Source organism: Mya arenaria, chromosome 9, assembly GCF_026914265.1.
Source record: "Mya arenaria isolate MELC-2E11 chromosome 9, ASM2691426v1".
Lineage (NCBI taxonomy): Eukaryota > Metazoa > Mollusca > Bivalvia > Myida > Myidae > Mya > Mya arenaria.
In genome coordinates this window covers 8,390,875-8,514,752 of record NC_069130.1, presented here as the reverse complement: position 1 = coordinate 8,514,752, position 123,878 = coordinate 8,390,875, and the positions used below count along the sequence as shown (strand labels likewise).

Below are 123,878 nucleotides of genomic sequence, written 5' to 3'. Positions count from 1 at the left end.
TTTCATGTAGTTGATTGCGGATATTTATTTAATACACCTGTGTTGTTATTTTTATTTAATCCGCTTTAACAATATAAACGTTTTTCTTGTGTTCTGTATTATTTGGATAAAAGGTAGCCCAGACTAGCATCGTCCAAACAATGACCAGTAAGTAAAATATGGAGTTAATACAGTTAAAGATTATGTCATAACTTCTACTATCATTTTACGAGTGCTTTTAAATTAGTATATCACTAATGGCTTTCAGTAGAAATCACGTTGCATGAAAGCATGTGCATTCCGTGTAATTGATTGCAGATGTTATCGAATACACCTATGGTCGTTTGATTTAATCTGCTTAAAATTGACTAAGATGTATATTGTTGAATTTTACACACTATACATAGTAACTATATTTTATTTTCATAATTAAACATGCAGACCAACAGAAATCAGGTTCTAAACTAAAGCCTGAGTTTTTCTCCGGGTTTCTAATATTAATAACCTTTTGTAGCCACCCACATATTTAAACGAAAATGCCTGCTATAAGTAAAATATAATTATCGTCACATTTAGGTGAAACATGTTTCAATTTTATCATATTCAGCAGAAGTATTTCTGTTTACACATTCCAATAATATTTTTAAGATGTCTGTCTAGGCGTTGTTTTTCCTATTTGTATATTCAACACCTTATCATTGGTCGTGAATACAGTACTCGGAACTGGTAGAGCAAGTACACGATATTGATGATTGTAACATCAGTCAATGTAAAATATATAGAGGACATTTGTTGATTTCAGTGTAAAATAGTGTTTTTATTTCACGAGTGCCATATACGAACATATTTACACAAGTGGCGAAGCCACTAGTGAAAACATAAACTTTATTTGATAGTGAGTTAAATAAAATACGACCGTACACTGAAATGAACAAATTTTCTGTTTCTTTCATGCTTATTTTTATTAGTTTTATTAGGATTTTAATTTATTTTCTAAATACCTTTTTTGTGTTTGATCTACGTCGCTACCCTTTGAACGCCCCTTTACAGCTGATTGGGTAGCTGTCAATTTTCTAATTCCAGATTGTGGATTGTCCGATATTTTTTATAGTTTCTTATTCACTCGTTTTTTAGTGCAATGACTTTACGAACATTAAGAGATGAACTTTTATTAATGCATCTATGTAAAAAATGATAACAAATTATGCACAATAACACTTTTAAATTATACAGGGCATGAATACATGACCAAATTGCTATGCCGCTATTTATTGAATTAAAAATGAAAGGTCAAACTTGTTAGAAAAACAAATGCGGATAAACATGTTTCTTTGTTTAAGAGTTTGATTTATGATATATGGAAATTCAGGCATCTCTTACTGTCAGAGACCAGTCTGATTCACTTTTAGACATGTCGTTTTCGAGGTAAGGAATGAAGACCACGCTAAGTTGTTGACACTTTTGAGGCGTGGGTGGGGTAAATAATCCCCCGTTCAACTGTTTATTGTTATGTAAAGTTTACTGGATGTACGTTTTACGTATTACAGCGACAAACGGTTCAAAAATATATTTGAACAATTATATACCATTGTATATATGTTCGAGCAGTTGTTTTCGTCTGTAATTTGTTTTTTTCTGTGAAAGTAAATGTTCCAACATTCAGCTTCTACGTTTAAGAAAACGTTTGATAAAGATAATTACAATTTTAAAAACTACCTTAGAGTTTATTATTTTGAGATTAGAATCCAAGAGTTTTTATTGGACTGTAAAAGTAACAGGCAAATGGACTGAATGGAGTCACTGAGGTGTGTCTAAGGACAAGGATAAGAACTAAATTGAATACGGCCCTGATCCGGGGAGACCAAAATCGTCAGGGCCTACTGGACTCGAGTGCATTTTTAGTAAAACACACACTTAAGTGTATTCAAACGATGGTGATATTTGAACAGCCTTACTCTCAGACTTTTACAGGCTCATGAAGTTAAACCAGGGGATATAATAGAGGTTATTTATGGCTATACATGTTAGCTGATATATAAGTTAGTTCTTAGTCAGGGATATTATCATAATATATAACACCGCTCTGTGGATATATATTAAAATAGTACACAAGTGTAAAACGGTTAAAATCGATAAATACCTCCATTTCTTTTTAAAGCTGCACTCTCACAGATTTACTATGTTTCCAACTTTAAAAAAAATAATCTTGGAATTAGAATTTTTTTGCGTAAATATCTGCTTACCAGTGATGAAAGACTGCTGACAATAGATCAGATCGCAGATCTTTGTATTTCTATTCCAAATTTAATGTTTTATGGCTTAAACCGTTACTAACGGGTTAAGAAAAATGTATAAAACATAAATTTTGGGACAGAAATATGTAAAGCTGCGAACTGATCTTTTATCAGCAGTCTTTTATCACTGGTTTGCAGATATTTACGCAAAAATTTGCTCGTTCCAAGACAAAAAATAACAAAGTTGTCAACACGTTCAATCTGTGAGAGTGCAGCTTTAATGCAGACTATTGATCTTCAATCTGGTCGAAAGTTATCTAAAGGAAATATTATTAAGAGCTATAGTTAGAGGAACGTTACTTTTATCTAAACTTTTTCATTTGAAAATAATACAAAAGACAATTCGAACCATATGTCAATACTTCTATTATCTGTATTAGCAACATTGGGTTAAAAAATTACCAATGGTCCAAACATTGATCCGGACGATACTTTAAGCGTGTAAGAAAAAAGGTCAGTACTTCCATGCTCTGTTTTGATTAGAATGAAATAGCTATACTAGAATGTTCTCACATTGGCCAGTGATTAAATTAAATATGGTTGCAATACACTTAAGGATTGTGTAATAACTTTTACAAAAACTATATAGACATTTCTTTCATACATTTTCATCCAAAAATGAATGACTTGCGTAATAATACATCGTTGAATATATATCGCCCTCGACCTTTGATTGCGTGCGATATGAACTTTAAGCAACTTTAAATGTAACCACCCTTAAGATAAAAAAAACTTACATAATATTCCTTATATTTTCTTTTAAACCGCCGACTTATATTTTCTTAAGTATAATATGTCCAAGGAGAGAGCTAAGAAAGAACCAACCGTTCCTCCTAGTTTGCTACTTTTTATAGAGTGCCCTGGATGCAAAGGGGTGGTTCGGACCCGTTCTTCTAAGTATAATAATCCTTGGAAGAACGGGTCCGAACCACCCCTTTGCATCCAGGGCACTCTATAAAAAGCACCGAGGTAGCGCGTACTAAAATTGGACGTGTTTAGTCTCATATCTAGGCTTAAGTAGCAAACTAGGAGGAACGGTTGGTTCTTTCTTAGCTCTCTCCTTGGACAATTAAGCTGAAAGGTATTTTCGGCGGACAAAATGTGAATACTTTAATGATCTGCATCAGTGGATTTTAAGATGCTTCCAGCTACCATGGTCAAAACATTGACACGAAATTTCGGCGTATCAGACCTTATGATGATCGTGATATTCTCCGTCTGGCCAAAATCATTTTATTCGTTTTCTGTATTATTTGATTAAAGATATCACAGACTACGATTATCAAAACATTGACAAAAAATGTATTTCGGTGTGTCGGATCAATATCATTTCATCTGTTTTCTGTATTATTTGGTTTAAAGATATCCCAGGCTACCATGGTCAAAAAATTTATACGAGAGTTTTTTTTTTCTGCGTATCAGACCTGATGATAATCGTGATATACACTGTACTAAAGTGCTTATATTCCAGACTAGCACGGTCAAAACATTGTCAAGTCAAATAGTATCGGCGTGTTAGACCATCGGCAATTCCTTTTATGTTTATTTCATTATTTAGTTTAAAGATGTCCATGGTTAGCTTGGTCCAAATTCTGACCAGTAATGTTTTTTTTATCGGCGTGTCAGACCAAAGGTTATTCCGTCTCTAGCCCATAGTCCAAACATTGATCAGTCAAGTACGTTCGGCTTGTCAGATTAAACGTCAAGCATTTCAAAGAGACTAGCTTAGCATGGTAAAATAATTGACCAGTGAGTTAAATATGGAGTGTATACAGGTCGAGTTTGTGTAATAACATATATTAACAGCATACGAGGGGCTTTCAATAAATTATTGCACTTATGGCCTTCCGTTGAAACCACGCCACACAAGGGTAGTTGATTGTGGATATTTATTTGATACACCTGTTGTATTTTGATTTAATCTGTTTAATATATACCTAAAATATACAGTATATCAAGGTTATCCTTTAATGCTAATGCTATGATAAGACATTTAGAAAAAATAGAAAATTTGCCCAGGGCTTATATTAAAGCCCGAAAACGAGATTTTCCCTCGCATACAAGCTAGTTCTGCGGTGTCAGTAGGAACAATTTTTCGCTGTGTTATGTTTTAAATGGTCTAGCCTGAATGACAGTTACTGTGCTGGTAGGCCTGTTGTTGCAACAACAAAGGGAAACAGTGCTGCTGTTAGAGCGTTGGTAGATGACCGATGGCCTATATACTATTTCCCAGATAGTTAATAGTCTAGGTTTTTCAGGAGGGAGCGTCTATCGTATCTTGACTGACTGTTTGAAATTAAAGACGCTTTGTTCTAGATGGATCCTCCATTTGTTGACACCTGGACAAAAGGCAAGCATTTCGATTGTTCGAAAACACAATTGAAAAAGTATAAAAAATTGAGATGCTCACTAGGAATTAAACTTTATTATTTTGATTTCATGCGACGCATAAATAACATACAATAGCTACGTATATGCCAGGCAATTTCGGTAATCGCAACGAGAACAAGAATTGTCAAAGATAAGGCCTATCATATGGACAAGTCCATAAAGTGCAGAAGAATGGTGTTGATATTTTCCACGTTGCATGAAAAAAGATGCGATAGACGGTGTATTTTTAATAAAAATGTATAATTTGATTGATAAAGAAATTTAAAATTATAACGGCGCCAGCCCTGTTTATTGCTTGTTTATAAAATTGTTACAGTATTTACAAATATCAACAATTATGTTTTCGAATACATGTATTCTAAATAGTTTATCATTGAAGTACACAGAAACCTTTCATCGGTGATCAAAGATACATGTTCTTATCGCGCGAAGACCAATAGAAAGCAGGGCCTTAACTAATTAAGGGTTTGTAATAATAGTAACCTTTTGTAGCCACCCACATATTTCAACGAAAATTTATTTTTCTTTCTGGTATTTTCAACACCTTACCATTGGTAGGTTTAAAATCGTGAACACTGTACTAGAGACGGGTAGATAGAGAACACGATATGATTGGTGATAATTGTAACATTAGTTGATGTAAAAATTGCAAAAAAATCCAAATCAATCATGTATTATTTTTTTTTAATCCGAGTTTAACATTTGTAGTTTGCGATAACGTTTACATTTCGAAAGGATAACCCAGCTAAAGGTAATATTTTGGGAATAAATGGATCGTTTTCCACACTCAGCACCTCTTGTTTGGTACGGGTAATATGATAATATAAAAAAAAATGTATCGGTGTTATTACGAGCTCTCGATGAAAAACGATTTTTCCTACTTTGTTATTAAAATATATTAACTACAACTTTATGCAATACATTTGTTTAGAATACCCTTTATACGTGTAAATAACTGATATTTTTGAACATATTCCGATATGTTATTAATGCACATATCCATTTACGTGTAATTCGACAAGTCTGTAAAAACCAAATTACCTTCTCACATTCGAAATCTCGTCAATCTGTAAAAACTGATCTATGAGTTGATAAAAAAATGTGAAAAGCAATCAAGCATTAAAACGCTAATTTGTTTACATTTTTTAATTATCCAATCATGATGAAGTGCAGAACACGAGAGAAATCATTTCTTCTGGGAGAAATTTCCATGTACACCATTGTTAGACAACAAATAAATTCTACTTTACATATTAAAACTTATCTCCCAAGCATGATTTAGGATGTCTGATATGTAGAAATATGTTTTAAATAACTACTTTACTCATATTTATATATTCTACGGAAAAACACTTAAAGTGAATCACGAAACGCAAAAAATCTAGAAAATTAACCTACAAACTTCGAAAGATCCTCCAAAAATATTTTTATTACTGTTTTCATAACATCAAAGTTTTAACATCTCTCTAACAAATGTTTGAAAATTACCTCAAATCATATAAAATAACGCCCTTTTCAAATGACAGTATATCCAAATGTAAATCGAAAGTTCGGATTAAACGTTATCAGGAAAGGCTAGCTTTTAAATTTTTGTTAGACTACAAGTGTGATTACAAATACTAGCATTTTTGTAAATATAAAGATATATAACGAACCAGTTGATGTCCCTGTTTCAAACACTTTATAGAAATAAAATGGCCGCACAACCACCTCGATCAAATTTAGAAAGGAGGCAAAATAAAACAATAGATAAGGAGTGATAGATACACATAAATCTTATCATGTGAAACCGAAAGATATTTAGATTAACTGAATGTTAAACCATAGGTGTCATTCAGAATGGTGAATAAATAGTGTTTAATATAATTATATTTACTTAAATAAGAAAGGCCTTCTTTCTGTTTTACCCATTTGCCCATCATATAAACTGTTCAATGGGTACATACATGCATTAGCCTTGAAGAGTTTAGAAGAACAAACATTTATGACAACACCGTGTTGAAAATAGTTAACGTTTTTCAAAATCAAGTTGATTTTTAAATCTATCTTCTGCACAGACGCTCGACTCGGACAAAGAGCGTAAATCGATGAGTATAGAAAAACAATAGCGATTCTTCCAGTAATCAGCTAGTGGTTTGTTGAGATTGTTAGTGGTTTCGTGAAAAATAGAAACGATGGACAATATTTAAGAATATCCTGTGCCATGGCATTCTTTATAATTTACGTGTAATTCGATTATACACACATTTTGTTCTGATTTAAACATCAACATGACTTCATAAACAGCATTTTTATATGGAAATCCGATTTCTGGCTGATACTGCCACCTATGTAAAACTACCACAGCAGCACTTATCCAGGTCACATAAACTGATAGGAATAATGCATTCGCTCACAACTGCGCAGTCATTTGTCCTCAGACGTTTTGTTAATTCTAATTTAGGTTTTACAGAGCGCCCTGTTCGTTTACTCATTTAGTATGTGTAGGTCTTAGCCTGAAATATAAAATACGGTATGCTTAAGTGTCTTGTCATTTTGAAATGTTGATAAAAGCATAAACTAGTGAGCTCCCGTTCTGAGATGAAAACTCCATCATGTGCTATTAAATATATGTTGATGCTTGTTTGATCCTTCTGCGTTGTTTTGTATAGTGTGTCTTAATGACCTTGGCCTTGGGCCTTTGAACAGTGCCCTGGTAGATAGATTGGCAACTTGGTTGACCTCCGTTCACAGAACCCGTAAATCATCATCATCATCATCAGCAGCAGCAGCAGTAGCAACAACAAAACAACAACATCTGCATTAATATTCACCACCACAACAACCACAACCACAACATCAACCACAACCACTACCTTCATAATCAGTAGCTTTATCAAGGAGCATAAACTAAAAAGTTAAAAGACACATTTAAACTGTATTCAATCTGTGGTGAAATTTTAGCAGATATATTGTCAAGTGTTTTACAGGCTCATAAATTCGAACAAGGGGATTTTATAAAGAATATTTCTGGCTAAACATGTGAGCTGATATGTACGTTTCAAGTGTTTACATCTTAGTCAAGGACCTTACGCTAATATTTAACACCGGTCTGTAGATATATATTTACCTACTATACAAGTTAAATGAAGTTACAAATTGACAAAAAAACAAACACGTTTTTTTTAATTTTTAAGGCATATTATTGATCTTAAATCAATAATGTCACTATCCATTTGAAAGTATAACTACAACGTACCCCCTTTGTCAGTTCCCCGGCGTACCGCGTACATAAAGGGGGGCAAGTACACCCTCAAACCTATTTATAGCGTAGACCTGGCATTTTGGTAAGACTCTTGTAAATCTAGTTGTGTGTAGGGATTATGAACATAGAATATAAAAACATACGTAAACAGCATATTATGCATTGTACAAAAGTACAACTGCCTTTCCAATGTCACATCATTTTTAGTTGTATCATACTGTTATCTGCCTTTAATTACGAGTTCTAATTCAAATTAAAAGTAGCGGTGACAATAGACTGAACAGATCTAATGTTATTGAAAGCAACATGTATCTGCCTCTTGTTGGTGGCACACTTAAAGATATTGGCATGAAATCATCGACCCCATGCCTTTTTGACAAAAGATTTACTGATCCGGTCAGGACACGTAAAACAAGCAGGGAAGCATTGGCACAGTTGACAATGGCTACAGGGAAGTGTGACATAACCGGGGTTAGTAGTATTGTAACGACTATTGTAGCCTGACTCCCGTTTGGAGCCAATAAATCGACCTTTTGAGGGTTTGTTTAGGCCCTTACTTAGTAGTACTTAAGGATAATTAATATATTCTCTGAGAGTTCATAGACAATTAGAGGTTACACAAAAATACATTTCAAAGAATATTCCCAAGCTACGACTATAGAATGAGGCTGAACCGCTCCCCGTTTCGGACGAGGTAGTCAATGACCGGGGTTCTAGGAACTCACGTTGGTACGCGATATTAAAAAAAACTCAATATTTTACATTATCCGGTAGACAGAATATAAAATTAGTTATACAACTTTTGCTTTATTCTCAAGACTAGCATCATTTCACCGCGGTGATAAGTATGTCGATATTGTGCTAACCCAACGCACTTAGACATGTTGTGGTTTTTCATATGACTTTGATAAAGAGACTCTGTTAACTATTTCACAAATATGTTCAACATGATTTTTTATTGAATATAATAAACAGACACCGAACAGTTACGGCCAGACACTTATCTTAAAACAAATTCGTAAATTCTAAAATCATCCAATTTACGTTAGCTTTACTTACACTTTACGGCAATATGATATTCTGCCTTTCATATTTTAATATATCTCAGACAAAGACCTATCTGAACGTGTAATGATGTCTAACCGTTTTAACGTGTAGTTCTAAATAAAAAGCAAGGAAATATCTCTGACACTTTAAAAGCTTTGTCCCTTTAGGTTTATTACAGTTGACGTAGGTTACACTAGTTTTAGCTTAATGCAAATATAGTGACGATGCAAATATATACCATTTATATGTATTTTCCAGAGGACTGAAGAAGTGCAAAACCAAAAGGATGACACAGTCCCACAATTTGAAACATATACGTGCTTTCGTCAGGGCAATGGCAAGTTAGTAAATTTAAAGAAACATCTGTAGGATATAAAGTAACTATTAGAATTGTGTTCTAAATGGTCAAAATCTTAATAGCACAGGCTAACAGAAGGACTTGGGTGGGTGTCTCAGGATGTTGGAGATGATGGAATGTAAATATGTAAAATACAAACTACAGTACAAGCCTCGTAGTCAAACATCCCAGAATAAACCCTCTTCAGAGGAAAACGGCAAGGGTCTAAACGACAACAAACAAGCTAGAACTAGAGAAACAGCCATATGAACACCACATTCACAAAACCAAACACCAAATTACGCATCAAAATATCTTTACCGTCAATGATTTCCAGTTTGGAACGGTCAGGCTTTAACTAGTATGTATGGCAACAACCTCATACAATAACCCCCACATTTATTAGTAATAAGCACCAACTTGAAAGGAATGCAGAATAATAAACAAACATATAAACTGATAGTATTTATATTATATGGACTAACGGACTCAAAATGTTTGTATACGCGTTAAACCGCCGTGTTACTGATAGCATGACGCTAAGAGTTTTAACCCCTGATACAATTTAACTATTGACCTATGTGTTAGGATGAGAAGAGCACTAGCGTGTTTTAGATGCTCGAACAATTAGAGAACCGGTAACACATGAACATGTACGGAACGATGACTTTATTTGTTTGCATTGTATTCTCACATTATAATGTGCAAATTATTGAAAATGTGTATCATGCCTATTATGAATGTCCTCCAATGAGATGAAATAGGAATAAAAAACTGGTCCAGTGGTAAGTCTAAAATAGTAGACGTATATGCGATTCTTCCTATCCCAAAAAACTTCGAAACAGGTTTGTGCAAAACAGGGGGTGAGGGGGGGGGGGGCTAAAAATATTGAAATTGTATTTAGAGAAGTATTTTATGTATGAATAGATGATAAAGGTTTATATTCATATTTAAACATGTAATTGCAAAGATACTTTTGCACGAAACAAGTAATAAATGCTTTAAAACACAGGATTTACCTTTCCAATAAAACAAAACTTGACTGACACAGACAACAATTATGCCAATTGTAAAAACTCGACTATCTTCGGTTATGTTTTGACAGTATGAAATAAAGAAAAACACAACAAACTCATAATAATTCGTGGATATTTATTTTTGAATGCAGAACTAATTTTAAAAAAGCATTATTTGGGAATAGTTCTTGTTTTTAAGATATTTTATAGACGCAACATGCTTTAACCCGGAATCCCGATCGAAATAATACCCACTTTTGGTACAAAACAATTTGAACGTGAATGAATTGCCATATCAAAAATCGTCAATAAGATCCACCAACGTACAATTATTTTGACTAGTACAGTGGTCAGAGTAATCAAAATTCATGAAACCTAAGAAATGAAATCTAATGAAAAGCAATTATTTGTTTTAAAGGTTATAAATGTTATTTAACACCTCATGACAGCATTTAAAGGCAGATAAACACAAAGCAGTCAATAAAGGAAAGTGAATTTCTGCTAATGGTTGGCCAGAGGCCTTTATTAAAAAAAGTGAAAATTGAGTTGGGTTGTAATATGACAAAGTATGAGACGAAAAATGTGACACAATTGTAAGGTGAATGTAAATGTACTGACCATTCAGTTATAATAATAATCTCTATTATTTAACAGAGGACTGAAGAAGTGGGATGGCTCTCGTCAGTCTGGAATAGGTAGTCACTGTCTATGATCCATCAGGGCTAATGTGGCAGCGATAAAATAAGAGAATATGGTAGGTAGTATTCAGAGAAAGACAATCAAGATAAATGATGACCTTGGTTGTTAATAACTGCAACGCAACCACGTCATACTTATAATCTGGATTGTCTTTCTTTAAAAATATAATATTCAAACATGCAAGTCACCCTTAATTAGAGCAGTTCGTAACGAGACCAACAGTGTTTGCGCTGATGCGTCTGGCTCAGTGGCTGTGTATATCAATACCAATCACTTGAAGCAGAAATATACCGAACTGCTGTTTATAAGTGAGGTTGATGACAGGGTAAGCAACCACGCCTGTCGCTCTTGGTTGTTGCTAACACCTGTAACGTATGTGATTGTTATTCAAACATAAACTGTAGATTCAAACAGACGAAAGGCAAAACATTTGTTTTTTCGTGTTCGTTAACATAAAAAAACAGTTTACAAGTGTGCACGTTGATATGTCCACACTACAAGTTGTTTCGACAATTTCAAAATACTGCAAATAAAAGCATCCAACAATAGCAGAATCTTCTTTAACATCGAGAAGGCCTCTTCAAAAAACTTGCAACGAATATGTACAGTTTATCTTGGGACTTTTTTTTATAGCAAATCGATCAATTGCGTATGTGTTGGCATGCCGTGTTTGGAAAATATTGTTTGATTGTTCCCAAACAGTAAAATGTTATACAGACAATAAGCGCATTTTTGGAAAACATAAATTGTTGCAGTCGGTAGGCTAGGTCACGAATTTAAGAGCGATTTTATAACGTAGAAATATGCAAATAACTTACCTTATTTGTGTTTTTGCCCTACTTCATTGGTGTACGTTACACTATGTGTGTCATGTGACGAAATTGTTTCCCCATAATGTTAAACAGCGTTTGAAAATTTAAACTACCTTTACTACATCCGAGATTAAAGATTTGTTTTAAAGAAAACAACACCATTTGAATACTTATGTTATATCTTCAGAACAAGCTTTCCAAATGTTTTGAACACATCCTGATGTATCTGATATATGTCTTCTTAAGAAACCACAAACAATACAATTCTGATATTCTTTATATCGTAGGCCATCAATATCATTCACTATCCGTTCATTCAACCAGTATTACCTCTGTAACTCTTCCCATGACAGCGGTTATATTAAACAATGCATTGTCATTCTATCATTGTCCAAGCTACGGGCAGGTACTTACTAAGGATGGTGCAATGTTTTACATGAATATGAACCCCAAATTCTTCAAATTAATTGGAAACTAATGAATTTACGGATTTGACTATTTTGACTCGATATCATAAAGGAAACGCCAATCTAAAAATGGAAAAAACAAGCCAAACAAATGTCAATGAAATTGCCGGCCACTTAAATTGGGGTTACCGCATTTGAACAGTCAACCAAAAAAGCTTTTGCGTCCAGGGAACAAGTGTAAATCACCACTTTACCTAAATAAGTTCTTATCGTACCATTTGCATCATTTGGATCATGCATTTGCTTGTTCCAGTAGTGAATTCTATTATTCCGTTACTACAGGGTATATTGTGTTAATTGTTTTTGAAAGAAAACAGCGATGAACATTTTCCAGTAATGCAAAGAAAAATGCAGGGTCAAACCAAGGAGAAAAAAAATAAAATATAAACTCTGTTTAGAGGCCAAACGACACTAAACGAGAGACAAAAATCGTACAATAAATACGAACAAACCACGGAGATGTAAACAATTACTTTACAAAATTATTTTGCATACAGCTGAGTGACTCGCCTAAAGATAAGTATCAACGTGCTACTTGCTTCCATGGACAGGATTTGGAGACATTTGCGAATGTGTAATTGTCATGGAGGCAGCTGTGGAATAAGACGAAAGTTGTTTACATTGATAAGGATTTTGTTGTCATTGGCTCAGTCGTAATCTTTGTGTTGGCTTGTCCATAGTCATCATCATTTTGTTGTCATTTAAGTAAATAGCGCTATCATTTCAGTTAACATTTTACGTGTTATTTAAGTAGATGAAATTATTTTTATAGATATTTTGGTCTGTGTACTTGTTGGAACAATTGGAACAAAGGTATATGGATAAATATTTATGCAAAAAGCTATGTTCAATCAAGCTATGCTAAAATCAATGTTTTATATGATATGTTCCAACCATTTGACACATAAGATACATGACAAAAATACATGACAAAACACAATATAATAACTGTTTTAAAACTAGAAAATCAGTTGACCCGTGCAGCATACTTGTAAACGCGTTGAAAGCAACCGTACTTATGTTTATAATACACAATTACATATTATTAAAACCGTGATTAATAAAAATACTGGAAATAAAGCTTTTATATTGTAATTTAAATCAATTGGAATGGTTCATGTTACTATGAAAACATACTCCGTTCATAGTACGCTAAGCTGCCATTCCGTTAAAGAATACTGACGAAGTTAAAAATGGTCAAAGACGATGATATAACATATGTTGATTACTTATATCATTTGCAGGGGAAAAGAGAAGATACTGATACTTGACTGCAAATAGTCGGATGCCCTGGTTCTAAATGATTCAATTTAGAACTAAAAAGGAGATAAATTCCATTAAAAATCATCGAATCGGAACACGCTGATAATTTGCGTATCTCCTATTGTAAGTTAAGCTTCGTATAAATGTTTATTAAATTGAAGCCAGTACCTGATTGGAAATAGATCGGGCATGTCTAGTGGGACTGATCTGTCCTGTATCACACTATCATACATCAAAAGGGTCATAACTCTGCGTTCATCATCGAACCTGAACGTGCTGATAAAATTGTAGTTGCTATGCAAAAAACTCGGACTAGAGAAGTTGGGCTGACTGGTCTTATATCATACCCTTTGGAATTAAAATGGCTTTACCAGGACAGACGACACGGCGTCTATATATTCCCGCTAAGTGTTAGGGAGAGCATAAGTATATATTGTGTTTTATTTGCCATTATACAACTCTTCAACGTATATTTACACGGTAAAAAGTTTTATCATTACACATACGAGGTTCGTTTCTGGGAGCATCCTCTTGACATTTTTTCAACTGTATTGCAGAGCTGTTTGCCACGAAACCAATATTTAAAAAAATCGAAATAAGTAATGTTGAAAAACAAACACAATCAACAGCTCAAACTTGAACTATAATATGATTTATTATAACTGTTCAAATCTCTTAAAATCAGTCTCTCGTCGATGATTGGAGAAAATAAATAGACATGCTATTTATAATACATATAAACAATTGTCTTATTTTCTCAAAAACATAAATGCATACATCGAATGATGATTAAGACATAAAGAGACATCCCGACCCTCGGTCATTTATTTGTCTAACTCTGTCAGACTGTAAAATGATTCGTCTAAATAAGGTAAAAATGTACACGAACATAATTGAAAAAAAGCTTATGATACCTTCCTTTTCCGCGGAAACCGCCTTGTGCCGCACAGTTCACAGTATAGTTTTGCCTGTAACGTTCAGCTAACGATTGCAAGCAATGCAATCGCAATCCGGAAAGTTTCAGCTCTTGTTTCTCGTAATGGGCTTATTTTTGCTACAAAAAAAAGAGAAATGGTCAAAATGGGCCCCCATTGCAAATCGTTAATACAATTGAACAACACATCTTATAAACTAGCTATCAAAGAAGACCTCGGCGCTCGGAATGTAGTTACATATACACGGCTGTTCTCTGTAGCCAAGCGATATGCCACACATAGAAACAGTCTAAGCATGGTCAAATCCTGCCATAGTAACAAGGGAGTTTGCTCTTGTTAGTACTGTAAATATGGTAGTTTTATAAAGTTTAAAACTCATATAGAAATTGTATACGCCGCTTGTTTTATTGGGAATCCAGCTGCCTGGTCGGAGATTAATTTTGAACAAAACCTACAAAAATAGCGGTAAGATTGGAACGGCAAGGATGTCACTAATTTCGGCACGCTATGCCTTTTTTTGGAGCGTGAGGATGCAATTACATGTAAGACGCATTGGTCAAAGAGTTAATAATAATAGCAATACAGACAGTGGCACTTAGTTATGGTAAGCTGTCTACAGTTAGATTAGTGACTATGCATTTTTCTCATTTATTTTAAAGTAATGAAAGTAACAGTAAAATGAAAAAAGTCGTGAGGGAAATTTCTCATTAAGTTATACTTCAAGTTTTGTTAATACTCGAATAAATCATTTACCTCTTTTTCTATCGACATGTTATTCTTTGACGTACACAAACATTGTTGCCGTAGTGCCAAAAAATAGCTAACACGTACACGTTACCGTTCCAATAGCGTTTTGCAACACCACTATTAACGTAAGTTTGACTGAACTTTATTACGTCGCATGAAATTAGAGTAATATAGAACTAAAGGTGGATACTTTTGAAACCCTTACGGGTTTTCTATCTATAATCCGTTTGTTATTCACCAAATAATACCGTCAAAAATTATTATTGACCAGTCAAACGAAAAATAAAAGATTTTTCAACCTTCCTTTTTAAGATATATTTTGTTCCCGGTTTTCGTTCTTTGTACAATACGTAGTTATTTGTGTTAGTGTAAAGGGAATACACTATATTTTGCTCATCGATTTGATTTAACTGATGTTTAAATTCTTATAATAAAAAAGTTTTTAAGACAAAATAACCGTCATATATCCTCCTGTTTTAATTCAGCCACAATTAATTACAGTGTGTCCTCTTATTGAAGAGAAGATTGATTAAAGCTACAAGATACCGGTAAAGTGGTTGTACATTTCTCTCTTCTTATACTTTATATATTCTTCTTATATATAAATTTCAAAAGATCAAAATGTTCGGTGCGCCTATATCTTTTTATGGATTTACTTTTACATTTATGTGAGATTGGTTAATCAATACATGATCAGTGCATCGATATATAAAAAGAATTGTCTAGAAAGTGCACCAGCCATTTAAAAATTCACTGAAATGAGTGCAATATAAATATAACAAAATGGTCCTCTAGACAAGCAAATCAAATCTTGAGCCATTTTTGATACAGCATGGTTAACATACACCATCCGTTTTAGCCACATAACATTTTGTCGTAGAGAAATCAGATCAAATCATGATTTGCTTCCTACAAAGGTTATACGACAACGTTTTAATAGCCATATAACATTAATTCCGCGGATATTCCTGTGGCATTTTTCCTCTGGTTTTATTCAACGTCCGAATATTGCAATATCTTCATAAACCATTCCACAACCGGCTTTGCTCAATCAGTTTGGATGGTTACATTAGGGTTGAATGTGCCTAATTTATTTTGCAATAATTCAATACCACCATTCTTATTCCTATTTCATGCTTGACTTATTGCCAATATTGTCATATTTATGTCATTTTTCAATGGTTTGATTTCAACGTGGCTATTTTTTTTAGTGTTCCTAAACAGTCACTTTTAAACTTGTGACGTTGGCTACTAGCCTAATTTATCCTGTCACCTGCATACAAATCGGTCCAATAACAAGGTGCCGTGTAAACTTTAGTTTATTAGGATAGTAGACCACGTGATGTTTATCTACAGTCAGGTGGTCATGTGACCGCGAAAACGAACTTCTTTTATATATTCTGCAATGTCAGAAGAAAAGCAGAACTGCCGTTTCAGTATCTTATCAATGGACCACTAACAGCCGACCTCAGCAATCACTCGCCCATAAAGTCCCATCATTATGCAAAATAATGACACTGGCAAAACAATCGACCTGAAATCTTCATGAGATGTGAAAATCTTACCCCACCCGCAAATGCTGGAAACTGTGAAACAGCATTCAACGATACTCGTCGATAGTTTATTCCATTTCTGTGGTGAATGACAAAATCTCACTTACAACAGAAATGAATGATCTCTTTGCCGGTGCAGTTATGATCATTCAACACTATCAACATCATTTAAATCCATTTAATATGTTGCGATTGTTTGTAAACACTCGTGATCTTGAATTTTGACCTGTGTACTGTACTCTGACTTGCGGAATAATTGTTACATCATCAGATAATGTTCAGAGACTGATCCATGCTTATGCACGTTTAAAAGTATTTTTATGTTTTGAATTGATATTGACGTATTAAAATGCAATGACTTTGAATATAAACGTACTAAAAAAGTTGAACAGTTTTACGAACTATTTTGGGGGCGATTTCAACATGGATACCGAGTGTGATGACGTCAACAGGGAAAACAGTTGTCCCCCTTACTTTTAAAGATTCTTATTAATTTTAAGGTTTTATAGTGTTTAATTAAACAAAGTAACAGGATAAATAGAATACTAGGTTAGTGCCGTGGATGGAGAAAGTTTATCTGGCTCGGCTGCGGATTTTATCGGGTTCGCCTTCGGCTCACCCGATAAATTCCTCCGCCTTGCCAGATAAACTTCCTCCATCCACGGCACTAACCTAGTATTCTCTATTTATATAACAATCGGTTGAATTCAAGCTGTATAATGTCCTTTTTGTCTTTTGGCAAATAAACAATCATTTTTGAGGATTTTTTTTCCTTATAAATGTAAGATTGTGAATAAGTCAGAAACCTGAAATTGCCTGAAGTGGTATCCTTTTCATAACTTGGACATTCTTGGCAAGTGTGACCAAACTGTCATCTTTTGATCCAGTGGAAATGTACATATAGCCTTGCGGAGTTTTGTATAGGAATGTTTCATAAATGCGCTTAATCGTTTGACTACAACAAAGAACATAATGAATAAAGGTAAACTTTGCCTCCCCTTATGCATTTTAGATAGTTTTACAGCTTCTCAGCAAATGGTACGTGACAGAAATCATGTCTTATGTCCACCAAAAAGAAGTACATGTTTTTTTACACAAGATCAAGAGCTAATACCACAGTTTCCATTTTTAACTGATGATTCGGAATAAATTCGTGTGTTCATTTGTAAATTAAGAAACAGTCTATATTCTCCATTTTTCTTTTTGCGTAAAGATATTAGAAACAAAAACTTTTCATCCTCATACATATACTTAAAAGCGACTTTCTGCTTAAACACTTTTTAACTTTCGTTTTCAAGCAGTTTCCTAGCTATTGAAATGTTGTTAAGAAGCTGAATTTATATTTTGCTAAACAGGCAAATTATCATGAAAGTCTATGTATGCAAATGGTCTATATTAGATAAAATACTCTTATCACGTGTATGGTTTCTTCAATCCAGAGCTAAATTAATTTTCCTGCCTAAAATGCTCACTCACCTGGTTTATCGTTCGGCAAATCACACTACCACTCGATTGTGGTTATCTTTTCACTCAGGGCTATGATAAGTAGACGCCCAAAAGTAGCCACTTCCCGTTGGCTAATGGGCATCAGCGGATATTTGCCCTATAGACAGGAATACCCCTTCTCTCTGACCAGAACATGGAGTTTACCGAACTTTTGCACATTATTCTTCCATTTCCTTCACAGCTTTGGAAACCTCAGCTCAAAAGAGAAATCAAGTGTATGAAATTTGCTTTTGCACACAAAACTAAAACTCTTCCAAACAGAGCAAGAGCGTTGAGTTTCAGTTCTAAATTTTCGATATGCAATACAAAACATCGACTTCTGGGCTATTATTTATAAGAATGCTGTACGTAGAACAAACGTTTAAAGTGAATACAGACATATGCAAAAGTTTCATTGTACGCATGCTTTGCTATATTAATTCTGCATGTCTGTTCATTACTTTGTTCAAAAGGAGTTTTGCCAAGCGAAACTTTTTCTTGATTTGATCAATATCCGCGAAAACCGTTCACTGCGAGAATCTTTTGGCAAGCCGGGATTCGGAAACATGGAATAATTCAAACGATATTTTACATGTTCTTATTACGTATACGGACAGCGTTCGTATATATAGATATAAGTTTCTCCCTGCATGGAGTTCCCTTCTAAGAGTACCGAAGGCGGTAGACATTTTTTTTCAAATCTTAACTGAATGTCTTATAATCTCAAAACGCATAAACGAATAACGTTTTATACTATAGAACACATCGGCTACATGTCATCTAAACGGTGATAGGAGAAGTCTTACCTTCAAGAAGTCGTATCATATTTTGAGAAGCCGTCTCATTTACATAGTATATATTAGAAAAATCCTGTAGAAAGCGATTATTTTGACACCGATTGATGCAGGTTTTGTCAGCGTGAATACTCCTGTTTGCAAACGGAATAATCATTTCACGTAGTTGATGCATTGACTGATCGTCGCCCGACCATATTCGACAAGCGATAGTCTTTCGATCGATTTTTTAAATCAAGGAAAACCGACTGCATTTATCAACTTTGATGAATCACCACGAACTTGCTACTAAAGATGTGGGTTTATTACCCAGCAGGACATCCATACAGTAACAGATTAAATAAGTTTTGATTTAGCGTAGCTTTCAATTACGTTTACAATGAAGGCACAAATACAAACGATAATTGTAAAGTGTCGAAAATTCATTGCTCGAAGCCACTCTAGGGTCGTTACAAATTTTCTGTCTTTTTGTTGTAAAATTACGTTGTGAGCACTATTTTATTAAGTGAGTGGCGAGTTCGCTCTGCCAAGTTCGTTTGCAAAAAGGATTAACAGTCTTAACGCTGTCTATTATCAACTTGGATGACTCAGATCGAACTTATTCCACCATTACAACAAATTTCTGTTTTCCCTTTTGTTCAGCAATAATAGTTGTGACAATGATTTAATTCAATGAGTCTCAAATGCGAGCACATGGTAGTTCGCTTCGTACCAATTTATTAGGATTTGATGAAAGCTGATCGGTTGTTAATACATTCCAAACGCAAGTAATCGCATACGCTTTCTAACCATCAAGTTGCATGGTAATTGGATGACCACCTGTAGACCTACAGAGGGGTCAATTTCTTTTTTCCATTTACAGGGCATGATGTTGAATCGAAAGTAAAATAGATGTATCCATAAACGCTACTTACCTATTTATTCACATGTGCCCTTTTTAGAAATATTATCAGGACGAATGCTAATCCTCTGTATGTCTTAAAAAAGGACGTGTCCTTAAGTTCAGGTGGATAGTGTACGAGTATGAAGCTTGATTAAAAATAAAATCTCAACCGAAGTCTGAAAATCTTAGATAGCCGGTATATGTATACTTGTCTATCGGTTATCTACCAAGTTTGTTCAAATGGTGAACCGTGTCAAAACAAGCCATATCCTGGGTGAAACTTGTATTGAAAATAACTTTATAACTCGTCTAGGCCAATTCCAAAAGACCAGTTTGACAAATGCTTGTATACGGAAAACCTTAAAATGTTAAACTTTCTCAGAAAGTACTGATTATTGGCAAATGACTACCACATTGACCACCTCAGCAACTAAGATTTCCCCTAGAAACCGTTGATGTCCTTAATGACTTGGAATGGTATTTTGATCATGTAACTTTACAGTTTGGCAAACTTGTTCGGATTTTTATATATCGCATGTCCTTGACAATAACATATGACCTTCATTCTTGTTGTCGAGTATTTCTACGGATCTGAGCGATATAGGTCAATTTTGCCCCTCTTGTTTAATAATCGTTTGTACATAGATGTCAAGGATGGGCAGAATGGATATAAAACTTATTGTCACATGAAGCAAATAAATGAAAAATGAAATCAAATAGGGTCGTTTTTTAATACTCACAGCAGTAATAAAACACAAGCTTGGATAAACATGAAAGGTAATAACAACAGTAACTCACACACAAAAATAATAAGAAGCGCCAAAATCGTCGAATATCTTTGAAAAAACAAATCTTTACTTCTAATTACTAATCATAACTGCCCCGTCTTGCTTAAGCCATGGGCAATATAAAAGAACACAAACCATTTTCAGAAATGTTGACCTTTCTTACCAGTATCAATTACAATATATGCTATTAATTTTGGTCTTTATAAGAACAAACAAACACACACACATAACAGTGTGTTAAACCTATATTGTTTCAATGATCCAAAATATATTGTGGTTGTGTTCTGCCAGGTTGGTATTTTAGTTTTTAAACGACGACATTGACGTTTCTGTAAGTATGTATGGAACAAACATGTTATGGTAAAAGGAACGCTATGTACAGATGCAAATTGTACGACTAAAAATCTTAAAAAAGGCAGATACTAAATAATAATACATTTCTCATTAACCCTCTACATGTTCTAACAAACTTTTAAACCAATAAGATTTGTACATGATTATCTACTTAAACTGACGCTACCTGACGCTGAATTTAGATTCAGCCTAACCTCGGTGGGCAATATAAGTTCTTACCAAATTAAACAATTGAAAAAAAAAAAAAAACTATACAAATGCGTATCCAAATTGATTGATATTTAATGTGAATTCATCGGCTGACGGGATAACGTTTATATAAGAAAGAAACCTACAGTTTTAAGATTACATTTCATAATTAAAAATAATAAAAAAAAATATTTGTACAATGCATATATAATTGTATGTTCACATAAAAAACATATTTATATTACGTATATGACATTTACCCTCAGCTAACTTATACTTATAATAAAAAAACTAACAATAACATGAACCAACACCAAAACAGTTTAAAAATATAAGATGATTCAATAGAAATACATTTAATTCTAAACACACCATTCAAGCAACAAGGAATGCTAAAGCAATTTTAATTGTACAGGACAACTGACTATGCACCGGAGCGCCTAAACTATATATAACAATTTAACATATTAGATGATCATTTGTATTCGACAAATAAAACACATCGCCACTATTGTTACTTATATAAAGCTGATCTAATGGGTGTGTCGATATTGATCTTGGCCTTACGACAACTCCAATACAAACGCGTGCGGAGGATTTGCCGGACAAACATGCAGATGAACGAAAACTTCTTGTGAAACTGAAGACGACGTGATTTTATTTGTCGGAAACAAATGCGCAACTTTAACGAATTATGACCCAACTGAATTATGACCCGGAGTTTCTTTTATATTTTTTTTCAATCAAGAAACCTTTTTTAAACTTACGGATAAGAAAACTGAAGAACATACCAAACTTTGTTAATTGAAAAGCATCTTTCTCGGATGTTTGGATTTTCAAATATTAGTGTATTATCAGTTCTTATTGGAAAACGGCTTGGAAATCGTTATAAAATGTTATCGATAAAAAAGGTGGGATTTTATTGGTTATAAAAAAAAGGTTGTTAAATCAATCTACAAGGTCGTATTACATGAATTGTAGTCGTACGGCCTATTTATTCTGTCTGAATAAAGGGATTTCATTTATCTATGGTATTATATTTTCTATATAAAAATATGAGCTTTGCATCAAATATCTATGAGGGTTGTTGTTTCATATGTGTTTATCGGGTTAAAGTTTTTTTCTTTATGTTGAATGTCATTTCTGTTAACTTGGGGTCATTCTAAAGAAAAGGAGCTCTAAATTTTCATCATGTTATGTTTTTCTTTCATATGTTTTTTGTAACCAAATACAAAGAGCAAAAGAAAAAAGCTCCAAATTTCACTCCTTTTTAGTGTTAGTCAGTGTACAAGTAAATGCGTTCCAGCGTATGTAAAATACATTCTAAAACAATAACATACTATCTAGGTTACAATTTCTAAAACAAGATTTCATAACAATTCAGTAAATAAAACATGTAAACATAACAAAGTTTGCACTTTATATTTTGTAATTTTAAATGTGCTTTTCTCCATTAAAAAATCAAAGATTCTAAAGGTACACTGCTTATAAAATGCAGTACATTTTAAGTTCAGACTTGATATTATTGCATTTTTGGAGCAAAAACACGCTATTTAGAACGAGGATTTTAATTGAATTTTTGAAACACACGGTGCAGTCCTTTAATATCACCGTTTGAATAAATACAATGGTAAAACCTTAATTAACGACGTTATATAACGATTTAAAACCCCGAAGAAGAATATAAACATGTCGTTAACGGCTCTGTATGGACATATGAATTATTTTTGAGGAACGAACTACTTCCACAGCGGTTTTTTATTTCTGAAAACGTTATGTTTATTTTAGCCAGTGTACTATTGTCTGAGCGCAAACTTACCTTTCCACAAAAGTTTTGCACTCTACTTTGAGAACCTTTATACGCGAATACTATTTAATTAGAATGTACTCCTATTTATGTTGAGAGGATACGAGCATCAAGGGGGATTCATACAAAGTTATGACACCATCAACTTCTTGCTGGAATATATTCCCAAGGTAATATAGCCAGAGAAAAAAAGAAGATTTTTAACCTGAACAAGTTTCATACAAATGCGTAGAAAGCCAGAACACAGTTTGATATACACTTTACACAATTTCTTGCCGTTCACGATATCATTGCACCTTTAGTTGTGCGCTACCAGTAGAGATGAGGGTATACACGCAATTAGCTCGGTAAATGTTTTAATCGCATTGTACTTCTAATCCTCCATTTGGAAAATTTATGAAGTTCATGCCTCTAATTTGGCTAAACGCCTTTTTGTTAACTGTAATGGCACGAAGAGAAAAACTTTTTAATAAACTTTGTTCTATCCTATTTCTTTAAGTTATTTGAGAATATCTGGAAATGAGATTTTTATTTCGCTGATGATTTTAAGCAGAGACTCATACTTCGTTCCATTTTGACTCAGAATTGACAAAACAATTCATGAATAATGCGCTTCTAAAATACACCAACTTCTGAAGCCTGGAATATGGCTTATATTTCGAGGTTTGGATAAAAATTGGTGAATTTGTTTTTTTAACTGTTGATGAAATTGCAGCGTCGCTAAATATAATGAATTGTTGATGCTTTTGATAATTATATGACTTGTGTGTGTATATATGAATTCATATTGAAACGCTATGCTATATTTATATTTCATTACTCTTCACATTACTCTATATATAAAATCACTGAAAAATGGAAATAAAGAGTAGATATGGATCGAGGGGATATTGTTTAGAAGTTGAATACCTTTGAACATAATGTTTATACTAATGGTCGTGAGTTGTAAGTTCGTTCCTCGAAAGTTTTGCAACAAATTGCCCAACTGAACATATACATATTGACGAATGTATACACCTTCAAACTTGTTTTTGGTGGTTAAACATACACATGTATACGTAAGAGAACATATAAACCATGCCATTGTTATTGATTATCTTTAACGACATTGAAAATGAATGTGTTTTATGTCTTTTTTAATATTGATATATTAAAAAACACAACTTTGGTCGACTTACGGACCTTTTCTAAAAGCAGTTTGCTACAAAAGATCCAAAGTGAGATTTCAACTTCAAGATTTCACGATATGAACTTTAGAAAATTAGGATTTCAACATAATGATTGTGAAATTTCAATGTCATACATTCACGAAATTTAATTTACGAAGTCGCGCTTTCAGCTACACATATTCTTGATTTCTCGAATTTAACATTTAATTTATCTTCACGAATAAACATTTTCACAAATTCACATTCTCAACGTCACAAATTTTAAAGTTTATAAAATACTTTTTTTTATATCACGAAAAGAACAATTTGAACTTCATGGATTTACTGTTTCAACGTCGCAAATACACGACATCATGTATTAACGATTTTACGATTTTATCCTCATGTATTCATGGATAATGGTATTCAACAGTTGAACTACAATTAGACAAATCATAATCTACGCTGCCAAGCCAGTTCTAAGATAAGGTTTCAAATAACGTGTTTTTTTAATCAAACCATTCTGGTCATTCCACTTCCTTCCGGAATATCTTGTTCACGTTTATGCTTCTCACAAAGTTTTCTATGCGCTTCCTCTTTTTGTCTTCAGTTTTTCCCGTGCAATGCTGTAATTTGATACAGTATATTTTTGTATTTCCCTTATGTATTAATTCTCTATGCGTTAAAGGCTAGTTTTATCATGATTTGTTTCTGTTCGGTTACAAACAAATGTTGTCACTAGATCAAATGATTGAAAAATATTACGCTATTGGAGCTAGATCTTAATTATGAATGTCTGGCCTCATTAAATATATATCAAATATAATGCATTCGATCAAATTTTCTAACAATAATAACTTAGAAAGAATGAACGTCTCGATATAGATAGTTATTTCATTGGGCAACACGTAGTCAAGAAGTCGTAATGATACATATTTAATTATATAATGGCTGTAATAATTGTATCGGCCACAACTATACCAACTGTATTGATAATATGTTAGTACTATTGTCTCTATATAATCTTGATCACAATTCGATATACGAGCCAGGTCATAACCACCTAAACACTACCTGATGGACGAACCTTATAAACTTAACCTAAAGAGGCCAAACCACAAGATCCGGCTTTAAAGCAAGCGATAACAATATATTTTCAGAGCCCTTTAAATAAAAGTCAAACTTACATGTGGACGTTTAAGTAAAAAAACTATGTTTTCAAGAATTTTAAGCAACATTTTAGTCGTTAATACTTGCGAAAAGTTTGGATCACGTTTAATCCTTCATTTCAATCGTTTAAATGCAGAGTCAACATCAACCACAGCTCCCTTTGCAAGATCTTCCACATATGATCTGGTTAAACTGGCAAACACTGCAAACAAAAACTCATTTGTATCTTTATGAAAAAGTCGCCGATAACGTAGAGTGTCATAAGTAAGCTTATCCTACATACATTTGTTATGGTATTAAGGGAAAATCAATGTACAATTGTATAATAGAAATAAATCACCCTAGTCCACGTATATCACATCGCATTTATTCGAAAACTAGTGGACATCCGAATGTCATGTCAAAGTGGTGCTGTTTTTCCTATTTGTCGACAAACCATACAACCACGCACCGTTAAGAAAGCATTTACGCGACACACCATCTTTAGCTAAAATGTGTGACAAAATCTGACAGCCTTATACTCTTTTAACTCCCACAAAGCGTAGAACGAATTATTCAGTAAAAAGATGGCAATTCGTTAAGGAAAAGGCCGATGATTCGATAAGATAGATTGTTTTTAAAAGGCGTAACATAGTGAATAGGTGTTCAAAGTGTTCCGATTAAGTCAACACCAGTAATTTTAAGAATTTGTTTTAAAAAGCTTCTTGTTCATGAACTAAGATAATTGTATGTACAGTTAGATAGTAGTAGTAGTAGTAGTAGTAGTAGTAGTAGTGGTAGTGGTAGTGGTAGTGGTAGTAGTTGTAGTAGTAGTAGTAGATTTTGATATATTAAAAGTATTATTAGTATTGTATTAGAATTATATGTATCATTGCTTTTTATTATTTCAGTAGTTGCATCAGCAGCAGTAGAAGTTGAAGTAGCAGCAGCAGCATCCAAACTTCAACCAGTCCTAGGATGGGCTAGTCCTGACTACGAAAATAAGATTTGAACATACTTGGTAAAAATAACTCGTTCAAATGGTCACTGACGCATCTTGGTTTTGACTGATTTATGACAATTGCTTAACTCATCTTACACAACAAACAAAGGCTTCGTCACGATTGATTTCACTCCATTTGCTTCAAAGGGTACGAACAATGTTTTCTGTATTTATATTCCATGAGTTTTCCGTATAAAAATATAACCCGAACCTAAAGATTGCTTTTTTGAAGACAAAAACGCTTGTCTCTCCCATTGTGGTCGCAGCTAATCAAGAATCATTAATCAATAATCGACATAGCTTTTCTCATAACTAATGAAATTAAAATGATGATGATGATGATGGTCACTGCGACCTTAACGTTTGACCTACTGATCTCAAAATCAATTTGGTCATTTACTTATCATGACCAACTGGCATACCAAGTATAAAGTTTCTGAGTGCAAGCGTTTTTTAGTTTTTGAGCGGAAACCATGCATAACAAGACCCAAAGGATCTCCAGTTTATTAGCGGACATCGCATTTTCACCTCAAAGTCACCTCGACCTTGACCTTTGACCTACTGATCTCAAAATCAATACAAGTCATTTACTGTTTATGCCCAGTCCAAATCCCAAATATGATGTTCCTTGGTCTAAGCGTTCAATAGTTATTGAGCGGGAACTAGGTTTGACGTACTGAAGTACTGACGGACAGAGAAAAAACAATATGTCTCCTCATAAATGGGTGCGACATAATAAGTTTGTATTTTGATACGTTAATTTTGCGTGTCATTTCAATAACTAACTTAATTCATGGTGCCATATGTGTGACGTCCAATTACGTATTAAAAGTACGTTGTGCATATTCTGTCTTGTAAAAATTTCTCAATGTTTTGAGATATCACCAAGACATATGATAATTTTTAATTAAGATAAAAACGTAACTTTATTATCATGACTAAACATCAAGTATATGATATTAATTTGTTGTTGGTCGCTACCGGAAGGCAGTGAAGAAAGTTGAAATGTTCATCTCGACCAACATTAGTTAAATGCAGGGAGTCGTTTTTCCACTTTTCAAGGTATTCTATTAATTATCTTAACCGATAAGAAGGTTTTGAGCTTTTTTACGTTTCAAAATGGTAATTTAGATCGATCGCGGAAAGCAGTATAATGAGATTATATTAGCTTTAAGTCAACCATATTTTCATTCGGCCAATATTTCATATGAGTCATGTCACGTTACTAATGAATATGATATAATACAAAACTGCCTCTCGGCAATTACAAATATTTTCTTCGGATATGTTCGGATCGCTAATCACCGCATATAAAATATACACGAAAAACGAAAATATTTTATATCGTTATTGTTTGTATTGTGTCAGCAGGCCACAAAAAGTTGACATGTTAGAAAGTGTTAATTTATGGTTAAATGTATTGTTGTCGTAAGCGTTTCAAGTGATAATAAATAATCCCCTACTGTCCTGAACTTTGGCGCCGGAGAGAACGTCATGTAAAATGACATAAAAGTACTCATAATATATGAAGCCTTTCGATACACATTCAGAAAAGTATTTTCCTTCTACGGCTCATGGTCCCGCTATCTATCTGTGTTTGAATCAATTCGTTGAAAACAATCCCTCTAGCGATGCTGCATGAAACGAGTCTGGACTCGAGGTTGATAAATCTTGTTCCATGACTTTGCAGTCATTATGCATTGGTCTTGTGAAACTTCGGTCCCGTTTTGTTAATACTATACCGCCGATGTGGCTTTTTGTGAATCTCGCGACTTAATAATACGAGGGTGGATAATATTGTGTTGCAATCATTTCATTTTACTTAATATCCTAAAATTAGCTAGGCTTAAGTAGACAAGCAATACTGTGAAAACGAAACAGCGCATTCATTGTTGAAAAGTAAACAGCCAAATGTTGAAACAATATGCAAATTGGATCGAATATAGAAATGCATTTCTCAGGGAAAAACCAAAAAAAATGGACCTCTTTTGGTCAAATGTCAGATGCAATATAGTTTTTTTTCAAAATTGGATCGCAAATAGTACTACAGATTTATCCCAGAACATGACTTTAACAAAAACATCTATTTTAGTCAACTTTACGTTTCAATAAGGTTTGGCGGTTTAGAGCTGTTATCCACCAAGTCAACTGCAGGCAGAACTTATTTAAAAAAGGGAGTAGTTTTACGACAATATCTTATTTTGAATCACCTCCAATATTGAAAAAAGGGAGTATTTCTTTTTGCATACAACCTCCGCATATCCCATTAACTTGATTCGAACTCACAGCTCATGATATAGAATTGACTAAAACTACTTACTGGATCCATTGACTGGTTTGTTCGCTTGCAATTGTTTTGGACCCTGGCTGTAGATATATGACACAAACGTTGCTGCAACGGTCTGAAATCTCGTAGAAAGATCTTGTAATCTAAGGCTTCCCATGTTTTTCAAAACGTCACCATCGCCAGGGACAGGGAACAAAAAACATCTCCGTTTGTCCTGAGGAAATAATTTCCGGATGCATTCACGGGGTTTGTTGAAAGAAACACCTTTTTCTGTTTTACTTTCCAAACAGTTTTCAAGATACTCGTCTGATGTTATATTCCTACCATGTCTGGTCAATTTCAATGAAAGATCTCTCAAAGCAATCACAAACCCGGGAAAAACGCATTGCAAAAGACTGTTTCCCTCATCACATATTCCGCCATATTTGATGTTTTTCGATATTTCAGAAACATATCTACCCCATTAAGGTTAAATCATTATGGTAGTTTCATAGTTCATATTGATAGACATCGAGACAGCGAAACGGTTTCTTACGTCTGTAAGAGGGCACTTTTGAAGAAAAAGCGAGTAACCGTATCTGACTCATACGACGATAAGTGTATTGCATATATAAATGAGCAAATAAATGCATTAATAAATGAATAAATACAGATTTATAAACAGATAAATATAAATATGTTTCCGAAAGATAAACATTAGATTATTATCATGGCCTTTCTAAATACAATGTATCGGCTAGTGGGATTACTTGAAATTCTCGTGCACGGTCCGCTTACAACCGTAAGAAGACACTTTTTTAATAGCGTTGCTGGGGGTATAGTCGTATAATGCTTTAAGTCTGGTTTATAAATGTTTAGAATGTAAGATCCAAACAAAGGTGTTGAAAAAAATAAATTTATATATATATAACACTATGAACAATTTAAGAAGAAGACTGTGTCTGGACTTTTATAACGTGTAAGGTCTATGAGAGATATACTTATAAGTTCTGTGTATTGTACTTCCCGATGGAAATTATGCAGATATAACGAAAGTACCCATCTACCTCTCTTATATGGGTTAACTGACTTTTGACGAATGTTCATAGTCTCAAACACTTGCCTTGATGACCATCATACTTGTTGGCAAAACTCATTCTTGCCATAACTCTTATAAAGGGCTAAATGGCTTAAATTAAATTTCCAAACAAATATACTCGACATAAATTAAGGTCTGTTTGGTTATATAGTACTAAATATTATTTACATATATTCAATGTTGTGTTGCTGAAGTGTATTGTCGAGTCTAGGTCTTAAAGTCATAAAACTCTTCAAAGCCCGTGTTCAATAAAGAGATACACATGTAAAAACATTTTGATTAGCTCCCTGCGAATGTTTCCAAATCATAAATACCTATATTTAATAAGACGTTGTGGAATAAACTTGCTGCTAAACGTAGCGGATACTATAAGCAAAACTATAAAGGATACTTGAGTTTGTTGACACCATCCTGGTCAAACACTCCCTTCATGTTGTACACTAGTGTGCTGCACAGCAACGTAGCAAGTGTGAAAATGCGGTTGTCGTGGTTTGGGTCCTGAATACACAAAAAATGTTTAATGATTTAAAAAAAGTACAATGCTTTCATTTTTGTTAATGACAAAATGACAGAAAATAAATTATAGGTCGTCTCATTTATCGCCAAAAAGACTGATTTTTTATCATTTTAAACAGACACAGTCACCACTCATTGTCATGGATCAATACTATTTGCTTGAAGACGGGTTGTTTTCCAAAAACAGAATGAAGACCACGCTTGGTTGTCGACAATTTTTTAAGTGGGCATGGCAAAAAAGTGATTTCTCCCGGAAGTTAATACTACAGAGTCATACATTTTAAAAGTATATTTTATAGTTGATATAACATATAATTTATGTTCGAACAGTTGTTTTCGTCTGCAGTATATTTGGAACGAAAACGATTGTTAAAAGATTCAGCTTTAAGTTAAACAAATCGATTAAAAAATCGATTTTTTTTTAAATGGTAAGTTTTCCCAAAAATATCTGTATTTTTAAATATCTGCAACCCTTTCAAATATCCATTTATTATTTTTGGTAACATTCACCGGTTTAAAAGTGATGAGTTAAATTTGATACCCTTGATTTTAAAAGTAGTTCTTAAATTTGATATTTTCATTCATTAGTTTGCAGTGAACATATCATTTTTCATTTTTGTTATTTCACTTATTCAACTCCATGTTACATCAAAAGACACGAACGAAAGGTAAGTATTATTTTTACTCAGTTTTTATAAAAAAAGAACGAGTGACATTTAATTATCATTCATATATATTTTTGAAAGAACTGTGTTATTGTCGTGCAGGAAATTTTGATCACTCAAAAGTAGATAAGCACAATCTATGACTTGCATTCTAAACATTAGATCTTCTCTTAGAAATAAGATATATCATTCGTCTAAGAAAATACTGTTTAAAACTTCACCTTTGCGGAAATACCAACGAGTGCAAGAAATGTTCATGACCAGTTCTTTATTTATAATTTACTTCATTATTTTCGGAACATTAAGGAAAAACATCTTTTATGTTTTATCTTTAATGTTTTACCGTTTATTTTTAAACAAAATAGAATTTGAAATTCTAAAACAACTATTTCTGCGTTGTCTGCAAGCAATGAAATCTAGAAAGAAGCTAATATTTGTATTTAAAATGTATTTAATAACCATTTAACGAAACTAATATATAAATTTCTGTAATAAATTAAATGTAATATAATAAAAACAATGACAAAGAATTGAAACAAATTACGAATCTCAATATTCAAATGTTTTGATAAATATTCTCGACTTTCCGTTACTGAGTCCTTACAGACATTAAACCAATAATTTATTTGGTTTTTAACACCCTCTGGTTATCCATAATTAACATAAACTGAAACATAATAAAACAAGAGGCCCAAAAGGGCCTATGCTCTACTGGCATGGCTTTTGTGGTCATATCAATCCAGAGCATGTATGTATGGGTAAAAGGCAACAGACATATGGTTTATGTTTTGTGTTTGGCTTACCTGAAAACGTAGCACGTTCAACATCTGAGCCCAGAAAGTATTGTAAGCAGATTAGTTCCATGAACTATTTTAATATGTGCCAAGTGAAAGTCATCTGACAAAACAAATGCTTTCAAAACTGTACTCATAGTAAAAATTTCTGTAGTTTTAAAAGTTAAAAAAAGTTGGTCAAAAGGTCAAAGTCAAGGGCATCCTAGGACAACATTGATCAATTTGAACAAACATTCACAAGCAATTGTGCTGAGATGGATCCAACGAACACACAAAAAGATTTTTAAACCTTTCCAGATTTATGTTTACCAAACCTGTGAACCCTGGGTGTGGCCAGTAATGACACCAGGTGCATAACTTAAACATTCACAACCAATTTTGTTAAGATGAATGCGCAAACTACAGAACTTAAAGCTAAAAAATGGCCTTTGGGCTTTCAACAAGAACAAGGCAGAGTAATTCACAAAATCAGCTGCAGAAGCAAAAAGCAAATTGTCTCTCAAAATCCTAGACTTGCAAATTGTCTCCCTTAACTCTAGACTTGAATTTACATGTACATGTAACCTTGGCTAAAAATAGAATTCGCTCATGCAGACCTGGCTAAAAATAGAGAGCATATCTTTAAAACTTTCATGGCCCATAATCTAGGCATTCATGGGCGGATCTGGCTGGTTTTCGAAAGGAACCGAGCTCTAATGGATATCTAGATACTGTACAAGTTTCATTGAGATACAATAAAAACTGAAGACTGTATCGTGTTCACAACTAATTGTTTACAACCAATTGTTTACACAATAGCATTTTTTTATACTATCAAGGGCCATAATCTAGGCATGCATGGGCGGATCTGACTGGTTTTCGAAAGGAACCCAGCTCTAATGGATATCTAAATACTATACAAGTTTCATCGAGATACAATCAAAACTGAAGACTGTATCGTGTTCACAAGCAATTGTTTACAGACGCACGAACGCACGACCGCACGACCGCACGGACGCACGGATGCACATACTACGTACACATTACCATCGCATAAGCTCTTCTGGCCTTTGGCCAGTAGAGCTAAAAATACCACTCTGCATCAGCAGACAATGGTTTAAAACTTTTTAATTCTTTGGTTTATCTTTAAAACCGTCTTTGGCTGGCTCCGAATGTTCCGGCATGTGAAGTCGTTTTCTTCAAATATTTCCAAATGATAACCTAACGCATATGGAGGCTATTCGTTGCCAAAAGTCCAGACGTGTATGTGTGTATTTTAGGTTTGTAACATTGATGATTTACCAATTTACATTTTACAACCGCCAACTCATCGGTTGTATGTTTACATTTTACACTGCACATTTTCATTTTTCATTGTACCAATTGGAGTTTTATTTTCGTTGCATCTATTCAACAGACGATTCAGTCGTGTTTATAAAGTAACACACGCCATTCTGTGAAAGTCACATGCCGAGTTTTACATTGCGGTGTGTAGAAGACAGATTTCAGTTCGTAGTTCTTCAAAGTACATTGTATGGTGGTGACTTTTCATTCGCAGTTCAAGTTTAAGTTTATGTTTAAGAGATGAATTTAATTTTATTTTAAGATAGCTCCGCCTTAACCATGTCTTAACTCCGCCTTAACCATGTCTTAACTCCTCCTTACGTCTTTCGGAAATTTCCGCTATCACTCGGCTCTATTTAAACCAATTATGGATGTTTTGGACCATGGACATTGCGAACGTTATTATGGACATTACGAATCATCTATATTATGACATTATGGACTATGATTTGGAAACAGGATGGATTATAGATTATTTCATGTCGAATAAAATAATATATGATATTAAAACATGTTTTTGTCTATATAATAGTAATTAATACGCACATATGACATGAAATAAGATGTCCGCTTGATACTTGACTCAAACACAACAGAATGTAAGTCATTAGCATTAAATTATACTTCAAGAATGAAAAGTCACATTGTCTTATTTTTCTTTTAAAGCTGCACTCTCACAGATTGACCGTGTTGACAACTATTTTTATTTTTTGTTTTGGAATTAGCTAATTTTTGCGTAAATGTCTGGATACCAGTGGTATAAGACTGCTGACAAAAGATCAGATACAGTTTTACGTTCGCAAATTGATGTTTTATGGCTAAAATTGACACTACAGTAACGTTTTAAGATAAATGAAAAATGTCGGCAGTTTTCCAAACAATTTAGATCTGTTTTAGTATGAGTAATCTTATTATTTGTATAGAAAGCATTGCTGCCAAAATCAGCCGAGCCTGGGACAAAAAAAAGGTTGTCAAAACTGTCAATCTGTGAGAGTGCAGCTTTAAATTACTATAAACACTATTTTAAATTCTACCATTAGAGGACACTTTCTTGCCTTTTTGCAATGTTTAAGATTGCAAGTAATATTAGATAATTTAAAATTTACGAAGAAAAAAAATCTAAATTTTCATTAAGTTGAAATTATTCACTAAGATGCCCCAGAGGTTTCTTACCTGGTAGCTGGAACTGTATGGATAAAATACACTTAGATTACAACTTCCCATAACTCGTACATTATACTGTAACGAATATTATTTTTATAGGTAATTAATAAAGTATTTTAATGAAGAAGTCAATTTATTGCTAATAAACAATTACTACTTGCTGCTACCTTTTATACCCCACCCACACTCAACAGTCAGGGCTTTTTTTCACATTTAGGTGAAGCGGACCTAGCCCTTTTGGAGGGGAAAAATCGCGCGTTTGTTTTTCTAATCTAAGACTCACGATATCTATTTTTCATGTTCTTGAAATCCCCCACTTGTTATGGTTCACAGTGGCAGTGGTGCATTATGGCGTAATTAAGACAAAAAAAATAACCTTTAAGTTTACTTGCGGGCCTACTGGGGGGGACACAGGCCCTACAGCTCCCCCACACTGAACGACCCGCCCATGGTCCACTTGTAAATAAAATAAATGAACAATTTTTGCTTGCTTGGGTATATAAGTAAAAAAAGCAACTGACAGTGGCAGTATAAACCTGGGTCCGTGAGCCTAGCTCAGATACACCCAACTGCAATTGACTAAATAATATGGTGAATTATAACCCATTTAGGAACATTTATCGTCAAAATAAAATAAAAGATGAAGTGAATTTTAGTTTTTATTGAGTACTCGGACTTACAACCGGAAATTTACAGGAGGTAGGCGAAGATGTTATCTCCCTTGCTTGATTCGACGGAAATAAACGAAAGAAAATCTGATTCGTTAGCTTCGCCCATTCACCTTCGTTTCTTTCGGTGACATTTACCATATAAGGTATAGGCGAAATCGTCTATCCTTGTAATTCTGAACTTGTCAATTGACTTTTGTAAACCTGGACTTGTTGGACTGCAAATGTTCATTTTACGAATGGGAGTGTCGACTGTAGGATTACAGTTTTACATATGCATGATTCGGCTTTCTAAATTACATTATCATATTGTTAAAGGCAAGTTATACGATCTATGTTTTAGTGAGTTTATACAGGGTCGATCTGACAAATATACATTTTGACTACTATAATGACAAATGACAAATCAATACTGAAAAGCTGACGAATAGAAACAACATATAGCACGTCTACATTGACAATGTAAGAGATATTTAGTACGATTAAGAAGCACATTGTGGGAATTACACGTCTGGACTTTTGGCAACGAATAGCCTCCATAAACGCATGTCGTTTTTATTTTTAATAAATACAATAAATGTTTTTTTTATTTGTTCACAGTTTTAGTACAATGATGCTGTATGTTACTCTATGACCACTCAGTCTTAAACTTTTTATTTTCTATGACAGGCTGTGATGCTGATAGTTTCAAGCAATAACTGCATGGTATCTTTGAAAAGTGTTTGCATAAGGTACTCTGAACTGTATTCATCCGTGTGCAGATAGAGTTGGGATCTCTAATCATTCAAGTACTTGGGGTTTACCTATTAGTGTATTGTCCGGTCTACAAAAACTACAATATCCAAAAGTCTTGTCCGGTTTACAAAAACTACAATATCTGTTTAGTTTGATATCGCACACTCATAAATTTGGTATCGATGGAAAAAGGACATAAACATGCATTCAGTGAAAAACGATTTTGGAATTTGAGCCAGTACCGCCGGTACAGTAATGTGTTGAAAATTGGCATTGGAGATTTGCAAGGCACAAATGAAACCCATACCGGACACGTCTTTTGGCCATTAGTATATAATTTGTTTTATTATTAAGTTTCCTCAAGTTAATGCATACTTTGATAAAATTTTACTAACAATCCTTTCATAAACATACCTAGTTTTTTTATATAATATATATGCACTGTGTTGTTTGTGGAGTAGTGTGCTATCGTTCCTTGTTTCTTGTTTATGATTTTTTTTTTGTTTTTATGTTCTATGTCTTTGGCGTTTAACCTGTGCCATTAAACTGAGTTTATTTTTTAACCTTTGGCTACTGAGCTTGTTTCTGTAGTAAAGTATTGGTTAGAGTCCACCGAACTATTAATTGATTGTTCAATATTCCGTGAACATTTTTGAATGTGAAAATAATTTCTTAATTGGCAGTATTATAGCAAGTCACACGTTCATTTCACATTTTGATTTATTGGAAAAAAGTAGTTTATTTCCGTATAAATATCAAGAGGAAAATGTAATATTTAATCTTGATTTTGTGAATAAAAATCTGGAAAAGTTACGGTGATAAACATGATTTAGTTCTTCCGTACATTTTGTAAATGGATCATAAGCAGCGCATGTTCAACAGGTAGGCTTGTGATAAAAAAAATATTATTATAATCGTCATCATATAATCCAATTTTTTAGCACGCCATGGAAGTATGTAAGAAACTCGCTTACTGTCATATCTTATGAAAATGTTCAATAAATTTGTGTATTGTATGACGAATCGTATTCTATTGATATACATTATTATAAAAGCAAGTCGAATTAGTCAAGCATTAAATTAAACACATTATTACAGTGCGGGAGAGACTTCTTTGTATTAACACTGATCCCACAAGCTTTATGATATCAGCGATTTGAGTGAAGAAATTCTGACATGATCGATGGGTCTTAAATTATCATGGAGACAGTTGTGTGGTGCCCCTACGAATTGCTACGATCTTTTTAAACCGTAGCACACACTAAGTGCAGTCGTGACTCAATCGGGCATAGTCTTACTTGAAGCAGCGAGGCATCCACGGCCTTTTGTTGATATAATGAAATATCGAGCTCGATCTTGTCTTTCAGTTTTTGACGAATCAGTACAAAATGTCAATTCTTTTCTACATTAAAAAAGAACGAATTGCCACCCAATTAGGAAATATAAAATATATTTGGCGAATGGTGAGGAATGTAAATCGGTGCTTTTCGTATTCGCATCGTGGTACAATTGCCAGAATTCGTTTTGCAAGATCATTAACAAATATATTTTGGGACATGTGTTCCCGATGTATCACAATTAATGTCTATACGATAAATCGGGGATTACACAGACAGTGAAAGATTGCTTTGAAGAAGACCATCTTCGTTTTGCATATTCATGATACTTAACCATTTCTAAAACAGGATTGCTTTGAGCAATTTATTTGCTTTTAATTTGGTTAAAACATGAAATGTTAATTATTTGTTGCCCTTTGGTAAGCCTTTGCGTATAAAAGACATGCGCATTACCAAAGTATTAGTTGCTTTCAAAATTTATAGTATGCACAAATCTCAGATACCATTTGTTTGTTTGCAGTCGCTTATCAGACAATCCAAATTCATGTTACTCTAATCAACCGCAATTGTTAGGCTTCAGCTTTAGTTAAAGACTTTTGTATGATATCACATGACTTCACATAGGTCCATGTGGAGATCAATATCTTACTCGTATGCACCAGATTTCAAAAATAATTTCATCTACATGTACATGTAAAATTTCAAAGGATTTGCTTCGTAGTATTGATCAACTGTTAAATACGTGCATTGTTGAATGAGACCATATACTTTGTACATTCGAACTCTAAACATACAACTAAAATAAGAAAAAGCATATGCATACTGTTTACCTGTTCAAAGTCTCCTGATCCTTCCGTGTCCAGAAGCATAAGCACAGTGTCCTTTTGTGTCGGATGATCTTTACACCAAACCCAGATGCCTTTCGTCGTTGAGCCTATTGAGTTGCCGATTGCAAAACCTGCATTTTAAAAATACTGTATAAGCTTGCTTTACAACATGATCAAAGCTCAACCAAACAATGATTTAATGAAATAGGCAAGCCTCGTCGAAGTCAGCTTGAACTTGAAGAAAATAAAGTTAAATTTTAAGCAATCATATTAAATTAAATTATTGATGTTTTTCAAATGATTTTACACATACATCCTTCTGACATTAGTTCACATGAGAAATGGTTTTAAACTATTAACACGTATAAATAGTCTTCTAATAAATGTTTCATAAAACAGGATAGAGAAAACATAGCACAAGGAGAAAGACACACATGATGAACACCCACATTATTCAATTATACTTTGTGATGTTCAGAAATGCGAGTTATGTTTGAAGTTTGTACACAACTACTTAAGGTAAACTTATATTCAAGTCACCGTTATATAAACAGAGAATTAGTCAATATCCATTGTATATTAGTAAATGTACGACTAATTTAATACTGACTCAAGGTTGTCATTATAGATAATTGTATTGTTAATATGATTTATCTTTTGCTGATTTGTTAACGGCAATTTTATTAGTGTAGTGATTTGAGGAATAGTTTGAATATAAACCTTTGGCGGCATTGTTACAAATAAATCACTACCTAGTTGAGTGGCAATATCATACGTAACATTTCGTTTTAAAATCTGACATTTAAGGATATTGAAAGACATAATTAAATAATTGGAATATTTGACTGTGTTTGTTTTATATATTCTGTTTACCTATAGTTTGTGTTTACATTAGTTGTATGGATGAGAAACGTTATTGTAGTATAACTCAACAAACGCCCGCTCCGTGTGGATAACTTTATTAACACCTAAAAACATCGTCACGCTTCCAGCCGGATCGTAACACAGGGAGATGCTCGCGCACTCCCTGCTCAAAAGCCCTCACCGACTAGCAGTCAGTATATTACACACCGCACTAGACAGGTTATGCAAGTACCACACGGGTTATGCAATCTAGGTAAATAAACCTAACAAGTTGATATGTCCCTTGGGTGTGGTATCGGTAACACTTTGGTATGTGTTACAGTTACGTTGAAATCCAAACGAATCATCTTTTTGGTCTGTTTTGTTCTGTTCAAAAACGAATTTCCATTCTTCGAGTGGCAAATATTAAAGAACGGAAAACACTATATAAATGATTCAATGATATCGTGCCTGCTAATTCCGTATCGAGGATAGATATATTCGAGATATAGATCTCTTAAAGTATATAGTTTAGCCAGTTGTAATATATGGGCCACTATGGTATTAGGACATTGAAACGAGATAGCCACAACCTGTTGTTTAGTCGACATTTAAAAATAATTAGTCACTTGTGCATTTTAAATATGTAAAGGTTTATTTAATATTCATACTTATACAGACAGAACACCGTGTGTTATATTCATATGATACAATATATACCTGTTTGTGAGTCAGCGAGAAGATTCATCAAATATGATTTCCCTGTTCTAAACAGACCCGCAATTGCCACGATAACACACGGCTCGTCTATGCGGGATATCTCGTCAAGGACATCATGGCAGACTTCAAGGATATTGTACTCTTTAGTGATAATTAGGCGCTGAGGTTTTTTGAATACGCTGGAATCGTACTTTGACAGATACCTGAATATGATAACAGTTTTCTTTTAATGCATGTCTTGACTGCTGCATTTAAAGTGACACTCTTAATCAAAATCAATAAATAAACATGTATAACAAACATCAATTTTGACTAATAAACCTTTAACTGCTTTCTAAATAATGCATTCATGGAAAATATCGTATACGTATTACTTATAAGGCGACTGTAACCGTGTATGTAATAGCAGAAAGCGCAAAATATTAAATGATTGGTGAATGCTAAAAGATTTACTGTGATCTACTTTAGTCTCATAAGGCCAAAACAAAATGTCTTTTTTCTGGTCACATGCCTAAAAAAAAACAGGGTCGGTAGGTAGGTGTTTTTTTTTTTTTTTTTTTTTTTTTTTTTTTTTTCAAACCTTTGGAATGAAATAGTATAGCGTTTGAAAAATGATGAAATATTGTCTGCCAATACAACATCATCAAATATGGCTTAAAGGAAACTGGACACAAGTTTATAACCATATTTATGTATTTATTAGTTTAACAGAACAACAACAGCACTATTACATGACAAGAAGCAACAAGTCCAAGACTAGAATTTGAAATAATCTCAAGAAACAATTGTCATTCTTTGTCAGAAAACAAATTTAAACATGGATGGAAGAAACCGTAATACTGGGTATTTAAACATCACAGAGACAAAATATCATTTTATTAGATTCAGTGATTTATGCAATGCATAAAACTATGTCTGTGATAACCTTTAGCTGTATATTTTTTTATGTTTAATATGAAAATTTTGAGTCAGATATTTATCTAAATATTTTTTTCACAGGTTTTATAAAAAATGATGTCTTTGTTCTGATCATATTTACACACACACACACGCACGCACGCACGCACGCACGCACGCACGCACGCACGCACGCACGCACGCACACACACACACACACACACATACACATATATATGAAAATAATAATAAAATGACATGTGTTTATATGAATAAATCTATAAACATTTTCACCTGTTCATTATTCATTCAAGACTTCCCCATGTCCCATCCCCATAGAACAATTTATCAAAGTATATATATATATATATATATGCATTCATAGCCAAAACAGTGAAAACTTAGATCTGTAACATACTATGTTAAGCAAACAGATTTGACCCTGATCAGACAGCTCATTGAGATGTCTTATCAGGGTCTACTCTGTGTGCAAAGGCATGCCAAAGGGTTTCTGAGGTAAAGGGTAAACATCACAGAGACAAAATATCAATTTATTAGATTCAGTGATTTATGCAATGCATAAAACTATGTGTGTGATAACCTTTTTGTTGTATATGTTTTATGCTATGAAAATTTTGAGTCGAATATTTAACTGAATATTTGTTTCACAGGTTTTTATAAAAAATGATGTCTGTGTTCTGATCATATTTATACACACACATATATATGAAAACAATAATAAAATTACATGTGTTTATATGAATAAATCTATAAACATTTTCACCTGTTCATTATTCATTAAAGACTTCCCCATGTCCCCACCCCATAGACCAACTTACTTAAATGAAGTAGTTGAGTCATACACTGCAGATATGTAACATACTATGTTAAGCAAACAGATTTGACCCTGATCAGACAGCTCATTGAGATGTCTTATCAGGGTCTACTCTGTGTGCAAAGGCATGCCAAAGGGTTTCTGAGGTAAAGGGTAAAGTTTACTACTTAGTATGCACGGTTAAGTATTGAGTTCTACTGTAAACACGTCATTACTTTTTGGCACCAAATGGACGGGCATGAATTAGTTCGAGTCCCTTCTCAATGCAAGTTTCACAGGTAGGCAGCACAGTTTTGAATCGCTTTTTCAACTCTGCATCAACTTTTGCATTATCTGATGCACAAAAGCAACACAGATCAGCCTTGGCAAAATCTGATCTGTAGAATGCAAGCTCTGCTGAAGTCTCACATGTAATACCAAGCCTGACATGGACTTTGTTGTGTAGAAAGCTATTGGGCACAGTAATGAATGAGCCACATGTATATTCATCCTCTGAAAGCAAAGTAATAAGCTGCATTTGCTGCCTTTCCGTGAGCTTGCTTTTAGCATATAGAACTCTAGGCTTTGTACACTCTACACACTCTACAGAGTACCTTGCATTTTGTGCTGTGAATATCGAGGCATCGACATCCGTCTTTGAGAAAGCTGTGGCTGAATTCTTTTTAAGAGCTGTAACCCCTACAACGTTACAATTACCTTTAGCTGTGGGTGCGGTATAACTTGGCCTGTCATGGTCGTTTGTATCCTGCCCCTTTACTTCGGCATACGACTTGTAATGTTCCTTACTTTCATCTCGAAAAACAGGATCTGGTAGCCATTCAAGAAGTTCCTGAGGTGTACTTACTGCTGTACAACAGGCAGGATCCCCACACTTTCGAATTTGGAAAGAGTATTGTCTTTGTCGAGTGTGTTGGTCAAACCATGTTTGAAAGGATTCTACTGACTGGGTGTGTTTTTTCTGAAGTTTGCTCAAATCAAGATCAGGGAACATACCTGCTAGATGTCTCTTGAACAAGTCAATGTCATCATCACTTACGGGATCCTCTACTTTAAATGAGTTGCCCTTCAGTGACAGTCTTGAGAATCTATTTTGTACAACCCTTTGAATAGGCTCGACTGAAGAGACCCATTTGTCTTTGAGTTCTGGCTTTTTACCTACCAACTCTCTTATGCTGTTCATGCTGCTACAGCTTTTGAACACCCCGTCATCATCAGCTCGCTCCAGGGCACAGTTTTGCAAACCCAAGTTGAGAATGCTCATTATGCGTTCTGCTGGGTTGCACCAGCTGTTGCCTGGTGCACACCTGGCCAATATCAACATGTCCAGATCCAGCTTGCTGAAAAGACCAATGTTGGCACACTGAACACTTACCAAATTGTTCCTTTGGTCAGTGCCACCGTCTGTGTATCTCAAAAGCACCTTAGGCGTTGGACCTTGTGACAGTACTTTTGTCAACAATGCAGAATGACGAAAAGCACTAGATGTATGGAAAACTGAATTATTGACATGCACAGTGCCAGACACAAACGACTTGTCAGTACTGTCAGGAACATCATTGACTAAATACACGGATGGTGTTAGACTACTGCAATGCATATCATGATCAGCGGCTACATTTTCCATTGATGCAGGGGTAATGGTTTGTTTGCCTCTCACACCGGTGGAAATGGGTAATCCAGGATTGCCAACAGGCACCTTGGCCTTGTCATCTGAACAAACAAGCATGCCATACTTACCAAGCTCTATGGCTTTACTCTTCATGTACTTGTACATTGCAGCACAAAAGTGCTGGTCCTGGTGAGCTAATCTTAACTGCCTCCTTTGGATTTTGTACTGAACAGGTATTTTACTAGTGAAGTTCAGTGCTGCATGTGCATATGGATTTCGTGGCTGGAACTGTAACCTTACCAGACTTTTTGAAGGGACAAGCGTTCCCTCAGGACACTTGTCGGCTGCCTCAACAATCATCTCTTCCAGATTGATCCACTGACTAAGGTGAAGGCCACTGTGCCGGCGATCATCAACTGCAGTGTATGACTCAACTACTTCATTTAGAACAGTAAAAAAATCATCAAACTTATCTGATGGTCTGCCAAAATTCATATCCCTGAGGTCTGCAATCAGTCCCGTTTCACCAAGGGCAATAAGCCGCAGCCTCTGTTCCATTTCTGGGTTACTTACCTGACTTGCATCAAGGGCCAACTCTTTATATATGAAGTCAACCACACTTGGTTTGAGAGTTGCTATATTGCTCAATTTCTGTTTGAAATATCTTTTTTGATATCTTGCGTGAAACTCTGGGAGCTTATTTTGGACTTGTGACACTACTCGAATAGGGTCTACTAAATACTCTTCAGAAGAACGATTTTTGATTGTTTTAGCAACAAACACTACAGACACAGAACTCCCCCCGGGACAATACTTGTACAAATCAATGTCGACAGACAGGGACATTTCTGCAAAGAATCTAGCTCTCTGTTGGTTCTTTTGAAACGGTGTTGACAAGTGTGTTTTTTCATCAAAGAAAATGGGAACATTAGTATCTGGGCACTGGGCAACAGCTTGATCAAATACAAGATATTTTTCCTTAACGAATACAGATTTGGCACGATGTTCGATTGAAATATCAGACCCTACTGTTCTAGGAGGGTGGTCAGCAGACTGCCTTTCAGATTGAGAAGTCAGCTGTTTCTGAAGATATTCCTTGTATCTACAAAGACAAGTAGCTAACGCTTCTACAACAGCCTTAAACTCAAACCAGCTACTTGAAAATATTGGTCTGTTTAAGAGGCTAAACAAAGCTTCTGAATGTGAGTGTAGACCGTCTTGGGTCAATGGTTGGGCTTTCAACTTCTTTCTCTTGAATTCGTTGTAACCTTGGAACTTCTCAAATGGCTCGGGCACAGGAACAACATCTTTGAAGCGTAATGACGTATCATTTATGGTCTGATGCTGGTTGGTGATATACCATAAAGCGTTGGTCAATACCTGCAATAGAGCATAGATAATGATTAACCTTTTACCTTTTTCATATCATTTATTTAAGAACTCCGTCCACTATGAACATTTACTGTGGGCATTTTTTTATAGCCAGGCATCTCAATATTACAAATAGCAAGGAGTTAGGACTGATATCTATACTAAATATTCTTTAAATAAGCCAACAGCTTTAAAGTCCTGATCAGATGGGTCCTATGGCTTTATCTGATTTGGGTCTTCTCTGTTTGCAAAGACATATTTATGAGATCAAATAATGGGTGAGCCCAAGGGTAGGTACAATGTGATCCTGAAATAAACTATTTGCTTTAAATGTATTACAAATTAACAAAGAGTGTTGCAGATCATGATCTGACAGACCATGCATGTATGAATATATTTAGATGTGTTGACACTTAGTAAGTACAAAATAAAATTTGATGATTTACCTGGATGATGTATGAGCCTTCATCTTTGACAGCGCTTTTGTGTAGTTTAAGGTCTCTTGACACACACATCTCTACAACGTCATTGTAAAGTTCATCTTTTCTGTTGTGACTGTACAAATAAATAAATAGGTTTGCAAATCTTATATATAAATTTCAAAATTCAAGGGATTAAACTGCAAAACTGCATTTTTATTGTTGTTTTTTAGTGTTGAAACACTTTTATAATATCGCCCTTTCATATATAAATCAGTTTTCTAAAGTCATTATTTCTGAGAATAAAATCAGGGACCTCATATTTAAACATTTTGCATTCACAGCTTATTGACCGATTAATATATATTAGTTCAGAATGTGCACAAGTCTGACTGGCAATATACTAGAGCTTACTTTAATTGTTGAGATATTAGGCCTTGATTTTAACCACAGATTAACAACATTTCATTTGTACTTTTTTACATATATATTTAAAAAGTTTTAATACCAGGTTTTCTTAACAGGATGAACCTTCGTGCCAGCCAGAAGAATATTGAAGGCATTCAAAGCGGTGGCTATTGGTACCTCTTTGGTACTGCTCGTTTCATCTGGTGTTACAGTTACACATTGCAGTTTCAGTGATTTGACAGGATAGAACCCCTTTAGGTCACCAATTGTTAGTTCTGGATCAATCTCGAATAATTCAGAATCTGGCCGTACATCGGTCTGTAAAAAAATAAATATATGCAGAGCTTCACATAAATCTCTTTTATATTTATCCAGCAAACCCTATCTTCTATGTGAGCAGGACTAGTATTGCCTCAAAAAGCTGGGTGTTACAAGATAGGATTTGATGGATACACAAAGAAAATATTTATCATGAAAACACAAAATATGTTTTATATCTGGAGCTCTTTTTATCTAAATGACCACAGTTCCTACTTTATTTATTAAAAGCAAACTGATCAAATAACCCAGATAAGAGATCGCCCCTTCATTCTTCTATCTGCTTTAATTATAGTATCGGGCACCTAACTAAGTGTAATGTCAATGGTTCTTCATACAGAAAATTAATTTTAATCCTTTAAAACATTCAAAACGAAGGTCCAAAAATGAAACGTTTTAATATGACGTTCGGTATTTGAGAGAGACGAAGTATTTAAATCCATTCACTCAGCATAATGATTCACGCTTCGTCGGCATTATTTTGCCTTAATTCGTCCGATTCAAATAAACCTTGTATATGTGTATAGATAGTCTTTTGAATTACGAAAATGTCGGTGCCAAAACTGTCATTCTCGGTCGAGGCATTATTTGTTTTACGATGGCCCTTTTACGATATCTAAACAACCATACAACTTACCGAACATTTAGCTTCAAGTCGGACATTTTCTCGCTCGCCATGTAAATCGATGAAAAGACTTTTTATTGTTGTTTGCGAATGGGCAACTTTAATGACACTACAACCGTCGAAGTGCGAACATTTGTCTATTTTTATGGCTATCAAATGCGTAACAGAAGTCGTCTGCGCAGGGCCAGCCATCTTCGACACGGCCGTATAAAAAACACGTCACGAATATAATATTACTGTCGGATAGCGCGGTTTACTCTTCGGCGCCGTGACCGGGAATCCCGGCTCACTTTACGCTAATTATAAAAAACGGTATTTACGCTATAAAAAAAAACGGTCGGGGGGTAAAAAGTAGGGTCGGTCGGGTGACCAGAAACAAGACATTTTTTTTATTTGGCCTAAAGTAGAAATACCATGTTTTATGCTCATTTTTTTCAAATAAAAGTCGGTTTCATTCATATAAACCCATGTTTTCGACATTTAATCATACGTTTTAGAATATCAAAACAATATCATTAAATGTGGTAAATCTTATTTGGGAGTAAGAGTTCATCTTTATAACAGATAATTTGGTACCTTGCACGTTTTTTGCGTTTTGCCATTTCTTTACTGCTGCATTTTTAAGACCATTTTGTTTACGTTGGGATATATCTGGTTTGTAACTCTCTCACTTCCTGTTCTATGTCAGTTTTACAGATTAACATTGGGTAACGATATTTATGTTTTACAGAACTTTATTCAAACCCATTTGCTTTCAGTATACTTAGTAAAGTGTTTAACATATTTAAACTTTTAAAAAAGCAATAAAGGAACTGCACATCTTGTTCTTTAATAAGCGCCGGATTGACATTGATATCTGTATGTATCGATTATATGTTAATATTTTTACAAATAAGAATAGCAGTTTAATGTGTACATGCAATCGATTGCATATGTCATTGGCTTCGGTTGTCTTACACTATGGCTCACCAAATGGCTCTTAAGTGTACTTTCACAGTGTAAGGTATAGCTATAACATAAACAAATTGATGAATATGAATAGCTTTATAGCCTCATCTGTATATTATACTTTAATGAGGTTTTCCGAATGTTTGATTGCAAACAAAGTTTCCTTATGCTTATCGTTTATCTGAAATTAAATAATAACTGCAAACGCCGCAATGCGACGGAACAAGGTATTATTTATTCAACCATTTTTACTTCAAATTTCAGCTTTGTGTATCTAAACACAATCATCCATCTTCAACCTGCTCCTAACAGTTCGACCGAACTACAATATTTTGCTATATACCATAGTACTCCATACCTTACTTAGCTAAAGTCATTGAACCAAAACTGTTTTCCTGTATCATTTACCTCAGCCTTGACTCAAACAACTCAAAATGCAATCGCAATGTACGTCTGTTGACTGAATTTCATCACAATATTTATATGAAAAACTACGGAAACACGTCCAGTAGTCGAATCATTCCCAATTTTCTATATCTCAAGCACTATCGCCCTCGATCTCACCAACCTAATATTTGATCCCATCCTACGTCTCCACATATGTATGTATCGCATCATGAGAAAACCTGCCTTAATGACATCGAGTGCGTCATCGGAAAACCTGGTTGAAATGACGTCAGAGTATTTACCTGATATCCGGTGTTGAATGTTATGTGTCACACATTGTATGTTTGTTGTTTACCAGTGTTAACAAAAGAAGAAAGAAGAACCGAGACAAAATGGAGGAGGAATTAGAGGTAAATCTTTTCTCTTTCCGAATATATCTTTATATTTTTGGTGAAATTCCGGACAGGTTAAACAAATAACAAATATTAATTATGCGTGTTTTTTTTTAGATTTAAGGCAATTAAAAGCCTATTGATTTAACATCTGCAAGAAGATAAAACCGATTAATAAGTTTTAAGTGACATTCCGTAGTTATTATACAATATGTATATATTAGAAGTTTATAAATTGTGCATTCAAATTTGTTCAATGATAATTTCATAGCATTAAACCTCAATTGAACGAGTTTAAAACTAATATTTTCCAGGAGCTTGAAAGTATCCTATCGGAGCACTTTGGGAGAACACCACATGGATCTCAGGAGTTAGAAGAAGATGATCAAGATCTATGTGAGCCGCCGGATAACGCAGAGGCAGGGCCACTTGTACAAACAAGAATGCGTGAAATGGTTTTATCACTAAATTCAGAGAGTGGTGAAAGCAGCGACGAGTCTACATATGATTCAGATTGCCAAGACTATTTAAACACAAAACGCTTCATGGAAGACTGCGGATGCAAAAAACAATGTCAGTCTAATTTTACACTTGATGAGGCTTATAACATTGTTCTCGAAAGTAAGGAGAAATCGAAAGAAGAAAAGGAACTATTTCTTATGGGCGTTCTTAGTGCCGAGAAGTATGATTCTGTAAAAACGAAACGAGGCAAAAAGCGGGTGCGTGCCAGAACAAAGTTCCACGTTAATGGCAGTGCTGTGTGAAGGCAAACATTCCAGTTACTATATGATGTGAAGCGGACAACGCTAAATAATATTATCCAGCACATGAACGACACGAGCACTGGACCACGAGTGCATGGAAATACAGGGCGGCGTCCGAAGCACGCACTTAATTTCGATGATGTCCAGCGCGTCGTGCAATTCATATTGAATCAGGCTGAAGAAAAGGGTATCCCGTATCCAGCAGCACTACGCGGCCGTGACAACCTGCCTACAGTGTTTTTGCCATCCGATGCCACTAAGCTGCTTCTCCATAAAGACTATTGCAGTATGCAAGTGAAACTGTCTGCATTTAAAACAATCTGATCATCATGCGTCCCCCATATTAAAATAGCCAAGAGATGACGTGTGCGCAACATGCGAGAAAATGAGACAGCAGATCGCCAACGCCGTCACTGAGAAAGAGAAGATGGAGGCAACAGGAGCCATGTGCGCCCATATCATTGAGGCCCAACAGGTACACACTAACATTTGTACAATAAGTGTTTGACTGACAGCTATCATACGATATGACTCGTTTAAAAGATATTCAAGTAAGAAAACCATTCTACACGGTATTTTTTATATATAAAGTAGTGGTTTTTTTATTCACGTAAATTGTTTAATAGACATAGTTGTCATGTTGAAATATGCAGGCTATATGCCGTACAGCAATGTTTACAGAATTACAAAATATCATAACGTATACATTTGCTGCGCAATCAATTAACCTTGCATTCATGTTTTTAGATTATAGGAAAGGGAGGTATATAATGTTTGTGTAGCGAGAGCTCAGATGGAACCAGACACTTTCCACCATTACACGTTCAACTTCAGTCAGTGCGTCAGTCTCCCCTACTACAGTCATCAGATGAGCCCAATATTCTTCCTTTCCCTGCGAAAAGTACAAATCTTCGGATTCAGAATCAGCGCGGGGAAACAGCTCAATTTCTTAATTGATGAAGCTGAAGCCATAGGAAAAGACGGGAAGGAAACACATGGACCCAACGCCGTACTATCCATAATCGAGTATACGCTCGAGTCTCACTGTGTCCCGGGCGAAACGTTCACTATTCATGCCGACAATTGTCCGGGTAATACTTTTCATTGCTAATTTCGAATGAATTTTGTTATTTGGTAAAATAACTTCATGTTATGTTATGTACATATAAACATAAAAATATATATATAATTATGTATCGTATTTCATTCGTGATAAAGAAATATTTTTTCATGAAAATCATGTCATAACGTTTTCTTGTTGCAGAGCAAAATAAAAATATGTACGTCATTGGCTACTTCCTATGGCGTGCTATAACCGGGCAGCAGACAAGGATCGAATTCTTGATGCAAATACCAGGTACGTTATTTCATATCAAAACCTTAACAACATACGAAATTTCGAGTTAAGTTCTCCCTTTCCTTTAGTTTAAAAGTCAGGAGATAAATTAAATATTTTGCAGGCCAAGCCAGGTGCCATGTGGACAGTGGCGTTGCGACTCTGAAGAAGGCATACAGACGTCATGATACAGAGACGCTTGACGAGCTGGCAGGAGTGGTTGACCGGTCGTCTGTGACCAACGTATCGGTGCGCTACCCGCAGTGGATCTGGAGAGATTGGAACTCGTTCCTATCCAGGCATTTCAAGTCATTTGTAGGAATACGGTAAATATTTGTGTGTTACGTTAATATTGAGTTTAGGTTTACTGTATTGTACATTTATTTTTTATATATTAAAATATTTTTCTCCGTAGATCCATATTATATAACAGGAATTGCATTTTCGATGGAGACCCGTTTTACCTAATAACAGACCAAATTATTCAATTATTGTTAAGTTAATTCTTTTTTAGGAAAAACCAACATTTCAGCTTCACAGCCAGTCTGCCGGGCATCGTGATTGTAATGGAAAAAAGGGGTGGCGAAGAAACACATATCAACCTCCTTAAGGACCGCTCCTTCAGGTTTTTAGTGGACACCAGGCCGGAACCAGTTCAAGCGGCTGGTCTAAGCTTGAACAGGAAGGAATATCTCCGTCGGAATGTCAGCAAACACGTGTCCGAAGAGAAGCGGGAAGAGTTTTGCGCGGGGGTTGCATCTTAAAAGACTTTCATGTAATATGCAGTGGTCAGATTATAAGAGACATTTGAATATTTATCAATTAAGTTACTCCATCTGTTTTATGATTAAAAAATATTCTTGTTTTTTACACTATTCCATATATACATGTGTTGTCGAAGGATCCATAGTCGTTAAACAATGCTTTTGAAGACACGCATTACATGAAAAATATTGATAGAAAATTAACTTCGAAATAAATGTAGGTGCACCACATACATGATTATTATATAACGTTCATGTTAAGATGTATGCTTGTACTTTGGTGTCAAATGTAATATATTATATTGACTGTCACCCGTGATCTCAATCTTTTGTTGTAAATTAAAGAATACTGCTTGTGAATCTTGTTTGATTTATTTTAAAATTAAACACTTTAAAAACTGCGCATGCCGTTGGAATACTACACTTTAGTAAGAAAGAACAATTACAGTTGCCTAGCAACCCAAGTGACGTCTGACTGACATGTATCGAACTTCAACTGAATGTGCAATTCTTTTACGATAGTAATGGAATGATAGATCAACATTTTAATTTGTTTTTTCTACCTGATGAAAAGAAAAGAACCCGAACATCTAACGCCGTAAACGTGACGTTGTAGAACAGAGAACGTTCAGAAAAATGCTATACGGTTGGCTCATTTGAATCCGTTTTTGAGTAAGAATACATAGGCGCATACAAATAAAACTCATATGGTTAAGCTCATAAATAATTACTTGTTCCAAATATGTAAAAAAAAAAAAATTCGTAAAAAATGTCATTAAAGCAGGTTTTCTCCTGACGCGAATCATATATAACATGTCATTTGTGAGTTATTGGTGAGCAGACAACTTCCATTTCCACTGGAGTATCTTTAACCTTGGCTTTGTCATCCAAAATGCAACAAAGGTACACATGAGATGAAATTGCTACATTCAAGGTTTAAATTTTATTCATTTCAATATAATGCCAGTGTATGTTTGCACATGAGTTTCCTTTGTGCCAAGTTGTATTTACACGTGAAAATTCTTAACTGAAGTTATTGAGTAAAACTTTTGTCTACTTCAATATTAATGTTTTTGATCAAAATGACCCCAAATTTTATTCCCAAGTACATAGCCACATATAAAATAAGATGCTTTAAGTTCATTGTTACAACTTATTGCAACCTTAGTATTTTAGGCAAAATTATATTTTAAGTAACAGCAACTTTGACCCTGACCCTACTGAACTTATAAGCAATCGAAAATTGGCTTCACTTAAGTTATGTGTTTGATTAAATAATATTTTATTGCATGAGAACACATTAGACAATTAGAATATCAATGCAAATTTTAACGCAATATTTAAACCGACATTATAAAATCAAGCATACAAAGGGATTGGGCCACGAGTTTTGCCAACATCAGTTACGGCCCTCTCCCGAAACGTCCCATTCTATACCAAGTAAATGTGCTTTATTAGCAAAAACAATGAGAGTAGTATGTAATGTATATTACATTGTTTAAGTGAAAACAACAACAAGATAATTTAATAAAAGTTATGTGTTTAAAGGTATTAAGCGGATAATATTTTCATATTTTTAGTAACAGCAAGCATCATTGACCCTATTGACCTAACAAAAACAATCAAAAGGTAAGTCATTACATAAGACACAACATCTTTTTACCACTGGTTATTAAGTTTACATAAACTGAGGCGCTGCCTATACGGGCTTGAAGTGTTATTGTCGGACACGTTCAAGTTAAAGTTTACTTAAAAACTAAGGGAAACATACTAGGAGTGAAAGAGAAACGTTTTGCATAGTTGTTAATGGAACATGGAAAGATGAAAGTCTTTCATCCCATTTTAAAAAACAAGCAGTTCTGCTGCTGTATGCAATTTATTTAATATATACGCAAACATCTTAAATTAGATTGTTTACATTATATATAATGCATTATACTATATATCAACGTTTGGGGTTGTCCTTCTCATTTAAACTTAAAAAAAGCAACTAAGCATTTGAGATAAAGTATACAAATGCATTTGACGAATATGTAACAAACAGAAATAAAATAAACAATATCACATAACAATGATGATTGCATAGAAATATATTACAATCGGGAGTAATTGTATATTTACTATAATTCAATGGGCGATCCATTAAAATACGATGGTAAATCAAGGTCACACATTTACTGAATTACTATTAATAATAAACTCCCTATCCCTTAACATTGAAGAAATTGTTGTCTGTAAATGAACTATTTGTAGCCAAGCAACTCTGAGACAACATCGGCAAAAAATCTCAGTGAGAATACAGAATATATCCTTCTTTGTTTGTTACAAAAATTGCACAATGTTAATATGAAAAAATGTGTTGTTTATATTTTAAGGGCATATACAAATAATGCTTTCATTTCAGATTAATCTAACGAAAGATTTCTATAAACTTTAAAAATACTTTTGAGTGTTTGAAATGAAAAATGTATTTGACAAAGATCATAATAATCAAAATTAACTAAATTTGAATTAATTAATATTTCAAGAGCCTTGATTAAATCAGGTATATACTAAAATTTTGTATTGCCTTTTATTAAAAAGGTTTAATGTTTTACATCTGGTGGGAAACAAAAAAAATATGAATAAGTTCATGTTAAAATGTTCAAGACTTTTAAGCACCCAATATGTTTTTGTAATTTGTAATGTAAACATTATAATGTGTATATATATCTATATGACCTCTCTTAACCTTTTTGAGTTCTTTTAACCCCAAGTATGATTTTCTTTTTGGAGTTATCGCAATATCAAATGGGCAACGCAACTGAAAGTATATTCTGAATTTAGCACGAAAAAAGTCAAAACCAAATTTCCATATCATTTCTTAAAGGCCGAGTATGTTTTAAACGTCTAAACTTATCAATGCGAATGTAAATACAAATGACTTCTCCTAACCCTAAAAAAATATTTTAACCCACATGATTTTAAAATAAATGATATATTGCATTTACAATCAACATTCAACAGAACTGAAAGTATACTCTAAATTAAGCGCCTATATAGCATATACAAATAAATGAACAAGTCAGTGATATTGTTGGACATTCCCATACATTTCTGTTTAATAAAGCACTGTGTGGACTTTGGGGTTTTATCCAACATTATCTGAGACTGTTTTAGTTTGTACGCATTTTAAACCCTTTAACATTCTTGGTCATTTAAGTATGAAACTGATTTCCTATCAATTAAGAAACCAGGCAAATATCACAACTGGCAGCTGAGCTTATTAAGCACTATTTTGTATTTGTTGAGTGTACTAGCAAATAGAGCAAGCGCCAGTTTCTTATGAAAACCTTTCAAATATAAAAACAATTGAAACGATTAAAATGATCAGATAAAATTATTTACACAAAATGCTCAAATGAGGCTAATTATGCAAGTATGTTTACATGATGTATAGCAAAAAATGAGGCCACAATTATCTTTACAATTACTCAATATAGATTAATCTGAATAAATGTTTGCAATACAGTGTCAAACTACATGTTTTACCATTTTAAATGTCTCAAAACCACAAACACTCGTTTTCCGTACTGACAGCTGTATCTTGATCAATAACTGTGGTTCTTCAGCATATTTAAGTATCAATTTTGACAAAATAGAGTTTAAAACAATCTTCAGTTCATTTTCAACCCTAACACCTTTTTGAGTTTGACAAGAGTCTATTCAATACGTAGTGATTGGAAAATTACAAGAACATGTGATATTTTTAAAACAAGCAGAATTAAACCATTATGCCAAGTGAAAAGCCGCAAACGTTTGAACAAAAATATTTTCTAATGCATTGAATCCATCTAAGCTTTATTTACTGAAATGCATCAATTATCAATTTTGTGCTTTTGTAGTCACGTCATGTACAAACATGTATTTTACAGAACATATCAGTTCAAACTATTCAGTTATTGATCTTGGATTTATTGACAGTCAAAACACTATTATTACTATATGCCGAACTGATTGCTTCCGCAACAAACGGTGTACAAAAGCGAAAGAAACATCAAAAACTTCAATATTCTGAAAGAATCTGGTTTAAAATGCTAAATTTGCCAGAAATGTGAAAAAACAGCATTTTGCAAATGTCTATATGTTGCTTAATTATTACACATTTGCTGTCAGTATCACACGTTTGAATAATTTACACACAAACATCTTCGGAAGGGGTGACTAACATCTTCATTCTCTTGAAATATGGGATGCAGTGCTTCATCGACTTCAGGTTTCAGATTGTTTGACCACTTCAGGCTGCTGGCACATCGGAATCGGCAAATAACATAAAAGCAATGTTTTTTACAGAATAATACTATAATCTAATACTGTGAAGGTATGCAAAATGCCAGTTAAAATCATATGCAGTCATAAATTTGATATAGTGCAGATTTCATGCAATCAAAGATTTTGAAGATCAAGACAAAACTGGTTAAATATATTATGTTTTGATATTTTACCATTAGTATTTAACAACTCAAAGGTAAAACCCAACTAATTGACTACGAAGAAGCATTTAGGAGGAGTCAGAACTACACTTACTTACAGTTTCTTCTTACTTATAGACATTTTCTATTCTCTGGAGGCGTTATGAAATTCCAAACAAGAATTGAGCAGCATTTGGGTCCTAAAGGTCATCGAGAGCTTCAGCAACCAGGTGGTTATACAAATAAATAATACATTTGTGTTTAAACAGAATATTTAAATGTATTTAGGCGTATTGAGGGAAAAATCAATATTCTTAATGTAACCGCCACACTTTTTATCCAAAAATATATTGCCTTGAGATATTTTATGTTACTCAATTTAAATCACTGAATGAATTATGAATATGAATAAGAGTGGTGAGGCGAGTGAGTGGTAGTATTTCTTTAAAATAGGAATTTTGTTATATTTTGTTGCCATGATTGTTAAAATAGATATTTTTCTTGACCAGTGCTGAAAACAAATGTACACTTAATAATTCATCAATCTTCATCATAAGTGAAGTTTTGTTTAAATGCTTATAGAAATAGTTTATAATGTAGAAAAGAACACACAAAATAGTTTCTGTTATGAAATGTTTTTGTTTTTTTTTAAATTGAATTTGTAAGTTTACTTTGGCACCGATAATGTATTGAGTTGTAGAAATCCCTCATATCTTTTTAAAAGCTGTCGTATACTATTTGTGAATATGTTAAACATTTCATAATTATCTTCTCAAATCCCCTTATCAAGTATACGCGGTCAAACATTATCAGTGAAAAACTGTTTTTCACACCGTTTAAAATTTTTACAACTTTGAAAATTTATCTAAACCTGCAAATTGTTGGTTTATTTGGAACATGCTTTTGGGAAAATGTGTTTTTTGTATTTCGGACCATGAATGGTGCTCAACTCTTCGACTTATTATGTTTAAAACATAACCATGTGCATTTGAACGCATTTTTTTTTGCGAGAATCTTGAAATAGTGCCATAGCTGGTTTTGGGTATAATGTATTCATCTTATTTTTTACTACACTCGAACCCCCTTGGCACTAACTCGATTGACTCGAATCTCTAGTTTGCTGGAACAGGATGTAAAGGACCGATTTCTTTTCGGCTGTCCCTTTGAGCCAACGAGGTTCGACTGTATATAAAAAAATGCCATAATTCAGTCACGATATAATCAAACACAAGCAAGTCACTTACCGATATGCATTGGCAAAAAGGCTGCATTGATTATGGTAAGCTAACTATATGCAAACATAATGTTTTAAAGATCGGAAGTGGATCTGAAAACCTAAACAGCTATTTAGTGTACAACAACAGTCAATTGATTTTTTTACCTCAAACAATGGTCAACTTAAGCAAAGAAGTGTATGTGCCCGCAAAATAAACCCCTTTAAAGAACGCACCTTTTCATTTCTAAATTTGACTCATCATTCTCTGAGGGCCTAAAATCCAAACCCTGTTAAACGCAGCGATAGCAAAATGGTGGTGGGAAAGGAAAATGAGTCTAATTCACCAGTCAATTGTAACCACGCCCAAGGAATAGTGGGGACTTTGACTTTCAGCCCTGCCAATCCCGTGGAAAATCTCAACCCTGCGGGACAAACAGCTAGTAAAATGCTCGTCGTATACCCCCGCACCCACAGATACCTAGGTTAGGCCATTTCCCCACTACTTTCAGAGCAAAAACAAAACCAGCGCATTTACTCGGCACTGCGAGGCCACCTGAAAGGTAAACACACGGCCCATTTCCCCTGCTATCCTCGGTATACCCCTGGAACTGGGGGCCGTGGTTTCAATTGACTGGTGCACAACTCATTGAATATACTAAATATTTTGGGTGTTGGTAGATGGGTTAGGGAGAGTGCTTTAATTCAGTGCAACAACCATAAAATACTTACCAAATATTTAAATTACTAAAGCCCTTATATACAATACAAAAGTCTATTAGTAAGTTGTTTTGATAAAATCAGTGAGACACATGTATTTACAAAAAAATCAGACATAAACAATTAAATACCTCAGTCTATATACCACTTCACAACTAGCCATATTATTTTTTATTTATTTCATAGTTCATTATCTGATTCATTTAAACTTTAAATATGTACAGCATTGTGACTCTCATATTTAGAAAGTAAAGCTTAAGTACTTGTTTGATTTTGTGTGTTATGGGTCATAATGCAGATCGTCCAGAATATTAAAAATGGCAGCCGCCATCGGCATCAATTATTTCAACTACTTGGTGATCAAATGAGAAGTCTGTGGATAAAACGTTGAAATGCCAATATTAACTGGTTGGAGAGCAGTAGCCGGCGAAAATGAGTTGCTGTCAATCGCTTTTTATTCGTGTTTGTTTTATCTTCTCAGTTTCATCGAATTCAGCACAAAGCATGTATTTTTTTAAAAGCCTGTTAAAATGTTATTTTCATTTTGCCCGTCAATTGCTTTCAAATAATATTGAGACCAAATTCAAAATTTCATGTTGCCCTGGTATGGTTTTAGACGCGTTGTTAAAGCCAGACTACTCCAGCGATGTAAATGCTTGATTACCAGTATTACTTCCCTGTTAAATAGAGGCGCTCCATGGGGAAATTAAAGTTAATAATCCGTTAATACCCCTTAAAAAGTCGACAAGGCATTCATTCCATGTTGAATACAATTTACAATGGATGATAATAAAAAAGTAGAGCAAAATAATGTAGCTGTTTACATATTTTAATGAAAACTATTGATGAACGTATGAATAATAATTGATAAACGTGATGATGTCAATATAATTTGAACATTGGGACTACTATAAAATCGATCCTACTTTAATTTAGGAAGTATTATAAATTACATGTCAATTTAAATCGAGCCTGATATTTTTAAAGTCCAGATGTTGATAAAACCTTTTCAATAAGAAAAAATGATATTGATGATTTATAGTTATCTGCTGTATAATTGTATAGTTTCATTTATGAATTGTGTTTAACTAATTATCTTATGTCGTGATTAACTGCAACTACGTGGTTGTTTCCAGTGAATGCATTATTACATACACAATAACCCATTGCACAGTATATGAGTGTTTTTATTTTACTCAACGTCCGAAACTGGCCATGTCCAGTGTGCGCCAAGGAATATTGAGCCATATTAAGGACCCGGGGTAAGCCACAATAAAGGACCAGAAAAACAGCTTACGGAGCCAGAACGAACCGGATTTGTTTATTTCGCTCTGTATTATGCCGGCAAGCGCCCCCCCCCCCCCCCCTAACGAGGGACCAGGCCCGCGGTTATGTCAAACTCATAGCTAAACGATCAGGCAATCAGTTTTGCACTTACTTTGATGCAATAACCATATAATTAATTGTTTTTACGTCAGACCTAAAGCATATGTATAACAAGATATATAACTAATAACCGTGGCTAATATATTGCGGGTTAGAAAACCGATGTTTCTCGACTCTTGGAGACTTTGTACCAATTCAATATCGTACCACTGCCATATCTTACTATTCTTGGTAATTCTTTCCAGCCGAATGCTCCTGGAATGATATTGTAGTGGTTACTGGTAAGAAGTCTCCGTAAATCCGGGAAAACAAGTACCTCGGTTGGAACGCGAAGACGGATGAAACATAAAGTTTCGAGTGAAAAGTTTTGAAATTATGTAATTCAATAACAAATAAAAACCATACATCTAAGTTAACTCACCTTTACAGAATTTAATTACACTCATTTGCTCTGCTTCCAAACTGGGAGTAGGATTTGGTATTGGTCCCATTTCCTTATAAACAAAATGGCGTCCAATGTTCACTTAAAATCTTCAACAAGTTCATTGTTGCGTGAAATGGGGATAAATATATTCAAATTTCATTCCAGATATTTAGTTTCAGAGATACTTAGTTAATTTGCCGGGTGTTATAACTGCTTAAATGACAAAAAGCCGTTTGCTAAATACTGTATTGCACAGTTTTGAAACACATTTTCCTATCAAATGCAGTACTATTTTTAACTAATATCCATATGGAAGTGCCGATCTAAAAAGTATATGTATCTCGGGTGTTTCCGTATTGATTTTCATTGGTTAACGGAGGTCGAACCCCGCCCAAAACATGTACAATTTGCTCGCCGGCCTGCACACGCTTAAAATGAGCATTGAATGACAATCTTTACTGGTTCCCATTTTCACGTTTCAGTGGCCCTCAATTTTTATTGCTATCACTCCGGCAAAGAAAGGAAGTAGTCCATATCAGGTGATTGCCGTTGAAGGACTTTCGTCCAGCTACGCTGGATTTCAAGCCCGTATTAAGCAGATGTCATTTTTATTATTATTAATAAAAATGACATTGACCGTGAACCTGAGAAACAGCGCGGGAAACATAAAGATTGTGTTATTTAAGCAATTTTATCATGTCTGGGGTGAAATGTCTTGCCATTCCCCAAAAATGATCACAATCTACGCCTTCACATAGATTACCTGCCCAATAACTAACTGAACTTTAAATCAATTAATGTCATGTTATTAAATAGAAACCATCTTTTTACGTAACACTGGTATTGACTCTACTATCCACAAACAAATCCCAGCTACGTCTTCCCCATAGGATACCTACACGCTATGTTTCATTGTATTGGATCAGTTAAGTTATATCTAGCGAAAATTGTTTTTCTATTTTAGTAACAACGACCTTTGATTGGCCCCACTAGTCCCTGAAGAACTCTTAAGCTACTTCTTCACATAAGCTACCTACATACCAAGTTTCATAATAATTAATGAATACTTTCAAAGTTATCATGTATAAATCATTGTTCAATTTTGATATAAGTAACAGCCACATTGATCATAATACAACTGACTAAATAGGTAATCCTTAACTACGTTTTATCATAAGCTACCTAAACACGTAGTTTCATCACTGATCAATTCTAACTGAGTGGAAACCACATGTTTGAAGCCCGCCCCACTACCAAACGACATGCCAATGTTTTGTATCATACAATTTGATGTTAAAGAGAATTGGTTTATACGTTTCGAAGAGATTTGTAATTGTTCATATTCACTTCGTTAAATAAAAATATTCACTTTCGATCATTCTTTTTAATCCTATGCATTTAACCGAAACCTTTGCTTTTGAGATGTTTCGACACTTTGTATGACACATTGTAGCCCATTTCGATGACATTTGAATGAAATCAAACATGTAGATATTAGTTGGTTTTACAGCATGTGATAAAGGCTAATGTTGAATGGGTTAAATAATCTTGAAAGCTCAAAAGTAATAATCATTGGAAAAAGTGATTCCCCTACCGACAATGAGAACAGATGGTTGATCGAAAGGTGTTAAATCAGTTGTTGTTTTTTTTAAAAAAAACGTCTCGTTTCTATAAGTATTTCGAACAGCAAGATAAGAATTCATGCAACATAAAAGATTTTTACTATATAATAAAAAAAACGTACAATAACTTATCAGACAGGACATACAGTCGAAACTCGCGAGGTCCCAGCGACATCGACATGTCGAGTGTTAACTGTGAATATGTCAATATACGTATGTGTAATTACAATGTCAATCTAAGAGGTATTTCCATTGTTTTCTGCTCTTACCTAACCTTACTCTCATCAACTCTCCCTAGCGCGTCGTTCCAGGACAGCAGCTCTTCAGTCTTCTTATCTCGACAAAACTTGTAACCCGTCAATAGGTTTTCCGTCTTAGCTTTCATAATCATTGTTTGAATGTCGTTTAACAGATTATCTGCATGTTTGGCTGCTATATAGATGTTGGAAGCAGTATTGTTTTGATCTTTGAGCCTAGATTTCGTCTCAGCTAGAGTTAATTTCGCAGCGTTTATATCTTCGCGCCATCCCCGTATACAGTCTGTGTCTTTGTTTTTCGCATCGTCCATGAATTTGATAAGAGCCTTTTCTTGTTTGTCAAGATATTCGTTGATTTCCACCCTAAAAGCTTGTATTTTCTTTATCTCGATCATATTTAATTTCAGCACAGACTGTTCATGCGCTTCAAGATTTCTCTCACTATTTGTACAAGCGACCTCAAGCGTTTCCACCTTTTCGACGATGGCTTTGAACTCATTGCTTGCCGTAAAAGAAGGCGCGACTCTCGGTATATAATCGATCTTGCAAGCCCTGTGGTCTAGGACAATGCAATCCCCGCAACATAACTGCGCATGTGTTGGGCAGAAAAACTTGATTGCTTCCGGTGGATGGTCTTTGCAAAGCTCCAAGCACGAGACGTCTGGAGCCTTTTTACGTGCCGTATAATAAGTGGGCATTTTCTGCTTGCCAAGAACATTGTGATGTTTCGTGGCCGTCAGTTTCCCATGAACTTTGATGCAAGACGGACACATGTACTCATTGCAATTGTTGCAGAATCCATGGGCCTCTAGTTCCTTCCCGTCGGCCCGGCAAGGCTCACAGAGGGGCGTCAATTCAGCCGAACCGTCAGTTAATTCTGGGTCGACTTTCCGCTCAGAAACCTCCATCAACCTTAATTGTAGACCTAAAATTTAAAGAATGCATATTAATTATTTTTGTCTTCACATTTGACAAATCAATGAAAAAAAAATGCGTCGAACATTCTATCTTTTAACCTCCCAAATGTTTTGGAAAGGCTGTTTTGTTGAAGAACACAGAGCTCTTATGAACAGCAACTTAAAACTACTTTTCACTGTATAATTTCACCAAGTATGATTTAGGATGTTTAAAGTGTAAACGCATGTTTTGCAATAATAATTTTGTTCCTTATTTATGTATTTTCGAATAAGTTGATCTAGCATTTTTTATAATTCCTCCAATCTTAATTATGTTTTCATGAACTTTCAACACTAATGACCTCAAATACATATAAACTTTTCGGCATTGCAAATTAAGACACTATTATATTTTAGTTTATAAGATAGTAGACCGCGTTATGTTTGTCTACAGTCAGTTGGTCATTAAACCGCGAAAGCTACTTCGTTTCTAATCTGAAATGTTAGAGGAAAAACAGAAATTAATAGGCTTCAGTATCTTACAAATTGTCCGCCAACAACCGATCTCAACAACCACTCGCCCATAAAATTTAATTACGCTGCATGATAATGCCACTGGCAAAGATAATCGGTCTGGTAATCTACATGTGCACTTACCCCACCCGCAATTGCTGAAAAAGATTGTATCATTGAACTAGAGTTAATTCTATTTCTGTGGTGAGTGACAATATCTCACTTGCAACAGAAATAAATTATCATTTTGCCGGTGCAGCTATAGAAGTCCAACAAGTTATTCTTTAATTTATACATGAACTAAATCCAATAAACATGTGACGTTTGTTTGTAAACACTCATGATATTAAAACATGACCTGTGCGACTTGCGGAATATTTGTTAAATCATTTGATAATGTTTGGTGACTGATCAAGTTTTATACACTTTGAAATAGTATATGTTTTGAATTTATATTGACGTATTAAACTGCAATATATTTAATTGTAAACGTATTCAATACAATTGAACAGTTTTAAGAACTATTTTGGGCACATTTAAACATAAGGACCTAGTGTGCCAATGTCAACAGGAAAAAAACACAGTTGTCCCCCTTTTTTAAATTTATCGTGTTTTGATAAACAAAGTAACACGGTAAATAGAATACTAGACTAGTGCCTAGCATGGAGGAAGTTTATCTAGCTCGGCTACGGAATTTATCGGGTTCGCCTTCGGCAATGAATTGGTCCCAATTTGTATTGCAATCAAGCATTAATACGTTAACATGTTTTCGTTATCCAAACATGCTAAAGTACATAAAATGTTCCGAGAGAAATCTTTTTTTGTCAAAATTTCCTATTTAACCATTTTAGACAACAAAATAAAACAGCTTTACATATAAAAAGTCAACTTCCAAGCATTATTTAGGATGCCTTATATGACAAAATATATTTTCATAAGTACTTTGCTCTATATTTATATATTCTAGGGAAAACACTTGAATTGAATCCCAAAACATGAAAATCGTGAAAATTAACCTTTTAAAACATCTCCCAAAATCATTTTCAATACTGTTTCCATGAACATCAAAGTTTCAACATCCCCCCCCTCTCTCTCTCTCTCTCTCTCTCTCTCTCTCTCTCTCTCTCTCTTAACATTAAATTAAAAAAGTTCTTCAAGTCATATAAATTCAATTCATATAAATAATGGCCCTTTTCAAATTACATTACAACAAATGAAAATCGAAAGTTCGGATTAAACGTTGTCTTTTAAATTTTTGTTAGAATACAAGTGTGATTACAAATAATGGCATTTTTGAATATATAGATATATAACGAACCAGATTATGTCCCTTTTTCAAAGACTTTGTTGAAATATAATGGCCGCACAACCACATCGATCGTATTTAAAAGGCATGGGTTATAAAACTATACCTGAAGTAATCGATACGCGTAGTATCTTGACAAAAGAAATTTAGATTAACTGAATGTTAAACCAGGTGGCAGTGTCATTCAGAATGGTGAATAAATAGTGTTTGATATAATTATATTTTCATATAAAGGAAAGGCCTTCTGTTTTACCAGTTTGCCCAACACATAAACTGTTCAATGGGCACATAAATGCATTTCCTTTGAAACGCTGAGTAGCACAAGAAGTTTTGCCAAAACCGTGTTTGAAAATATTTAACGTTTTTCGAAAAATAGAGTTAATTTTTAAGTCTTACATCCACACACCCACTCGACTCGGACAGAGCGTAAATTGATGCGTATGGAAAAATAAAAACGATTCGTCCAGTAATCGGCCAGTGGTTTGTTAGTATTGTTACTGGTTTTGTGCAAAATAGAAAAAAAATGAAAATATCTAAGAATATCCTGTGCAAAAGATATTCTTTAACGTTTACATGTATTGCTATTGTACAGACATTTTATTCTGATGAAAACATCAAAATGATTTTATAAACAACATTTTTTTTAGGGAAAACCAATTTGTGGCTGTTACTGCCACCTATGTAAAACTACTACAGTATCACGTATTCCCAACCTACGACTATAAGAATGAATTTCGGTAAGCGGTATTTAAGGTATGTCGATATGGTGCACATAAACATGTCGCAGTTTTTCGTATGACATTGATAAAGAAACTCTTTCAAACATTTCACAATGCTGACAATTCTTCCAAAACATTTTCAAATTCAGTTTTTTTCATTAATATTATAAACTCTAAACAGTTACGGCAAGATACTTATCTGATAACAAATTCGTAAATTTAAGCCTTAAATCATCCAACTTCTATTAGCGATACGCTTTACGGCAAAATGATTAACTTCCTATTATATTTTCAAATAATTCAGAAAAAAATGTGCTTGAACTTTAAATGAAGATTTACCTTTGTAACGACTAGTTCTTTATATATATATATATATATATATATATATATATATATACACACACAACATCTGTAGTTTAAACCCTTTTTAGACACGAAAATAAAACTACTTTACAAGTAAACACTCACATTCAAAGCATGATTAAGAGTGTTTTATGTGGAAAAAGCATGTTCTGCAATCATCATTTTGCTTCATATTAATATATTCTTTTAATGGTCTGTTTATCACATCAAAAGGTGAACATTTTGAAAGTTAACATGTGTTTTATAATTCCTCCAAATTATTTTTTAGTATTGTTTAAGGATCGTAAACGTTTCAACAATCGTCCTTAACTTAATCTCAATTCATGTACAATATTAGGCCGTAGCGAATGCCAGTATATCTAAATGTAAATCGAAAGTTGGGAGCAAAGTTTCTCAGGGAATAGTTTAATTTCATTCGAACATTTAAAACATAAGGATACAAGTGTAAAATAAAACACAAAATAGAACGTTTTTATAGGTATTAAAAAAATAACGAACCAGATAATGTCCCTGTTTCATTCACTTTATCCTAAATAAAATGGCCGCACAACTACATAATTCAATTCAAAACTGAATGGTAGAGTTATTTCGATCGATACACATGAATGTATTTTATGAGTTTAAAAATAGCTCAAGTAGTATAAATGCATGTTCATTGTACAGCGGCTATGGATAGTATAATAACTGGGAAGTTATATTACAGTGAATGGATACATAATGTCAATACAACATTCAAATCATCACGCGATCACAATACACCATTTCTCTCAGTACAGATGAACCTATCAATGCATTGATAATATGAAGCAATATTCATAATCATATACATAATCAATGCATTACGATACACATTTGGAATCTTTATGAAGAACGCTTTATTTGATATTAAAGAAAATAATAGACACTCGGTATTTTTTAGAGATCATTTTGGCGATCTACAGAAAAATGGAGTGAGCGCAGCGATGTCGCAGGCCGAGAAAGCTCGCACCATTTGCTATAGATCGCCTAAATGAGCTTTAACGTATTTGGTGTCCGCACTTATTTGACCCACTAGCTCCTCCTTTTATGTAACCACATGATATTTTGGCACGAAGGTTATACCATCCAGTCGGTATATATTATAAGGACATGGATATACTAATTATATACATCAGTTAGTGACAAAGTATCTAGCTGGCTTCTGCAATACACGGCCTGATTTAGTTGTGTAGTGTCCAAGTTCATTATGTTCATTTGGTTGGCTGAGCTAACACGAAGAGTCGCGTTGTGTATTATGCTTATTACGTTTTCTAACCAGTATCCGGCTCTTCCGGAATGGTTCCCTGCCTTTGGTAGATAACGTTAGTTTCGGTTTATGGCATTTCCATTTTCCTTCCGTACATGAGACGATCTTGAATACGGACGATTAAATACAATGCCTTATTCTCATGCATATTTCTTTAGACTGGATTGAATGCAAGCAAAACCACCTACTTGTTAAATGTCTATGAGTGTTTGTTTTTACTTTTCATAACATAACGATCGCATAATTTCTGGAATGCTAGAAAGCAGCTGAAAAGATTTTTCGGAAAGAAGAGTGTTCGTCTTCCTACTAATTATTTTGCTGTTCGAGGCTGTTACGTGTTGATTGGTGAAGTAGCGTTTTCCGAAAATTCTAAAAGGTTTTGTTTGTGGATGATTAAATTTATTTAAGCCGGGTCTCAAAGCGTTTCAGTTTGGATTCGCAGTATTTTTTTTTTTTTGATAATGCGAGAAAATCGCACGCATCTGTCGTTTCAGTATTTTTCATAGTTTCATAGTTTGTAAGCAGTACACTCATTGTGGAGTATTTTGAAAGTATATCTGATATGTGCTTCTGGTTGCTTTTCTTGTAACATATCTCATATTTATTTATCTGTAATATGTCTATAGTCGTTTTGGTGCTCTGAACAGTTCCTTTTACGTACATGTGGCTTCTTTCTTGACATATCTCAAAAGAACACAAGACTGCGAGAAATTATCCATATATGCTTTTCTCTGCTCAGTTTGCGTTAAAGCACGGTTTTGCAAACGCAACTGGTTGTTCTTCGTGGAGTACCATACATCTAAGGTCTCATTCAGAAGAATCGCATTGCATGACAGTGTCAGGTTTCGCATAGTAGTAGCGCTTTACTGCATGATAGCATCGAGCGCTACATCATGTTCGAATAACCAACGTTACATGTTGTCTTTATTAAATGCGTTGCCTTGGTGGTTTGAACATATCACTCATTTTTTTTCTTGAATTTGCTCAAGATATTCACAACACCTAGTAATTTGTGCACACCTTTTACAAATGTGCGTTTTGGCATATTCACGCCAGCTTCATTCTTCAAGTGTCAACAAAAACTCGTTTAACTGTCAGTAAATGACATACAATTGATATTTTCGCTTGTTTGAAACACTTCCTTGTCAGCATAATAAGTTTTTCTGAGTGCAGCGTTCTTGTAGCTTTGTGAGTTCGCGGTTAGGGTCGCGTACATTTATACAATTTTAGACAGAAATGATTTCCTCAAGGTTTTTCAAATGAATCATATTATATTCCTTTTGAATTATTTTAAATGATATATATATTTAATGTGCCAGTTTTAGATACTTTAAGCGCATAATTGGATTCAGATTTAGAAAAAAAATATTTTTGAAAGAACCTCATTAACCTGACAATTACATGTATGTGTAGATGTGATGTTAATCTTATCTATTTTTTCTTGAGCCAAAGAAGGTCTATGCACTGCCAAAATTGGCTTAAATAGAATTTTTACATGTTTACTTCTAGTGCAATTTTATATCGCCAATTCAAGTCAAACTGTTTTCAACAAAAGATTTAAAACACGATAAAATTTGAAAAATTGCAACACAACGATTTTTGATAACTTTGATAACGACGGTGGCGTAACTTAGGAAATTGAAAGTGCTAAATTTCAAGACCAGAACCAACCTCCTAGCCCTTTTGGTACAGGGGATATCTCCGGATTTGCATTTCCATACCGGGTAGGGTTCGGGAACGTTAAAAAATATGTAAGAAATGTCGCAAATTTGGTAATACTTTGACGCGTTGGAAACCGGTGACCAGATGTCATCCCGGGCACCCCAACAGGTGCATCTTGTAGGTTAGAGCGTCCCCTAAATGGAAAAACCGGCCCCAGCCGCGGCATATGCAGAGATGCTGAGGTATCTTGGACACCGCCCACCCAATTATTAGGCAATTTTCGCTGCATTTTAGAGTGTAAAATAGACTTGTAGGCGTATGGAAACGGTGACGAAATGACGTCAGAGATGCGCCGACGGTGGCGTAACGTAGGAAATCGAGAGTGCTAATTTTCAAGACCATAACAAATATCCTAGCCCTTTTGGTACCGGAGATATTACCGGATTTCCATTCCCATACCGGGTAGGGTTCGGGAACGTTGAAAAGTACGAAATTTCGCAAATTTGGTAATACTTTGAAGCGTTAGAAACCGGTGACCAGAAATCATCCCGGGCTTCCAGACAGGCGCATCTTGTAGGTTAGAGAGTCCCGTAAATGGATAAACTAAACCCAGCCACGGCAAATGCAGGGATGCTGAGATATCTTGGACACCGCCCACCCCAGTATAGGGCATTTTTCGCTGCATTTTAGAGTGTAATATAGTCTTGTAGGTGTATGATAACAGTGACGCAATAACGTCAGAGATGCGCCGACAGTGGCGTAACGTAGGAAATCGAGAGTGCTAATTTACAAGACCAGAACCAACCTCCTAGACCTTTTTGTACCGGAGATATTACCGGATGTCCATTTCCATACCGGGTAGGGTTCGGGAACGTTGAAAAGTACTTAATGTCGCAAATTTGTTAATACTCTGACGCGTTGGAAACCGTTACAGATATCATCCCGGGCACGCCGACCGGCGCATCGTGTAGGTTAGAGCGTCTCCTAATGGGAAAATCTGGTCCCAGCCGTGACAAGTGCATGGATGCTGAGTTATCTTAGAAACCTCCAGCCCAGTAATAGGCTTTTTCGCTGCATTTTAGAGTGTAAAAAGTATTATAGGCGTATGGAAACGGTGCCGAAATGAGGTCAGAGATGCGCCGACGGTGGCGTAATGTAGTACACCGAGAGTGCTAAATTTCAAGACCCGAACCAACCTCCTAGCTCTTTTGGTACCGGAGATATCTCCGGATTTGCATTCCCGTACCGGGTAGGGTTCGGGAACGTTGAAAAGTATTAAATGTCGCAAATTTGGCAATTCTTTGACGCGTTGGAAACCGGTGACCAGATATCATCCCAGGCACGCCGACAGGCGCATCTTATAGGTTAGAGCGTCCCCTAAATGGAAAAACTGGTCCCAGCCGCGGCAAGTGCAGGGATGCTGTGATATCTTGGACACCGCCCATCCTAGTATTAGTCATTTTTCGCTGCAGTTTAGAGTGGAAAATAGCCTTGTAGGCTTATGCAAACAGTGACTCAATGACGTCAGAGATATGCCGACGGTGGCGTAACGTAGGAAATCGAGAGTGCTAAATTTAAAGACCCGAACCAACCTCCTAGCCCTTTTGGTACCGGAGATATCTCCGGATTTGCATTCCCGTACCGGGTAGGGTTCGGGAACATTGAAAAGTACGAAATGTCGCAAATTTGGCCATTCTTCGACGCGTCGGAAACCGGTGACCAGATATCATCCCAGGCACCCGGACAGGTGCATCTTGTAGGTTAGAGCATTTCCTAAATGGAAAAACTGGTCCCAGCCGCGGCATATGCAGAGATGCTGAGGTATCTTGGACACCGCCCACCCAATTATTAGGCATTTTTCGCTGCATTTTAGATTGTAAAATAGACTTGTAGGCATATGGAAACGATGACGAAATGACGTCAGAGATGCGCCGACGGTGGCGTAACGTAGGAAATCGAGAGTGCTAATTTTCAAGACCGTAACAAATATCCTAGCCCTTTTGGTACCGAAGATATTACCAGATTTCCATTCCCATACCGGGTAGGGTTCGGGAACGTTGAAAAGTACGAAATGTCGCAAATTTGGTAATACTTTGACGCGTTGAAAACCGGTGACTTTATATCATCCCGGGAACCCCGACCAGCGCATCTTGTAGGTTAGAGCGTCCCCTAAATGGAACAACTGGTCCCAGCCGCGGCAAGTGCAGTACTGATAAGATATCTTGGACACCGCCCATCCTAGAATTAGGCATTTTTCGCTGCATTTTAGAGTGTAAAATAGCGTTGTAGGCGTATGGAAACAGTGACGCAATGACGTCAGAGATGTACCGATGGTGGCGTAACGTAGGAAATAGATAGTGCTAAATTTCTAGATCAGAACCATCCTCCTAGCCCTTTTGGTACCGGAGATATCTCCGGATTTGAATTCCCTTACCGGGTAGGGTTCGGGCACGTTGAAAAGTACGAACTGTCGCAAATTTGATAATACTTTGACGCGTTGGAAACCGGTGACCAGGTATCATTCCGGGCACCCCAACAGGCGCATCTTGTAGGTTAGAGCGTCCCCTAAATGGAAATACTGGTCCCAGCCGCGGCAAGTACATGGGTGCTGAGATATCTTGGACACCGCCCATCCTAGTATTAGGCATTTTTCGCTGCAATTTAGAGTGTAAAATAGCCTTGTAGGCGAATGGAAACGGTGACGCAATGACGTTAGAGATGCGCCAACGGTGGCGCAACGTAGGAAATCGAAAGTGCTTAATCTAAAGACCAGTACGGACCTTCTATCATTGGTGGTTCCGGAGATATCGTCAAGATATGCGTCCCCTTAAGCGGTATGTTCGCGCACGTTGAAAAGTACGAAATGTCGGGAATTTAGTCATATTTTGACGCGTTGTTAACCGGTGACCAAATATCATCCCGGGCACCCCGACAGGTGCATCTTGTAGTGTAGAGCGTCCCCAAAATGGCAAAACTAGTCCAAGCCGCGGCATGTGCTTGGATGCCGAGAAATCTTCGACACCGCCCATCCCAGTTAAAGGCATTTTTCGCTTCATTTATGAGTACGAAATTGCCTTGTAGGTGAATGGAAACTGTGACGCAAAGACGTCAGATATGCGCCGACGGTTCCGTAACATAGGAAATCGAGAGTGCTGAATGTCAAGACCAGAACGGACTTCCTATCATTTGTGGTTCCGGAGATGTCGTCGAGATTTGTCATTTACAAGGTAGGTTCGGGCATGGTGAAAATTATGAAATGTTGCGAGTTTGTTCATAAATTGACGCGTTGTCTTGGACACCGCCCATCCTGGTATTAGGCATTTTTTGCTGCATTTTAGAGTATAAAATAACCTTGTTGACGAATGGAAACGGTGACGCAATGACGTCAGAGATGCGCCGACGGTATCGTTACGTAGGGAATCGAGATATCTAAATTTCAATACCAATACTAACATTGATAATTTGTGGTTCCGGATATATCTTTGAGTTTAGCTCCCCCTTACGAGCTGTATGGAAAATGTATCGAAATGTCGCGAATTTGGCCATACTTTGATGCGCTAGACACCTGTGACCAAATAACACCCCAGACACCTGGATGAGTGCATCTTGTAGGGTAAAGCGTCCCCTTAATGGCAAAATTTATCCCAGCCTGGTCAGATGCAGGGATGCTGAGATATCTTCGAGAATTTGGCCATACTTTGACGCGCTAGAAAACGGTGACCAAATAACACCCCAGACACCCCGTAGAGTGCATCTTGTACGGTATAGCGTCCCCTAAATTGCAAAATAAGTCCCAGCCTGGTCAAGTGCAGGGATGCTGAAATATTTTCGAGATTGCCTACACCATTTTAAGGCATATTTTCGTTTAAAATAGCCTTGTTGGCGGATGGAAACGGTGACGCAATGACGTCAGAGATGCGCCGATGGTGGATTTACGTAGGGATTCAAGCGGCATAAATTTCAATAACAGTACCATCCTCCTATCATTTTTTTCCGGAGATATCTTCGAGATTAGCTCCCCCTTACGAGCTATATGGGAGCGCGTTAAAAGTACGAAAAGTCGTGAATTTGGCCATATTTTGACGCGCTAGAAACCGATGACCAAATAACAACCCAGACTCCCCGACGAGTGTATCTTGTAGGTTATAGCGTCTCCAAATGACAAAATAGCTCCCAGCCTGGTCAGTTACAGAGAATTTGAGATATCTGCGAGATTGCCTACCCCATTTTAAGGCATTTTTGCTGCATTTTAGCGTATAAAATAGCCTTGTAGGCGAATGGAAACTTTGACGCAATGTCGTCAGAGATGCGCCGACGGTAAAGTTACGTAGGGAATCGACCTAAATTTCAATACCAGTACCAACCTTCTATCATTTTTGGTTCCGGAGATATCTTTGAGATAAACTCCTCCTAACGAGCTATATGGGATCGCGTTAAAAGTACGAAATATAGCGAACTTGGCCATACTTTGACGCTCTAGAAACCGGTGACCAAATAACACCCAAGACACCCCGATGAGTGCATCTTGTACGGTATAGCATTCCCTAAATGGCAAAATTCGTCCAAGCCTGGTCATGTGCAGGGATGCTTAAATATCTGCGAGATTGCCTACGCCATTTTAAGGCATTTTAGCGTATAAAATAGCCTTAAAGGCGAATAGAAACGTTGATGCAATGACGTCAGAGATGCGCCGACGGCAGCCTTACGTAGGGAACTGAGAGACCTAAATTTCAAGACTAGAACCAACCTCCTATCAATTTTTTAGATATCTTCGAGATAAGTTCCTCCTTACGAGCTATATCTCGCAGATGAAGCATTTTGAATACAGTCCCATTAACGTGAAAACACTGCACTTTTGACTTGAACACTCTTAAAAGTAGGGTTTCGGGAAAACTGTGTCTTGGGAAATGCTGCTTAAGATTTTTGACTTAAACACCCTATTTGACTTGAACACTCTCAAAAATACGGTTTTGGGAAAACTGTGTCTTGGGAAATGCTGCTTAAGATTCGCTAATATTTATTTTAGATGTTGTTTCTTCGAGTCTGACAAAATTAACAAAAAATGACATAGTCTACTGTGTTTAAATAGTCATAGTTGTGGAATGTCAACACATCAATTCTTGCTATCGTTCAGGGGTTGACTTATCATTGGTACTTTATATTGCTTCTTCTCAAAGGATTTTCGTGTATGGCATTGGCTGATAAAGTATGTTGTGTGACAATATGTATGCGAAAAGCTACACAAACAAGCTCAGTGGCAAAGAGGTTAAAAATAAACCCTGTTTTATGGCACTGGGTAAACGCCAAAGACATAGAACCTAAAATCACAAACAAGAAACATGGAAGAACAGCACAAAACTCCATAAGTAGCACAGTGCATACATACTATATATATAACAAAACTAGGTATGTTCATCAAGGAGTGTTAGGTACCGCCTTGGAAAGGTCAGTAAAATGTAAATTGTCATGTAACAAGTCATATTCGGCAAATATGCACAGCTTCTTGGTGGCTGAGAATGTCATTGCGCATGCTTTAAGAAATAATAAAACAGTCGTGTTTTTCTTATCCATTTCGATGTTCACTGAAGTTTACTTAAGCCATGTTCCTCAGGCGTTGTATTTTGGATTTTTATCTGTCTCTCTTTAGCAACTGCGAAATAATCGAGCTTATTGATCGCTTTTAGTTTGTAAGCAGCACTTCTTCGAGTTTTCTTGCACTGTCTGTCTATATCTGCCCTTAACCGTGTATCTGATATGAACATTTGTATGCCTGTTAACATACCTCATAATTATCATTTGTCTGCAATATCAGTAGCATTCCATGAAATTGTTTTGGCGCTCAGAACAAGGCTTTTTGCAGATGATTTCAAGAGGCTTGTGGTCACTTTCTACCATTTCATATTTTTACCATAAGTGTACTGGTGACATTTCGTAAAAGAAAAATAAACAAGACTGCGATCAGTTAAATTTCTATTTGTGCATTATTCTGTTCAGTTTGTTTTAATGCAGGGCTCGCAGGACAAACGCTGGTAGTTCTTAGTATAGTTACACACATATATGGCCTAATTTAGACGTCGTAGTGAAGAGTCACTTTATTACTGCGTTTTTTCATAGCATCGAACCATTTATCGTGTTATATTTGTGAAGATGTGCCAAGCGTTTCGGATGTATCATTCGTTTGTTAAGAAATGCAATTTCACCACACCATTGTATGTTTTCACACCTTTTATGTCTGTAATTTCGGCATCCTTAAAGAAGGTGAATTTTACAAGTATAAGTCTACATATATACTTTTATTTCCTCCATAATGCTATGAAGAGCAAAACTACAGTTTATAAATGTACAACATTGATGTTGATGTTTGGTATATAGCATATTGGCAAACTCGTTTGGATCGTTTACTCGCATAATCCTACAATTACAATATGACTTTATTCTTGTTTCGAGCATTGAAATTCAGCTGAGCGATATATGTCTATAAGACAGCTGTCTAGGATTGAAAGCTTGAGGGCGGAATGACTTCTCATCACAAAATGCATATAAACTATAAATACCAGAAATTCAATTTAATTAGTTTATTTAAACACAGCATTATTTATACCTAAGTTTGTTTGAAACGTGGTTTAACAACAATTCTAAACGAAAAATAGCATTAAGCAGAGCCATAGGTTAGAAAGTCCAACCTTGGATTAAATTACGATTGTTTAACGCAATAGTCAGTTGATATTTAAAACAAAGTCTACAAAATATGTACATAAAAACAATCTAACGTTCAATTCTTCCATGTAAAAATGATTTAAATTTTTTTTTTTAAATTTTAAGAATATACTCTACTTAAATTATGTTAATATCAAAAAATTCCACATGTATTATATTGGCGCTCGTGTGCTTTGAAACCATAAAAGCTACAGTCTTACAGATAGACCGTTTTGACAACTTTTAATCTATTTTACTTCAAATCAGACAAAATTTACTTAAATATCTATAAAACCGTTATTAAATGACTGCTGATTCAAGATCAGATCGAAGTTTGTAGCATTTACGTTAGAAAATTCATGTTTTCTGGCTTAAAACGTTACTATCGCTGCATTAAAAAAGAAAGTTTTGCGCAAAATTGAGATCTGTTCTATTGTGAGTTATTTTTATATGACTTAAATAAAAAAAAATCAACTAATCCGAGAAAATAAATAAAACAACTTGTCAAATCAGTCAACCTGTGAAAATACAGCTTTAAGGATGTATATGTCATACTTCCGCGGCTATGTATAGTGTAGAAAATATTGATAGTAAATACATCAACCATAATACGAACCAACTCAATAGCACAAGATACTATCATAATGATTCAATAAATTTACATTTAATAGATGTATACATTAATTTTAACGTTGACAGCGTAACATTTTTGACAGTGATTGTAAGCGTTAATTCTTAACGTAAAGTTTTTTAACAACCGGGCATATAACCCTGTTGCATCGCAGCGCATACTCTGCATTCAGTTAACCATTTTGCAATCGTTTGTCGCCAAAACAATTAGTGTATACAGGCCAACAGGAGAGACGTAATTGACCATTCACCAATTTTCCAAGTTTTCATTTTTCAAACAACTCAGTTCATGTAACATGACAGCATGAGAATGTGAAAAAGAAATACATAATAACAACGAGGCTGTTGTAAAAAGTTAACATTCAAAGAGAAGTACAAAGCAAATAAAACGGGAGATACATATGTTATACAATGCTTTATATGTATATGTCGAGAGTTATAGAGTATCGGATACATGTGTTATTGTACAGTACAAATATATCAACATTTAGAACAGTTTTACTATTTCCTTCACAAATTTACACAACTTTTTGTATTTCGACATTTGAGTGTTACACATACACATTAGAGATTTAAGTTTGATGACATTCGGATTGATATAGTATTTTTTATCAATAAATCGCTTTCTGCTATTGGTTAAAGCTTTATATTCAAGTAGATAGTGATATTCGTCTCCAATGCTTCTGTTTGCTTGACACAAAGGACACTTCCTCGATGACATATCAAGTCCAATCCAGCTTCCTGTCTCAATAGGAAGACGATGGTTTCTGGTTCGAAATTTAATCATAAACTTTAACAATTTGTAAGGTGAAGTTTTAAGATAGTTCTCAATTCCGAACTCGTTCTTAAGCAATTTATAGTTGTTGCATTTACTGGAAGTGTTAACAATGCTATACCATTCATTTAAAAACACATCTATGAGTTTCTGTTTAACATTGCAAGTCAACCATTTATGATTTGGAAATATATGTGAATCCCATATATTATTAAGAACACATTTTATGAATATTTTTTTGACAAAAGAAATCCATAAAAAGTATTTCTACGTATGTTTACATCAAAAATATAATTACTTAACATTATCGTATACATAGTTGTTACTAATTTTGGGTACAATGGTGATACAAGTTTTGTCCAATATGAAATCATTCTATTCTCTATGTCAATTGATAACGGTTTGACGCCTGTTTCACCGTATACTATGCAAGACTTGACTTAATACATAAAATATATTTCAAAAATTTAAGTTGAACTCTTTCTAAAATTTCATTATTGCCATATCCCCAGCATTCACAACCATATAGAAGTATAGGTTTGATCATTTTATTGAACAGATCTATTTGCATATCAATCGGCAGGGCTAAATGCTTACATTTGCTTAGAAATCAGTACATAGCTTAAAGTGCCTGCTTTGATATTTCAACCTTAGCTTTATAAAAAGAGCCACTGTTGCTAAATACTAATCCTAAATATTTAAAACTATCAACCACGTCCAATGGATTGCCTTTATACAGAAATTGATAATTACGTCTTCTGCCTTTCTGAATAACTAGAATTTTGGTTTTAGAAGTGTTGACAGTCAGTTTCCATAGGTCACAGTATTGTTCATAAAGGTCAATAGCATTTTGAAGATCATCAGCTGATTCAGATATGATGACAGTGTCATCTGCATACAAAAGTACAAACAATTTCAGATAGGCGACCAAATTATTATCTAATGGGTGAGTATTACTACTGACACCGTGCAAAACTGTACTATTTTGAAAATATTCATGCAGATCATCTAAATAATAAGAAAACAATAATGGTGATAAATTCTCGCCCTGGCGTACACCAATGAAGCACGGAAAGTAGGTTGAATGATTTCCATTAACAGACACACACGATTTTGCATGATTATACATCGATTTCACAACATCCAAAAACAGGCCGTTGATATTGTATGACATTAGCTTGAATCATAGTAAAGATCTATTTATAGTATCAAATGCACCTTTGTGGTCTATAAAAGCACAGAATAATTTTTTTTATGCTTTTGTAACAGTTCAATTATACAATTTAACACAAACAGGTTATCAACAGTAGAATAACCCTGTCTAAAACCGGCCTGGTATTGATTAATTAGATCGTATTTGTCACCGAATTTCTGTAGTCGAATTTAAGACGGAGGTAAAAAGTTTTCCTATACAGCTTAGTAAAGTAATTGGTCTATAATTCGTAAGATCATGTATTGATCCTTTATTTTTGTATATAGGGTTAATAAAACCAATAGTCCAATTTCGAGGCACAATACCAGACTTAAAAACAATATTAAACAGTTTTACATACATATCTCTCATAAGTGGAAATGAATGTATAATATGCTCATTCAAAATATTATCAATTCCACTAGCTTTATTGTTTTTCAAAGATTTTACAGCATTTCTGATTTCTTCTTCGGAAATATCACAATTCAATATGTCATTATTTGCATCAGAATGGATATTTTGTACATTATTTTGGATACCTGTAATATTATTGGTATCGTCCGCATTGACATTTCTAAAATGTGTTTCTAAATCGCTTAAGCTAGCAACAATATTTGCTTTCTTTTTACCGTTTAAAATTTTCCAAAAATTTCTAGGATTTGAGGTTTTCAACGACTTTAACTTTGTAACATTATGATTTTGAAACGTTTCGTAAGAACTTCTTAGTGACTTTTTGTAACATTTGCTTGCTTGTTTTAACACATTCTTGTTCTCGTCACATTTTCGTAACTTGTATTGATATTTTGCCTTATGCAAATTCTTTCGTGCATGACTGCAGTTCTTATTAAACCACTTTGGCACCTTTTGACTATTATCACTATATACATGTTTTGATTTCCTAACAGCAAAACTTTTACTGCAACTCGTATGATATACATCACAAATACTTTTCTACAATACTATCAACAGCTTCAACTGAGTACATATTAGTTTCATCTAAGGCACATACATTATTGTAAATGTCATTAATTTTGTCTACATCAATATTTGAAACGAAAATATTTTCTTTCCCTTCATCCCAGTAGTTCACTTTGGGGATATTTACATTCAAATGCGTATTAATAACTCTTCCAAAATCAAACACAACTTCGATAGGGCAATGTACATCTGAAAGAAGTGAACAAAAATCTAAAACTTTTAAGCTTATAACATTATGAAATAAAGACGGCGAACACATAAAATAGTCCACTGTGCTGCTACCTTTACATGTAACATTACCAGAGTAATCTCCACGTACTCTGCCGTTAAGTATATATAATCTATTTTGATTCAAAAAGTCTATCAGCTTATAGCCGTGATTGTTAGTCATATTATCACGATTATTTCTTTGCAAGTTTAACCCAGCTTCAAAGAATAAATGTTCGTCACTAATTAATTCGTCATAATCGTCTAAAGGATTATTTCCACGGAAAATATCATAGTCTGGCCTAACATAGTCTTGTAATTGTTTTGTCCTCGAGTTCCAGTCACCAAACAAACAAACATTTGAAAATCTATGAGATAACAAGTCAATTTCGTTCTGAATTTCAATAAATGCGTCGTCGTTACAATAAATAGAGCCCTCTGGCGGCAAGTAGACTACGCCATATAATACATCACCACACTTTGTTAATTTGTTATGTAGTTTAAACCATAATATATATCTACTTGGTGTATCAATTACAGAAACAAGAGTATCTAAATGTTTTTTGACAGCTAAGCATAAACCGCCTAATTCTTAAATTCTAAAATGTCTAAGCTATCAATTTTTGTTTCCTGAAAGCCAATGATATCATAATAAGCAATAAAACTACAAAACTCCGGATCGATATGTTTTGATTTTTAGCCGTAAACATTCAATGAAATAAATTTGAGACCATGACGTTGTAAACACACATTTTCACTGTGGTATATGATATCATTTAGGTCACTATTCACGGTCAAGTGCTCTCCCTGTACGTCCTATTGTGTTTGTCCACGAGGACCGTTGCGCTTATAGAATATATAGAACAATTAAAAATATAAGAGGATCATTTTTAGTCGGCAAATAAAAACGAATCGAACATAAAAATTCAATTAAAAAAAGTACGTTAAGTGACCCCAAACTGTTACCGAAAATTTCCTGCCATTAGCTTAACATAGTTAATGTAAATTGATGAGTTTTTAATGCGATAAGCTAGTTTCAAAACAAACACTGATACATATATATGAACTAGGATAAATGAACATTTATTTCATCGCTAGCGTCAATTTAATAAATGAAACCCGATTTTGGCCGCTATGGCTATTTGTCGTAGGTCAGTTAATCATGATGTATTTAGTCAACGCATTACCCTTTTCTGTGTAAGTATCGATAATTATCTATTTGTCTAGGTTCCTCGCCAAGTTTTATTTAAGATTCTACCATTAGCTTTCAACTTCACATTAGCTTTGCAATCATATGAATGTACTTAAATACAGTGGTCTTATAAATAGCACGATTATTAAACCGCATTCCACCTCACGCCCCCTTTTGCAACCTCGGCCAATAACTCTTTTAACATATCATGTCCAAAATAATATGAAGATACCTTATATCGATACTAAAAATGTGAAAATTGATTGATATTATCACTAAGATGTGTACTAATTTTTAATGTATTGTTCATGAATTAAAGTAATATCATTTGATAGTTAAATTCCCCAAATGCTTTAACATTTGACCGTGAGTTTTGGTCCAAGAACATATTGCAATAGATAGAAATAAACTACCGTTCCTTTTTATAACCGACGCTATCAATAATTTAAACATTTCAAAGAGTACATTCAGATAATGTCCCAAATTCCGTGTGTAAATAAAATAAGGACTCGTAGCGTCATTCGAAAGAACATAAACTGTGTCTTTTCGTTCGTACTCCATCAAGTTCTTCCCGTTTTCCAGTTCACGTCCATACGCTTCTTCGTGTTTTCTATTCGCTTTTTCCTGTTTCTTTTTTCACGCCTATAAACTTCCTCATGTTTTCTATTCGCTTCTTCCCGCTTTTCCCTTCCACGTATATAAGTCTCTTCACGTGTTTCCGTTTCAAGCCTATACTTGTCTTCGTATTGTCTAATCGCTTCATCCCGTTTCTCCTTTTGATTTGTATAAGTCTCTTCGTGTATTCTATTTACTTCTTCCAGGTTTTCCTTTTCACGTCTATAAGTCTTTTCGAGTTTTCTTTTCGCTTCTTTTCTTTGTTGCATATTTTTCTCCTGAATTGCTGCAATTTGATCAGATAATTTATTTTCGTCATCCTTCGTTTCAAGAGATGCAATCTTTGTCTGTAGATCTGTTACCCTGTCTTCATGCTATTTGTCTCGTATTTCGCGTTTTATATTGAGCTTCATTTTTTTCTCATCCAGCTGCTTACTTTGTTTATCAAAGGCTTTTTGATTTTCTTCTGCCGTTTTGAGCATCATTCGTTCTCTTGATTTTGCAATTTCTTCTTTTTCCCCTTTAAACATAAAGTAATTATCAATTATCATGTTATGATTGTTACCGTTTTAAAATTGGCTCTTTGACTACTATTAATTGAAATTAACTAAAGGCAACATTTTCGTCACAAAGGTATGGAACTTAGAAAGTATTTACGTCTCGTATATAATTGCATGTGGTCACGTCAGTTTAAAGTAGGCAATAAAGCAACTATTTGAATATCATATGGCTTATTATAATCGACTTTCATCAAACTGAAATTCAACTAAATCTGAATGAATGTCTCTTTGTAATCTTTATCAAAATTTGAAATATGTCATATTATGAAAACAGAATGAAAAAAAAACTATTTTTGAAGGGTATGACTTTAAAATACCTTATTGAGACTCAATCAGACCCTTACAGAATTCACGGTGTTCGCTGAACGATGTTCAAAGCTTTTAGAACAAGGATAAAATATCATTTTTTAAGTCAAATAGATTAATATCTATCATAAGATATGAAAGGCTTATGAAATGATCATAAACTTAATACAATATAAACAAATGCGATTAAGAACCATTCAGCATTTCTTATCTGGATGTAATTTTTAAGAAGCCAAAAATGTAGCCAAACCTTTTACCTCCGAGAACAGATTTAATTGTGAACAGTTATGTTGTATTATATGGTTTGAATTCTTTTTCACTAAAGCAAACAAAAGTAAATAATTTTAGTCTCGTTTTCTCAAACGTAAATTGTTTAAAATTTGTTATAAATACTGCAGAAATGTTAGTTAATTGATTACTTTTGGAGGAAATATGCAATATTGTTAATCAACTAATACGTTTTGACGCAATACGGTACCAACACCAGACATTTGAAGAAAATATGTGCCGAAACCCGCTTTATATCGAACAAATTCGGTCAAAACTAGTTTCCTCAGTTTTGATTGGCTACAAAATGAGAAATATGCTTGAAATTATTTTAATTGGTGGCCATTTTGTTTTCCGTTTTTTCCGACTGTCTTGAAAATTCCTTCGGTTAAACCTTTCTGTTATTACAAGCCTATAAAATACTTCACCCGCTTTGCACGGTTTGATATTACAATTGCATTTGATGGATTTTACAACAATTGTATTTTTGTACGTCGTCAAAATGTATGACGAAGGTTACAAATTTGACATTTTGGCAAACGATTTACGAAATTAAGACGTTTTCAGGTTAGTTATTGGAATGTTTTAACCATGCGTAATAGTTAATTAATAAATTACTTATTAATTAGATGATGTCATATTAGCCGAGTAATTTGTCCTAGGTCAGCTGTACCTCGTACAACCAATTGGGCCAATATGAAATCATGTAATTAATAACATTAAAATATTAGTTATTGTTTTATTCATCTGGGGGAAGTTTATATAAAATCCAGTGAATATAATTGTTAGTTCTTTCTTATGAAGCGGGTTTACTACAAACACTTTATATCATCGAATATGTTGGATGTGGTGGATTTTCATTCCAAATGTGACTAGTAACTTGCGAACAGAAGGGTTTTGTTAAACGCTTTGGATGAAAATTGCTTTTAAAGACAGATTTCTTTTAAACACGACTCCAAGCGTTTTGGCTTCAATAGTATCGTTTTCAATATTCATCGAAACAAATTTAAGATGATTTATATCCGTTTTAGGTCAAAATGATTTTAAATCACTCTGATAGAAAAACGTTTTCTACTAAATACTTTTAATACTGCTAAATAAATCTAGTTTATTAAGAAATCACCAATATCTAAGTGTTTGAGATATTTAAGTATAAATGAACGGTGTCATATTATTTATGTTTTTTTAAATAAGTAAACAATATCAACCCATGTTTATTTGTGATGATGAATTACTTTATAAATTCAGCGATAAGACTTATATATTTTCTCCAATGTTTCTCCCTTTAACAAAACCTGCTTGGAAATAGCTTATAATTTAGCTAATGTCGTTGCAATACGTAATACGAACTTCCTGAAAAAAATCACACAACAATTTACAGATTAACTGATATTTTTAAACCCACCCACGCCTCATTATTTGTCAACAAAGTATCGGGGTCCTCATAATTATCTGGAAATCGGCCTGTATTTAAGCAAAACAGACTGGCCTCTGACTGTAAGATCACTGAATATCAATGTATCATGAAACACACTAAAAAACTAGGAAAAATGTTTTATATCCAATTATTATCCGCATTTGTTTTGCTAACACATTCGACCTTACAAATTCCCATTCAATAAATTGCGGCGTGGTAATTTGGTTATGTATTCATGTCCCGCTTAAAAAAAAAGAAAAAAAGAGTTTTCGTTATTTTTGGAACGTAGGTGCACTTATAAAACTTCATTGATTACTGTTCATAAACTCTTTGCACTAAAAAACGAGCGAATAATTACCTATAAAAAGACTATCAGAGAACTTTTTCTCAACAAATCGGAAATAGAAAATTGACAGCTTCGTCATCTGTTATTATATATATAGAATTTGGTTATTTTCAAAAAAGGGGTTATTAAGAAAATAAATTAAAATACTAATAAAATCTGTTTATTTCAGCGTAAGATCGTAATTTATTTCACGAGTGTCATAGAAAAACATATGTTCACGAGTGGCGAAGCAAATATCCTCTATATCATTCACAAATATTTTCCACTTGATAACCCATATGCATCAAAAAAAGAAATCACGAACACATGTGTTATAAGTTGGAAAGCGTTTTTTTTTGTGTGTTTTTTTCTACGTGTTTGCATGTTTATATTATGCAAAAAAAACTAGACTGATTATTCTTGAAAGACTAAGAAACTTTGATGAGCACATACTGCTTATTTTTAAATATTTTATCAGATTAAGTTTTAATTATTGTCCTATCGTTTTGCATTTTTGTAGAAGAAAAACTCTGAAAATAAGAAAAAAAAACTTAATACAGGGCCCTTTGAATAGTTGAAAATGGTTTTATCTCATCTTCATGCTGAAATGATTTAAACAATTTCTATTGAAACCGTTGAAAGTGTTAACATGGTATTTCACAAGAATATTTGCATGATCTTGTTTAATTTACCAAAATCCCTTCATACAGTATAAGATTTGCAAACACGGATGACATTCCAAGGATAAGTACGTTCACATATTGCAATAACTAATTTCATTTTGAGGCTGCCCAGGTGTGGAACAAGCTTTTAAATGATTTGAGACAAGTAAAGAAAATTAAATAATTCAAAATACTTATAAACACATTTTTCAGGACCGAAATGCAAACGTTCCATTTCATATTTTAAAACACACTGTACATAGTGTGATAAGCTTCTAGTGTTTTACTTTGCTGCTTATAATAATCTCTTTTATGTAGCCTGTTATATCACCTGTATTTCTTGTAGAATCAACATGTTGAGCAAATAGGTATTTTCTTAATATGCTTTTAAAACTGCATGAACATTGCGCTTAGATTAATGTTGTTTTACATTTAAATACATGTCGTTACTATTTTAATATTTTCTTTATTTGTTCACAGTTTTAGTACACTGGTGCTTTTTATTATGAAACTCTATGACCATACAGTTTTAATCCTTTTATTTTATAAGGCAGACTGTGTGGGATATTTATTATTTAATTGTTTCCCTCCGTCTGCAGATAGAGTTGGAATCTCTAATCCTAGAAGTACTTGGGGTTTACCTTTACGTTTATTATTATTTGTTTTATTGATAAATTTCCTCAAGTTAATGCTTTTTTTGATAAGATTTACTTTTCGCGTTTTACCTTTATCAAGGATTGTTGGGATAAGAGTGAGGTTTGTGCACATAAACTGGTTTAACCCCCCAGTAAATTTACATTTTACTGACCGTTCCAAGGCGGTACCTAACAATTCTTCATAAACATACCTATTTTTTATATATATAGTATATATGCACTGTGCTGTTTGTGGAGTTTTGTGCTGTTCTTCTATGTTTCTTGTCTGTGATTTTGTGTTCTATGTCTTTGGCGTTATGCCACTAAACTGGGTTTATGTTTAAACGTTTTGCTACTGAGCTTGTTTCTGTAGCTTTTTTGCATAAATATTGCTCCAGGACAATTATTCTAAGAATAGTATATTTATTTTTTTATTACATTTAAAGTATCCAAAGTTAACATTTTAGTTAGTTAATGGAGAATCCATTTTTTATGAACATTTAAAAAACATCAACAAATGGGCAGTTAAACCCAGAGTCCCAGTGGGATTGGCATGTAGGTATATCAACATTTCTCACTTATACTGCATAAATGTAGGATTTTTCTTTGCATTTTAAATTGAACATCTAGGAAGGCTTGGCAAGTTTTGATTAAGCGTAAAAATCTATCACTTTTTGCTATTGACACCAGTGACAAAAAAGTTAATAAGTCGCCGGGTTTATCGCCATAAAGGCTTTGAGTTGATTGGTTCATCTTCTGAAACTCCTTTTATTTCGGAGTTATCCGCCTACAGTCTATTAAAGGCCTAGTTTAATCCTTCTATAAGGGACCCCCATACCCCCCAAACACGTGTATAGTAAACAACCTATGTGTATTGATCTTAATTTAATTGCCTTATTGTCTTATCAGTTCTCTAATCTGAGTATTCTGCTGTGCTGTTTTGGAGGTTTTATAATAGAAATGGACCCTTAATGGTCCTGAGCCAATACACAAATACATAGGATATTGGCCCCTACTGTAACATCAGTGCAATTAGTAGGAGATGAGCAGCAGGGGATTGTCATGCCAAACATTCCTTAAACTAGGCCTTTAAGAACAATTTTCAGTACCGAGCAGTCGGTAAGTAAAAGTAAAAATTGCGGTTGGCCATGTTCAAATTTTCAGTAACATGAATTTGGATAGTCACTACAAGCAAACAAATGGTAAACGTTTTGACATATGAGATGTGCATACTGAGATATTCGAGAGAAACTAGTAATTTCATTATACGCATGCGCAAATGGCAACACTTAATCAAGGTATTATGTTTCAACCAAATTGATTGCTTAAATAATTATTTGTTTAGTCATTGTTAAAGATAAAATATTAATATGTATATGGTCTTCTTGACCTCGGTTGTCACAGTCGATTACAGCCCCGATTGTCCACGACTTATCGTTGAGGCATTAATTGTGATAAATCGGGAACATATGGCCCCAACCTGGCAAAATGAATATTGGTGATTTTACCACGACGGAAATACGAATACATCGATGTGCATTCCTAACGATTCCCCAATTATTTCTTACAAGCTCCAAGTGGCAATTGGGACCAGTCTTACGCCATTGTTTCTCCAGCACAGTAATATCGTGTTTTCTTCAATGTTTGGCTATTTTCCCATGAAATATGATATTAGACAAGCTTTCGGTGAGCTAACTTATATTGTGTGTTGAATGAGATTTTGTATTATTTGACGACATGTCTCTTATTATGTTTTATTGCATACATTTTTGGTAAATAATAGCAAACATATCTACCTGTTGCACATGCACTGCTTATGATCTACTTACAAGAAAACAAGAACATCTCCAGCGCTAAATGCATTGCAGAAATGTAGTTACCGGAGGAATTTAAAATAAAATATATTTTTGATAGTATTTAATCAGTTTGTAAGTAGATTGAATACTAAGATCATATCCAGTAAAAATCACAACCAAAAACCTTTTATTTTTCAAATATTAACGGATTTATTGCTTTTAAATTTAGACGACATATCCGGTAATATTATGTCATGAATAGTTATATGTCCGTGATGTCATTTCCCGTTTAATTGCATTAAGTACCGTACCTTTTCTGAAATGTTTTCACGAAATCAAGTTTCCCTCTTGAGATTTGTACAAAAAATACGAATACGAATGAATCTTTAACATAAAACGAAATGAGAAATTAACGTATGACTTTCTACAATGTTTATTCATACACTCAATGCAAACATAGTTTACAAACATGAGGAAATTAGGAAAAACAAAATAAGACGAGTTATGCAGGCACATAATGAATACAAATACGAAAAAAGTATACATTGAGTTCAAAGTTGACCGAGAATACAAAAATCATACTTAAAGGATGCAATGGAACGGCGATCCCATTCATAATGAAGAAGTTCATTCCAGACACGTATAGTTGAAGGGAAGAAAGGGGAAAAGTAAGAATAAGTGCGTGACAGTACCGTTATGTTAGATGCATTCCGTAGTGGATAATTCTGTGAACTGACATTTAAAGGTGCAAGGGATGACAGATATTCTGGGGCAATACTTATGTGAAAAACTACAGAAGGCCGTTTTTCATTTTGTAAAAGAGACATAATTTGTGATTAAGGCGTCTTTCTGACAGAGTAGGCCACATAGCTCCACATGTAGAACATTAATTGAAATAAACTTAGTAGCCCCATATACCTTTCTACCGGCTTTCGTTTTGGATCTTTTGCAGTTCGTTTTTTTCGTAGTCCGTAAAAGTATCCCAGACAATATCAGCATGTTCAAAAATCGGACGGATGTACCAAAAGTAAATAGTTTTAAGATATTTTTTGTCCAAACGAAATGTGAGCTTTCGCATTATGCATATTATTTCCAGGGCTTTACTTCTGATATACTCAAAGTGTTCGTGCCATGCACAGTCACTAGAAAGAACCAAACCAAGCTGTTTATGCGAATTGATTTCTGAAATTTGTTGACCATACATAGACAAATCTGGAAACATACGCGGTAGTCGCTTTCTGGGGAAAAAAATTGACTAAGTTTTTGCAGGATTAATGGTAAGTAGCCATTTATCAGTCAATGTACTGGTGATCTCTGGATTGTTTCAGTGGCCCTTAAGGTATCGTCAATGTGAATATAAAGACTAATATCGTCTGCAATTAGTCTAACATTACTTCTTATATTGACAACAATGTCATTTATAAATAACAAAAATAAAAGGAGACCTAGAATCGAACCTTGGGGTACACAGCCTCTTGAAAGACCCAACCGGACATGAAGCCAGGGAGAATTACACGTTGCCTTCGTTTGCTTAGGTAGTCACTAAACCACGAAAGTGAGTTATCATTGACATCAGTTTCCTGTAGCTTCACAATCAAGCACTTGAGCCAAACTTTATCAAATACCTTACTGATATCAAAGACTACCGCTCTAACCTCAAGGCCATCATCTAATGCCTTACAGAATGTGTTGTAAAGGTATGCAAACTGATTAAAAGTAGAATCGCCTGGCAGAAAGCCTGACTGGAACAGGGTATAAAGGTTTATGTCACAAAGGTGGTTCAAGAAGTGTTTATATATTGCACTTTCGAAAACCTTTTCTATTGTATTAGGTTGGTAGAAAGGACAATAGTTAACAGAAAGTAAGGCATCACGCTTTTTGAAAACTGCACACACAATAGCATCTTTCAACGGTTTTGGAAATTTAACGATTGTGAAAGACATATTAAAAAGGGAACACAACTGGCGAGCTAAAGAGTGAGAACATTCTTTTAGGATTTCATTGCTTATACCATCAGGTCCTGAAGCTTTATTAACAGGCAGTGATAATATAATATTAGTGATCTCACTTGGTAGCACTGTTTAATTTTCAAGTTTGCAGTTACTGTAATGATTACTAGCTGGTGGGACAATGTTGCCGCTATCATATAAAGAAGATTGATTTTTAGTGGGTATTGAGTATTTCAGCTTTACCAGCGTCATCTAGGCAGAGGGATCTTGGATTGCATTAATGCTTGGCTTTGGTTGAGGATTAACAAACGACTTCAGAACCGTCCACCACCCTTTAGACTGAAAAGAGCCAGAGCAATTTGTTTCCGAAAGATTAAAATAATAGGTTTCTTTTTCGTCACGAATGGCCAATGTTGTTTCATTCCGAAGCTTTCGAAATTCAACCTATAGATGGGTTGAGTTTGTATTTTTAGCCTTACTATAGTAACGTTTACGCTTGCGAATAAGATTTCTTAAAAGTAATCATCCAGGGTACGTCATCTGGTCGAATAACGACAGTTTTAGTCGGGATACATCTTTTTGCGTAAGTCAAAATGGCATTGGTAATATTGTCAGTGTATTTATTGATATTTAAATCAGAAAAGAGTCCCAATCAGTTGCCTCGAGAAGAACACGCAACTTATCGTAGTTACACCTATCATAATAAATAATCGTCTCAAAAATGAGATAGACTTACATTTTGCAAATTTAAAAATGCCTAATATCGGACAATGGTAGCGAATATTTGATGGAAGAAAAGGATCTCCAGCACCCGATGTTATTAAGTTATTAATGATGGTAATGACAATCAGATCTAGTGTGGATGAGATACTTTCAGTGAAGTGGGTTGGCTCTGTTATCACCTGAGATAGACCATATAATGAACATAAAGTTTGAACACATCTGGATTTATTTATATTGCTGGTGTTGTAGTTAAAGTTACCAGTAATGATTATATCACTAATTCCTTTATCAAAGGTAAGTCCCACAGAATCCTCTATAGAATCGCAAAATGCAGCAGAGGAGTTAGAGGGTCTGTAGAATGTACCAAATAATAATAGTTTTAGTGTGATCTTGACCCATACGCATTCTAGACATTGGAGCTCTAAATCAGAACGACGCGAGAAGTGAATAGAATCTTTGATGAAAACAAAAACACTACCATGACGGTCTCCTTGTCTATCGCGTCTCTCAACCCAATATTTTTTTTCTTGCCGTACTTTAAAGAATAAATGTTGGGTTCGTAAAAAAACACATTTTGATGACACACAATTTGCGCTTAGAGATACTGCTTAACATACAGAATTGTTGTTTGTGCATATGTTGTTGCCTGCCGAAAAATTTCTCTTTTCACTACAGATCCAAAAAGCTTACAAGGATTGTAAGATAATGTTTATAATTATTCTCATAAATTTATATTTAAAAATTTATGTTGATAAGACAAAAGTATGTGTATTTGAAAATCGCAAAAATATTATGTGTGTTATGGATTTAATTTCAGCCAATAGTGACGCCTCCTGCTGATAAGCCACGCCTCTGTACTACTTCATGCTGCATGCTCTCACAGTTGTTTAGTTCTCAATGATTGTTCTCTAGAACTAACAACGGTTAACGGTTAAACTGTTGTTATTTCCTGCTGTAAACACAACATATTGGCGACGAGGATGTTTAACTTAAACTTATTATTATTTCGGGAATTTCATCAATTTGTGCGAGAAATTCTGGATAATTATTCAAAGTGACGGATTGCCAGCTGCTCGATTTTTTACCCAGGTAAAAGCATACCGGTACCACCGCGGCATGTGTTCAAAGATATGCGTTGAACTTAAAAGGACTGGCTAGAAGTAACATTTGGTTGCCCGGTATTGATAGTGACAGAATCTCTGGTCAAAAGATGTAATGGTCGTCAGATGGCAAAAAAGACAGTCAGCACATGTTGACCTGCTTTTGCAAGAATGGCTGAGCTCCAGCTGTGAACGAATACACGTCGATTTTGCTGGCCCATTTTTACGACGAATGTTTATTGTAATTGTCGATGTACATAGCAAATGGCCAGCAGTTATAGAAATGAGATCGACTACTGCCGAACGCACGATTAATGAATTGTGAATTATATTCTCAAGATACGGTCTTCCGAAACAATGCGTTACAGACAGTTTTGCAAAATTCATGCAAAGTTATGGCATATTGCATATCAAAACAGACAATGTACGTTCTATAGGTTTATATATATTTGTATGTATTATGCTTTATGTATGTACTGTTGTGTATAGGTTGCTAATCTATCTTTTTAAGATGACCGTGTTCATAATTTCTGGATAAACAATTTAAATAGACAGCGGTCGGTTGTATGGACACGATCTAAAAAAAAAACACTGAAAAAAACTCCTGTCATCGTGGCTACGATGTCTGACACTGGATGCTAAAGTTTCATTGATGGCCTAAAACTGATACACCGTCTTAAGCTAGGTCAGTGTGACCTTATTCCAGTCATTATGACGATGCACACAGCACACTACGAAGTCATACGGATACACGGTGATGGGGGCCTCCGATTACCAGGCACAAACAAAGCAGGAAATAGACTGAAACAAGACAAGTCACATATGTAACTGGCATGCCTGAAAAGATATATACTTTGATCTGAGTAAAGAGACCTTTGTTTCAATAAATATACTTTCTTAGGAGCCTTTCTTTTCTGTACAACACAATAAGGCGTAGGCGTAGGGCGACATGCCAATACGTATTGTGGACTTCTAATAGTTTAGTATACACGCCAGGTTAGTTTCACATGGTACCAAGAAGACTGTCTCTGATACATGGACTGGATATCACAGTGGTCCAATCTTTGATAAGGATCGGCATTGAACCATATTCACCACATATTACGGGCGTAAACACTACAAGGATATATCGTGTCCTGTTCAACAGTCGTTTTGATAAGAGTGTCGCTAATGGTTTGCCTAACACATTTAGTATAGCCGAGAGAATGCGTGCCATTCAGGAATCTACTAAAACCGGGGACGTAATTCAAATGGGACAAATAATTACTTTTACTTCAAACACACCATGTTCATGAAATTGAGTATTGAGAACGAATTGTTTACATGGGACTACTTTTCTGATTAATTGGGGTGATTCAGCAGTCTCATCAACCGGCATTTTGTTGTCGCTAGGTCAAATGAACAAAACTATGCTTGTTCGTGATGTTTGGTCAATTTAATGGACATTGGTCAACACTCTAAGCTACGAGGTTAGTAGAGCTCAAACCCTAATATGGTGGCCGGTGCCCCGTAAATTCCATATCGGATCACCAATTAACCCCGTAACGTCTATATCACATCGACAACCTTTTACATTGAACTAAACGCCAACGTCTCGGTTTGCTATATAAACGTTATAAATTGTTCGGTATAATGATTAAAGGAATGAATCACCAATGCTATATACATGTACACTTAAAATTCCCGATGCTAGTCAGTTTATTACAGTCGACCAACATACAAAACTCAACCATTTTTTCCATCATCATGAATACCCTTCATTGGCATTCAGAACAAGACGTTGCCCGCATACTTCGTGCAATGATTGAAATACTCCGGCCATATAGAATAACTCAAGGCGACAATAATACCATTATTGAATGGAAAGACATTCTGATAAGGCCACAACATGAAATCATGTGTGCAATGAACTCGTGATGAAAGGCTTATGAAACAGTTCCAAAGTAATTGTGTCACACAGGGATTGACCACCAGTACGAGAGTTTTATGATATTATATTAGCATGTATGGATCCGACCGTACGAAATAAAGGGGCGGATTGAGAGGGCTGAATTGAGGCATAGTTGGGACGGAATCAGTGAATTATGTCTGATGTATGGACGGAATTATTATTCTGCCCAAAATCTATACATCTTTCTTGAAGATTCAGGGCTTAACATTATTGAAATTCCAAGGTGTGAATAAATAACGGGCGCATTTAAATTCTTAAACTAATGAGCGACACGGAATTTCGTACTTCTGTTTTTCTATGCAACCTTTTGGGCGGAATATTCTTCTTAAACATTTCAGTGGAGCGAAAATTTGTACTTATCCTTAAATTTTGAAGTCATGAGAAATTATTGAATGTAAATATCTTCTATGTTATTATCTGAACACCAAATACTCCGTATGCTATAAAAGATGGAACAAAAAATATAAAAATATTAAGGTAAGTTAAAAGCATAAAAACATGATCCCATAATATATATCTACACTCAGTTTCTATGAACTTTGAAATACACTTGAAATGTCACTTGACACCTATTGTTAGATTATCACTTTTATTACTTATAAGTGATGGAACTTAACTTCGCCTAATGACTATTAATGATTAACTTCCACTCGATTCGAGGCCATCATGTACAATTTAGCCACTAATACCAATACTTAAATATTTACACCTCAACTTCCATTCCTTAAATGAACGTCATTTCGGCAATTGCGTTCATCAATCGAAGAACGCAACATCTTCGGACTTGTTCGGATTGGAATTCATTGCATAACGATATACATGAAAAATATTTATCTTGTTATTGTTTGTATTGTGTCAGAAAGTCCCGTAAAATATAAATCAACATTTTAGAAAGTGTTAATTTATTAAATTTTAAATGTATATTTGCCAAAACTGTTTGAAATTTACGTTTAAAAGTGTTTTCAAGTGGTTAATATTTTCCCGCGATATTATGACATCATTTGAAAAAAAATGCTTCCGGTAACAGTCGGGTCGTTCTATTTACAGAATGGGTAGGAAAGGGTTACTGAGGTTTTTTAAAATGAAATCAAGTGCTTTTTTAACAATTATTGAATGAAATAATGAACTACTGGTGTAAATATAAGTAATGAATTGCGGGCTTGATGTCATTATCGGGGCTGGTCAAAGTACGCGTGTCCACACACTTTGACCAGCCCAATTGCGTTCATACCCCGATAATGACATCAAGCCCGCAATTCATTCCTTAAGTGAAAACTACAGAAACAAGCTCAGTAGCAAAAAGTTAAAAAATAAATCCCATTTAATGGCACAGAGTAAACGCCAAAGACAAAGAACACAAAACCAAAAACAAAACACAAACAAGACACATGGAACAACAGCACAAAACTCCACAAACAGGACATATAGGAATTTTAGGTAAAGCCTTGGGACGGTCAGTAGGGATGACTTTTTCCTCAGTTTTGCAGGTACAGTTTACGTTTTCCGGATGGGTCCATTCGTCGAGGCCGTCAGCTATGATTAAACATGTTCGTCTGTAATAGCCGGTAACTATCATTGGCATCCTTCTCGTGGTAGATTTTACGTATAAGTTGATCATTGATCACTTCTGCTAGATCACACGTTTTACCTGAATCTCGTAGGGTGACATAAAACAAAAATGCAAACTCTTTGAAGAATTCTGGGTCGACAAAGCCTGTTTTAATACCGACGTTTTCCTCCGCTGATAAATACTGGTGAGTCCAATTCAGGACACACATAACGGAGAATGTGGATTTGCCATTGCCCGGTTCTCCAACAAGGAAAACATTTCTGAGCAACTGACCTTTTTTTAAGAAAACATCTGAAAATTTTGCAATATTTTAACCGCTTTCTTTGTTGTCAATTTTGCCGATTTTTCGATGATCTTTCTCCATAATTTTCGGTGCCACGTAGAATTTCCTAAGTTTGGCGTTCTTTTCTCCGAGAATGGGAGATATCGGCATGTCGGCAAAAGTGGTTCGGTAATGGTTTGTCAAACGTAGTTGTAATCCTGTAGTAAGTATTATATCATTAAAAACATAAAATTATTTTGCATTATCACAAAACACTTGGTGAGAAAGATTTTAAGAGGAATTATTTGACGTCAATAGTGATTTACAATTATTGCACTTTATGACGTCAGTAAACAACTTTGCACGCGCTTTTTGGTGAAATGCACAAAAGTGCGTTTTCAACGTCAATTTTTCCACAAATTGATATTTTAAGATATGCAATAAAAAGATATTAAGCATTTGTTTCCGGTCCAAATCGAAAATTCCGACCCTCGGGCACGCTGCGTGTCCGATAACTCGGAAAGCCTCGTTACCGGCTTACGCGCGTGCCCTCGGGTCGGATTTTTCTATCCGGAAACACATGATAGATACTTATATACCAGCACGGCGGACGTCACCGTAAATGCCAATCCGGTGTGCTAGAAATGCATCCCACAATTCAAAGGCTATTTCACACAATAATATAAACTATAAACTTATATTATAAAGACAAAATTTTAACGGAAAACATTTTTACTACATTAGAAAGTGTTTGCACGATGCCATAGAGGTGACATGTGTAAATACAACTACTTTTTTATCTCGGGATCACGACTAAATTACTCGTTCCCACGATTTGCATGTTGTTGCCACGACTTAATAATTTCGAGGCCACCACTTAGTAAGTTAAACTTTTAGACGTGATAGGGCTCAGACCAGTTGTGTCATGGGTCAAGACTCATTGGTATGCAACCTTAGTTTGACCTTGCATCTAGTACAAATAGGAACCCCCAACTACACTTAAGTCCGGTGATCTAATTAGGGGCAAGGTGTAATAGGAATACCACCTACACTAAAGTCCGGTGATCTAATAAGGTGCAAGGGCAAATAGAGACCCCACCTATGCTTATGTCCTGTGATCAAATTTAGGTGCAAGTTAATAAAGGTGCCTTTATTGAAAGGCATACACTATGTAGAAATGTATACATGCAATTTAAGACTCGTTGGTTGATGAACTAGGAGTAGCGAATGCACAAAATAATCAATAAGGTACTGTATTTTTAATGGTTGTTATGGTTGTGATTGTATTAAATGGGCAAATAGAGACCCCAACTATGCTTAAGTCCAATTACCTAATAAGGTGCAAGATACAACCCAGTAGTCTTAAGTGTATTCAATATACTCATACCTGCTCAGTTCAAAAGTTAGTTCACTCGACATAATTCGCCATTGCTCCTCTTACACAAAAGTACACAAATATCATTGCACGAGTTAACTCAGTTTATCAAATCTGATAGAAAAAAGTACAAGTACAATCATACCTTTCACAGCTAATCCACGGCATCGGGTCGGTACGCTAGTGCAGTTATGTCCTCTAGGATGTAATCATACCTCCTATTTAGGCTCTTCTGTGGCGTGTTGAGCCTCGGGTAGGTACGCTAGTACAGTTGTGTCCTCTAGGATGTAACCATACCTCCTATTTAAGCTCTTCTATGGCGTGTGGTGTCTCGGGTCGGTATGCTTGTACAGTTGTGTCCTCTAGGATATAGTCATACCTCCTATTTCAGCTCTTCTACGGCGTGTTGAGTCTCGTGTTGGTATCCTAGTTCAGTAGTGTCATCTTTTTATGTAAAATGATACCTGTTTAATCTGTTCACGGCAGGTTGAGCCTATGGTCAGTATGCTAGTTAATTTGTGTTCTCTTAGATATAAAGTTATACCTGTTTAATCTGTTTCACGAAGTGTTCAGCCTAGGGACCGTATGCTAGTTCAGTTGTGTCATCTAAGATATAAATTTATACCTTCTTAAGCTGTTCCACGGCGTGTTGTGCCTCGGGTCGGTTTGCTAGTTCAGTCTTATCCTCCAGCAGGGTCCGCAGCTTGAACAGGCAGTCCACTAGTTCCGTGTCCTTGATCTTCTGGTCATGGGAGTGGCGCACGCATCGACCAATGTCTCGTTGGTTGATGGGCTAAGAGTAGCGAATGCACAAAATAATCAATAAGGTACTGTATTTTAATGGTTGTGATTGTATTAAATGAGTACCCAAAGGAACTTCAAAAATAAGCTGAAAAATTCTCCATTAATTATGAACATTCTTTTTTAAAATTTCATCGAAATCAATTGATCTTATCATAGTTACCTATGTCAATAAATTTAGCTGTGTCGCAACGTTAAACGACAGCTTGTTCTGGAAATCCTCGTAATTCATCATCACGCTGATCACTCCGTTAAAGTCACTGTCTTTGATGGAGGGCACGGTCTTGAAGCCATCAGGAGGTAGGAAACACTTGCAGATCTCCCAGTGGCTCGTACACCATTTTTTCGGCATTTGTGTTCTTCCATGAAGGTCCCGAAAACCTGTGATGTTTGACTATTTCATCACGGACGCCTTCACAAATCCCGTTTGGACAAGGAGCATACAGCTTTTGAGGGGAGTTATGAAATCTACAGTTTCTAGAACATTTTTGTACAACACAAAATTAAAATATTATTCACCTGCATAATCTCTCATTGCCCTCTATCCGCATTCAACATTACATGAGGCCAACATCCAGTTAAGAGAATGGTATATGCACTGTTATAGCAGCCAAATATATCATAGGTGCTGTAAAAAGCAGCGTTATAATCCTTGGATATTATTTTTGCTGTCACAATAGGACCCTATTCAAGTGTAGTGAATTGATTCTTTTTGTTGTCATATCAACCACATTTCGTCTGGCGCGAATGAAGTTTCTAAACACTTTTTAGTTATGTAAAGATAGAGTTTAAGTAGAATTTTCACTATTTATGTTGCCATGGTAACCACAATTTTGTCGAGCAATGAATAAAATTATGTGCATGATATTCGGACGGACATCTCCTACGGTAAAATCGGAAGGGGGTTATAATTATTGCATAGTATACAGCATAAAATTATTGAAGTAAAAACCTTTGTTATGGTTCACAGTTGTTATATTGTTTACCAAAATAAACAATTTAATGAGATGCAGTCGCAAAGCTCTTTGGTTTGGTAAATCCATACTAACAACCCTTAAACCAGCTTAGTATTGAAGACTTTATTGTGTCTACTGGTCCAGCCCCTATAACAGCTGACTGGTAATTTTCCTAAATAAATGTACTGCAGATTTTAACAAGAGCTGTCACAGAGACAGCGCGCTCGACTATTCCGCCGCTTTTCAGTGTAAGGATTGAAATGTTTTGGCGAAACATGCATGGATCACTGTTAGATTAGATTTCAATGCAATACATGATGTGCTGAGATATTAACATAAAGGTGGTAACATGGAGCATTTTAAAAGTCGCATACTAAGGGGGCAAAAATTATATAATATGAAAGATAGAGTTATCTTACTTGATTAAAGAAGAAAGTTAAATGGTTGTGAGCCTGTGTGTAAAGTTGTAATGCAATACATGATGTATTCGCTGGGGTATTGACTTAAAAGTGGTTACATACAAAACCTTAACCAGAATTTCAATGTCAAAAAGGAGCCATTATTTGAATTTAATACAAACTAGAGTTATCTAACTTGGTTAATGAAGTAGGTTGGATAATTCGTATAATATGTATGTATAATTACATGTATGATATACAAGTCTAATTTCATCTATTCATGACATTTGTCCAACCGTTATGGATGAATGAGTACAGTAGAATCTATGCGATTCGATGTTCAGAAAATCGAGCATAGTGCAGCAAGTATAACAAATAAAGTTCTAAAATTTGTAACGCGGCAACCTTTTGTCAATAAAAAAGCCACACACATGTAAAGAAAATGCTGAAACCTAAGGTACGAGAACAATTCTCACGAAAATCCAGATTTTTACGTTGACAACTCTCACGTCTAGCAAGTTATGCAAGTTCTAGACGATAAGATATTAAATTTTATTCAGAACTTTTACATTTAGAACAACTCATGGCCATTCCTATGTGGAACTACCTTCTCCATTTTTTTTTAATTTACTCGTATAAACCTCTTAAAATGATAAATACTCATACCATACTCACTGTTTACATCCATATTCCACTCATTGGCACTATAACGGAAGACGCGTTGGAGCATTTTCGACACATAACAAAATGTTATGGCTCCAATGATTACCCGACGTTTATATACAATAGAGTATGCGAGATGATTTGTAATATTTCAATGTGTTCGTGGTTTGTGTGTCGTGGTTGTTGGGCGAGAGCTAGAGAGCTATATTAGTAAACAGGCATTCAATTGGGTTGGGTATAAACACGGATGCGAAACAGTGGCTCCAGCTCTTTAAGGAGCTGTATATAAAAAAGAGCCAATGTCACGTCCGAGCTAAAGCAAAAGAACGGACATCATTATAAAATATAAGTATGACTCTTTATTTTATCTAATTTCACACTTATGGGGGCTTTTTTGAGAAATCGGGGAATTCAGTGTGTTTAATCTTCACACGTTTTTCGGTTATTTTGTCAACATATTGTTTATAGATCTATAATTAAGTCCGATTCTCCCATCAAACACATGCATGTTTACAAACGAAAGTAGAAACATTTTTAGCTGAATTTCACTCAAGAACCTTACATTTTAGATAAAACCAGAATTATCGAGTGCTTTTATTTTGTCGGGAATAATAATGACCGCCTGTTTACCGGAATAAGCATGTTTATACTCTTTTTCTGGGTTGAGCTGGAGCCAAAAGCCAGGGAGCTTGAGCCAAAGCGTGGAGGCTGAGCCAATACGCTGTATAATAATGCACTAAACTCGGAATATTTGGAATAGTTCTGTATTTATAACTAGTATTAAGATATTGTTGTATTTTCTAAACACCCTGCTAGCGTTGGAATCGTAAAATCACACTACCAACCCATACCATACAGCACAAGCGCCGGGATCATAGGCATTTAGAACTTTCAGAAATCCATGTTTTTAAGCGTCAAAAAGCGATTTGAAAGAGGTATGGGCCATTTTTTTCTAGATTCATTATCTACTGTAATGGTATAACTTCCAATTCCATTCTAGAAAAAAAACAAAACTTAAAAAAATGATCATGGTAATGCCTTATTTGGTTATTTCGAGATGTTTGAAAAATTTTAAGAGTCAAAACCAGAACTTTAACTTTCAGTTTCACATTAACATTTATATTTTTGCAGGAAGTAAATAAAAACATTTAACGGACATATTACATGAGCTCTACATTGTATTCCTTTGAATACATAGTAAAGTAATCATAATGGTTATGATATAGAACTTGACATGCCTCCTAGCAGGCCTCAATAGAAATAAGGTTGCAATTTAGCGAACACGGGGTGTCACTGATGTTATCTATATATGATTAACAATAGTGGTCCATAACGGGAACCTCAGTCATAGTCACCAGAATGAAGTTGTATCGTCAGTTGACTAACAATAGTGATCCAGGACGTGAACCTCAGTCATAGTCACCAGAATGAAGGTGTATGGTCAGTTAGCTAACAACAGTGGTCCAGAACGTGAACCTCAGTCATAATCACCAGTGTCGGAAGGCATATGGTCAGTTGACTAACAACAGTGGTCAAGATTGTGAACCTCAGTCATAGTCACCAGAATGAAGGAGTATGGTCAGTTGGCTAACATCAGTGGTCCGGTCCAGAACGTGAACCTCAGTCATAGTCACCAGAATGAAGGTGTATGGTCAGTTGACTAACAACAGTGGTCCAGAACGTGAACCTCAGTCATAGTCACCAGTGTCGAAAGGCATATGGTCAGTTGACTAACAACAGTGGTCAAGATTGTGAACCTCAGTCATAGTCACCAGAATGAAGGTGTATGGTCAGTTGACTAACAACAGTGGTCCAGAACGTGAACCTCAGTCATAGTCACCAGTGTCGAAAGGCATATGGGCAGTTGACTAACAACAGTGGTCCAGAACGTGAACCTCAGTCATAGTCACCAGTGTCGGAAGGCATATGGTCAGCTGACTAACAACAGTGGTCCAGAACGTGAACCTCAGTCATAGTCACCAGTGTCGGAAGGCATATGGTCAGTTGACTAACAACTGTGGTCCAGAACGTGAACCTCAGTCATAGTCACCAGTGTCGAAAGGCATATGGTCAGTTGACTAACAACAGTGGTCCAGAACGTGAACCTCAGTCATAGTCACCAGTGTCGAAAGGCATATGGGCAGTTGACTAACAACAGTGGTCCAGAACGTGAACCTCAGTCATAGTCACCAGTGTCGGAAGGCATATGGTCAGCTGACTAACAACAGTGGTCCAGAACGTGAACCTCAGTCATAGTCACCAGTGTCGGAAGGCATATGGTCAGTTGACTAACAACAGTGGTCCAGAACGTGAACCTCAGTCATAGTCACCAGTGTCGGAAGGCATATGGTCATTGACTAACAACAGTGCTCCAGAACTTGAACCTCAGTCATAGTCACCAGTGTCGGAAGGCATATGGCCAGTTGACTAAGTACAATCGTTTGAATGTAGAAGATCATCAGATGTGTCTGCCAAAATAAGAGTATCATGATCCTCTGCTTACAATTATATTATAGAGACTGTTTGAGTAGAATGTTATATTTTTAGTGTCATTGAATTGTAGATAGCATTTGGAAAACAGAAAATAACAGGGACTTCTGTTCCCATTCGGTCGATCGATCCCCCCCCCAAAAAAAAAAAGAAAGATCGGGCTGTACATTTTAAATTTCACATTGTTTAGCCTTTTCATATACATTGCCATGTTATATAAAACGCAATATGTTACCATCAACATAATCCCCAAAAAGGCTATTCCGTATTAATGGAAAGCCCTACGAAAGTCAATATTATTTATATGTGAATATAAACCATTCCCCACTATATTTAGAGCGAAGACAAAACCACCGCATTCACCCGGCACTGTGGGGCCACCTAAAAGGTAAAAACACGGCCCATTTCCCCGGCTATCCCCGTTACACCCCCGAACCTGGGGGGGGGGGGGGGGTTACAATTGACTGGTGCATAACTCTGAAAATAATTAATAACCAACCTTTTCCCTTTAAGTAAAAGTGGGACGACCACTGGTACGCTTCAGATGCCTTAATCATAAATTGAATGTAAAACTAGGCAGACAATGTACAACGTGAAGAATGAATTTCTTTGCATTGTTTCACACACTTCAAGATGCACTATTACTCCCAAATAAGATTTAACACATTTAATACAATTGTTTCAATATACCAAAAAGGATTAATAAATGTCGAAAACAATGGTTCTTATGAAGGATACCTAGTTTGATTTTTTTGTAAATGTGCAGAAAACACGGTATTGCTACCTTATGAGACCATAGTAGATCGCAGTAAATATTTTATCATTCACCAATCATTCAATATTTTTGCGTTTTCAGCTATTAAATACAAGGTTATAGTATTGTTAATAGAAATTAATATTTTGCATGAATGCATTATTAAGTAAGTAGTTGAAGGTGCATCGCTCAAAATTTATGTTTGTTTTACATGTGTATGTATTGATTTTGAATAAGAGAGTCACTTTAAAAGAGTCATTACAGTATCCAAAGAAATCGAAATTGCTATATACATTTTATCACACGATGGAGTTAATGTACCAGCACGGTATACGAAGAGGAAATCACCAGTTAATGATTTTATCAGCATTTCAAAATGAAAAAATAGGCCTTAATGGTGACAACATTTTCTTAAGACAATAAAGAATAAAGTAAAACAAACAATGAAAACTTGTAAAGTATTTTCATTTAATTCAACGACAAGACACAATTTTGTTTTGCCTGTATAGTTCAGCTAACGATTGCAAGCAATGCAATCGCGATTCCAGCTATCCGGAAAGTTTTCAGCTCATATAATGTTTTCCGGTAATGCCTTTTTTGTGATGAAAAAGGAGAAAAACGTACTGGTCGATATCGGCTCCAATTGCAAATATTTAATTCCATTGAACAACACTTGTCTAATAAACTAGTTTTCGTTATCAGGGAAGACCTCGGCGCTAGGACTGTAGTTACACATACACGGTCTCTGCAGCCATGAAATATGCTACACATCGTAACTGTTTGAGTATGGTCATAGTAACAATGGAAACTGCTCATGTAAGGACTGTAAATATGGTAGTTTTATATACATGTATTTAGAACTCATAGTGAGTACGTCACTTGTTTTTATTGGAAATCTAGCTGCCTGGTCGTAGATTAATCTTGGACAAACCCAACAAAACTAGCTGTAAGATTGATATCGCCTATGGTTGTGACAGTAGTGTCACTAATTTCGGCACGCTATGCCCAGCAATTTTTGGTACAAGACGATGCATTTCATTGTGAGACGCCTTAGTCAAAGAGTTTATAATAATATCAATGTAGACAGTGGCACATAGTGATGGTAGTCTTTCACCAGGTATATAAGTGACAATGCATATCTTCATTTATATAGAGGCTGGTAGAATTTGGAATGAAAGAAGTCGTGAGCGAAATTTCTCTTTAAAGTAGTACTTCTAGTGTCGTTAATATTCGAATAAATCATTTTCCTCGTTCTTTATCTACATGTCATTCTACGACGTGCACAAACATGGATGACGTAGTGGATATATTCTACGACGTGCACAAACATGGATGACGTAGTGGACATATTCTAAGACGTGCACAAACATGGATGACGTAGTGGACATATTCTACGACGTGCACAAACATGATTGCCGTAGTGCGCAAATAATAGCTCACACGTACACGATAAAGCGTTTTTCAACACCACAATAAACGTAAGTTTGACGAAACTGTATTTTAAAAGGTATAATCAACTTTTATATAAAATATATGAAGAATATAGAACTAGAGGTGGACAATTTTGAACTCTTATGGGGCACTAGTCAATTATCCGTTTGTTATATATCAAACATTTCTTTGAAAATTTATTATTTACCAGTTTAACAAAAAGCATACGAATTTTCAAGAACAAACAAAAGTTACATTTTAAAGATCGGTTTTCGTTCTTTGTATGATGAGTACTTATTTTTTTTAAGTGTGAAAGGAATAAAGCTATATGGGTTCTTCAATCTGACGGAACTATGTTTAAATTTACCAAAAGTACCTCACCGCCATATTTCCTCCTGTTATAATAATTCGGCCACGATTCATTATCACATTGTGTCCCATTATTGTAAAAAAAAAAATTACTTTAAGCTACCGATAAAGTGGTTAAAAGGTATTACCAATATCTTTAAACTTCATATCATATAAGCCCCCGAAGATATATAACGTGATTTCTCTCCCTAAACATTCTTTGTGATTGAAAGAAGCAGGCATGACATGATTTGATATATCACATTTTATACTAAGAGAGTATTTATTGTTTAAAAGTCAAAATATCAAGCACTTTTGAGTCAGACCTCGTTGATTTGCGGTAAAACCGGGTTTTTTCTTGACTTTACCGGCACCTCAATAAAACCAAAATACTTATTTTATATATAATTTGTACTTTTTCTGCAATATCGATAACATACAGTAAGATATTGATAAAAAGAAAGTTATATGCATTACCAATGAAAATGAGCCAGTCCCTGTTAAGAAAAGGACATATTTCAAAAGATCATTGATAAGTTGTACTCATCGTCACCAATATACTTGCCAGTTATTATGCATTAGTTGCTATACAATACTATGTATTGTAAATAAAGATGCATTACGCTTTAAATAAGCTGCACTTATACCCATTAACACATGCATCGCTATACCGCTTATATTCCGATTTGAATTTGATCTGTTTAGTTAGTTGCAGTCACTTTATTACACACAAATATATATATATATCCCGCCAGCACTACTCGACCTTACCAGGTTGTGTCCAGGTTCATGTTCATTTGTTTGGCCTAGGTTACACGGAGGGCCATGCTGTGTTAAGCTTTCTCTGTATACTCCCTAGTATCTGGCTATTCACGTTCCTATTGGAATATTTCTCTGCTTTTACGTAGGTAGGATAGGTTACTGTAAATGGAATTTCCATTTTCTTCCATACAGTGTACGATCTTGGACGAAAGCATACGATAGCTTTGTGATCTGATATGATCATTTCTATAACTTTCTTGTATCATAATCATCATTTGTCTACAATATCAGTAGCATTCCATGAACTCGTTTTCTTGCTCAAACCAAGGGTTGTTGAAAATGATTTTAAAGGGGCTTGTGGTCACTTTCTACGAAATCATTTCTGCCATGAGTGTACTTGTGGCAGTTCTTAAAAGAAATTAAAAGCAAAACTGCGAGAAGTGGCATCTCTTTTTGTGCGATATTCTGCTTTTTTGCGTAAATGCAGGGCTTGCAATACAAACGCTGGTAGTTCTTAGTGTAGTAAACACACATATAGAAAAAATCGCATAAAATGACGTTATGTCAATCTTCGTGTCGTACTAACATATTACTGACGCGCTGCATACTGTATGGTTTATAGCATCGAACCCTTCATCATGTTGTATTTGTGAAGATATGCATTAGCGTCTCGCATATATATAATCAATGTGTTGACCACACCAACCTATAGTTGTCTTCTACACTTTTTTTGCACCTTTTAGTCTGTAGTTTCGGCATCCTTTAAGTAGGTACATTTTAAGTATCAGTCGACAAGCGACGTCTTCTTTTGTTGAATTTGGTCATGGTCGTAAACATATGCATATCTAAAAGAACATGATTACAAGAATTTATTTTGAGATTTATTACATAAATTCCTATTTAATTATTTCATACTAAGAACCACCGTAATGCCTAAATAATAGATATGTAGTATATTAAATAATTTTACATGTCAGGCGGTCCTCTACTATGTTTCTTTAATTGTGACACCGGGGTCAAAATAAAAAAATCCCCGTCGTCCAAACCCAATTAATGCCTGACGCGTTGATTTTTGGTATATTGCATTCTCTCAGGGCCTTTACAATATTAATTGTTATGTCCCTTGAGTCAACACTACCAACACGTCAGGGGTCACCAGTTCCACATATGCCAGTATAAGGAAAATCTAAAAATATTTTAATTTTTTAGTTACCACTGACAAATGGCATTTAAATGAGACCCACATGGGCCATCTCAGCATCTAAGAATTTGGTTAGAAACCATTGATTTTATTCATCACCAATGACTTCTTTTAGTAGAATTTCGATCTTTGTAGCAATGAAGTTTTACAAACTTGTTTGGATCGTTTACTCGCCCGTTCTTACAATTACAATATGACTATATTCTTGTTTCGAGCATTGAAATTCATATGAGATATATAGTTATGTCTATAAGACAGGTGTCAATGATGGAAAGCTTGAGGGCGGAATAACTTCTTATCGCAGAATGCATATATAACTATAAATACAAGAAATACAATACAATTCGTTTATTCAAATATTCTAATTCCAAAACTTGTAAGAAACGTGGAGGTTAAAACAACACAACTGAAACAAAAGCAAAGATATAAACTTTTTCTGTTTATGTCGTATGTTTGAGTACGTAAGGGCCAAACAGATTGTGGTAAAGGTGATGATGACTTCGTCCAAAGTTTGTGGATTTCTTATTTAATTCATGCAATAAAAGCAATGTTATCTTACACACTTTAAAACCTCTTAGTATACTTTTAAGTAAGTTTGACCTCGGTTTTAATACGATTTTTTTAACGCAATAATCAGTTGATATTAAGAAAATGATCTACAAAATATGCACAAAATTGCAATAAGTGTATCCAACATTCAATAATCACATGTAATAATGCTGTAAAATTATTAGCTGGCGCGATCATGTTAGAATATGCTTATCAAGTACAGTTTTAAGAATGTACTCCACTAAAAATATAATAATTACTTATGAAATTGTGAAATTCCACATGCATGTATATTTGCGCTTGCGTGGTTTCGAACCATAATGTTGCACTCTCACAGATTTGCCGTTTTAAAAACCTTTTTTCATCAAAGACAAATTTTACTTAAATTCCTGAAAACCGTAAATGAATGAATGCTGATGTCAGATCAAATCGTAGTTTGTGGTATTTACGTTAGAAACTTAATGTAATCTGGCTTAAAACGTTACTATCGCATTAAAGAAATTTGGGCATTTTTCAGTACAATTGAGATCTGTTCTATTGTGAGTTATCTTCTACGACTAAATTGTAACTAATCTGAGACAATAAATAACAAGTTGTCAAATAAGTCAATCTGTGATTATTCAAAACGTATAGCCCATACACTTTCGGCTATGTATAGTGTAGAAAATATTGTTAATAATTACACCAACTAGAACTCGAACCAGCCCAATAACACATACACCTATAATAATGATCCAATAAAAATACATTTCATATATACATTCATTAAAACGTTTACAGCGTAAACATTCATGTGAGTTTTGAACAACTGTGCCTGTATGATTCAAATAATTGTTTTACCGTAACAGCCCTGCAATGCGTAACAATTTTTGTTTGTATCGTTACCTTAAACATTTAGGTATTTTTCTGTTGCATCGCAGCGCATTCACTGCAATCAGTTTACCAATTTGCAATCGTTATTGGTTAATGCATTTACTGTACGCACGGAAAGATAATAGGAGTGACATAATTGTCCATTCACCTGAGCGCTTATAGAATAAAATATGAAACAATTAAACATATTAGAGGATCATTTGTAGTCGGCAAATAAAAACACTTCGAACATGAAAAAATCGAATCCAAAAAGTACGTTGAGTGGCCCAAAACTGTTACCTTTTAGTAACCTAAACATGGGATATGTAAATTAATAAATTGTTTATTACAATTAGCTTGTTCCATAACATAAACTGATACACGATGAACTCGGATATATGAACATTGATTTCATCGCGCAATTCTAATGCTAGTGCAAATTAAATAAATGAAACCTGACAGTGGCTGAGTATGCTATTGCTTTTTGTCGTCGGTCAGTAAAGCAGGATCAATTTAGTCAACACATAGCCATTTTCTGCGTAATTATCTATTTAAGATTCTACCAATTGCTTTTAACTTCATATGAACGTACTTAAATAGAGTGGTCTTCTAAATTGCACGATTATTAATTCCACCTAACGCCCCATTTGTAACCACGGCCAATATTTCTTTTAACATAGTACGTCAAAAAGTATATCTAAAGATATATCGATTTGCGGTACTAAAGAATTCTGGAAATTGATTGATATTATCACTAAGATGTGTACTTAGGTTTAACGCATTGTTCATGAATTAAAGTAATATCATTTTAGAGTTAGATTCCCCAAATGTTTTTACCTTTGACTGTGAGTTTTAAGTTCGCTCCAAGAACATATTGCAAAAGATATAAATGAACTACCATTCCCTTTTATAACCGACGCTATCAATATTTTAAACATTTCAAAGAGTACATTCAGATAATGTCCCAAATACCGTGGGTAAATAAAATAAGGACTCGTATCGTCATTCGAAAGAACATAAGCTGTGTCTTTTCGTTCCTACTCCATCAATATATATGCAAAAAGCTACAGAAACATGCTCAGTAGCAAAAGGTTTAAACATAAACCGGTTTAGTGGCAATGGGCAAACGCCAAAGACATAGAACATAAATTCACAAACAAGAAACATAGAGCAGCACAAAACTCTACTCTACAAACAGCACAGTGCATAAATACTATATATATATAATTGGTATGTTTATCAAGAATTGTTAGGTACCGCCTTGGAACGGTCAGTAAAATGTAAATTTACTGGGGGGTTAAACCAGTTTATGTGCACAAACCTCACTCTTATCCCAACAATTCTTAATAAAGATAAAACGCAAAAGGTAAATCTTATCAAAGTATGCATTAACTTGAGAAAACTTATCAATAAAACAAAACAAAAAAAAAATAATAATAAAAAATAATCCCAACTCTATCTGCAGACGGAGGGAAACAATTCAGAGCACCTAATGCAAATACTTTTCAAAGATACGATGCAGTCATCGTTAGAAACCAAAAACATCACACACAGTCTGCCTTATAAAATAAAAGGTTTAAAACTGTGTGATCATAGAGTTTCATAATACAAATCATCATTGTACTAATACTGGGAACAAATAAAGAAAAACATTATTAAAAATAAAAGCGACTTGTATATGCCGTTTTCTCCTTCCAAATGATTTGAAAACGTAAAATATTTGAAGAATATTAAGTCACAGCCAAAACAATCGGAGTCAGTCAACACGTGTTCGCCAAAAAGGGTTTTAAAGATAACATTAATTAGTAAATTCTTCATAAAAATCAAAGCACTGAAAGTTTAGTTATGAAAGGATGCTATATTCAACCCAATATTTTGTATCAGATAATCATCTTCAAAAACAAGAAGGCAAGTGCTCTTCAAAATATTGCCTTTATATCCACGGTTTAAATAAAATCCAAGTAATTCATTAAGTCTATATGCCCAACTACCTACTGGAAACATTTTAATTTTACGAATTTTCTTTAAAACATCACCATAAAAATCGGGATGAGCAATACTATCAGCAATGAGCGATTTAAGACTACTATTGTACTTTGATATGATATTATAATGACCATTAACAAATTTTGAGAAAGTTTTCCTTAAATTAAAATATCGGAAACCCTGTTTTAGTTTTTTGGGTCATAAGTTTACTGCGAGAGCTGATTTGTTTTTACATCTGTACATATTCTAGCAAATCGCATTTGTCAGTTCTTCCCGTTTTCCAGTTCACGTCTATACGCCTCTTCGTGTTTTCTAGTCGCTTCTTCCCGTTTCTTTTTTTCACGTCTATAATTTTCCTCATGTTTTCTATTCGCTTCTTCCCGTTTTTCCTTTTCACGTCTATAAGTATCTTCCCGTGTTTCCATTTCACGCCTATACTTCTCTTCGTATTTTCTATCCGCTTCCTCCCGTTTCTCCTTTTCACGTCTATAAGCCTCTTCGTGTTTTCTATCCGCATCATCTCGTTTTTCCTTTTCACGTCTATAAGTCTTTTCGAGTTTTCTATTCGCTTCTTTCCTTTGTTGCATATTTTTCTCCTGAATTGCTGTTATTTGATCAGATAATTTATTTTGGTCATCCTTCGTTTCAAGAGATGCAATCTTTGTCTGTAGATCTTTTACTCTCTCATGATGTTCTTTGTCGCGCCTTTCGCGTTCTATATTTAGCTTGATTTGTTGCTCATCCAGCTGCTTATTTTGCTTATCAAAGGCTTTTTGATTTTCTTCTGACATTTTGAGCATCATTCGCTCTATTGATTTTGCAATTTCTTCTTTTTCCCCTTTAAACAAAAAGCAATTATTATAAAAAGCAATTATTATTTATCATGTTATGATTATAACCGTTTTAAAATTGGCTCTTTGACCACTATTAATTTAAATTAACTAAAGGAAACATTTTTGACACAAACGTATGGAACTTAGAAAGTATTTACGTTTCGTAATAAGGTGGTCAATATTAATTGCATGTGGTCAAATCAGTGTAGAGTAGGCAATAAAGCAACTATTTTAATATCATATAGCTTAGTATAATCGACTTTCACCAAACTGAATTGCAACTAAATCTGAATGAATGTCTCTTTGTAATCTTTATCAACATTTGAAATATGTAATAACATGAAAACAGAATTAAAAAAAACTTTTTCGAAGGGTATGACTTCAAAATACCTTATTGAGACCCAATCAGACCCTACCAGAAGACACGGACTAAAGCATGCGATAAAAGTCCAATGTTCAAAGACTTTAAAACAAGGGTAAACTATTATTTTTAAGTCAATTAGATTAATATCTATCATAAGATATGAAGGGCTTATGAAACGATGATAATCTTAATAAAATATAAACAAATGCAATTAAGTACCATTCAACATATCTTAGTAATATCTAGACGATTGTTAGTCAGCAAAACATCCATTTTTGAACAAAATCATATTTAAAATACTTACTATTTCTTTCTTCATTAGAAAGTTTTTCGTCTTTTTCAAGGATTTTATTTTCCTCGAAACTGAGTTCGTCTGCAACATTTCTCCAAACGAAACCAATCTGTAATATACGATAAACCCGTAAATACCATGAGACTGCACACTGCTTTGTCATGTCAGAGTAAATAAATTTTCATCAGGTTTGACAGAGACAGTGTCAAAAGTTTCACTATGTTGAGTTTGATGTTGTGCTCCATGTTGTTTACAGCATCAGACAATATTGTTCACCTGATTGTTTCTTTGGTTTGGTCAAGATTTGCTAAAAAGTTGGTTGTTTATTTATTCAATACTGAAACTAGCCTAAAGCTGACATAGCTTATCATAGTTTCATACAGTTGATTGCAATTGAATATTAGGATATCAGAAGTACTAGGGTAAGTATTGATTTGGTATTGATTTGAAGGGCATTATTTAAGGTGACTAAATCTGTTTGTTTTTGAACTATTTTTTTTTGCTTTTTTAACACATTTAGTTAGTTTATCAAAGTACCGTTACTTTAAACATTTCTGTATTTTTCTGTAAGTAGTAAATTAATTTGAAAAGAAACATAATTTTCATAGTATTATAATCAAGGAGCCGACAGAGAGGCTATTACATAAGTAAAGGGTTCAACGTTAAATTGCGTTATGCGCATGCTTTTAATCAATGCTTCAAATAACGGGCGTAAAAGTCATCTCCTTATCGCGGATATTATATCTTCTTTGCATGCAGGTCGTAACATTGAACAAACAAAGTACCAGTAAACACCAGAGATTGAAAAATGCAGCAAATCTTCAACCCTTATATTAAGCATAATTGTACTGTTTGGGGTTGCTCATGAATGTCCTACCGCCTTCTTTCAAAAAATGCTTGTCCGGGCTTCTGTATGTACGCTGCCTACAATAACTATGGCGAAGGACAACCATGGTTCCGTTGACGCCGCCATGTAAATCTGTCTGATGAGCATCTCGCAAATAAAATATGTAAATGGAGGCCTCAAGGGTGGGAGGAATGAGAACTTTTATGCAGCTCATGTACTGTCAAGTAGTGCTTACTTCTTTAGGAATCCGGTGCTAGGTAATACAAAAGCTGAGACGCGAATAGGCTTCTGTTATCCACTATTGTGATTCATGGAAACAAGCCACTGCCCCTTGCGGCCAGATTTGTTAAACTTACATGGTTTGAAGGCATTTGGTAGAGAGACACTAAAAAACAATTCTCTGAAATTATATATACTGGCCAACGATTTTCGAGAACATTTTTATTTTAGCTTCCTTTCGGCTTTGTTCCAATGAAATGATCGAAATGTTTAATACCGTTTTAGTAAAGTCGATTGAAATTGGCCGAATGGTTTAGGAGGTTTTTTTTGTTTAATGCTAAAATTACGACGAACAACGGACAAATAATGTCGAGTACGCCGTGCTTAGGGGCGCTAACAAAACAGTTGGATGTTCAAACGTTAGGTCTGAATTTGAATGAAATAAATTTACAGCAGATTAATAAGCATACCCTTTTCTATATAATGAAAACAGTATATCTCCGAATCAAAAGATATCTTACCTCTCTTTGTTCATAATTATGAAGAGCTTGCTCATATTCTTTCCTTGCCATTTCGACGTGCCGTTTGAATTTTCTATGACCTCCGATGACTTCATAACCTTTGTTCTGCAACTCCGCTTGCAAGTTGTTGTATGATGTCAAACCGTTAAGTACGTTTAAACAATACTTCTCTATTTCCTCTGCATTTTGATTGTGCAACTCCTGCCAGATCGAGTTCATTTCCATCTGTAAATCCAATTTATGCCTTATTAAAATAAAGATATTATAATGATATACCAAGATTCAAAAGTGGCTTAGACGGTTGTTAAATTTAACATGCGATTTTTATTAGAACTAATTTCATTTACCAACAACCGAATATGAATATTTGGAGTTTCTTCCCTAACAACACGGTGAATGTCATTTAGCTTTAAACAAGAACGTTATTAGCACCACCAACATTTACGTCTTAATTTACAATCGGTTTAACCATTTCTATAAGAGTACAAAAAAGATCATATGTTATTGATTTATTTATGTTAGTTCATTGGCTCATAACGTAAATACTATGTTTGCTTAACGCATAGTCCGGTACAGTTAAAATTGATAAACAGAACAGAACAGAACAGAATTTTTATTCGACTTAAGCATAAAAAGCTCATCGTCACAACAATATGTATAGAAACAATGCATGGCATGTGACAAATATAGCATAAGTTCTATTAATAAATCAATCATAAGTTTGATATAGATATTGTGAGAGTGTGTATAACAATAACAAGAATGTCATCGATATTAAGGTATAATATGAAAAGGTAATGATTTCGGTGTTATAAAAATCTATATGAATTTCTCTCTATATATAAATACTTCTCAACGTTGATTAATACAGCCGCAAGGTTCAAGCTGCGTGATACATACAACTTTGTGGCTACTGTTTAAGGATATGAATATTACAAAAAAAGACAACAACAACAACAATAACAACAAAAGGAAAAACACGCACACAAAAGGAAAAAGAATATGTACATCTCGTATGTCCTAAGGATCTACAGATTTATGTTTAAACACTACCGTTTATGATACAATCAAAATACCAAAGAAACATAGCAAAAATTTATACTATATTAAGGAATCACGTAATTTGAAGGACTTATCACAGTAAAGCGCTAACTTCCTTAGGGTGGTTTGGTTGTTACTTTGCATTAAAACAATATATTTCATCAAACTCGTATGAGTGTAAAAATACTTCGGAATATATTGACGTCTAAGGTCCGCATATACTGGACATTTGAGGACGAAATGAAATTCGTACTCAATATCATTTAAATTACAGAGTGAACATTTTCTTTTATTCCTAGGAACCTTATTGTGTCGACCTATTTCTATAATTAGTTTATGGGATGAAAGGCGTAATTTAGATAAAATACTTCTATACTTTCTATTTTCAACAAGACTGAGATATGAAGATTGTTCAAAATTTGTCTTAATTTCTTTAAACACATCTAGAGACGGAGACAAGTCTAACCCAGACCTCCAATTGCTGATATAAATATCGCTGAGTCTACTTTTTAGTACGGGAACAAATACGTCCATTTTTACCGACTCAGGGTATAACCATATTTCATAAAGACCGGATGATTGGAGAATTTCCTTAACCTTTGATGCCCAGTTCGTAGACGAATGATTTTCAACACTATACATTTGATCCTGTAATATAACATTTAAAATGCAATTATCTCGCTTGACTATATGAAGTTTTAAGAAATATTTAACCATTCTTACATGTCTTTCGATATATAATGGGAACCTGCCCAACTCTCCGTACAAAGCCAACGTATTGGTTGACTGTTTCACATTTAATACCCATTTACAAAACTTTTTGTGGACTCTTTCTACCACGTCCGAATTTATATAACCCCAGACTTCAGAACCATAGTTAAGGACTGATAATACGTATGCATCAAACAGGTTAAACATTATATCTATTGGCACTTTAATATTACGGACTAGCGCCATCAAAGAGTGAAGTGATCTCAACCCCTTTCCAGCTAAAGTTTTTGTAGCTTGCATAAATGCACCGCCACTATTAAATACAATTCCTAAATAATTAAACAAGCTAACAATTTCCACTTCCTTATTGTCATAAAACCATTTATCATTAATACCTAGTCTTCCACCCTTTCTGAACACCATTACCTTAGTCTTATCTATATTAACAGTGAGGTTCCATTTGCGACAGTATGAATGTAAACTATTTAGAGAATTCTGCAATCCTGCCTTAGTCTCTGATACAATAACCGCATCGTCGACAAAAAGCAGCAAATAAATTGAAATATGGTCAATGTTAATTCCGACGTCAAGGTTTTCTTGTAAATGCATTTCAATATTATTAAGAACGAGAGAAAAAAATATCGGCGAGGTTATCTCTCCTTAAACAGGCCAATGTCACTATTAAAAAAATCTGATAATGTTCCCAAGTGTTTTACACATAGTTTCACTTCATTATACATTGATCTTACTAGGGACAAAACTTTACCATCAATTCCCAACTTAATAAATTTATACCAGAGTCTGTTTCTATCAATGCAATCGTAAGCTTTTTTATAACCAATAAAACAACAGTAAAGCTTTTTTTTTCTTTCAAACTGCTTTTGAATCAATGAATGCAAAATAAAAACAGGATCCACAGTACTGTACTTATTTTTAAACCCAAATTGTGCATCTGTTAATATACTATTTTCCTCCGCCCTAGCTTTTAATCTTTCATTCAATATAACAGTGAATAATTTTGAAAAACAGCTAGTAAGAGTTATCCCCCTATAATTATTTGGATCTGATTGATCACCCTTTTTATGAATTGGGATAATAACACCAGATGCCCAAGCCCTTGGAAATGACTTCATGTCCAATATATGGTTAAAAAAAGAATTCAATGGCCCAATGATTAGTGGGACTGATACCTTAAAATACTCGTATAACACATTGTCAATAGAAGCAGCCTTATTTGAGCCTAGTTTCCCAATTGCTTTTTTAATTTCATCATTTGTGATAGGTGCATCCAACGAATCAAATGTAACATTTTGTTCTACCTCCGCATCGAACTGGCCAACAAAATCATCATAGTCATCATTATCACATGATTCAACACCTGACATGAGGTTACTAAAAAAAGTTCGAAATTCCTCGTTAGTGATATTATCGGACCCATTTACCATCTTCGATGGTTTAAATATTTTCCAAAATTCTCTTGGGGTCTTTCGTCTGAGATCATTCATTTTACGACAACGTGCATAGTTGAATATATTTTTAGACTTCCGACACTGATACTTGTAGTCTTTCTTCGCGTTATACAAAGATGCTCTATCAACATCAGAATGGTTAGGATTAAATTGACGCACTGCATTTTTATATATTTCATATTTATGTTTACACAAATCGTCAAACCATTCCTGTTTCCTATTCCCATCATGAAATCCGACATTTTTAGCTGTTTTACGAAAATACTTATTTCCGTGATCACATAAAAAGATTGTAAAAATCGATGTCAATCTATCAACATTCCCCTCCCCGCTGATCTCAGTATTTAGATCATGTATCAGGCAATCAATATTTTGTGTTATATCTCTCACAAAAGAAGCCGTGTATTTTGTATCAAATTTATAAAATGTGAATTCATTATTTCCATCGCTTGGATCCCGATGTATTGTCTTTATTTTAAATGAGAATGACACAGGTGCATGGTTAGAGAACGTATTAAAATCCCCGACTGTAAAATTTGCAAGCAGATCAAAATTATCATGGTGTGTCAACAAATAATCAACTACACTGGCCCAGTTATAGGTCATACAGGTAAAATTCCCACGGTCTCCTGGCCATCGACCGTTAACTATACGCTGATTGGTTGCTTTGCACAGGTCAAGTAAGTATTCACCAAAGCGATTGGAAGTTAAATCTCGCGAGACGCGTGGCGTAGGTGTATCTATGGCGATAACGTCATTTACATTTATACTACGATCGCATTGAATGAAATCCGCTTTACTACCAGTCCTACTATTTAAATCGCCTGACAAAAATATTTTCCCACGTTGGCTAAACAATAAAATATATTGTTCTAACTGGGTAAAAATGTCAACATTATACATGTTATGAACCGGAGATGACTCCGGGGCAATGTATGTAAAGCAAATATATAAATCATTATCAATATGAAAGAAGTTTTTATCTAGTCTTATCCAAATAATACAATCAATTGTATTTTTTATTAAATGCACACCATTACGAATGTCATCTTTAATATATACTATAATTCCAAACAATTAAAGCATTAAAGGTATGACAATGGAGTGAAAGGTGCAATGTCTTATTCAGCTTGGTCGAGATATTATGCACGCCAACACTGTTGTGAAAATAGTCCATGATTATTGTCTGAATAAGAAAACGGCATGCAAGTGTGGCATGCTAAACAGCAGTTTACGTTTGGTTTGTTGTGCATTCGGCATTAAAAGAGTATGTTATTTTGTAAATCAAATATGACAAACCTGCGCTACTCTTTCGACAAAATTGGCAACATCCTGGACAGCATTCGTACGCATGTATTCAAGCGCAGTCCATCGGACGTCCGCAAAATGTTTATCCAGCAATGCTGACGGAAGAGGCAACTCTATATCATTTATTTTGCATTGAAACATCTTCATACATTCGCCTTTCACTCTTTCATTTTCGAATTTAGCAACCGTTGAAAATGCATCGTCAACATCAGGCACAACCCCCATTGCAATAGCGTCCACATATTGTCGGGTTAGCGTGGCAAACACTGTAAACGAAATCATTTGCATGTTAATGGCTTTCGAAAAGTTACTAATTATGCTACAAACAAATATTACGGTTTTATTAATTAACAAACGTATGACAGACAAAACAATTTTTCAGGTTATATATTTTACGACTTAATCTGCCAGCATCACACTGGCTGAATTCACACGAAACGTAGAACAATTAGTGAAGTGAAAGCGAATCGTTTTATAAACGACCAATGATTTGATCAGTTATATTATATATAAAAGAGTCTGAAAATAGTGAAAGTGTTCAATAGTTATGCTTTTAGAATTACATATTTGCCACCAATACAACTCGATTAAAACTTTTCGTTTAAATAATCCAAAACGTTGACCTTCAGTAAACAACTTTGTTTATAAAAGTTAATGTTTCAAAAAATGATTAAAATAGTGTTGTAAAGTTAGTGCTTATTTCCGACGGGTTTCGGTCTGCATACCTGTTTAAGCCTAGCACATACACTTCAAGCGGGGAACCAACTCGCTAATTTAAGCTATCGTGAAGGACTAACAGCGTTTACTTAACCTTTTAACTTCAAATAAAAAAATACTTCCCATAATAAAATATATATATATATATACTTTGTTGTATAAATCAATTATTTAAGTTAATGTTAAATACGGTTTGATACAGGATATCAAAACAGTTATTGACAATACTTTATCATTTCCATCGTATAAATGCATCTGGCCCTTACATAAAAAATTGAGCACTTCCCTAAAAACAACTGACCAAACTTTTCTGTGACACTATCGATTTATTATATTGAGCTCACCTAAGTATAAAAAGCTCATGTTGAGCTTTTGATACCGATTAACGAGGACTTTTGAGCTACTTCACCAGTTTCTTGCTATAACCTCTCCTAAATTTGTTAACACCGATTATTATTTCTTATAAAATTTTGCCGCATAAATGTAAGCGAGTGGGTAAAAAAGAAAAGACAACCTTCTTTTTCTTTTTTAAACAGGAGTGGGTGAAATCGAAACCTTTTTTTAACGTCGTTTATAATTTAGAATGATAAACCTATATAGTTACGACTTTTTTCTTCCTTCTAAGAATTGTTTAAAAAATGAGTATTCTTTTTATATATTATATATGTTTCAGTATGTCGGGATTTGTAAGAGATACAGAGCATACTGTACCATAGATAGGTAAGGTATTTTGGTAGGCTAAGTACTCAGGTAAGCGTTAATAAGTAGGCAAAATTGACCCACTCGATGTAAGACAGAAAACGGTCTTGACATAGTTCAGCAAAAGTTAGTCCTTTTCCTTTCCAAATATATAAAAAAAATCGAAATTACACCGGCCTCATAATTCAACCAAAATGAAATAAAAAAATTACCCAACCGATCTGAGATAAAATCACTTGCCAAACTGTTCTGAAAAAGCAAAACTGTTCATGCACTCTGTTACGGTCGTTTTTTTTTGGTTACCATATGTATATTAGTTTAATGTAACATGGCCATACAAGAAAGTGTATATTGTGATATTTCGATAGCTTTATCATAAATATGGATGGTTAATCAGTCGAAAAAAATATCAATTTATTTTCTCCTCAAAAACAATGCATAAACTTTTCATTTAAAATCCGATTTTGTATTAGTGCGTTATCCATCTGTATTTCTAACTGTGCTTAGCTGGTCATAAAGTAAGTGCTAAAATGTTTTGACACCGTTATCAAACAGCCATGCTTGCAAGAATGTGACCATTTGAACAACTTTATAGAAAACCTTTGCAAAACATGCAAGGCAAATTGTTACAAAATTTAATTATACTTGGTATTTCTTTTCATGTTTACAACGCACAATGTTCATAAATCCATGTACATACATTCGATTTCATAAACTTGATTTAAACTACTTACTAGATCCGTTGACTGGTTTGCTAACTTGGAGTTGCTTTGGTTTCTGACTGTAGATGTATAAAACGAACTCTCCAGTAATTTTCTGAAATCTTTTCGAAAGGTCTTGAAGTGTAAGGCGTTCTAGGTTTTCCACAATGTCAATATCACCAGGGGTAGGGAACGCGAAACATCTCCGTTTGTCTTGCGGAAAGAACTTCCGGATGCATTCACGGGGTTTGTTGAAAAATACATCCTTTTCCGTCTTACTTTCCAAACTTTTTTCAAGATATGCATCTGGGGTTATTGGACTACCATCTTTGACCAATTTCAGCGAAAAATCTCTCAAAGCGAGCACAAACCCGGGAAGAACGCCTTGCAAAAGACGGTTATCTTCATCACATCTTCCGCCAAATCTGATGGATTTCGACATTTCAGACACAAATCTATTCCGTTAAGGTAATTTCGAAATGAGTGTTAAGTGTATACTCATTTATTTCAGTCTGATTGTGACGACATAAATAAGACGATACAACTTACTCTTGAGTTTTTTGTCTGGATGTAATTTTTAAGAAGCCAAAATGTAGCATTTTTCCTCCGTTAACAGATTTATTGGTGAACAGTTATGTTGTTTAATATGATTTTAATTCGTTATTTACTAAAGCAAAAAAAACAGTCTCGTTTTGTCAAACGTGAATACTAAGATATTTGCTACAAATACTGCCGAAATATTAGTTAATGGAGTAATTTATTTGTAGGAACTTTATAGATAATCAAGTGAATAAATTTGTAAGACCTTTACTTATGGATGAAATATATTAATCAACTATTACGTATTTGACGCGATACGGGGACAATCGAGGAAACAATACCAGACAATTGAAGAAAATACATGCCCAATCTCGCTTAATATCGAAGAAAGTAGGCCAATATTAGTATCCTCCTTTTTGATTGGCTACAAAACTCGCCAAATATAGGATTTGAAAAATTGACCATTTTCATTGCCTGTCAAAACTCGCCTTATATGAAAAAAATACTGATTTTTTTAATGGTGGCCATTTTGTTTTCCGTTTTCCCGACTTTCTTGGAAATTATGCTTCGTTTAAACCTTTTTGGAATAACTAGCCTATTTAATACTTCAACCACTTTGTACGGTTTGATATTACAATTGTATTTAACCCGTTGATGAATTTTACGACTATTGTGGCAAACGATTTTCGAAATTAGGACGTAAAGACATGCTTTCTTACACTGTACAGTGCTTTATTCATAAGTATGTGCTACGTCACTGAAAGGATGTATGTCAAAATTAGCAAAATCAAGTCGAGAAAAAGCAGACTCCATGAATTAATAAGGGATAAATACGGCTTCGATGTGGACTTAAGGTTAGTTATTTGAATGTTTTCAGCAAAATGTCGTGCCATGCGTAATAGTTAATTAATAAAATACTTATTAATCAGGTGATGTCAAATTAACCGAGTTATTTGTCCTCGGTCAGCTTTACCTCGGACAAATATAAAATCACCTAATTAATAACATTATAATATAAGCTATTGTTTTATTCACTGGGAGGAAATTTATATATAATCCAGTAAATATATTTGTAATTTTTGTCTTATAAAGCGGATTAACTACCAACACTATTTATTAGCGAATATGTTGGATGTGGTAAATTTTCATTCCAAATGTGACTAGTAACTTACAAACAGAAGGTTTGTGTTGAACGCTTTAGAATAAAATTGCTTTCAAAGACAGATTCATTTTTTTCTTTTAAACGCGACTCCAAGCGTTTTGGCTTCAAAAGTATCGTTTTCGAACTGATAATCATCGAAACAAATATGAGATGATTTATATCAGTTTCGATTTTAAATATTTAAAAAAAAATATCGGATTAAGTTGTAATTATTGTCTTATCGTATTGCATTTTTGTAGTAAGAAAACCTCAGAAAATTAGAAACAACTCAATACAGGGCCCTTTGAATAGTTGATAATGAATTATCTCATCTTCATGCTGAAATTATTTAAACAATTGCTATTGAAAGTGTTAACATGATTTTTCACAATATTATTTGCATGATCTTGTTTAATTTACCAAAACCCCTTCATACAGTATCAGATTTGCAAACACAGACGACATTCCAAGGGTAACTACGTTCACATATGGCAATAATTCATTTCATTTTGAGGCTGCCCAGGTGTGGAACAAGCTTTCAAAATATTTGAGACAAGTAAAATTGGTCAGCTGGTCAGCACCGAAATGCAAACGTTCCATTTCACATTTTAAAAAACTCTGTACATAGTGTTACAAGCTTGTGCTTTACTTTGCTGCTAATCATTATCTCTTTTATGTAGCTTGTTATACTTGTATCACCTGTATTTCTTGTAGAATCAACATGTTGAATAAATATTTATCTTCTTAATATGCTTTTAAAAATGCATGAACATTGCTCTTAGATTAATGTTGTTATACATTTATATACATGCCGTTTCTATTTTTAATGTGTTCCCATGTTTAGTACACTGGTGTTTTTTATCATGAAACTCTTTGATCAGTCTTAAACCTTTTATTTCTAAGGCAGATTGTGTGTGATGCTCATAGTTTGAAACAATAAATGCATCGTATCTTTAAAATGTTTTTGCATTTGGTACTCAGAATTGTATTCCTTCGTTTGCAGATAAAGTTTGGATCCCTTATCATTGAAGTACTTTGGGTTTGCCTATTAGTGTTTTTTTATTTGTTTCATTTTAAGTTTTCTCAAGTTAATGCATACTTTGATAAGATTTACCTTTTACGTTTTTACTTTATTCAGGATTGTTGGGATATAAGTGAAGTTTGTGCACGTAAACTGGTATAGCCCCCCAGAAAAAAATATATTTAAATTTTACTGAACGTTCCAAGGCGGTACCTAACAATCCTTGATAAACATAACTAGTTTTATATAATATATATGCACTGTCCTGTTGTGGAGTTTTATGCTGTTGTTCAATGTCTCTTGTTTGTGATTTTTTTGTTTTCTATGTCTTTGGCGGTTACCCAGTGCCATTAAACGGGGTTTATGTTTACAATTTTGGCTACTGAGCTTGTTTCTGTAGTTTTTCATATAAATATTGCTTTAGTTGTATTGTATATGTGTAATGTCTTAGATATAGGATATTCTAAGAAATTATTAAACCTCTTGCTTCTAATCTCTATTGAATATGTCGTATTAGCATGCCCAACCCTATTATATCCTACATTTAATTGAACACTAATTCTTCTTTTCGTTTTTCAGATTTTCGTCAGATATCTTTTCAATACCATGTGCTTTGCGATATTTTAGATCTGTGTTGGCAATCTGATTTTGTATCAATATTTTTGCATATTTGGATTTTTGTTCAAATTTTTTTTAATATCAAATTCAAACATAAGCACGCCTTCTGAATAATTTTTTTATCAAAGTTTTAATAAACACATTTTCTTGTCAAAGGTAATACTTCTTATTTTCTCGTATGTTATCTTTTAAGAGTCGATGTATTCATAATCATTTAATATGATGTTATTTCAAGTCTTGATTATTTTTTTACTATTAAACTGTTATCTTATTTGAATTCATTATTTATCTTACAGGTTCTGTTTTGCATTATTAATATGTATTTTAATTTGCATTGTGTCAGAAAATTGCTCACCGAGCTAGTACATGTAATACAGCTCATTGATGAATTATCAGCGCAAGTTTTCACATCATAAACAATCATTGTGCAATACGACTTTGTAATTCAAATTTAAATACCTTCCCATTGATTATCAAGGAGTGAGGATTGATATGTCTATATAAGATACATAAGCAAAAATAAAGTTCGTATCGAATAAGTCTGTATGATATATGTAAGCGAAAGGATACGTGAGTTTGTTCACAGCCTCTTGATCAAACGCCCCTTTCATGTTGTATACCAGGACGCTGCACAGCAGAGTAGCAAGGGTGAAAATGCGATTGTCGTGGTTTGGATCCCCCTGCATATATAAACGCATATCGGAAAGGTAAGGAGAAGAATGGTCAAAACAATCTTTTGCTTTCATCGGGATAAATCACTAACTATTCACTTATACCGCACGCTTTTTGGTAAATGTTGTCCTTGGCAGCATGGTCCAAAAGAATTATGTCACCCGCACCCTCCTGATTGAAAGTATACATTCGCGCAAATGCGCTCGTGTTTTATCTCAATTACTTGGGCCGTGTGTTTATGGCTATTACTATTAAGTGTTTAACTGTGATAGGATGAAACTTTTAAGACCTTAATAAAAACGCACACTTAAAACGTTTGTTTGCGTCTTTTTCAGTGAAATTCCAGTGAAATTATAATTGACAAACGGACTCATCTTGAGTACGAGCTAATGCATAAGGTAATTCGACGGAGTAAAAACATAGGTACCCCTAGTTGTTGTATATAAGGTACTTTGCAAGTGTTGAATGTTCTGTGGACTTACAAAGAGACGCGAGGGACGCAATATAATATATCTGGGACTGTAGTCTCATGGATATATATATATATATATATATATATATATATATATATATATATATATATAGATGATCATGTATATATATATATATATATATGTGCTAATGGGTTTACTAGATAAAATGTAGGTGACGGCGAAATAGGCATAGAGACAGACAAGTTTTCCCGAATAATTATATGATGTTCAAAAGTCGGGGACCAGGAAACAAGGTCGTTTTAAAACTAGCAGGATACTTTAAAAAACTATTTCTGCCTCCGCAGAAATTGCTTCACTTTTGACAGATCTTATGACTAAGAATTCATGCTGCAGACTGATGCTCCAGACAAAGAAGATTGTGCTGCTTTGCTGAAGAGAAATTAAGACGTGTTGCTCCCCAAAGCATTTACCAGTAAAAAGATTTCATTACGACAATATAAGTATTCTGCAATTAGAAAAGAATGCTTTGGAATATTGTTTGGAATAAAACAAATTTCAAAAGCTTGAATGGTAGGGATTTTGTCAGACAGATCACGCTCCGTTGGCCTTTATTAAAAGCAACAAAGTAGAAAATGGCAGGATAATGTTTTTGACATTGTTTATGGTTCGCAAATGATTGTGCCGAATAAATCAGCTGGCAATAGAGGGGAATATGCATATTGGGAATACAGGGTGTTTTCTAAAAGAAGGAAAGTACATAATATTTACATATAAATTAGCAGTATTCTAGGCTCACAAACATAAACACTGTCGAAAGTATTTTATGCATCTATCATTACGGCTGAATCGTTGTTTATCTTGGGTTAATGTACGTATGCATTTAAGGTCGTACTATGAGTCTTTTACTTGTAGCTGTTGAAATATATGTGGCGTTTTATCATCTGTTTTGTATTTTACTGTCTACTGTTATACTAGCGTTGTACATTATAAGTAGCATTTTATGTGTACCTATGTTCACTGATTTTATCACCGTGATTGGTGGAAATATATTCTGTATTACAATATATATCAGACGATCTATTTCTCGACCCGGAGTAAAGGGGCAAAGGTTTCAAATTGGGAAGTGCTTCTGATCTCGCTAAGCAAGATTCTGCTCCAGTGGAAAGACATTACCAGTGATTGCTACGATTCAACTGTTGCATGGGTAGTTTTAACCTTAAGAACATTACCATATTTGGGAGATAAACACCAGAGACGATGTAGCCAGTGTAAGATTTGGAAACATCGCGTTTCGTACGGCCATACAGCATGAATATCTAGTGCATCAATAATTGAGGTTTAAAGTCGCTCAGAATATTGATGGAAGACATCCTTTAAGGAAAGGTTAGCCATTGAAGCCACGAGACGCCCATAGCATAGACATCAACAGAGCGATCAGGAGTTGCAAGCTAAGGTGGGAAGCTGTAGCCTTGACACTTTTAGTCGATCAGGGGATGCTGAAACAGAGTTGAAGAGATAGCGCCAATAACCAGACGGCCGGGCGCGTGTGTAAGCAGCTGTATTCATTGTTCAACCTAATTGAATTGAGTAAACTACTGAAATTAACGTCACAGAAACCTTACGGCTGAGACGTATAAAGGCTTGGCAGCTTCAAGGGTTAGGCCAAATTATTACTATTTTAATATTGATTGACATCGTTATTCAATGTCCAGATTAGCTTCATTTATGCATTCTTGAACAGCTTATCACTAAAGCTGCATGTCCTCGTGTCAGAATTTCATGAACATTTGAAATCGCAGTATCTTCACGTGCGTATTTTCCAAATACGCATAAAAAAATGAGCATACTGGCCTCTAATCAAGGACATTAGTTTACATATGTGTTATTGAATTGTAGAGTATGGCGATTTGCCGTCTGCTTTGTGTTGTCAATCGTATAATGTCAATGTTTATTTACACACCTTTGAATTTAAACCTATGTTTATATCATGCATTCTCTCTAGATATATATATTAATTGTAGCATCTGTTGTAAGGTAAATCGTTTTATTTGTTTGTACTACAATGCAAAATTATTATATGAGGAAAGCATACAAGGAAGTAAAACATGGCCTTTCACAGTTCTCC

At 34.6% G+C, this 123,878-nt stretch overlaps 2 protein-coding genes across 2 annotated transcripts in view; both read right to left on the bottom strand.

Annotated features, from left to right (window-relative positions):
• Window positions 1-20,658: 20,658 nt before the first annotated feature.
• Window positions 20,659-64,872, bottom strand: LOC128246936 (uncharacterized). The gene is made up of 11 exons (XM_052965497.1): window positions 64,783-64,872; window positions 60,505-61,412; window positions 44,981-45,198; window positions 44,500-44,608; window positions 41,289-44,062; window positions 39,342-39,544; window positions 37,782-37,909; window positions 30,141-30,247; window positions 28,705-29,126; window positions 25,486-25,604; window positions 20,659-24,858 (listed from the first exon to the last, which is right to left on the bottom strand). Exons 2-10 carry the CDS (start codon window positions 61,393-61,395, stop codon window positions 25,516-25,518), a joined length of 4,941 nt encoding a protein of 1,646 aa, XP_052821457.1. The 5' UTR covers window positions 61,396-61,412; window positions 64,783-64,872; the 3' UTR covers window positions 20,659-24,858; window positions 25,486-25,515.
• A 52,608-nt stretch (window positions 64,873-117,480) lies between these two features.
• Window positions 117,481-123,878, bottom strand: part of LOC128202896 (guanylate-binding protein 1-like) — a 9,529-nt gene continuing 3,131 nt past the window's right edge. The window contains exons 4-6 of the mRNA XM_052904066.1: window positions 121,218-121,327; window positions 117,699-117,782; window positions 117,481-117,553 (exon numbers count right to left, since the gene is read on the bottom strand). Coding sequence (XP_052760026.1) covers window positions 117,481-117,553; window positions 117,699-117,782; window positions 121,218-121,327 — 267 coding nt within the window. The remainder of the gene's footprint in view (window positions 117,554-117,698; window positions 117,783-121,217; window positions 121,328-123,878) is intronic.

Coding starts and splice junctions, on each gene's coding strand:
- LOC128246936 (XM_052965497.1), bottom strand. CDS start 61,395: ATGGAGGTTTCTGAGCGGAAAGTCGACCCAGAATTAACTGACGGTTCG. Junction 44,063..44,499: donor AAGGCTCATACATCATCCAG/GTAAATCATCAA, acceptor GCTCTATTGCAG/GTATTGACCAACGCTTTATG. Junction 25,605..28,704: donor CAAACCAGTCAATGGATCCA/GTAAGTAGTTTT, acceptor TTTTGTTTGCAG/TGTTTGCCAGTTTAACCAGA.